Source organism: Bemisia tabaci, chromosome 1 (assembly GCF_918797505.1).
Source record: "Bemisia tabaci chromosome 1, PGI_BMITA_v3".
Lineage (NCBI taxonomy): Eukaryota > Metazoa > Arthropoda > Insecta > Hemiptera > Aleyrodidae > Bemisia > Bemisia tabaci.
The window spans coordinates 75,447,612-75,573,884 of record NC_092793.1 but is presented as its reverse complement, the minus strand read 5'-3'; the positions used below and the strand labels follow the sequence as shown (position 1 = coordinate 75,573,884).

The following is a 126,273-nucleotide window of genomic DNA, read 5'->3' as shown; positions in this document are numbered from 1 at the left end:
CGGCCGTGCCAAGAAAAAACGTCGAATGAGCCTTCAAGCGTTACCATATTTCCTTCAAGAAAAAAGCGAATTTATTGGGAAAATTATGCAAAGTTTCTTCAAATTTTTCAGGTAGTTTATTTCGCGATTTCATCTAAAATATTTGAAAATTTCAAGTAAAAATATATAACGTCGTTCGTCGTGTGATTCAGCAATCTTATAACTTGATTTGCGACGTCTCAGACTTCCTGTCATACTTTAATTTTTATGGAAAACTATTCTACGGCAATTCTTTAAAACTGCCGTGATTTTTCTTCTCCGTGCGAAGACAATTCTGCAAAAAGTTCAGGAAATGGCAAGGATTTTTTTTCCTTTAAAAGAAATAACTTAAAGGTGGAGATTTTCAGTCACCGCAAACGAGATATGTGATTGCGGACTTACTCCGTCGATATATATCAGTCCTGAAAAGTACATGTTTCATCCTGGGGAATGTGGCAACCCTCGAATGTTCATATGGCGTTTCTGTCATTAGCACGTCAGATCTCAACAGCAGCCTCATCAGATCTGCAATGATATGAAAAATGCCGCATGAACATGCAAATGGTGCGTAATTGTTCATGTTCACAATAAAATATTAGTTCTTTTTTTTCCTTTTTTCCTCTTTTTTAGAGGACGAACTCATATTTTTAAAATGCTGCGGGCTTTGGAAATTTATAGGTACCTCTTTTGGTAAGTGTGAGAGGTGGCAAAAGCCGGAAGCACGAAGAACTGCCGAGGCCCGAGGGCCGAGACTCCGAACAATTGCGCTTGGGCTTAATTATTGAATGGAAGAAGCTTATGAGGAAGCTTGCATTCAATCGGAGAGCTACTGGAATAGGTGCAACGGATGCAAATGAAGAGATATTTAAGTATGTAATTGAAGACGAAGCGTGCGCTGTGCCCGTATGCGACCACTTGCTTTTCGAACGGGCACAACAGAAGCCCGGCCACCCACCGAGGCACTACACCGGATCCGCCCCCCCTCCACCCCCACACGTCCCTCAATATGCACTTGTAGGCTTGTTTTGTTTAGAATTAGGTCGTAGCGCCATTCAATGTAAAAAAGGTTAATTCAGATGACGACTTTTTGTTCATTCGCGACTCGAGATTTTAAGCGACTTGGAGCCAGTAGTGACGTCATCGAATGTATCTTAATTTCGGGTCTTGTGTAAGAAGGGAAGATCAAAAGTAAAATGATTTTTTCACGATCGAGATCCTTCTTTAAAGCTTCGATAGAGCTTTATAGGAAGCAAGGTTGGAGATTTTCGATGCAATCACAAGAAGCACTGGGTGCAGAAAAGGCATTTCATGGTTGCGGCGTCTTAAAATCTCCACTAGCGTTTCGTCCGTTATGATTGAAGAGACTGTATGTAATTCGTTGAGACTTTTACTGAATATTCATTTTTATTTTTCGATGCTGGAAACATGGCCGGATTCACCTACCTGCCACCCATGGGCCGCCTGTATTTTGCCGCCCCCCTCTCATTCGTTTTGAAACTCGATAAAAACCATCAAATGAACGTGTCAGCGGGGGAGGGGTGCATAAGACGCATTCACTCGTGTTGAACACATTTATTGGGAAAGCCCTGTCAACACTACTAGTAAAAGTTCACAGAACTTTGCGAGAAAGTTAAGTTTCGTAAACCTATCTCTGGGTGGACAAGGCCTTCCATTCATAAGAAATGAACGAACAAATTATGAAATAACAAACATAAATGTGGTTCAATGATTTTAACTTCCGCCGCCGCGCCGCGCAGACCGCACCGTGTTGGACGCAATGCGTGAAGTATTCACGCAGTCTTGTAGGCGCTAATATGTGTTACATGCCGATCGCCGCGCCAAGGGCTTCTCCTTTTCATCTCAAGTCCTCCTTATCATTTCTCTCTAAGTCGCGCCGTTCCAGGCTAAATTGCGTGTTTGGTCTCTCTCTTAACTCGACTAATTGATGGTGCTGTCACTTGTATCACTAAGAGACGACAAAATTAGAAATTACTATACTCTCAGGAAATGAGAGATTTGTCGCCTTTTCTCGTTTGTAATTTTGTTTTAAAAATCCGATTTTTTTTTATACCTGCACTTTAAAAGATTGCAAATTTTTGCCGCCCCCTAGATTTGCCGCCATGGGCCGCGGCTCATGTGGCCACCCCCTTAATCCGGCCCTGGCTGAAAACTTGAACTTCCAGAAAATTCACCCAATAGTTTCCTCTTGAAAGGATAAGTTAGCACTGAAAATTCTGAAAGATCGAAGTGAAGGGGCGATCCCTGTGAATCGTCGAGAAAAAATTACACAGGCTACCTTACATCGTAAACATTTTTGAATGGGTAAAAATGGTGGAAAAACATTGTCGTCAACCTTCCAGAATCATCACTAAAGTGCGCAGGTAAAATGGAGTACTTCTGGAATTAGGAACTACAACTTCTGGTGCAGTTTAGAGACAATGTATATACGCTTGGATTCCCTATGCGCATGAGTGTTTTAAGGTTGAGCCAGAAATTGTAGTTCCTGCAAAATGTAGTCCCTTTGAGGGGCTTTGGAGGACAAGGTGCATCAATGCAGTTTTTGAAAAAAAATTGAGATATTAATGATTTCAAGTAAAACTAGTTTTGAAGCATATTCTGTGAAAAATTTGCTCTCCAATCCCAATTTACAAGCGTCAAAAAGTCCATTCGAACTTTATTTCCATCATAAGGTCCATGTAATTTCGAAACTTTCAAAACGTATCTCTCGAAATAGCAATGCGCCTTGTCCCCACGCCCCTCATTTGGAGTTATGCACCGATGTACGCATACATCCAACTCGTGATTATTGATTGACAGAACTTAAAGCACAAATAAGTCGCTGAAGCGTGCGGAATCTCATGGGTGTAAAGTCTTTCGTTCCAACCACCAGACAACCACAAAAAACTACACATTTTTTGCACATTGAAACAGGGGGACACAGCGTCGAAAAAACTGTCACTTTGCACTCTCTCGAAATTCCTTTCCTCGAAGCTCCCGAGCAGCTGTGACCTTGCGCTTAGCACGCCGAACCGAAAAATTTGAATCATGGAAGGTACGAGGCGGCCTTTTGACCGTTTTATGAGAAGCAATAAAAGTCTCAGTGTAATATTTTATTGAAGAATGATTCACGGTATCAAAAACCGATTCATCACGGTCACTTGGCGCGCCAAGAAAGCGTTAACGCTCGCGTAAAACTCGCCGGACAGAATAAAGAACACGCGATTTTCGAAGACGAGGCATCCGTACCCGAAGGAGGGTCCGACACAACGCGCGTGGCGGCGTGGGGTCAGGCGGGGGGGGGGGGGCGTAAAATCAACACGCCCACAAACAGGGGGTCAAGAAAAGCATCTATACAAATAAAAAGGGACAAAGTAAACTGACCTGGCACAATAACTTAATTTGTCGCCGGGTAATTCGTGCGGTGGGCCTGGCTGTTGTCCGGCAGCTGGATGCCCATTCACAAAGGTGTTAAACGACACCTTTTCACGTGTAAATGGCCTCATTGCGGACAATGCAAAAGCGATAAATATCCTTGCGACCCGCCGCGAACTCTAAGGGCAGATCCGCGCGCGCCGGGGCGAATCGGTTATCCTCGGAAATTTACAACTTGTCCGAAAAAATAGCCGATAATTGCTCTATAAACAAGTTTGGACGTATTTTATTGCTCGATTAGGGAAGATTGACATAATTTAGTGGACCACGCTTGTTCGTAGAGGGATCGATCGCGCTTGCAGCTAGAGAAACTCTTCTTAACTTAAGACGGCATGCCAAAAGATGCATTGAGGAGACTTTATTGTGTAGTCAAATGCTTTTCAACCGTCAAAGCTTAGGTCATCATCAGTACACCGAAAAATAATGGTAAACGGGCGCAATTAGACTTATGAGCGGTCTGTTAAAATTTATCATATTTTCGCATTACATGAGCCTTAGTCGCCAGTCCATAGCATGATTAGTGCAGCCGGTAATTTGATAATCTGCACTTTAATCTAAAGTCTACATAATTTTAAAATCACGTTCTACTTACTAACGTTCGAACCATACTATTTTACTTTCTACTCTTTTGTCCTTTACGTGTTTCGTTGTAAGGAGTTCCTTGAAGTTTCGATAGCTCAAATACATGGCTGTAAATGATGTCTTCCATGACTGACATATTGAAAATGATAATTTTCATTTTTTGCATCGAGAAGTTATTGGATGAATCATGAGGCCCAGTTTTTCAATGTGAACACATTTTGAGGTTGCAAGTTCGAACATTATCCTAATTATGACACGCGTATCTCTACCTACTTATTTCTTGCTGTCTGCTGATGAGAGTGTGAATCTCGAGGGTTGAGGTATAATTAGTTCAAAATGAAAGCAAGCGGAGGTCATAGAGCAAACATAGAAAAAAAAAAAAAATCTTAAATTGTACCCGTGGCAGAGTCATCGCATTGCATTGCGTGCTTGTCGGATTGCAACAAAAAGGATGTAAGTTTTTCAAAATGACATTTTTATCCTGGCCAAAAGTACAGTAAATCAGTTTAGAGCCTCCAAGGTAGGCAGGATTTAAAGAGTACAAAGTCACATTCCTTAGCTTTCACTGCTTTCAGAGAACAGGGGAAAAAACTTATTTTTTGTTGCTACCTTATTGATTTTATTGAGCTGAATAGTTAGGAAGTGATACAGCCTCGTGAATAGACTTTCCATGGCTAATATGCCATGCTAAGGAAAAACGCCGTGTGAATGTTCGGGGTTTGCAAAATTTCCCACATAAAACATGTATTTTTGAGGTATAGGCATTCATATTTTCTCTTGAAATTTTCAGATATTTTAGATCTGATTGCGAACAAAATTTGAAGAAAAATATTCAACATTTTTCTATTACACTGAGAAAAAACTATGGTTTATAACCTATTAGAGGTAAATATGGAACACCTATAATAGTCGTAAATAAACTAATGATTCTCGGTCTGTGAACCATACTAGGTCTCTGTACCTAATTAAGGTACAGAGACCATAACTAAGGTATATGTGCTATTATTATATGTAGAGGTACTACTATTAGTGGTGTTCCATATTTACCTCTAATAGGTTTATAAGCCATAGTTTTTTCTCAGTGTAGACCCGGTTGTTATTGAAGGAAATCTGGCTACGTTTAAGGGCTCATCCGGCGGTTTTACTTAGCGCGGCAGTAATGCATTACGCGTTATTCTTAGGATTTTATATTATAGAGTATGGCCCCTGACTGCTTCGCGGCCCAACCCCCTGAGGCGCTCCGCGTTGCTCTCATGGTTTTATATTACATGTTTGATACATTGCGAGAGGTAGCAAAATCTAAGTTTTTTATACGTGCTTTTATAAATTTTGATCCGTGTAAATAGTTGAAATGTGAAATTTAGTACCACTGGATAATTCGAGTTTATAGCTTGGCTCTCTTTTGGGCCCCGAAAGCTACATGACCTGTCAAACCTAACCTCCACATTTTCAAGTTGTCCCTATGGCCTAGTTACACGCTCAAATTTCCTTCAGATTCCGATCAAAATGATGACCAGGATGGCGGTCGAGAGTTATCTAGATTGATGAGTAAGTTAATTAAAACAGCGTGTTGATTGAAATAAGCATGAAATAAGCACGGTTGTGTGGAAATCAGATGAAGGATGAGCCTCACAGTTCCATCATCTACCATCAAATTTTTGCAGGCCGCAGAAATGTGATGGTAGATGGTGCGCACCAGTCACCATTTGATCGGCAATTGATGGGAATTTGAGCGTATAACCAGCACAATACTCTCCCTATAAAGGTACTCTACACTGAAAAAAAAAAAATTGCTAAAATACGGTGACAAATCACCAAATTAGTAAAATCAACCCGGTGTTCTTAATGTATTTTGATGAGTTGTCACCTTTTTTCACTATTTCATGCGTTGATTTCAGCAGTTTTTTTTAGTGTAGTTCTTAGCTTTCCCATTAAGCTCTTCCCTGCATAAATTGGCAACAGAGGAAGAAGCCGAGGGCGAAGGTTGGCGGGTGCTGGGTGGAAAGTTGGCGGGGCTCGGGGTTCGTCACGTGGTGCGCGGCAAGTTGGGATGAGCATCTGTAGCGAAGAACTTTGACCCAAAGCATCCACGAGTAAGCCTCGAGACAAGGTTACCTCTTCCCGGAAGACTTTTGAACTACCTCCGAGCGCTTCCGCTCCTCCGCCTCTTTTTTCTCCTTTTCCCTCTTTTCTTTTTCGGGGCACCCGATCCATCATCCGCGCCCCCTGACGTGATCCCCTGCTTTCGCGCATGCGCGGCACACCGCTCCACGCAGCTGGTGAAAACCATGACTTCCAGCTACCGTCCAACCGAAAAAAGCCACGAGGGGCTGTTGATAATGCACGTAACGCTAAATTTTGGATTTCTTAAACCCCCCCCCCCTCCCCCCAATCCAAAATGAAACCAACGACGATGATGTAAAGATGTACACTGGAAAAAAAACACATTGGATCTAGAGTCCAGACTCTTGAAAGCATTGACAAGAAAATTACTCTTGATTCAATCAGATTTAAGCTTAAATCAAAAGGAAATCCGCTCAAATTAAGAGGCTTGGTTCTTTATCTAAGCAAAAATCCGATTGAATCAAGAGTATTTTTTCTTTTCGATGTTTTTAAGACTCTGGACTCTAGATCCAATGTATTTTTTTCCAGTGTAACTGAGAAAAAGAAGTTTGAAGTTTTATTCTTCGATGATACTTTATGTATAGAATAAACTATAGCCCCTCTCATCACAGACTATTTTTTCTTTTCGACTTGTGGTTTTTGGCAGGAGAAAGTGTAAAACACAATGAAGTTCTCAACTCAATTTTTTCTAAATGTGGATTATGGTTCCTTTTAGATGACCTCGGTCCAACAATCCTTCGATACTAAATGAGCATGACGTTTCTTTCGATCCGTCAGTGAAGTATTTTATGAATGGCCCCTGAGTTCATTAACGAAGTCCGGGAAAATGTATACCTACAGTTAAGAGTTGAAACATAACTAACAATTTTGATAAAGCCGCACTGCGACGTGGGTCGGTACAGCCTGGCCAGCAAAATCTGGAATTCGAAATTTGAAAAAATGATCATAACGTCCGATTTTTTTTTTGTATAAATCAACTCATGATATAATTTTAAACACTTCATACAGCATGAATTTTTTCCATGAACTAAACCATTTTCAAAAAAATCGATGATAAAACGTGTCTTTACCAACCTGAGTCATCAAAAAAATCCAAGATGCCCGAGATGCATTCACCTCCTTTTTTTCTCTATGCTGCCGTGCTAAGGATTAACGCCGTATGAGCATTCAAGAGTTGCCAAATTTCCTCCGATAAAATGTGTAATTTTAAGGGGATTAATGCATATATTTCCTTGAAAGCTTCAAGAACTTTAGGTGAAATTGCGAACAAAATAATCTGAAAAACTGGAAGAAAAATAATCATAAATTTTCTCGAAAATGTGTATTTTATCAAAAGATTTTTGGCAACGCCTAAAGGTTCATACGGCGTTTTTCCTTGGCACGGCAGTACGGGACTTAGTAACTTTTTTTTTTTTCACGAGGCGTCCTGGACGATGAACAGACTGCGGGAAAGAAAACACTTGTCACAGGCGGAACCCAAGTGCGGACCTGTTAACGTTCACCGAGGGACGAGGGGTGCGTCGCGGGACGGGGTGGGAAGCGGAGGGGTGAGAGTACTCACTACCTACTCATCCTCACCCCCAGACACGAATGCATTAGTCCCCGGGCGCGAGGAGCGCGGGAAGCCTATCTAATGAGACGAGCAAAATAATTAGGAATGCGGAAATAAATATTAAGATTTGCGTCTAGACCCCGTCTGGGACCCGGGGGTTAGTGGCCTCGCGCGGGGGCAGATAATCCCGGCGCATCTTCGTGGGAACATCCCGACTTCCTGCTTCCTAGATTTTCGGATTTTCGGACCAGGTTCAGGGGCCGCGGCTTCCGCGCTCAGTCAAAACAAAACCGCGACCTCGCGTCCCAGCGCCAGGATGCAGATGAGCCGCCAGCGCGGCGAATAAACACACGCTTTCTTGCGCCGCGTCGGTGTGGGAAAAAACCACCCTCGGCTCCGGGCCGTGGCACTACCCTGAAAAAATCGCTTGGATCTAAAGTCCAGACTCTTAAAAACATTGTTAAGAAAAATGTTAACATTTTTACACTTTAGATGTCTCTTATTTTTGAATTTTGAGATAAAAAGGTTAAGTTAGCCCGAGATATGCTATGTCATGTCCAAATCAATAGTCATTTTGAAAAGAAAGAAATGTGTTTAAAGGTCTCTCAGGAGGTCTGTAAAGGGTGCGTATGTTTAAAATTTGAACCGACCATCGCCTCTAAGGGACTCAAAGCATATGAAGGAGGGGGATGATGAAGCGCCTGTATGTCAACAAAAAGGTGAAAGTTTCACAGAAAAGTGTTTACGCTTCAGAAAGTAGTTCCTGGACCTCTGTGCATTACTATCATGCGTAAAAACACCTTTCACTGTAAAAAAAAAAAAAAAAAAAAAAAAAAAAAAAAAAAAAAAAAAAAAACACATTGGATCTAGAGTCCAGACTCTTGAAAACATTGACAAGAAACAATACTCTTGATTCAATCGGATTCTTGCTTGAATCAAAACGAAATCCGCTTAAATTAAGAGGCTTGGTTCTTGATTTAAGCTAGATTCTGATGGAATCAAGAGTACTTTTTCTTGTCGATGTTTTCAAGAGTCTGGACTCTAGATCCAAAGCGTTTTTATTTCTAGTGTTCTTTACTCCTAACTCTTTCTTCTCCCGTTCATTTAAGAAATTTCCCGCATATATTCTCGGTGGTAATTTTTTTTTTCTCTTCTCATTTTGCTATCTGTCAGAGGGTCACGTTTTCGGCGCCAGCCGCCAGGTAAAAATGCCCGAATACGAAGTAAATTAGAAAATACGCGTCATTAACTACGCAGATTGCTCGTTTAGTAGTGGATTTCAAACTTTTTTTTGTACCCAACATGATGTTTAAGTGAATTTACCCCTTATCATATTCAGTTGGCTATGTCTCTTGCGTGCAACAGACTCATTGCTGCGAACTAACTTCAAAAATAGATACTTTCTGTTTCGCAAAAGCGTAAAGATAAAACCTCAGTATTTGGGTTTCCCTCAGTTTTGCACGTATATTCGGGAATTTTTCAATGTTTTCCCAGAATTTCATCCTCACCTCGAAATTTTTCTGAGTATTTTAATTCCCTTTTTGGGTCCAGCTTCTCACGATTCCAGACAAGAACATTTTAAGAGAACGCTTTTCTTTCCAAGAAAATCCAGGGAATCTTTTAGTATTTTCCTCCTGAAAGGGGCCAAAAAAACACCACAATTTCGGTAATTTTTACCATAATATTTGCCCAGTTTATGGAGTGCACAATGTATACATGTTCTCAGCACACGTTTCCAATGCAACCTTGGCTAAGTCAAGTTCACCCACAATAATAATTTTCGAATAAGTATTGAAAAAATCGTTTTCAAATTCATGTTACAGAAATAAATCTACACTGGCGCAATTTTTGCTGCGTGAAATTCAGCAAGTGTCAATTAAATCCTCATTATTTTAGCTCTCGACTTCCATTTACCAGAAAGTGGAGATCATTTGAGGCTTAATAGAACTCATTTCTCCCTAGAATCCATTTGCGACATTTTTTGTGCCCTCTAATCTATGTAAATGATTTTTCACCCGCATTTGCCGAAGTATTCAAGAGCCATTCAAAATTTGACGTCACTTTACACACTCACCAGAATGTTAAAAAATCTCAAGTATTTATTTTTAAAACGAGATGAATCAAGGAGAAAGTTTCAACGCAAGTTTAATTTAGCCCGATCAAACAGGCAACTTTCGCCAGCCTTTTCCATGAAGCACAGTTTGGAAGAGAAGAATCTTATCATTTTCTCGTCTCATACTCACAAACATGCAGTAATAGCTCAGAGTCCAACTGAATTTACATTCGGGATTCGAGAAATCATCAGGAATATGATAATCGAAATCGCCCCAAAAAGAGACTGTTTCTTAACGTTCAAATACTTCAATTAAAAATTTAGAAAATTTTTTGGAAGAAAACGTTAACCACAGCGATGAACAGCAGAACATCAGAAAAAAAGCAAGCAGACGTATTTATCGTGACCATTCTGGCTTAGGTCGTAGTGTACTCAGCAGCTCATCTTGAAGAATCCCTTGAAGTGATACCCAGATGCTCCACACAGAGCTTGGCACACTAAAAAATAAAAAAAAATAATAATAATAAAAAAAATGAAACTACAAAAAAAGTTAAGATGCTTGATTCTAATAAGTCATTTTTTCCACAGAAAAATTAATTTCCTTATAATTTTTGCCTCCTTCAGTCATTTTTTCCTCCTTTTTTGCAACATGGGATTCTTTTGTAAAATTATATTTTTCATTTTCTTCAGTGAAACTGGATAGGTTCTCACTTCGTTCCTATTCCAAGAACAGAATACTGGTAGCTTGGAAAAGATGTGTCAACCAAGCATTCGTGCAAGTTTCAAAAACAGACCGTGTGCAAATAAAAAACTGTATAAAAAATCCGAGAATATGATTTGTTCCCTCCTTTTCGGCGTGCTCTGCTAATGTACGCTCTTCCACTAAACCCAGGTTTTTTTTTCAATTTTTCTCCCTTCATTCGTTGAAAACTTGGTTTCATGGTTGACAGAACCTTCCTGCAGACTATTTTCCTTCTTATATATAACAGAGTTTTTAGCCCGAGCCAGTTTTCCAGAGCTCGTACTTGAATGATGAACGACGTGACGCCTTGTGCTCTATTTGTTATCTGTGTTGTGAACTACATGAACCTCTCATCTGCGATGAGGATAGGAGGTGAGGTGAGTTAAGGACTTCGGTCAAAATGAATCATTAAACATCAAAAAGATAATAGTAAAAACAAATTAGAGGAAAAGAAAGAAAAAAAGAGGCAATTTAAACACTAAATGTTTTGCAATGGTACATAGCTCAAGGATAGATTATCTTCGCCGCATGTCAATGGTGAAACCAGTGCTCAAAATCGTTCCTTGCCGTATTTTATATTTAAAAAGAAAAAAATCTCATTTGTTATATTTTATCTTCATTATTATTTCAATCATGTAATAACCCACCATCCAAACTGTATTTAAAGTTGTGAAGTTGTGGTTAAGAAAATTACGATATAAAATATTTTACTTCAAACTTCAAGAAGAATTGCGTCCTAAAAAATTCATAAAATGTGTTGAAATCGTGAAAAAGTTACCTGTCCAAAATGAAACTCGGTACAACCAAATAGCGGTATTTGTATCAAAAGTAAAATTGATGGCGCGATGTAGTATGTCTTGCTTTTATGAATGGTCTTACACAGTCAGTCTTTTCGCAAACTTAGATTATGTCTCAATAATCCATATCTAATATTCTTGTGACAGCATGGTTTGGATGAATATTTCACTCAGTATTGATAATTCGGGAGAAGAGTTCAAAATCCATATCGACGGCGTCAGTCCGCAATCACATATCTCGTTTGTGGTGTCTGAAAATCTCCGCCTCTATGTTATTTTTTTAAAGGAGAACAAATTGACATAATTCCTTGAAGTTTTTGGAGAATTTTCTTCGCACAGAGAAGAAACAAGCAGGAAGCTCCAACGCATTCGCGTCGGAGAGCGGCTCTGGCGACAGTAGTTGTAGTCAAGAATGAGGGCCTAGACACATTTTGTCACTGATGTACAATCCGACAACTGTCGATTCATGTTTTGTAACTTAGCAGATTTACGTAGCCGGTGTATAAATGTGTATTGGCCCTTGATATGCAGAATGCATGGCACTATCACTTGTTGTATACTTTTAATTTTGAAGGCTCTTTGGAGGTCCGCATCCTAAAAAATTTCTCCCACAGTATTTTTTTTAACTTGTCGTTGTGATTGGGCGCCAATTTCTTTCAATGGAGAATTTGCAAGGGTCTGAAATTTGATGAATTTCCTGTTTAAGTGGAATCCTCTGAGTGAACTGAACACGAAGATACCCTTGATTCATAAATTGAGCGATTATTAGAGGAGATATGACAAAATAACCGATTCTGCTAAAATACATGTGTTTAAATGGGAAATGCCGCCAGATGACGTCACAAGGCGGCGCATTTTCTCACTTTTAAATCAATTTTTCTCCAATTTCCCATGTCAGAAAAAAATTATGAAAAATATTGCGAACTCAGCTCATTAGGCACTTTCAGATGAAGCAATAAAAAATTGCGTGCAAATTCTCCATTGAGTGATCATCTTCTTTTTTGTCAAATAACTAGTTTGTGCAACAATAAGACTGAAACTGACTGTAACTGAAATTTTGTCTTTTTAGATATTTGGTTATTTTGTATTTATTAGATTGTATATTTTCACAGCCCTCTGATAAGAAACTTTGGAATGCATGGTTGATAAGTCGTTTAGCGAGGCTGCAAAAAATTTGCATTTTTATATCTGAAATTGTAGGTAATGGTTTTGAATATCGAATTGCGATATATTACACGGTTAAGATAGGGCTATATGTCTTGTCGTAAGCGGCGACATAGAGTCGATGTCATTTCAATAATCGCCCCAATGGCCACGATAGTTGTTAGACGTTTACGGTTTCCCTGGTAACCTTTGTTTGCTATCAGCTGATATCAAGTAATATGACTAGGAAGCTCCAACCCAGTGGTTAAAGCTTCCTTAACCGCGAAAACTTTAAAATTCAAATTTTCAAATTTTGAACGTAAAGTACATTTTTTCCATCACGAGATAAAAGCACAAACAAGTTTTGAATTGTTGACTGTATCACCATGATTCCAAAAATACAATACACAACATAGCATTGACTAACAATAAAACAGTATGCAATAAAATAAAGTCATGACAAGGAACATAGCCGAAAATGGCGCCGATTCCCATCAACCAACGCGCGGTCTCTACAATGTAACATGCTGCATTGATACTCCCCAGCTGGGACCGTCCGGAATAGCAGCTCTAGTGCAAGCACCAGAGCCGCTAAAATCAGGCAATTTAATTTTTTCCATAAAAACGGTTGTGCGGATTTTAGTGCAAATTTCAGTGAATTTTCTCCATAGTACGAGGCAAATTCCTTAAAATTTTCAAAGGAATCCGCACAAACGTTCTCTCGTAAAAATTGAACTGCCCCCTTAAATTTGGCAATAGCTGATGTGGCTTGGCTCCTTTCTGTTAAACGCGATCCAATTAACCCATTATCCCCGATATTTGGGCAAATTTTATCTCAGTTTCTCTCAATTTCACGACACAATCGAACCGAGATACTTGCGTTTAAAATACCGCCAAGATATAAACAAATCTAGGGATAACAGCAAAATAAGGCTCTCAAACTTACACAGCTCTTTAATACCACTATTCGCGCTTTATGGATGTGATAGAAGTATCGTCGAAATTGAAGGCGAAATGAGACGTCTGGTCTTGACTCGGACTTCTGGCCGCTTGCTTATGGACGACCTCTTTCTGTTAAAACGAAACAACTACCCTTGATATCCGAGCATATCAAGGGAAACACTGCAAAACCACGAAACTCACTTTGCAACGTAGCAGATTTACTGTAGTATTTTGATTCCCCGAGAGATGAGTAACATTGACGGACATACTTTGTCGAGTCATTTGGTGTTTTACATGGTTTTAAGAGCGAAAGTTCTTTTCTTACCGGATGTTTCAATGGAGGGTCCTTAAGAAGAATCAAAATCCCCCCCCACAGAGTATGGGCCCCCTTTTTACCCCCAAAAAACCCCAAAATCGAAAAAGGCAAAAAATCAACTATTTTCTCATGGTTTTTTGCTAATAACTTGGAAACCTTTCATGTTTCGGGAACTTGTGTGGTACTGATTTGAAAGGAGATGTAATTGTGGTTTTCAACCAATCCCAAAATTTTCGATACAAAATGTGCTCCCTACAGGGTTTTTAAGGAAAACCGAAATTGTTGAAAAATCGATTTCTTAAAGTTTTTCCTTGTAACATTTTTCAAGCAATTTTAGAATTTAGGTCAACCCATCCGAGCAATGTACAGACTTAAAATGCTACGATTAAGTATCAATTCTATCTCTAGGGTGTGCTTAGTCGGCGCCGCGGATATATCAAATTTACAGTCTCGGGTGGCGTTTTCCGGGGTAGTGCATTCCACATAACCGCTACACTTTCCCATGGAATACCTGTATAGCGCGAGTATGAATAGGTGTGAAATTCCGGAAATCCATCAGGCCTTTACCGATGCATCCGCGAATAAAGTTAGGGCCCAAGAGGGCAGCCAAACTATGAATTTAAATTATCCAGAGCGATTTATTACTATGCCATTCTTACGACTCGTCGTTTGTAAAGCACGAGTAGGTATTTGACTTAGTCGCTGCATAAATTCACTCATTTTTGCGGAAGAATACGTTCATTTATAAACATGCTTGGCTTTCTTTGGTTGATATTATAATCGGAAGATTGGCAGCAGCCAGTGGCGTGGCGTAAATGATCGATTATCGATATTTCCCCATTTGTAGAGGCTATGGTAAAGAATCGATTATTAAGGTGTTCGCTGCGAACACCCCTGTTTATCGATCCTTTTCCATAGGTTTAAAGGGCAGATAGATCAATATATCGCAAAGCACCCCTCGCCACTGACATATAAGCAACAAAACACATCATCTTTGGGTATCAGGAGCTAATAACGACAATTGGACCGCGTTAAACAGAAAGGAACCAAGCCACATCAGCTATTGACAAATTTAATTGGGCAATTTAATTTTTTACATGAAAACGGTTGTGTGGATTTTCGTGCAAATTTCAGTGAAAATTCTCCGTGGTGCGAAGCAAATTCCTTAAAATTTTCAAAGAAATCCGAACAACCGTTCTCTCGTAAAAAATGTAATTGCCCAGTTAAACTGGGCAATCGCTGATGTGGCTTGGTTCCTTTCTGTTTAACGCGGTCCAATTTCTGCTTTGTATCCTACATAATATTTTTTTCAGAGCCCGCCGCCGCCGGCTCCCCTAGTCCAACAGATGCAAGAGGAGGACCTGGGTTTCATCGCGAACGGTGTGGACCATTGCACGGGCTTGTCGATTTGGAGACCGCAACGGAATCACATAGCTCACACCCACTGTCGACATGCGGCGGCGGCGTTCAACCGGTTGCCGCCGGAGCAGAGGGATCGCTGCATGTACACGGCGAGACCGCGGTGTCGCCCAATGCCGGTGGTGAAGAAGTGCACGGTGCTCCGGAGACGAGTGAGGTATCACCCATGCCGGCTCCTCGGATTCAAATACGAGACGACCGAGCTGGCGTGGTGCGTCGAACATCTGGGTATAGCCATGCCCGTAATCGACGATCCACCTCCCGCCCAGCAAGACGATGCGGAGAATCAGGCTGACGAGGAGGAGGATGATGATGATGATCCCGATGCCTGGATGGATTAGGAGGCTGTTGAACCTGCCGGCGAATTGCTGAAATTGATAGACAAAGCTATAGACATATGTGCAAGTAACTTATTACAACTTATGTTAGAGAATAGGAAATACTGGAACTCAGGATACAATGACATAAAGAGTACTTTAGAAGATAAGAATAAAATGTACAATGATAAGATGAACAATATTATACCAAAGCCTCCTCCTCACCCACACCCCGACGTAATGCCAACAGGCGGTTCCGGGGCCTCGATAGTATAGATATAGACTAAGACTAGACAATTAGGATAAAATATATAATTAAGACTCTTCAACTGTATGAATGTATCTTTAAACTATAATAAAGAACTTCAAAAAAAAAAAGAAAAAATCGCATTTTGGGGGGAAAATGAGCTAGGAGTACTTTTGAATTCAACTGGTCATAAATTTGAACTCAAGAAAAAAAAATATTGTAAATGTGAGAATAGTACTCGTAGTGGTCTTTGTTCTCCCTATTGAGTCTCAGGAAGAAATAAAATTTCAAACCTCTTTTCCCCAAATTAAAAAAAAGCTATAGACAAAGAGGACATAGGGAGTTTGGAGGGATCCCATGGATCAGCATGGATGACTCAGGGCCCAATTACCGCGCAGGCTGGTCAGGCTGAAGCTTTGGGAGGGGGGGGGGCGAGCTTCTTAAGGGCGCCAAATGTTGAATTTTATCCAGACTATGAGGGGAGAAAAAAAGAAAATTCTCGTCATCAGGAGCTGAAAAATGTGTGGAATAGATAAGTCTATGCGCCCCGCGCCCCTTCTCTGGGCGCGGAGGCAAAGAGAAAAGGAGCAGGAGGGGGGGGGGGGGCGCAAAGAAATCAGTAGCCTAGGGCGCCAGATTCCTTAATCGGGTCCGGGATGACTCCTTTACACTGGGGGAGAAAATGATGGACTAACTGTGGGGTGGGTCTCTCGTGGGTTGCCGCTAGTTAGTCTATTACCTACCCTCTTTGTCCATTGCAAACACTTGCTTCCACCAATAGGATCCCTCCATCCCTTTTGTCCGCTTTGTCTACCGATGTCAAGAATCACGCTACTGCTCCGTAAAAACGCATATAACGAGCTTGTTTAATAATACTAGGGGGCCCTGCCCCCTGCCCGCTACGCGGCCCAACCCCCTGGAGGGCGCTTCGCGCCCTCAGGCCTGCTTCGCAGGCCCTTTACGCATATGTATAGGCAAAAATGTTCTTCCACTTTAATACACAATTTTGTGTTTGAGCTGCATCGATTTCAAAATTTTTAACGTAACACTCAGATTTGTAAATGATGAGGAACAGGTGGATGTACATAATTTGGTATTAATGGAGGCAGTATATTGACGGCTAAACTCGGGAAACGTGTATCTCATTTTGCGACGTCCTATACTTCTCGTCATACTTTTTTTAATTTTTTTAATTTATTGGAAAACCAATCAACGTACTGAATGTTTTGAAAACGACTGTGATTTCACTTCTGCTCGAAGAATATTCTGTGAAAATTTAAAGCGATAAAATTGGCTCATTTCTCTTTGAAATCTTAAATTAGATGCGGAAATCTTGAAAACCGTGAGCAAGGTACGTGGTTTTCGACTTTAGCCATCGTTATGCAAAAAGAGCTCTTATGCTATGCAATATATCGCTAAAATTGTTGAATTCGGCATATATTTTTCGGCGAATCCAGTCCTCATGCATTTTTATACTTTGACAGAAAATGTGCGCTGAAATTTCAAAAAATGTATTTTTTGACATTCACATCCGCACGTTGAATTTAACTTTTCTTTTCTTCTTTTCCTTTGAGAAAGGAAAGGGATTTTAATTGGGCTGCGTTGAATAGACACGCATCAAGTCGCATGTAGATGAACTCGAGAAAAGGGAAAAGTGAAGAGTTAGTTGAGCTGAAAACTACTCTTAACTCAATTTTTTGGAAAATGCGACTTGGTGCGTTTTTGTAGAATGAGGAAAAATTGAGTAAAAAACTTATACTTTGGACCTTGAACTTTGAACCCTGAGCGATGCACCGTCCCTCAACTCTCGCAATGAGGAGTCCTACAAGAGCTTTTCCATTGTTCTATAGTTTATTCGAGTCACTCAGGTAGAATCCCACACCTCGACGTTTCTAGCGGAAACGACATATCTCTCACGCTATTAACATTGGACATAAGTGACATGAGCTTTAAAAGCTCTAAAATATTAAAAGTTCGGGGTTTCATAATTTTTTGCACATCTACAGCTATTACAGATGACATACATGTAAAGATCATCCTTATCGGTCCGGTAGTTCGTCAGAAATAGTGCTTCCAAGATTTTGCTTGTGGCTGTATAATATAGATGTAAATTGCGCCCATCTCAGAATCGTGTTTTGATGCTTGATTCTTATTGATCAGCTAGAAGTATTAAGATTCGTTCTAACAGCAACTTTCTAAGTTCATTATTAACCGAGATATCGCGCTTTGAAAAATTCGGTCTATGACGTCATCCACCGCGGCGCAGTCACACCCTTGGTTTCTTCCACCTTGCTTTCATCTGAGTTACACGTTGAACAACCAATGCAAATGTGTGTTTCCCTGACTGGTGAAAGCAAGGTGGAAGAAACTAAGGATGTCACTACCGCGATGGATGACGTCATGAATCTAATTTTTCAAAGCACGATATCTTGGTTAATATTCAACGTAGAAACTTGCCGCTTGGACAGATCTTATTATTTTGACCTGATCTACAAGGATCAAGCATTAAAACGCAATTCTGTGACCAGCGCAACTGACCTTTTTTAAATGGAGCTCCAACGTGTGTCAGGGATTTGCGATTTAAGTGCTTCTTCTGATGTACTATTTTGGGAGGAACATCGAATCCAAAGCTCAATAAAAGCTCTGAAAGTTGAGGTCGTAATAGAGGAGATCCCCCATTTGTTACACTGAGAGAATAAACAGGAAAACATTAAGAAACGTGGCCCGTACTGTACGTAACAAGGTGGTAAAATAGTGCTGGGCCTATTGTATGTTGCGGGGAAAACAAGGCCAAGAGGTTCAACAATTTTAGTGCAGTCAAAAATGTTTGATTTGCCAGAAGCGTGTGGATCAAGCACTAATTTACTACCTTGCTACGCTATGGGTTCACCTCTATATCCGGTCAAATTATTTATGCGCAGACAGAAAGAAAATACATTTAGCAGGTTTGGCGATTTTTTGGAGGACTCCTAAGAGCTTGAGCCATGATAGCCTTGTTAGTATATTTGCTCCCTATCTGTGTATAGAGAATTAGACTCGATGTACACATATTAGGACACTCAGGGTAGCGTTGGAGATTTCTTCGCTGACGGCCTCGACATTGAGAAAAACCGTTGAAATATCATGTTTCTCGCAAAATTGTACCCCCGAAAGCGTACTTATCACGCAAATCCCTGACGCGTGCAAGAGGTTCATTGAAAAAGTTATTTGGAGGTTGGCATAATCGCCATAATTTCAGATTTTGATATTTCGACAAAATACTATTCTTAAGATAGGACGCTTCTTACTAACAAGCGGTTCTATCAAAGATGTATTGAAACGTCTTTTTTTTTACAATTGTATATCTACTTTAGTGCAAAAAAAAAGTTCGCCAAGGAAAAATTCACCACGTCTGAGTGCACCAGTTAAATAAAATATATCAGGGTATTTCATGCAAATCCAACTGGGTCAATGTTACGTCCAAAAGATATTTAAACTTGGTTCGGAAGGACATCCTCTATCATCCTAGAGCATCATGTAGTTTAGTTTATATTAAAAAGCCTGCAAAAGAGTTGTAAATTAGGGCGTTAAGTCTATGTAGAGCTCCTAGGACAACCGATTGAAATTGTAAATTGTTTTTTTCCCCCTTTTTAAACTGTGGATTTAAACTTCAAATCAAACCATCATACAATTAGTTTGATCTGGGTATTTGGAGTATTTTTTGTGACAAAATATTCACAAGACATTAGATTTTATCATTAGTCCCATCATAACAATGTTCAATTTTTCTACATTATAATCCTTCACCTTGTAGAAATCGCATGAAAGTTTTGCCCTTAATCCAGTGTGTGTTTTGTTACTTTTTGAAGACGAAAATTCAGTATTTAAATTTTTTTTGCCCTGAAAGTTCCGAGGTTATTGATAGCTTTCAGCATAATCATATTATATTTAAGTTCATATAAATATGTTTCTTTGGATCATTTAATTGTAATTTTTTCTCTAATTAAATACATGTTTAATAAAATTTGAAGCATAAACAATGTCTTTTATTTTGAAAATTATGATGAGATCATGAATTTGTAAGTCCTCCTTGATTTGAAATGTAAAGTTCCAATGAACATTTCAATACGCTTGCATTTTTTTGCTGATGAAGTCCCAGAAAATGTTGGCATTAACAAATAACCCTGGAAAGAACAATAACAAAAAAGAGACAAGTATTTGATTTGACCTTTAGGTCGCATTCAAGCCAAAATTCAATCGAATCAGAAAAAATCCAGGCAGAGGAGCAACATCGTTGCTTAATCCTCTGACAAAATTTAAATTCATCTCAATATATGTATTTACGTCGTTAACAGAAGAAAGAAAAACTCTGCGAAAAAAGACGGAATATAAAAGAAATCAACTCGAAGGAAACATCTTTTTCAAGTTGAAAAATTTGTAAGAAATGCATGCTCGAAAATAGCGAGTCGGTTATCGTCCTGAAGTTGTACTTAAGAAATTTCAAAGTAACAAATATTTTATACTCTAGTATTCAAACTCAGATAACTCACTGAACGTAGATTAAATGGACGCATTTAAGCTAAAAGGAACTATGTTCCACGCACACCCTATGCACATAGTTCCTTTTAGCATAAATACGTCCAAACATGTGGTTACTCATATCGACGGTGAAACTACCAGACCACGTATTTCGCTTTGCGATGTTGAAGGTTTCCTGTCATACTTTGTTTTTTGGATGGAAAACTACTCAACGTCAATCCTTGAAAATTTCTATGTTTTTTTCCTCTGTATGTGAAGGAAACTCTATGAAAATTTTAAGAAATGATATTGATTTGTTGTCCTTCGAAAGAAAAATGGGAGCGGAAATGTTTTAACACTGCAAACGATATAAGTGATCTGTTAGATTCACCATTAATATGCACATACAGAACAGATTCGTGTATACTTCGATGAATCGCCGTAATGTTTTATTTCATAATAGATGAATTTTCCCACATTACTGTAAGCAACTACCTACTACTGCTCTTCAGCCACTTTTTTTTTTTTTTTTATTTATTTATTTTTTTTTTTTTAAGCATTTAGGGGGAACTGATCATATTGAGTGCGTCCACTGCACGTGTTCACCAATATAATGTTTGATACGAATAAACATTGCCTTACTGCAAGCAACTATTAGCGCTCCTAAGCCGCTAATATTGCCTATTTTCGTATTGAAGGCGAACTGGTCAGAGCGCGCAGGTATAGTGCTTTAAGTTCAGTGGAGACTCACGCAGATTGGCAAACCTGGATCCTCGGGTTTCATTTGTTTAAATCCATATAAAATAATCAATATCTACCAAGGGCGGTTGTCTCAACAGAAATTGATCAATTAAAATTGTTATAAATGATAGAAATGTAGTTATAGTTATATTCCCTACGTATTTTTGAATTATGGTCTAAAATCCTTACCACTGCGCAGTGTGTCTTTTAGGATTAAAATTCATTTGCGTTGAGAAAAAAAGGTCCGGTCACAAATGTATAACTCCGGTTTCTATGACCGAAAAATTCGGGCAACTAAAACTCAGGATCTGTTACCAACTTTTCACTTCAATGTAGCTGGTATGGTATAGGGAGAAGAGGTCTCCTTATGCATCGCTACAGTGGGATTTTGAAGATCGCCACATGAAATATTTGAATGTTGCCAAGCGCTATTAGGTGATTCTTTGATTATAGATTATATGTTTCGTTCGGTAAAAGAACAAAAATATTCTTGCTTCATGATATTTTTATGGTGCAGTGTTTTCAAAATTTTGATTTTCACTTGATGACAAGTAATGCGGTATAATTTGGCCTACTAGACTCCCGTTTGAGGAGAACTTTAGTTGCAGAATCTTAGCGACTTTTGATGACATTATTTTCATTCTTAGTATGCAATCTTATTTTATAATCTCAATTGGCGTTTGTAGAGATAAAATTATGCAAAAAATGCCAAATTGAAGTACACACATGAATGAGCGCAAACTGAGGACTAAGAGAACTAATCCATGGGATACCACGCAGTCGAGTCAAAATTTTAAGTAGGTTTTCTCTGAAAAACCTTTGTATTTGAGCATTATTCTCTTCCTACGTAAAACAGGGTGGATATATGAGGTAATCTACCCCTACTTCAATACCGCCCCGCATCTATTCACGGCAAACACTTTTTTGACTCATCTTTTTTGCCAGTAATCAGTTGTTTTCAGCAGCTTTAAGCCAAATAATTTGAGGCTCTTGTAAAGTGAATAACCTGCCTTGCATAATATCGTGCACTCAGCACCATTAACTGAGTTCCTCGAATAATTCACGGGTTTTCCTCACCGGCCTGCAACAGACTTTCGAGATAGAGACCTTGAATTTGAACTTTTTCCAGTGAAAAGCTTGCACGCTGAATGACAGCATAGCACTTTGCACTGGCTCAGTCTACAACTTGCACGTCATTGCGTTAGTGTGGGCGAGTTTTTTCCTTTCTGTCTGGTTAGAGGTTCGTTCCGCATGCCACATGATGCTATTCATCCGGGTCCTTTTATGTGGTACTTTATTTTTAGCGAATGCTTCAGCGGCTCTGAAAATTGGAGCTTCAGAGGTCAGTTTGGTTTTTAGTAATTTTATATTTGCTAGAAAATCTCTCTAACTTTATTTTTTATGTGAGTTCAGGCTTTGGGCTCTATGTAGTCAGGGGAGTTTCTGTAAAAATAGTATGTTCACAGACATCTTTCACACTGTTCTCTGGCGCTCTGCAACTCCTAATCGCCACATTTCTCTATTCCTCCAAAGCTTTGGGGGGGGGGGGGGTTGACACTCCCTCATTCCATGTATTTCCCTGTCACCGCCCTATCACCGGGGGTACCCTTCGTCTCCTTGCGAAGGGAATCTAGCAATCTATTATCTTCTTTGGCATTGATAGCCTTTTTTCCGTCATCCTGTAAGAATCACCATACCAGACTAGCTGTTTGGTCATGACGTCGAATACGATATGAGTTTCGACCTCCATGATCTGACGCACTTTATCACGATGGACCCGATCCTTCTAGAGACTCCTGCCAACTTCCCCCAAGAAACCATCCTCGTTACTCCTAGCATGTGTCATGCTTTATTCTTCACCTGTCAAACATAACATTTATAGGTTAAAACTTCCATACGTTGAAAATGTAAACTCTCGACCTTATTTTTATTAGATTTACTTGCACATAACCTCAAAGTAGGCCTCTAGACAAGGTATAGGTTAAGGTGATCCGACGGCTGTCATTTTTTGTGTTAGAGCGACGCGCGATATATCGCATCAATTCATTCCATATAATTTCAGCTACTTGTCATTTTTGTCGAATTTTGAGATCGCACTTCTGTTGTCATGAGACTGAGGAATTCATGTACCAAATTTGACAAAGAAATTCAACGTAATAAAGGCAGGATTTTTTTAGAGGAAACATATCGCATTCGATACTGATGTCGAAACTGCACTCGAATGCGATATTTTTCCTCTGAAAAAACCCTGCCTCCAATACGTTGAATTTCTTTGTCAAATTTGGTACATGAATTCTTTAGTCTCATGACAATAGAAGTGCGATCTCAAAATTCGAAAAAAATTACAAGTAGCTGAATTTATGGAACAAATCGATGCGATATATCGACGTCGCTCTGGCACAAAAAATGGCAACCGTTGAATCACCTTAAAGCACTACGTAACAAGTTCCCTCTTCAAAATCCCACGAGAGAAACGAATCATACGACGAAAATTCTGGAAATCAACTCTAAACTAATAAGTATTGATGTTTACAAAATTGGTTAAATGGCAAACATACATGGACTTAACATCCATTTGATCTTTGTTTAAAACATTTTGTTAACATCTCGTTCGAGAGTTGATCTCCAAACTCCTTGTCGTGTAAATCGTTTATTCTTACGTACAATTTTGAAGATGAAAAATGTAACGTTTTCTTCTAATTAAGACCTTGTTGAGGAGTGCTAAGACCGTGCTAAGGAAGAACGCCGTATGAACATTCGAGACTTGCCAAATTTCCTTCGATAAAATGTTTATTTTTCAGTAAAAATATGTGTATTTTTCCCTGAAAATTTCAGGAGCTTTAGATGATGAAATTGCGAACGAAATTTTCTGAAAAAGTGGAAGGAAAATATTCAGAAGTTTACCAGGAAATTCGTGTTTTATCAAAGGAAATTTGGCAACGCCTAAAGGTTCATACGGCGTGTTCTTCCTTAGCTCGGCATTATTGCTTAATAGTTTTAATATGCGATTATTCAGAAAAATTTCGTTTGTCAGACGCCAACGCCAGCTCTCATCGAACAAATTTACCGGCAAGTTTGATAAACATGCTTCAGCGCGACTCTTGCAACGACGTGAGAGGATGGGACTTATCAGAGACGCATCCCGCCTACCAGGAATGCAAAGACGCGGCGACTGGATTCAACTCTCTTCCAGAGGGCGTTAGAACTCGCTGCACCTACACGATCAGACCAAAGTGCCGCGGATTCCCAAAGAAGGTTTGCTCTGTCCTGATCGTCAGGTCTCTCCTTAACCCTTGTCGCTGGGGCCTCGGGCTTCAGGGAAGGACCGTCTCCCTGGCTTGGTGCGCGCAACCGTTGAATTTGGGCAACAACGGTGGTAATCAGGCTAATCAGGCTGATGATGTTGATCCCCCGGCTATTCCGGGTTTCGCCAATATTCCCGGTTTTGATGAGGTTGGGCGTAAATAGAGTTTTTCAGGGGTTGAAATTACGTAACGCTTTAAGGAATGGCTGGGTCTTCATAATTTGGTGACCGAGCGTGGCCAAGTGTGGGATGTGTCAAGTACACGCTGGAAAAAAAACAAACACATTGGATCTAGAGTCCAGACTCTTGAAAACATTGACAAGAAAAAGAACTCTTGATTCAATCAGATTTAAGCTTAAATCAAAAGGAAATCCGCTTAAATTAAGAGGCTTGGTTCTTGATTTAAGCTTAAATCTGATTGAATCAAGAGTATTTTTTCTTGTCGATGTTTTTAAGAGTCTGGACTCTAGATCCAATGTGTTTTTTTTCCAGTGCAGCGTTACGTAACAGCGTGTGGATGGATTTCAGATTCCTTTTCTTTTCTTTTTATGTTCTATATGCTAGTTTGTTTGTTTAATTAAGTATCGTCTCCCGAAACACAGAGCCTTGTCGGAGAGAGAACCTATGCCATCCCCCACTCTCCGGTGAAAAAATGTCTTTCGAGTTTACTGTAGTAAGTTGAAGTAAATGTAACGTAATTATTTTGGGGGTGTCCGGACCAGCGTTACGACCGCGTTACAAAGAGCGGGTGGGTGTCAAAGAATCGGAAAAATTCCGTTACGTTAGTTTTGGATGGCCCCTCATAGGATGCACCCAAACGAGGGCTTCAGAGCTGAAGGGGCGAAATGACACTTCCATGAGCAGTCTGCCCTATGCGTAGCGGTTGGCTGGGGCAGGCTCCTGGTTTTACATAGGATTAGGTGGAGTCCATTTTGCAACGGAGAGACAATACTTCTTGCTGGTTCATGGCAGTACCTATCTCCAAAGAAGACATGCAATTTACATTGATCTTAAAGATGAAAATGTACATGATTGCATTTCAACTTTAATTCTGTTTCTATTTATTAAAATGTCAGAATTTACAACATGCGATTTTGTTGAAAATTTGAACAAATAAATACGTTTCTTTTCCTCAAATCGAAAATCGTAAGGTGAGGGTAAAGGTGTACTATTCTTCCTCAGTTCGAACCGAGTCGGCAGCATCAAAAAGTATGGAAACCTATGGAACATTCAGTCCATTGGCGTGGCGTGCTTGGCGATCCATCGATATCTCCTCATTTGAAGCTGTGGTAAATAATCAATTATTAAGGAGTTCGCTGCGAACACCCTGTTTATCGATACTTTTCCAAAGGTTTAAATGACCGATCAATCGATATATCGCAAAACACGCCACGCCACTGAGACCCGTAGATGATGAGTCATAGTTTTTTGCAGACTAATACGACCAACTGCTTCACCATACTTTACTGTTCCTAATGACACGTTGACACTTTAACTTTTCATTTCCACGGACGTTTGTGCCGGGAAAGATTTTCATCCAATCTGCTGCGAGGAGGAAAAAAATGGGAACGAAATTACAAAAAAAAAAAAAAAAATCTCACAAGCATACTTTTCGCGGTGTTGCTCATAATTACAATATCTTTAGGTTGCGAGGAGCGAGGATATCTAGTAATTCATATTATTTATCTTTGTTTCTGAATGTTAAGCCGGCGGAGCCATTATTATTACCAGACATGTTTAAAATTGAACTTTGATTCAGAGGGTCAGAAGTAGTGGCGACCATCGTACACATCAAAGCGTGCATAAATCTATAACAAGTATACGTGGATTTATTTTGTGTACAAGTTCAAACGCTACTGATTATGTGCTTGATTGAAAAATTGGCAAATTGAGGCTCCCATGACAAGCCTGCAGCCTGCTGTTCATTGAAACTCATTTCATATTTGAAAAAGAGTCCACACAAATTCAATAAATACAATCAAAGCTCCTGTGCTAGCAAAACATTTTATCAGATGATTTTCAAGTCCTGCATGGGATCATGTAATTTAACATTTCTTCCGAGAAAGATGAAATTATAAGGCTGCTTTTTAATGCGTGCGCAATAGGTGAAAACACAGTTAATGCGATTTGTGTGAAACATGGAATTTTCCGTAAAAGTCCTTACTCTTTGTATGCTGATAAAAGTTTCTCGTAATTTACAATTTTTTTGTTGGATCAGTTATTTTCTGTGAGAAATTTTTAAAAAGTCTCGGAAATGTCCATCTCCTGTCACTGCGTTTGAGCAAAATAATGTAATATTTTACCTCAATTTCTCTGAACAGCAAGATACGAGATACACCTCCCGTCCCATATTTCGCTCAGACGCACATTAATTATAGCTAGGCATGGCGTGTTGCTTTTTGCAAATACAGATTTACAGGGTTGTATTTTACGAAATTATCATTGAAGTTGAATAAAATTAAAAACTTATGTTAAACTGAACCCTACAGGGATACCAGATATCTACATCTTTATTTATAGAAGGGTAAAACCCTTTCTGAAAGAATGCAAGATTCAGTTGATATTGCGTTAGTGTGAGACTCATCGCCGGATATTATCAGTAGTTTTCTCTATGCATAATGTCTTCGAGTTTAATGTTAAGTGAAAATTTAAAGAGTTTTCTCTAATTCAAAATGAGCTTTCTTGTCCCCGCAAATGTACGAGTATTAACTCAAATTGGCGTCTTTTTAATATAATTTTTTCTTTTTTTTAAACAAATAGGTATTTTATCTTACGCATTGCAAGGATTATATACCGTGTATCTATCTGCATGCATGAATTAAGTTAAATCAAATTTACGAAGGTATTTAGAAACAAAGCAGGTTTAGGTAAATAATGTGGATTATCTGGAAGAACAGCAATTATGGAATTCTCCGTCTCTTGTTTTAAGAACTTAGGTGCATGAGAATGCTAGTCCAATAATGTTATTCAGCAAAGTATAGAGATATTATTTCAAAATATTTGATTTTGAGCGGAGGAGACACACGTGGCAACCTGCATCCGATACCAAATAAGTCTCTTTTTTGGGTCACGTACACACACTTGCCTTCATAGGTGAACGTATTCACCAACCAACCTACACGATTCAGAAAAAAATTTCATTTCACTGTGACGCTGCATAAAAATCATGGCTCGTTCATGTGTGATATTGAAAGTGCCATAAGGAGTGTTTTTCCTGCTGCTAGGCCACAGATACAAAAATATTTGTTAAAAGCTGGGCTTGAGTAGAACTTCAGTCGTATGTTGGGGGTAAAATCCACCAATTGATAATCCTAACTTTCTCCCTGAATCAACAAAAATATCGTTTAAAACAACACTGGAAGAGGGTCTCTTTGATCAGGAGTCCAGCCTCTTAAAAATTTGACGGTATAAAATACTCTTGGTTCGATCGGATTTTCACTTGAATCGAAGAGACAAGCCTCTTAAGTTGAGCGGATTTTCTTTTTGATTCCAGCAAAAATCCGATTGAATCAAAAGCACTTTTTCTTGTCACTTTTTTAAAGATTATTTTGGAATCTGAATCTGGGATAATTTTTTTTTTTTTTTTTTTTTTTTTTTTTTTTTTTTTTTTTTTTTCAGTGAAGGAGATTTCATGCTGACTTGACGAACATTTTTGACCAGGAATTATTAATTGGAATTTCTACTGATCTAACAGACATTTTTTTTCTCGTGAATTATCAATTTAAAAAAAATGCTATAATATGCGCAAATGCGATTGAAATTATCATCCATTTTCGTCAATCCACTCCTCTAAGCTTTTAGCCAGTGCTTTAGATTCCGGGGCGCAGTCTTCACTGCTTCGGAAATAAAAAGAGGATTTCGAAGTTGGCAGAGCTGCGGTAGGGCTCGAGGACAGAGTTACCAGAGGCGTGAAAGCGTCCGAAACAAATGTCAAAGTGTAATCCGAAGCGGTGTTTTCATTATTTTAAAGGTAGCAGAAATTCGTACGAGTGCCTCCGCGGGGAGCTATTAGGTTGAGACGAAAAACAAATGGAATTTATCACTCAGTTCCGTGGGAATGTTGAGGATCCTGGGGAGGGGGTGGAGGCGAGTGGAGGACACGCGGCTACGAGACCCCAAACCCCGCGCTCACCGCAAACTGCGTGACTGGGTACACCCTCGCAGAATCTCACCCTCTTTGCGGCTGCTTAAATCCGGGCTCAACAAACTGGCTCATTATTCAAAATAAAATATCGCCCTTAACGGAGTATGACGTCGCGACCAGCGCCTGCCCGCCCGCCCCCGCCATCGTCCTTCCTCGGTTAAACACTAAACAATATTGTCTTTTTATTGAAACATTAACTCGCTCCTCCTGACAGCTTTCCCGGGAGTTTATCTGGATTTAGCTTCTGGATCTCGTCTGGATCATCGGCTCGGGTCGCCGCTTTTTCAACAACTTTTCAGGGCTCCCCCCCCCCCCCCGGCCAGGAGCCCCGGACCCGGAATCAGGTGCTCGCTCATTCGCGCTCCCTAATTTGTCTTCGGCTTCTTGCTCACTTTCCGTGGATGATATCGATCCCGGTTCCGGGTTGTTGCTTCTCTCAGACTCTAATCACGGGCATCTCTCGGAGTGGCTCCTTTCTTCCAATGTTGGTGGGTGATGTTTGAGGTGATTCGTTGGACGCCATGTTTTGTGCACTGGAAAAAAATTTGAGTCAGTTTCAATATCAGTATCGAATGCGATATTTTTCTTCTAAAAAAAAAATTCGTCTTTATTACGTTGAATTTGTTTGTCAAAGTTGGTAAGTGAATTTTCTATAGTCTCCTGACAACAGAATTGACATTTTAGGGGGCGGCACACAGTGGGACGAAAAGGTGTCAAAACGGGACATTCGCACATTAGACGATAATTTTTCGCCGATCTTCTCAAAACTAGACATTTTCGGTCTTTTTGGGAAAAGGAATCCAATATTATATTCAGTATTTGGTTCATGGTGACAATCCCGCCAAAAAGTGATGTTGCCAAGTCTCTGTTTTAATCTGTTTGATAAACAGATTAGCATGATTATGGCAGAGATTTAACGCGCGTGTCGTTTGCTTTTTTTTTTTCATTGAAAAAGAAAATGAATTCACTTTTCCTGAAATTGAGAAATGCTTTTATTAAGAAACAACACCCCCCCCCTACCGTCTTCTTACCTATCGCAAAAACCGCATCGATATTTTACTATAGGGGAATGAGTTCATCAATGGGCAGACATTAAAGTATGAATCCGAAAATCATAATTGAATAGGTTGCTCCCAAATATTATCATTCTTTGACACAGATGCTTTTTCTCCGTTTTTTTTCAAGGACTTTTCTTCTTCCCTTTTGAGCGCCATTTTTTAAAATCCTGATTATACGAAATATGCAACAGACACTCAAAAGCTCTAATCTTAAGATGTCAAGGCAAAATTCCATACTTTAGAAACTCCGAGTTTCTTAGGGGTCTTTTCTGCACTTCTGAGATATCGTTCATAAGGATGAGGATTTATTGCCAATCAATACATTGCAAATTTTTCCATCGAATATGCTGGAATAAAAATCATGGGATACTGTCAAACTGTCGCTACATTGGTTGATATTATTAGTGTATTTTCCGAAGGAAATACACTATTTTATGTTTTTTAATTTCAGCTCCGATTCTAAGGACCGTTTCCATCACGACATCATCCGATTCTTTGCAAATTCAAAATAAAAAATTGCTCTACAAAAAAAGACGATAGCAATCAGTATCCTAGATATCAGATAAGCATTGCAGCAAGCTGATAAGCAACGCAGCGGCAGCGCGGCGGCCAGCAACGCAGCCCGTTGCGCTCAACCTCAACCGTCAGTTGGCCTGAGAAAGCGCTCGATTTTAAGCGAACCGCGCTCATGTTTTCCCTTGTAACTTCCAAAGTCGGAAGAAGTCGGATGAAAACTAATATGATTCTGAAAGCTAAGGATACGTAGAATCTCGATATGCAAACCGTTTCTTGGACAAGTCTGGACATTTTTTTAAAACTCTAATGGAAGTTTGAATTTTAGTTTTTTGACTTGTCGATTTGGAATTCACTCTCTGACCCCCAGGAAGTTAAAAGTAATCATCACCAATGACGTAAACGAATAGTCTATGTTTGTATTCAATTGTTATAACAAAAAATTGCATTTGAAATCATCTCGGAAGCTAGAGGAGCAACATTTGTATACGTGCGCTTTTACCTCTTTTTTTCATTTTTCCGAAACACGCGTTTCTCTACGCCTGTCATTTGAATATTCCTAAATTAAATTGTTAAAATCTTCGTTATTCTGGAAGTTTAGACCCTCCAGGTAACTTCTACACCCTTGGTTTTTGCTTTTAATGATTTTCATTTTTACCGTGAATGTCCCGTTTCTGTAATGGGCTCGTCCCAATGTGCGGCAAATTTTGCATTTTTTTTTAAATGTAGCTATAAAGAAAAATCGGATTCAGAAAAAAAAAATACGAACGAGAAAAGGTAACAAAATCTCTCATTTCCTGAGAGTATATCTCTATTCTGTCACCCTTCTGTGATACAATAGACAGCACCTTTAATTAGTCGAGTTAAGACTAAGAGAGAAATCGAACACGGAATTTGGCCTGGAACGGCGCGGCGCAGAGAGCAATGATGACGAGAACGTGAGATGAAAAGGAGAAACCCTCGGCGCGGCGGTCGGCATGTAACACATATTAGCGCCTTCAAGACTGCATGAATACTTCACGCATTGCGCCAAAGACAGTGCGGTCGCTGCGGTCAGCAGCGAGCAGCGTGAAACGCATAGCGCCTACAAGACCGCATGAATACTTCACGCATTGCGTCAAACACAGTGCGTGCAGCAGCGGTCGGCCCGAAACGCACAGCGCATGTAAGACTGTAGGAATACTTCACGCATTGCGCCAAACACAGTGCGGTTAGCGCGGCGCAGCGGCGGAAGTTAAAATTATTAAACCACATTTATGTTTGTTCTTTCATAATTTTTTGGTTCATCTCTTGTAAATGGAGGGCCTTGTCCATACAGAGATATATCTCTGTTATATCTCAGATATATCTCTATCTGCGCGAAAGTTAAGTTTCGTAAACCTATAGGTTTACGAAACTTAACTTTCGCGCCGAGTTCCGTGAACTTTTGCAAGTAGTGTTGACAAGGCTTTCGCAAAAAATGTGACCAACACGAGTAAACGCGTCTTATACGCCTCTTTCCCTCCGCTCCGGCACGTTCACGTGATGGTTTTTAATGATGTTTCAAAACGAATGAGAAGGGGGCGGCAAAATACAGGCGGCCCATGGGCGGCAAGTAAGTAAACCCGGTCCTGCATATAGGGATTCTCCATATTATCGAATTGAATTCAAATAATAACATTGGCATAACCTCTTTCAATGCTACCGATAGACCGTATTCGATAACGGTTCGATGTATCGTTTGGTTCAAAACAATAGAACATAACCTCAAACCAAACTGCAAGGATCTAAGTTGGAAAAGCTGAAAATGAGAAATTTCCTGACAATTTCACTTTGCATTGGCATTTGTTACTCAAAAGAATAAAAAAGCTGTTACAAAAGACCCGTTCTCTCAGATTTCTGAATTTACTTTTGAGGCTATGTTTATGTTTTGAACCAATCGATATCGATACAATCTCACCCGTTTGATGTATCGAATACGATCTATGCGAAAAAAATCGATATACATCGCTTTTCTGTGACGTGGCACTAATAGCGTATATTCCCGGTTTGCTACCCGGTGTCCGCGCGGAAAAATCCGGACAGTGAGAGCGCGGCCCAATTCCTGCGGGAACGACATTCGCGCCTGCAAAGGAGCCAGTGATTTACGATGCGCGGCCGAGAATTAGAAAAAAGGGAAAGTGGTCAGGCTCGGGAGGCGAGTCAGCGAGAGGATTAGTCGCATGTTGAGGAGCTCTACTCGGTGGGTCAACTCGTTTCCACTCTAACCCTTTCGGCCCGTAAATCATCTCCCGGAGCCCTCCTACCTCCTCTGCCGTGCTGAGGAAAAACCGCGTATCCACGCAGAATTTACGTTGGAGTTACGCCCTTTTTGCAGTCCAGGCGCGGACCGCGCGTTATGACCGCCAATAATGAGAGTGTGATTGGACATCGAAACGGACCCAACACAGCAGAATGCGATTCAAAGGCACCTATCTGTATAGGAATATCCGTAACATTTATGTCTTTTCTAAAAGTAGGCGAAAATTCGAATCGTTTCCTCTGAACTCGAAGTTCAGACTTTAAGAATAGCATTCAAGTGTCTGAGCGAATACGAGCGGCCACTCTTTATAGATGAACGGCGTATGCATAAGTGGTTGTTGTCAAATTTTTCCTGACAGAATATTAATTTTCTAGAAAATGTGCGATCCTTCAGGGAGTATAGATACCTTATTTCACGAGGGCAATTTTTCAGTAGAGTCTTTTGCGTTGCGTTCGATGGAGAAACTAATTTTAAGGTTTCGACAGGGAATTTTCTTCAGTAACTCGTTTTGTGAAGAGAAGAGGGCCTGAATGTGCTTTGTAATACAGGAATTTTTTGCCTGAAACAGGCTCGTAAAATAAATTGAAATTACCCTCTCTCATAATTTCGGTCTTTAAACTGAAAACATCAAATCGGCATGATTTCGATCCGGTTTAAAAGTTTTGGGCACCCCGATACGCTTTCAGAAGCTGCCATGACTTGATATTAATCACCAAATTTTGAGTTTTCGCGGGCTCAGGTCATCCTTCTTGTGAATTTTTTTAACATATTTTCCACATTACTGTATTTTCTTCAAAAAATGTCTACACCCTGCATCAAAGAGAAGAATCCGAAATTTTTCCAGAAATAATTAGAGAAAACTTGGCAAAGTTTGACTGTTCATACGACGTTTATCACCAGCACGGCAGATCTAACAAACAAGGACCCAATTACCATGCTCATTTTTGTTACGTTTTTATGTCATGAAGTAATGGCTAATAAGCAGAAAACCTTCGGGATTGATTGTATTTTGCGCGTAGGTCATAAATGCATCGGTGGTAATAGGTCTGTTGGACACTTTCAGCGCAGTGAGAGGGTTTGGACTTTCAATTCGCGTAATAACTCATGAGACCTTCAGATGGATTCAAAACGTCTTATTACACATAATTCACGTAACACAAAGTTCAAATATGAACTTGTTAAATTAACGAACTATATATAAACATTTAGCCTTTACTTTTGTTTTGCTCAAAATGCCCGAGAAATAAAAGACCAAAACTTGAAATGTAACATTAAGTTAGAAATAACTTAAGATTAAGAGAAAAATTCGAAGGAAAAAAAACGGACGACGTCATTCGTTTTCTATTTATAGGAAAAATCCTGGGAATCTCCATTACGTGCACACTCAGTATTGCTTACAGCGTTGTTTTTGGAAAACCAAGCGTGAGTAACACATAACGCCTACGGCGATAAGTGCTTTGGAAAATTGGACTGCAAATCGGTCAGGGGACGCTTCCAGGACTTTATGTCTACCTACCTTTCGTCCATTAAATAAATGTCCACCGCTATTTATGTCTACTAAACGTTAAGTCCAGTCTTTATTAAGTCCACATGATTTAATGTCCAATCATGAATATGTCCAAAACTGTCCAAATTGTGGACATGTAAGTCCACATTTTTTCTTCTCATTTAAATGACAGGAACCACCTTAAAAATAAATGCATACTACTACTACCTCCATTCTTAAAAACATTTCATTCATGAATCAACTCAAGTTAGTTGTTATAATTTTAAGACATTCAGCGTCTCAGGCTATTAAGAGAACAGACTCTATGAGCAGACAAAAACATATGTTCATGAGTACACTGTTCAGATATGATATGATGAAAACCAAAGCGGGAGCCTAGGAAACGCTCCAATGCCAAATTAAACATTTTTCAGTAACAGATGCAGTCAAAATTGAAAGTCTTCTTCAACTAGTTATTTCGTGCGCCTTCAATCTTGTAGGATACTGTGCAACTCCTCTGACGCGAAATAGTTGCTTAAAGCGTTGCGACGCGGCAGGCAACCAGCGTAACACGCTCATAGGCGCCTACAAACCTAACGGGATACTTCACGCGTTGCGCAATGCGTGAAGTTTCCCGTTAGGTTTGTAGGCGCCAGTGCGCGTTCTGCGCTGCTAACACGCCGCTCCGCTCTGTGTTAGGCTCAAACATTTAAACTCGCGGAGTCAGCGTTTTTCAACTCATGATTTTGAAATGTTTGCACTCTCTGCATTGATTATTCTCTTTTAAACTGATGAAAAAGAAATATGTACTACTGGAAAATATAATGTGTTTTTCGTAAATATAATAGTGGTTCCGTGGTGATTTGCAAAGCATTCAAATTTATTCTTTTATGTTTTGGGCTCTTACTGTGCTGCAGCGTGGTGTAAACGCAACCAAACGCTCAAAATTGGAAGTATTTGATTCAAGAAGGTCGACGCACAAATAAGTTAGAAACAAAAAATTGCGTGCTTCTTAGTTTTCTTCCTCTTTTATTAATTTTTGTATAGTTTCTTTCATCACAGCTACGGCTCTTTGAGATTTATATCGATGCCATTGCTTGGAAAAGGTTTTACAAATATTTACCACGTTTTAAAAATGTAAATGTTTTTAAAATGAAGTAATCAATTTCATCAAAGAAAAGAATATAAATTTAAGGCAAATTTCATATCGGAAATTTCAAGGATAAAAATGAAACCAAGTATTTACCAAAGACAATTTGAAAAGATGAATAAAAATAAGAAATTAACATTTCATTTAAAATATGAGTTACGATAACAACACTTCATTCTCTCTTAATTTTCTCATTTCGATATTGTCAATATAATTTTACACGCGGACTAAAATATGACGCTTGAATTTGATTTTAGTGGACTTTACATGCGTGGACTTAACTTAGTGGACGTTTAAGTAATGGACTTAACAATAGTGTGGGCTTTAGAACTGTGGACGTAAAAATTGTGAACGAAAAGTCTGTGGACGTAAAAAAATCGGACATAAAGTCCGTGTACCCAGGGGACGAACCCCTTAATGTTGATTATTTTTATAAAAAATGGATTGAAAAAAGTAAAACACACCAGAATTTTGAGGTAATACACGCCCACGCTAGGTAATATCTTCTCCCAATGAAGGTGTCACTAATGTGTTGACACTCCTCATTGAACAATTACCTCAAGCAATCGCATGTACGCACTAATCTATGCCGCCGCTACAGTGTTGATTGCACTTTTAAGTGATGCAACTATTCGGCCTCTGAGGTAACGCTAGGAGGTATCTTTTCACCATGAAGGCGCCAATTATGCGCCGTCACTGTTCATTAAACAATTGTCTCAAGCAATCACGTTTACTCATCAATCTACGTTGTTGAACTGTTGATGGGGCTTTTAAATGATACAACTATTCGGCCTTAGAGGCTGCACTAGGAGGTATCTTTTCATCATAAAGGTGCTACTTTTGTGTAGTCACTTTTCATCAAACAGTTACCTGAGGCAAGCGAAATACACTCCCTTACGTACGTTTATTCTATTGATGGTGCTACTTATAATTTTTTGTAAATGAAATTGTAATAAAATTTCAGGCTCAACCACAAAAACGCTCATATGCATTAAAAAACTAATGGTACATAAGTTGTTCCTAAACTGAGTAAGAAATTGCAGTTCAATTGGAAGATGTAATCCGAATGACTCTCAGACTTTTCAAGACTAAAAATCAGTTTAAAAATGTATTTAAAATAATTGAGGAGTTAATTAAAAACGTATTGAACAAGGTATAAAATGTCACCATAACTTTATCTCCTTTAGGTTTTTCAAAGATGTTCTTAAAATACCTTGATATTCCCCCGCATTGAAGACAAATTCGTGAAATATTACATTGATTTAGAGATATTTTAAGAACATCATTCAAGCGTCATTTTGCCATTAGTGAAATTGCATAAGGTGAGTGAGCACTTCTGAGCTCATGCAAATTTCCTTAGGATAAGAAAATAATCTGAATGATGAAGATACCTCTGCAATGGTAATAACTTTTTCACTATTGTCGCACTTTACAAAATGAGGACAGGAACGTGGAGGTCCGCGGCATAGAATACTTAAACTCGGCAGGAGCGGGGAAAATTGACTTGCAATAGATAGATCAGCACGATCAACCTCTCGGAATTGTGTCAGTTAATGTTCTTCACAATTTGTTCAGAAGCACAGTGCCTTCATACCACAACGTACAATTCAATTGATAGAATGTGCGGAAGTCATAGACGATTAGCACAGCTATCCGCCAAAGATTTGCAATGCATTGCTGTCAAGTCAGCAGAAGTCATGCCGTTTCTTTATATTCAGTCAAGGACAGTTCAAGGAATTAGGGTATATAGTTAAGTAATAAGTCTAGGGATAAACAATGAAAATATACTTTTTTAAAACATTATACGCTCGTACATTTTTCCACTCCCTTACTTAAAAACTTCAGTTTTGACTCACTTCGTAGTCTCTTCGGTAACGCGACAAAGTAATTCCCTCCATGGCAACGAGGTTGCTACAGAGGATACGGATTGATTTTTACTTTGCCTAACGGGAGGAGGGTGCAATTTTTAATCTCCAGCCCAGCATATAAGTAAGTTTCGAGAAGAACCAAAGCTTACCCTTCCCGCTGCCGTGAAAGCCACTTTAATTGTTACGAATGTCACAGTTGGAGTCAAAAAGAGACCCTTCCTTGGTCTCTTGATAATGATGGAAGCTTTCAATTTCGAGACTCCGCCATTTGACTGTTCGTCTACCTGCTAGGTGCGGGTGTTGAACAACGTGTTCAGTATTTTGCTCAGCAAATAAGCCGAAGTTAGGTAAGCTTGTCTGGCCGATAAAACTATTGCTGCCGTAATTGGGCATGCATGAAAAAATGTTGAGTCACCGAAATTAAACAATTTCCACCTGTTGCCGAGAGATTAGTGGAGGGTCTCCCCTTGTCTCTGTCCACAGCATATTAATAAAAATCGTGAAAAAATACTGAGGCTAGCTATTAAGAGATAACAGTGGATCCGTCATGTGATTCTAGACAGTGCCTTCAGATTTGCCAACTTATGCTCAATTGGCAATTCTAACCTAATCCGAAAAAACTCCCCTAGAAAAATTCTCATCCTGACATCATTCCGTTATCTAGAATAGATATATAAGAATAGCTACTTCTTATAGAAAGTGGCTCAAAAATAAGCACATCGGGAAAGTCTGAAATATACTCCTAATTTCACAATCTGCGTAAAAAAATACATGTGTGTTATGCTTCCCGTTCCAAAAATGATACTACGACACAGGTGATCATTTTGTAAACCACCCAACCCTTGCGCACTAGGATACTACGCATTATTCAACATAGACGACGCCAATCCGACGCGACGGTAGCCCGAGACAGTATTTCATCAACCGACGTGTTTTATTTACATTTTTCTTGTGTTGGTATAAAGACTATGGTGCTTTTTCACGACTTGTGCGCGAAAGCATCAGACATGTTGAATATTTCGTGGCATCCTATTGCGCGTGAGGGTTGGATGGAGTGACTCCTCTTAAATGACCACCTGCGCATGTGTCTTAGTATCGTTTTTGAAATGGGAAGCTTTAAAAAACGCAAATTTTTCGCGCAGATTGTGAAGTTAGGATTTTCGCTCGTCGTGATTTTTGAGACATTTTCTACAAGATACATTTCTACCCTTTGCTCTGGCGGAAGTTTGCAACAGGTCGATTGCTCATCAAACATTATAAATGTAAAAGTAGCGTTGACCTTAACTTGCGCCTCTCTTGTTTACGTCGCACACTGAAAAAAATAGTTCCGTTGATAGGGCTCCTGCATTTTCTTCGTTACAGCTACAGAAAGTTCCGTTAGGAGAACAGAGTACTCTGTGCTTACGACTGAAGTTCTGTTCTCGCAACAGAAAAGTTCTGTTAGCATGACAAAAAAAATGCAGGAGCCCTATGAACAGAAGGCGCTGTCATCAGCGACGACTATTTTTTGCGTGCAGATCCTTAGTGCGGGGTCTCTAAAATATATTGTTCCCGGGTGGCAACGGCGAAAGGGACGGAATTAACCGGTTAATTATGTCGGTGGTCGGTGCGTCCGCGGCTCAGCCGGCGGCGTGTCAGCTCGATGTCAACGGTGACATCGAAATATGTGAGAAAGTTCCGAGCGTATTTTCACGATCGAGTCCGAACCCCGGCCCCGAGGAATCAGTGTCGCCGCCGTTGCGAGCTTCTCAATTTGTCTTCGAGCATGAGTACAGCTCCTCCGTTCCCGGGTCCCGACGCGGGCGTCCTACGCGAGACAGCAGTAACTCCACCCGGAAACGAGACGCGGTTAACGCGTGCTCTTATGCACCTCGGGGCTCCTCGCGAAACTCACTCACTGCTCTTTCCCTCAACACGGTTCCCCGCGCGCCTGACGCTGATATATAAGTGCATCAATAATGCCAATCACGCCTGCACCGTGCCACCGCGGCGCGGCGCCTCGCAAACCCCCCGGTCCCATCGCGGCTGGTATCTCGGCGGAGACATCAACCGCTTTCCGGTTACGGTGGGAGTGCATCAGTTTCGCGGTGATTCTCATGTTCCCTCGTATTCATCTAATACGGTTACCGAGAGAGTGAGTCCGTCATCCCCCTGGTTGCGGCTTGGAAAAATCGCGCGTTTCAGGAGCCGATAGAAACCAACTGGGAAGTAAACCTTCGTTTTAATGAGATTTAGAATTTAGGATTTAGAATCTCTAGAGAGGTAAGTAAAAAAAGAGACGCAAGAATGGTTGGTAGCCTTGCGGTTGGTTCCCCTCGCAGCTGCGTACACTAAGATCTCACAGCTCATGAGATTTCTGAGAAACAAAATTGTATAGTGCTATGATACTTAATAAATATAATTCCGTATTTACGAAAAGTATAATGACTATTGTGGTTTCAAGACCATTTTGGAGCAAGAATATTCTGCAAAAATACCAAGAATATTTTGGAGAGGCTCCTTCAACATTTTGGGTATTGAACTATTACTGCACTCGGGATATTTTGAGGTATACTCTAAAAAACGAAGGCGCAATACAGGCACATATTTGCGATTCACATTGCAGGTACCAAAATCTTCTGTTTTTATTGGATTTATTCTAGTTTTTTCCATCGTAATTACTTAAGGTTCCTTAATTTTTACTCTAATAGGATGATTTAGGGACGTTCCTTGATCGTTTCGCAGTCCAGCCCCCCGCTTTTGGGCCTCAGGCGTTGTGCGTTACGCGTTACTCTCACACACTGAAAAAAGTTACGGGCGATATAGACCGTTCGCGTTCAGAGTTCAGAGGCCGAAAGTTCCGGGTGCTACGCCCGGAATTTTCGGCCTCCAAGCTCGGAACGCGGACGGTATGTCTATACAGCCCGTTAGTACGGCTTCCAAAGACGGAGTTTTTTTTTCAGTGCATGTTTTTATATTACGCAGTAAGATATGTTCCAAAGAAGGTAACAATCACTCAATTTGAAGGCCCAATTTGATCGTGTGGAAATGATATATCGCTGCACAATAATTTTTAAAAGATCCCGTTGAAATTTTAAGCCAGAAGTTTTCTTGTAAAACAAAACTAAATGTTCCTTTTCACAGAGAAAGGGAGCTCAGTCTACAAAATCTTATAATTAAGCCAAAGATACTGGAGATGTATTGAGGAATGTTCTACGATCAGTCCAGAAAAAGACGCATAAAAATTTCGGATCAGATTGGAATTATTGCGTTTTAATATTCGCATTTAAAAATATGCTTTTAAAGAAAGAAACATAAACGGAAATTAAAAATTACCATACGATTTGCTCAGAGGAAAAAATTGAGTAGGATTAGATTGAAAAACTCCGCATTAAAGAAGAGTAACAAATTGCTTGGGACACAACAGTTTTTTTTTTTTTAAATCAAAATCTGAGATTTGATTTTCCGTCAGCGACTCCAAAAAAATATTGCGCTACTGAAAACTTAGTCTCCTTCGTTCTCTCCATTCTCGGTAAGTGACATATTAAAAAAAAAAAAAATCCCTAAGTTCTATGCGTTAAAAACTCCATCCCCACTTACATGAAACCTAGTGTATAGTGTAACTTTACAAGCGACAGTATACGATTTTGAAACAAAAGCAAACAAAAAAGAAGGGGAAGAAAGATAATTACGCCAAATCCCGTAAAATAAACTTTATCCGCCATACCCGGCCTCATTAGTGGTGTGTCGGAAAAATCCATCGGGGTATAGTAACAAGCAACGATAGCGCACCTTGTTGGGCGACAAAATTAACTTAATCATGAGAAACATTTACCGCGGATTCCGGTGCGAGATCGGAATCTCGCCTCTCACGCACAGGAGGGATGACGAAGGGTGCCCCTTCGATGTCGCATCCGGGGGGGGGGGTCGTCCGTAACAGGTGATGCATTCGTGCCACAACAAGTTTACGGAAATCAGAGGGAACAAGAGCCTGTTGCAAGATTTATGAAATTTCACACTATTCTCGATCTAAAAAACTGTCGTACCAGCTCAGCCAACCAGCGGGCGGTAGTTTTTCTATACTGAAATAATTGGGATGACAATCTCCCCGTAATACACTAGGTATCGAGAGGAAAAACACGGAAAAAATTGAGTGTTGATTTCGCATTTAAACTGTTAGGGAAAATTGCGACAATTTTTAAATGCTAATTCAACATTGAATTTGTTCATTTAACCGTGGATGTGGTTAACATGGCATTTTTTTTTTTAAAAAAATGCAAATCAGCATTTATGCTTGTCCCACATTTTTTTACACTATAAATGCTGAAGCAGCATTCAATTTTTTCCGTGGAGCTGATTAATTAGAACGATGTGATAACGTCGCCAGTTCGACTGATGAACTGGACGTATTCGTGAAAAAAGGAACTATGTTGTACATAAACCGTATGCACATAGTTCCTTTTAGCTCAAGTGCGTCCAATCAAAGTGGCCGTGGAGGGGTTGCTCCGGCTTTTTTTCCACCCCTCCTCTTTTAATGACGCGTCCATTCAACCGGAAGGCATGCCGGCGGCTATCGCTCGCGAATTATCGGTTATTGCGTATTTCCGCTTTCTCCGTTCCGGTTTTTTTTTCACCTCAGTGTCACCTACCCTCTGACCACGTTCCCATGCGTTTTATCGCGGCTGATTTAGTGGCTCCTCGATGGGCTTCATCCTGGTAATAATTGTCGGGAAGATGGTCGCTCACCGATAGCGGTGCATTCCCATGCTGACCGGCGATGAATTTTCGAATAAAGGTCAATGTTCAGGACAAAATTATAGGACTATACAATGGAATTTACGCTCTTTGTAGCCACAAGAATGAATTAAACCGCTCATTGGGTACTTTCCAGGAAACTAGGCGGAATTTTCAAAAATTTCGTTGCAGTCTTCATTATTTTTACGAGAGTATGGCCACTTGGGTGTGTAGAGTTGGAATTGACTGAATCTCATCTTTTATATGTGAACAGGATGTCATTATTTTTAGCAGTGTAGCTGTACTAAATTTGGCGAAAGACTGCAAAAAAGGACACTGTTTGGCGGGTTTCTGTAGACTCTATCTACAATTCAATTTGCTAGCCAAAGTGTGAAACCAAGGATCTCCAATGCGGTGGCTCATGTTAGTTCCGCTCTTACTATATTTTTCCGAAGAGAAGCAAGCCGACTTTGCAGCTTGAAATTACACAGAATATTTCACTAATACAGAAAAAAAATCAAGGACTTTCCAAGGAATTATGTTAAATATCTTTTCGGACAAAAAATAAAGTATGACAGGAAGTTTTCAACGTCGTAAACGAAGATGCGTGATTTCGCACTGTGGCCATCGAATTGACTCGATACGGAGACGTACTATGATTGATTCCCGAAATATCCATATAAATTATACTACACTTGAAAAAAAGACAAAATAGTAGATATATTTCATTATCGGGTGTTGTTCTTGGTGAAACTAAAGCATGCATCCATAGAATATCAAACAATACATGGATTGCATTTTGCAAAAAGAACCAGGAGCATTGCATTCTCGCTAAGATTGTGCAACTTCACCCATTGCAATATAACGATTTATATCCTTAAAAAATATGAAATTTACATGGTAATTTTTGTCATAAATTTACAGTTTTTAGTGAGTTAAATAAAAACTGTTTAGAGATAATCAGGTATTACTCCGAAGACAAAAGGAACTGCATAATCTTAGCAATATTGTAATGCTCCTGGTTCCTTTTTGCAAAATGCAATCCATACGGCCTTTTAATTTTTCTGCAACCTACAGGTACTCCGGAATGAGAGGCGGTATAGCATGCTGCGTCCGTTGAATTTGAAGGAGGTGCGAGGCGGCATAAATCACCAGCACAAGTCTGATGGACAGAAAGCACGGAGTAATAAGAGGCGAAGGAATTTGATAAAGAATGAAGGATAAAGGCAGCGGGCAGTGCTGGTCTGGTCCAGACACCGCGGCTTTACGATCCTGGCACCCTTGATTTATGCGACGTATCCCAGTCAAGGGCCCCGGCATCTTAAAAGTAAAAGGAATAGATGCTGACACACTTCTATCTCTATTATTTTGCTCTCTCTCTTCTCCGTGCTTGCCCTTTCATCCTGTGCCCCCCCCCCCCTCTTTCCTTCAGTCTCACCCAGAGGACCCTCCGATGATACCGTGTGTCACATTGGCGTGTTCCAGCGATGCCGATTCTTGGGAACCTTCCGCTTACATGAATACAAAGTAGAGTAATTCCTCTTAAAATTTGACAACCTCGTTGTCAAGCCCTTGAAATTCTTACAACACGGATGAACATTTTCTTGGTCTTTTAACTTTTCAAAATTTCCGAAATTTTATTAAGTTTTGGACCAAGGAAGTAAAAGCCTAACATGCTCCTCGGCGTATACGGAATTTGCGGGTCACTTCCGTGGACCCGACGTTAAGGATCCTTCGTTGGAATTTTGGTTGAGGTACTTTCGTTCCTGTCTCATGCTTCGCACATTGCAAATAGGAATTAACATAATTTTTTTTTTACTTACCTGTGTATTCTTACAAGTAGAATCGCTTTTTACCCCCATCTAGCTGCGGATATTTTTTTAATATAAGAAATGAACGTTCTAAGACATCAGTAACAAGGCCTTACGTCGACTACACAGAAAGTAAGACTGTTCTTGTGCGAGACTCCAATCGCAGGCAGTCTCTCACGTATTGATGACATTTTAAGTAGAAATCTTCCGTAATTTCCAACTTCACACCGACCGGGATTAAAAGTTAAAAGTCGTTAATTTCCATGGGAGCTGTGATCCAACTCTTGGCCATGGTTGTCAGACTATATGGATTTATTTTTCTCGTGTGATGAATGAGTGAACATAAATTGTCGCTCCTTTGACGTGAGAGCAGGTCTTGATTTCCATGTGAGTCCCCGAATTGAAAAATATAGAGCTATATGGAGAACAGAGCGCGCGTGGCAATCGAGGTACACCCTTACAGCAGAAATTGACGGCGGGACTTCACCAGTAAGAGCACAACTGAATTTCAGCCTGCCCAGTTCTCTCTCAAGTTTCATTCTCTTACCAGACAGCCAAACAACACAACGCCTGTAAAATTCCTGTAAATAACCTCATGTTACAGAGACATCCTCGCGGAATTCCATAAGTTGGAATTTTGACTTGTTTTCTGTTGAAATTTTGAAGAAACTAGAGGAAATAAGGCACAAACGTCTGATGTAGTTACACTAATATTCTAATTAAATCTGTCCAAAAATTCAAAAATAATCCAATGGCAAAATACGTGCGTGACGTAACAGTGCAATAATCAAATTCAAAGACTTCACAACTCGCCACATCCAATCCTTCACAATCCGCGAAGTCCTCTAACTCTGACATCGTGGCGCAAAACCTTATCATTAAAACGGAATTACCAGAAGTTGAAGTTTGAAAAGCCGCGACCGTTTTTCGCCGCCTCGAACATCGCGCGCCGAGCGCCGAGCATGCTGAGGCGTTGTAAATTAAATAAGTTCCGCGACTGGGAGCACACCGGTGAATTTTAATAACCAAAAACAATGTCATTAAATTTATATCTCAATGGAGTAATTTGCAAGGGCTGGGAAGAGGGAAAATGGCTGAGTTGTGAAATCGAGGACGTTTATCAAGGCGGATCCAGCAATTTGGCAACACCGGGTTCCCTCCATTTAAACCTATGTTAATTAATCGATTCTTGTTGGAGCACCTGGCCCCTTCAAGAATCGATATATTTCCATAGGTTTGAATAAGGGAAAAACAATGTTGCCAATTTTCTGGATCCGCCAATGGCTATAGTGACTGTGACGGATCGAGGCTGGAGGTGGGGGGGACTTTCCTCTCCCCTCGGGCACTAAATGGTTTTGAAGGCTCCCGCCTCTTTGAAATATTTCGAAGAGTAAAACCCTGAAGATTGAACTTTTAAAACTTGAGCTTCTCATTATTATTTTTCGGTGATTATTGACGAATTTTAACCAACTAAATTTTTCAAGGACGCTTGCCCAGAAAAGAAAAATAGCAAAAAAAGGCGAACACGTTCATAGTAAGAGTCAATGGAACTATATATTTGACAAAAAGACAAAATAACACCATTTGAATGGCCAAATTATTATGCTGCTTTTGCTATGCTTTTGCTTTTGCTATTTGTTGTAGGGCGTACTTCCACGGAAAAAAAGTTTCAGTGGTGTTCTTCCTAGAATCACCTCTGACGTTCAAAAAATATGATGGGACAAATAGAAACCCTATTGTGGTATCTCAGCCATGGAGGATTTTACTTTTTTAAAATTTTACTTTATGATTACTTAGAGACAACAACAACAATCTTATCCCCCCTGCTGCTGAGCTTTCGGTGTTTAGCATTGCACACAACAAGCTTTCTGAAAGCAGCTTATTTTTTAAACAAATCGCCAAACTCTTAGCTAAGTAGCCCAAAAGTGAGCAGTTTGAAGGTTGCACCGTGTGCCTCGAAAAGGATCTCTCATCAAAGACTGCAGGATTAGAGGTTTAGGCAAGGGTATATTTGTATTTTCTTAAACCCCCCAGAATACTCTAGTTACCCCTTAAAAGAGCTCCAGTATACAATTTCATTATACACTGAGAGAAATATGTGACACTTTTGGAGAATTTTAAATATCAATAATTTTGAAGAGAGAGAGAGAAAAAAAAAGCAAGCGGGAGGGACTTTTGTATTACAGAATCGCCCAGCTCTTCTCCAGGTATATGTAGGCGCATTTATAAGTTCCCCAAAGAGGATGAGCACCGTTGAGGTGAAAGCACTTGCTCATCAAAATTTTAACTATCAATTTCGAGGAAAATACACTACCGCTTAAAGAAATTAATTATATGAAAACGATGATCGTCCTCTCTCCTTTGACATCAAAAGCATTAAATAAAGGTATTACAGATTAATCTTTTATGAATATGTGAGGCCCATCTCCGTCATCTTGTCGTTGAGTTGGTGCGCCATTCAAACGCATCGCCACTAGTATACCAGAATCTAGAGGCAGGTTGAATTAAAAAATCGCTCTCTACTCGCTGAGTACTTAAATAAAATACGTCCAAAATGAATAATCTTTGTGAAAATTCAACTTCGATCACTTCACTGATTGAAAGCATAATAACACTGAATTACTATATTTTTCAGCGGCAAGATACGAGGCCAACGTGGCAACCGCGTGAATGGAAAAGGGTGGAAAGTAGAGCAGTATGGGGGGGAGGGGGTGCCGGGGTCCATCCCCAACGCTTATGAAAATATCATGAGAAGAAGGCAAGTGCGGAAGCTGCTCACAAAGTCACAAATCATGGGACACATAATGGAGGGTTATCTCACCTACGTCCTTTGCCAGAGGATGAGACGGCGACGCCACCAAATCATCTTCGATTGCGGCGGCAAAAACCGCGAGGAGCACGAATTCAGGGGCCGGACAGGCAACCCGAGGCGCGCCCTCGCGACAATCTTGGCCGCAATTACAGAAATTGGGGGTGAAATTCAGGGCCTAGGACGCGACACTGTTATGTTGGCCATTAGGACGATTAAGAAAGGACGAAATTAATTTATGATCGCCTCCTCATCGCGGCCGGCCAGCGCCAACGACTTTATGGCCGGTCCCGGTCCACCGTTGCGCCGCGCCGGGCTCCTTACATGTTAAATACAGGGTGATTCGCAATTAAGGTCCGGTCTCGGGCCGCAATCAAGGTTTTTCTTAAAACAGCTTTTTTACTGAAGAGGCTGCAGAGCTGAAACAGGATTCTGAATTTTGAATTTTGATCCTTTAATTGTAACCTAGTTTTAACTTTTCCAAAAACAGTGGACATTCAATGACATCGTAGCCGATCTCTCGAGGATTGTGGTGTCTGCGCGCAGATTTTGGATACCATACCTTGGGTGACGCGCGCAAAAACAAAAATAAATAAATAAAATAAAAAATGAGGAGGCTATATCTCAATGGTGAAATTGTAGAAAGCGTAAATCGGTTTTCGGCGTTGCAGACTACCTTCATACTTTATTTGTTACGTGGAAGCTAACTAAACGCCATTTCTCATTTCTTGCAAACTTTGGTGACTTTTCGTCTCTACGAGTGAATATTCTGTGAAAATTTCAAGCCATGATAATAGTTCGGTCTCCGTTTAAAAAATAAAATAGGACCGGAGGAATGAAAACACCGTAATTAAGATACGCATTTTTCCAGTTTCGGCGTTGATGTAAGGTTACATTGTGATTGAAAGGGGCCCTCAACAAATCATCATAAAAAGAAACAAGTTTAACGAATCTTAGTAAATTCCAACAATGTAAGTTTAGCAAGACCACTGCAAACAAATGAAACACATGGGGAAAAAAGTTCTATGATTTTGATCGGTATGAACCTACCTTAAAATTTTCAAACCATGCAACGATTTTCCTTTATATATTTTATTTTTGTGCAATGACAAATCCTTTGAATCCCTTGCAATGACCTATATCTCCGAAGTTTTTCAGTTGACCTTTACTAGATATTCGTTCAAATTGCACTTTTTATAGATGTACGTCTGTGTTGAAGACCCTCCTAAAGAGAAGAGCTGCTGAAAATAATAAGTGCTTGTGAAATATAAGAGACTAAAATTGATTCTTGCCAATTATAGATTCTATATTTCCCAAGCCTTCACCCTGAGGAACCATTTTCTCCCTGGTTTAAAATGTTAGAGCTCTCAAAATCACCCAATAACACTGATTTTCATTTACGTAAATATATGGACGATGCCAAAATGTTCCGAACAAATACCGTTATTCGACCTTTGGAGGGCTAACGGCTAAGGCTTTCGAGGGGATCAGATTCGGACAAAAATGTTAATTATAGAAAATTTTCATTGTTGCCCGAGAAATGGTCCTTTAAAATAATTTAACTGAATCCAGAGTCACCCTGTATAAGCTTTGATTTTTGCGTATAATTTGGCACCCTGGATCGGTATTGACTTTCAACTTGGACAATAACCCGATAAACGGCATTTATCGTAGCCTATTCAATCGCGGCTTAAAAGCTCGGCCTCTACGCTCAACAGCTTCTTTGATAGTTCGGCCAGACGGTGACCAGCCGATTGTTCTGCCTTGACCACCAAGCAACTTTGCTCCTGTCTCTTCGCGAGCCAAACGATCCCCCATGGACCCGTCTGTATCACCCTGTTGTCCATGAAGACATTTCCTCACTCTAAATTACAATTTAAGAAGATACTAAGTACATTTCAGTATTGCCTAAATTGGACATGATCAATTGGATTACATTTTGCAAAAAGGAACCACTAGCATTGCAATGTTGCTAAGATTGTGCAACTTCTTTTGTCTTGGAGGAAAAACCCGATTATCCCTTAATAGTTTCTATTTTACTCGCTAAAAACTGTAATTTAAGACAAAATTACCATCTAAATTTCATAGTTTTTCACAATTTCCGCAATTTTATTGCAAAGGATGAAGTTGCACAATCTTAGCATCATTGCAATGCTAGTGATTCTTTTTTGCAAAATGCAATCCAATTTATAGTGACTGCATTGCATTACAAATTTCGCCGAGGGGGTGATATTGAATACGGAGGGGGAAAAATCCATTAGTAAAAAAACTCCAAAAAAGGAACAAAAATTATTGTCTCTGAGATTTTACAACTAAGAGGCCTATCCATAGGTTCCCCCACACGTGGAAAAAAGGAGACTTCATTCAACACAACAGGCATCGACTCAACGTATTTGTGTTCGATGAACAAAAAATGTCATTGGTTGGATTTAAAATAGTGTCCAGGCATGATTTGTGTTGATGTGACACAATTTTGTGTTGATCAATGTAACGTTAGTGTTGACCATGGCCGGATTAAGGGCATGGTCACATGGGCCGCGGCCCATGGCGGCAAATCTAGGGGGCGGCACATTTTGCAATTTTTTTGAATGTAGGTATAAAAAAAATCGAAGTTAGAAAAAAAATTACAAACGAGAAAAGGCAACAAAATCTCTCATTTCCTGAGAGTATAGTAATTTCTAATTTTGTCGTCTTTCAGTGATACAAGAGACAGCACCTTTAATTAGTCGAGTTAAGACAGAAACCAAACATGCAATTTGGCCTGGATCGGCGCGACTTAGAGATAAATGATGACGAGGACTTGAGATGAAAAGGATAAGCCCTCGGCGTGGCGGTCGGCATGTAACACATATTAGCGCCTACAAGACTGCACGAATACTTCACGCATTGCATCAAACACAGTGCGGTCACTGCAGTCAGCGTGAAACGCTTAGCGCCTACAAGACTGTCGGAATACTTCACGCATCGCGCCAAACACAATGCAGTCTGCGCGGCGCGGCGGCGTAAGTTAAAATCATTAAACTACATTAATGTTTGTACTTTCATAATCTTTTCGTTCATTTCTTATGAATGAAAGGCCTTGTCCACACAGAGATAGGTTAACGGAACTTAACTTTCGCGCAAAGTTTGCTAGTAGTGTTGACAGGGCTTTCCCAAAAAATGTGTCCAACACAAGTAAACGCGTCTTCTCCATCCTTCCCCCGCTGCCACGTTCACTTGATGGTTTTTATTGATGTTTCAAAACGAACGAGAAGGGGGCGGCAAAATACAGGCGGCCCATGGGCGGCAAATAGGTAAATCCTGCCCTGGTGTTGACTAAATAGAACCAACGCAAAGCACTAGGTTAGATACCACAAAAACTGCGTGTCGGATCTACAAAAAATGTGCACGAACAACAAGACTTTAAATCTGACCAATAAAACTATGCGTAGATCCTAGATATGGTTCGTCTTGTGTAGACCATTTTTTTAAAAACAATTTTCCTTGATTTTAATCAAATTTTAGTCGTTGGACATTTTAAAAAATTAGACCGTATTGAGCGTAAAAAACCGCAAGTGGAAATATTATGTGAGAAATAATCATGCGAAAATCGATTGAATAAAATAGAACTATGAAGCATGTAAATCCTATGGAAGTTTGATTACTTTAGTTTGAATGTCAAAAAATTCATTTAAACATAGTATCTTTTAGCAGGAACAGTTCTAGTGTTGGCAGTGGCATGATTTTTTGTCATTAATCTGTAAAGGAGGCATATCAGGGCTAAAATATACTAATGGAGAAGGAAGCAGTCCGCATGTAAAATTCCATGTCGGGCGTTTCCGTAAGCAAGAGGAAATCGAATGCGCCTTCATTCCATCGGGTATGTATCACGGGCATCCGCTAAGCGCGAATAGTAGCACCCAGGCTATACTATCAATGTTTTTACAAGAAGATTATTCAACTACCCAGACATCTTTACTCGCTCTTTCTACATGAATATATCTTTGTATACTTGCTTTTTGCAAAAAAAAAAAAAAAAAAAAAAAAAAACCGCAAAATATCGGCTTAGAATTTTGGTAAAATCATGCATTTATATGTGAAACAGAGCTCCGAGGTGCGCGTGTACACAAAGTTTTTGTTCTAATGAACGCAGTTTGGATCCTTTCTGCTATATTGGGTCCAAATGTTCTCTAAATACTACTTTTTGAAAAAGTTCAAACTCAACCCTCTTATCCGACCTATTTTTTTCGACGTTTAAACAACAGAAACACGTCTATTTGTTTTTTTTTTTTTAAAAATAGAGGCGTACTATTGCAAATACTTATGTGAAACAATGATAAATCGATGATGTCGATCAAATATGAGTATATCGTTTAAATAGAGCTATCCTCGATCTATTGAGGATTTTGAGTTCTTCTACTTTTTCTCAAAAGAATCTCTTCTTTTCCTAAAAGTTCTAGAATGTTCCGTTTATGATTCTTTTTTCTATTTTTCCCCGTTTTCCCTCTTACCGTTTTTTTCACCTCTTTACTCCAGATTCTCTCTTCCCCCTTTTTTAAATCATCAGAGCTACGTGTCGTTTGAAGGATTGCAGGCTTGGTCGGAGTAGATGAAGACGCGCGCATGCAGTCGAGGGAACAGTGGCGTGGCGTGAATTGCGATATACCGATTGTTATGCCATTTAAACCTATGAAAAAAGATCGATAAACAGGGTGTTCGCAGCAAACACCTTAATAATCGATTCTTTACCATGGGTTTAAATGATATAACAATTGATACATCGCAATTCACGTCACACCGCTGCGAGGGAAATGTAATAATAAAAAAGTTACATCGTGCTGTTCAAGCAATAAAAGGTAACCGTGTGCACTTGGAAGCATAAATGCAATAATAGCGGTATTAATGAGTTGGTTAGTTGAATATTATTAATCTCGAGGAACTGGTCGGTCTTCCCCCGACGTAGTACGCCGCGCGCTGCGTCGGCTAAGGAAGCTGCTGCTAACAGACAGCGCTGCGAGATCTTGATCTGCGGATCTTCGTTTTTTCCGATTGTCTTATCAATGACTAAAATTGAAAAAAAGCAAATTTTTATCCCTATTTCACACTTTTCTCCTTCTATTTTTCACGTATAGCCAATATTATTCCTAAGATACGGCGCACAATGGAACAAGGATGAAGCACAAAAACATAGCCCGAATATACGAATGAAGGAGGAGAGAATTAAAAAATGGGTAAACAATGCTAAAAATGTTAAAAAACACTAAAAGGCAGGACGTTTCGAGCTGTTACTAGCTCATTTTCAGCTGCAAAAATACAAAAAAACAAGTAAAAAATTGAGTGGCGACCTGACCCCAGTCGTTATCACGTAACCACGTTATCAGTGGTTACAACATTTTTAGCCTTGTTTACCCATTTTTTTATTCTCTCCTTCTTCAATGGAACAAGTAAATGGGAAAAGTCGGACAAAATTTAAACATTTTAAAGGCCATAACTCTATCATTACAAAACGTCGGGTCTTAAAAGTGTACCAATTGGTTTTTTCGTTAAATTTACTTAAAAAACACCCCTTAAAGTTTAAAATTTGACGAAAAAGTTAAATGTTTAATTTTGCAGTTCTAGTAAAAAAAAGTCATGTCCGACCTCTTTCATTGACTCGATCCACCGTGCGGTGGCTCTTCTCGTAATTTACAGATGGCCATCGTCCTTTCAAAAAGAAAAATGAGCAGGAGATTAGGAAGAGAAGGGGGAAAACAAAAAAAAAATTGTACAACATGAATCCTGTAAAATTAGTAAAACTTTCAAATTAATAAATTTAATGATTCTTGACGCGTGAATTCAAACCTCCCGCTCACGAAAACGCAACGGTCTACGTGAGTCAAATCCTACAGTCTCTTCGATACGATAATCGGGCAGCCTCAATCTTGACACTTTGGCACAGCTGTAGCAAGCTGTCACAGTGTGAACAACACAGGGTGAGAAATAAACAGTGCTCGGTTGAGGAGCCTGACGAAACTGTTGTAGTAGGTATGCGATTGGACTCACGTAGAATGTTGCGTCTCTTGTGACCGGGCAATTCAAATTTCCCATAAACGATGTAAAATAAAAACGTCAATATCTCAGTTTGGAGTTGATCTCAGTAATCTTCGATGCAAGAACGATGTTGTTCGTGAAATTCTGGTTAGAAACATGTATCAGAGTGCATAAATAATTCGTACCTTGTCCAGTTGTCCATTGTCAAAACTTGGCAAAGGTTTCCTCCTATCCAATGCAGCCGACATTTTTCTTTGTACCAGGAGTCTTTGTAGAGTCCGGTGACCATAGGGTATAAATGGACGTATCCCTGCCAAACAAAACTATGTGCATTGAGACATGAGCCCTGAGACCCATAAGAATACATGCATGACAGAGCTCACGTCATAATGCGCACATAGCTCCGTTTGGCAGGAATACGTCCAAATGTCTTGAAAGCTCCCTTGAAATGTTTATGGTTTTTCCCCGTCCAGTAACGGAGCCCCAAATCGTTACCAGCGGGCAATCCGTGGTGTAAACGACAACCCGGCAACGCGATTCGGAAAATGAAGTCTCTCGAACAGATTTTGTAATAAAAACTTGGTGAGTCCATGCCTATAACGGCAGTGGCTGTTCTTGGAGGATAAAGAGTGCAGTTACAAGATAATTATAATTAGCATATTAATTTCCCCGCTGCTATTGCGAGATAAAGCGCTCCCGCTCCCTGAAATTTATTTACCGGTCTGTCACGGGGGTTTTTCTTAACGCGCTTTCTTCCCCGCCTTGGCTCGGGCTCCAACCCCCTCCCTCTTACTGCGCTTCTTCCTTCAGCCAATTAGGACCCCACCAGACGACCTTGCCGTTGATGGATCCCGTGTAGGCTAGTCATTAGCACTCTGCACCTCTCTCTCACTCCGTCTACCCCTGAAAGTGTGTCAAACAGAAACAGGAAAAGCAAGAGAGAGGCGATCATTCCATGCTGCCGTGCTAAAGAAAAACGCCGTATGAGCCTTCAGGCGTTGCCAAATGTCCTTTAGTAAAACGCGAATTTCCTGGTAAACATACGAATATTTTCCTCCCAATTGTTTTTTTGATAATTTTGATCGCAATTTTACCTAAAGATTCTGGAAATGCAAAGGAAAAATATTCATAACTTCCCTCAAAAATAAATATTTTATCGAAAGAAATTTGGCAACTCGAATGTTCATACGCCGTTTTTCCTTAGCACGGCAGCATAGGTTTACCAAACACAGCTAGTCTTAACGACTTTAAATTTTTTGACGAGTCACAAGCAAAAACTCTTCAGATTCTTGAAGTAGAGTGTATACTGAGTCATTTAAGCCAAAAAGAAAAAAATTCTGTCGAGCTCCTGGAAAATAAAGTCGATTTAAAGGTATTTTTGGGCTAAAATAGCCAAATTACCCATAGCAAGGCCCGTCATATTATTTAAAAACTTGTTTTCTTCCTGGGTATTATGCCCAAGTTTCTTGAACATGCATATTTTAAGCCTCCGATTACTTAAACTACCAATTTTAACCATATGGTAAATTTTGGGGGCCTAAAATGAGCCCTCAGAGCCAAAATTTGCAAACATTTTTGAAAACTTCGGATTTTCAGGGGGGTGTTTTTTTTTTTTAACGTTGTTTTTTTCTACAGTCGTCAATGAGTAATTCTGAAGGGCATTTTCGATTACATAATTGAAATTTTGACTGTTCAGGTGAAGGGGGAAGGGGGCACCAGGCTTTGCTTTGCCATTCTCACAGTTTCTGAAAACGCTTGAAAATGCCCTATTATATTGGAAGTCCAAAATATCCCTTTTTATTCATTAATTACTGTATCTGATATTATAAAATATGCAGCAGGAGTTACTGCCCCCCCCTCCTCCTCCCTACGAGATGCATGTAAACCTTGATCTTACTGCGCGCGCTACCGGATCCTTGCTTTTCGCATCCGGGCATTTGCAGGATAAACTTGTAGCATAAACATGTCCATTTATATGTAATGCTAAAGACCGCCAAATGTTTTATTGCAAATGCCCGATCTACTGTACAACGGACTGCCATCACGCGAAAAGCAAGGATCCGTTAGCGCGCGCAGTAAGATCAAGGTTTCCATGCATCTCGTAGTGAGGAGGAGGGGGGGCAGTAACTCCTGCTGCATATTTCATAATATCAGAAGCAGTAATTAATGAATTAAAAAGGGATATTTTGACTTCCAATGTACTAGGGAACTTTCAAGCGTTTTCGTAGCGCGCGCAGTGAGATCAAGGTTTCCATGCATCGCGTAGTGAGGAGGAGGGGGGGGGGGGGGCAGTAACTCCTGCTGCATATTTTATAATATCAGATACAGTAATTAATGAATAAAAAGGGATATTTTGGACTTCCAATGTAATAGGGCATTTTCAAGCGTTTTCAGAAACTGTGAGAATGGCAAAGCAAAGCCTGGTGCCCCCTTCCCCCTTCACCTGAACAGTCAAAATTTCAATTATGTAATCGAAAATGCCCTTCAGAATTACTCATTGACGACTGTAGAAAAAACAACGTTAAAAAAAAAAACACCCCCCTGAAAATCCGAAGTTTTCAAAAATGTTTGCAATTTTTGGCTCTGAGGGCTCATTTTAGGCCCCCAAAATTTACCATATGGTTAAAATTGGTAGTTTAAGTAATCGGAGGCTTAAAATATGCATGTTCAAGAAACTTGGGCATAATACCCAGGAAGAAAACAAGTTTTTAAATAATATGACGGGCCTTGCTATGGGTAATTTGGCTATTTTAGCCCAAAAATACCTTTAAATCGACTTTATTTTCCAGGAGCTCGACAGAATTTTTTCTTTTTGGCTTAAATGACTCAGTAGACACTCTACTTCAAGAATCTGAAGAGTTTTTGCTTGTGACTCGTCAAAAAATTTAAAGTCGTTAAGACCAGCTGTGCAAAGTAACGTATCGACGACGGTGAAACCTCCAAATCACGTATTTCGTTTGCGGTATTTTAAATCTCCACGCAAATTTTATCATTTTCAGAAGAAGTCTGCAACGTCGCAAGCCGAGATACATCGTTTTGGGGTTTCATCATCGGTATCGCGTGATCGTTCCTCTGACGTAAGGGCGTAACTGCGTGTAGAGATAATTCTCATTTGTGCTTCAAGTTTTAATCGCATGTTTTTAAATACTATACCAACATTTGAACTGCATTTTGCAATTTGGAACTATAAATTCTGGCTTGTCTGAAAAAACACGTATGTGCATAGAGAGACTAATGGCACATACGTTGTTTTTAAACCGGCCAGAGTTTATAGTTCCGAAATGCAAAATGCAGTCCATTTATAAATACTTCATAAACATTTTAAAGAAATTTCAGACATATTTATTAAAATGTCTATAAAAATGATTACTCACTATTTAATAGTTTTAAATTGTTGGTCAAAATGAGTGTTGTGATAATTTTAAATTCTTAATTTTTACCTTTCATACCAACAATAAAATACACCTTTTTTCATGTAAAAGCCGGTTTTTCAAAACCGAGAATGCCCAAGTTGTCACCTAAAATCGCTCGAGAACATATTTTTATCTTTATTGAAAATGCGTTTTCTAAAGATCAAACTTATTTTTTCTTAAAAAATAAACTTGCTTTTTGTGTGCTATCAGGGTTACCCCCCGCACGCTACCCTTAAGTGAAGGGGGTGGACCCCCGCGACTTTCTCACAACTTGACTGCAGTAACCCTCCACCCGCGTAAAAAAGCAATTAATCATCCAGGACGGACCTCTAAAAATTCTGTAAATATGAGTCTTCAAGTGGGACAAGTGAGAAGAATTAGTTTGGGCCTGGATGCATTGTCATAGGTTTGTGAGACCATTGTTAGTTTGTCTGGAGCACGGCGAGACAAGTTCATACATAGGTAACTGCAAGTGAGGATACGGATGGAAACAATAAAACATAAGTTTATTTGTGTTTTATAGGCTTATCAAAATACTGGGTCGTGGAGATGATTATCCGGCCGCTATCCCGGGAACACTTTTCAGCCATTCAATGCAAATGAGGTGCCGATGTTTGAGCATGCGCGTAGGTCATAGGTCACCCACTACGGTTGGACACCGGCGCTCCCTCCCCCTCCTCTCGGGATGTTTACTTTTCCCTCTCTTCCCTCGGGTAAAACAGCGAGGATCCTCGGAATCTAACCGGTAATTTACCAACTGATCGCCCGATCGGTGGACGTTCCATCAAAAGCTCCTGAGCGACTTCGCTCCACTCGCGTAAAAGAAACTAAATATTCGACTCGTCAAGCGGGAAAAAATTGATTTTACGATATGAGTGATACGCATGGATTAACCGAAGTGTCACTTTTTTACGAATGTCTAGTACTCTTTTCTGATGCTTTGTACCAATTCGAAACGAAGACTTTCCTCTGCGATTTTCAGGATAATTTTCACACTCGTTTCTGAATCCGCTCCTTTTCTTTCCATTCGAATGGTTCAAGTTGTGGTTGGAGGAAGGTTGAGGAAGAAAACAACTTTCCTTGGCAGAGAAACCTTTTTACTTTCTCGCTCCCCTACACTGAGAAAAAAATCTCGGTGTATTTACTGAGAAAAGGGTAAAATTACCAAGAATTCAGGGTTCTATTTGATCCCAGTTTTTTCTTGGTAAAATTACCACTTATGGAATTGGTAATTTTATTGAGAAATCTCGGTAAAATTTTTGAACTTTCTCGGTAATTTTACTGGACCTTGGTAAAAACGCCAATATTTTTTATCGACTGTGGTAGAATTACCGAGATAAAATGGCAAAGTTACTATGAGAATTGATTACCAATAAAAGTGGTATTCTTACCTGGAAAAACAGTAAAAATACCGGTTTTTAAGTAAGCTTACCAGCCTGTCTTGGTAAAATTACTAATAATTGGTATAAAAAGTGAAATGGTAAAGGTACCAACGGACCTTCGTAAAAACGCCGAGAATTTTTTTCAGTGTAGGGTAGAGGAAGTGTTGTCATCCTGCAAGGAAAAAGAAAAAAAAAGTTGAAATTTCATCATTTCTAGACGTTTTAAGGTCCCAGGAGTCTAATAACCATCCTTGAAAAAATGTGTGTCCGTCCGTCCGGCGTCCCCCAAATCTGTGTACAGCAATATCTCAGAATCTATCTGTTTGATTTCATTCAAAATTTGCATATAGAACACCATATCTATGGTCTCTCTTTTTTTTTTGTCGAATTGCATTAGTTTTTTTGGGAAGTCTCTCGTTCCATTGAGAAAACCACCATACAACACTTATTTCGTTAAGAAAACGACTTATAAGTGAGGTCGAGTAAAATTCCAGGTCTGGCACTGAGAATTTTCCTGTATATTATGAAACATGTTCTTACTGTTTTTTGGTTGTAACAGGATCATTCCATCATTCTTTGCTTTTTTTCGCGGAAAAGACAACCTCTTCAATTAAAAAAATAATATGCTGTTTTAGCATCTAGGATGTCAAAAATGTGTCTGGTGATCCCTAGATGCTGCATTTACTACCCCCGCAGTTACCTTTACATCTTGTGAATGCAAATTCAATTGCGTGGGCAATCAAGGCAGCATTTTAGGATCACCATACACATTTTTGACATCCTAGGTGCTAAAACAGCATACCATTTTTTTCAGTGTTTGAGTTTATGTGCATTAGCGTAAGTAAAAATAAACCTTGAAAAAAAAAAAAAACACAATGTGGTCGAATTTAAAGTGTTGGCTTTAGTTGACAATAAATAAATATTAATACTCGCGTCTGTCGAACTTGCATTTAATTAAATTTTGTCGAAAAAGATTATTCCGATTTCACTTTTGCATCATGTTCATTTTAATCGATGAAGTTGATTATCTCAATGCACTTGAGAAACTTTAGGCTGTTTTTACTGACTGAAATGTCTAGTTATACGGTGATTTTGTTATAGTCAGGGTATTTTTGCTCCTTTACACCAGTAAGTACAAGTTTATCCTACGGCTTCAGATCACACCCAACTCGAGTTGGGTTAACTCTACTCCGTCGTTAAAGCGAGTGAGTGTGTGATAGCGACGTCAGTACAACAGTGAAATCAATCTGAGGCTTGGAACTGCCCATTAAAAGAGATACGGTGATAGGTGTGTTGTGATTGAAGTCGAATTTTACTGTTGAAAACGTGCGAACGAGCTTGTTTAAATTTATGGACACGCCTCGCGCCGTATATGATCACGATTTCTTCGGGGTACCATTCAACTCAATGGTAAATTCTATGGTAGTTATCGTCCTCTTAAAATGCTTTCTCTTTCTCCGCAAACCCTCCTCACAGTATTTCCACAGTATATTCTTATACTTTTCAAGATAAGAGGCGAGAAGTTACTAATCTAACTCACAGATGATCAGCCTTTCTCTAAGAGAGAGAAAAGGAAACTGTGGCAGAAAACCTGAAACATCACTTACCAAATCATGTGAATATTGTAAGTTTCTTTATAGTTGGACCAAGCTCTGGAGAAATTAATCCATCCACGTCAGTTTGTTGTGAAAATCAAGGTGTTTCAAGTCGTATTCATTGTATTCCTAAGTACTAAGGTGAAGGATGAAGCTAAGACCCTTTTTTCTCAAAATATTTTGCCTCAACTTTGAATGCTCTCCTGTTAAAAATGTACCACTAGTTTAGGTAGCTCATAACTACTTCCAGCTCATTACTTTCCTTCACAATAAGGTTTGGTTCTTTCCTCCACAATGTAGTTCAATTTACTCTGGAAAGCTACTTTGTTTTGCTTTATACTTTACTAATATTTATTCCATTCCTTTAAATGGACGGTTTCAACCAGAACCCCAAAAACTGCGTTTCACAATGCCTAATTTCACATCTTGATTTATGTTGATTTCTATTCATTCTTAGATTTGTTTCACGGGAAAACGAAGCAAAAGAGACGTTTTGGAATTTTTTTTAGATTTTATTTTGCATATTAAAAAAAATATGCTGACAAATTTCAGGGTGGAACGTTGCTTAGTTTTCTTGAGTAAAAGTGATTCTGGTGAATATTATCTGAAAATAAAATGGTTTGTCTACCTGAAATTGAAATTCACGGGAACCCCTCTCTCTATAATTTGCTTCATATTTAGTATTTACTCCCGCGTTTGATCTGTGGAAACTTTTAACGATGTTGGACGCCCTTGTCACTACACTGCCGTGCCAGGGAAAAAATCCGTATCAACAGTCGAGCTTTGTCAAACTTCCTCCGATGAAGTGTTTTTTTTTTAGGACACCTGTGAATATTTTTTCTTGAAATTTTCAGGAACCTTAGGTGTAATTGCGAACAAAAGTATCTGAAAAGCTGGAGGAAAAATATTTACATATTCTCCCGAAAATTCATGATTACCAAAAGAACTTTGGCAACGACTAAAGGATCATACGGCGTTTTTCCCTAGCATGATCGTATAGTGCGTCTATTAAAGGACTGTTTACGCATAAAGCACAGTAAAAAAGCGCGATGACGTTTCGGAGAGGGCACGAAGTTTAAAGGCAAGAGACGTAAGGCACGGGGGCAAAGGCAAAGAGGCATAAGGCACGAAGGTACAGGCAAGACGCGAGAGGCGTTGATACGCCCCCCCCCCCCCCCCAGGCCTGGGCGCTCGGAGTAAATGAGCTGGAAAATGATGTTAACTTCCAAATGATTATTTGTAGTCTACCACAGTAACTTCCATAATTACTTATTGATTACACCCCCTTCCCCTCGCCTATGGCCTCTTTCTTCTCCGGTCGCAACTCGTCCTCCCGCACCTCGCCCGTCTTTTCCTCACAGAGAGCGCATAATTTTGTTTTCTTTAATTTTTTCGAATTAAAATGCTAATTTTTTGTTTTCTGTTCCCCCTTCCTCCCCCCCCCCCCGCAACCGCCATCAATCGCCCGTCTTATTAAGACTGTCGCCGACGCGGTGTTGCCAACCGTCAGCAACTTGTCTCGGATAATCACGTGTGCAACAAATTAAGAATGTAAATTTTGGCAGCTCAATTGTCAAACATGCCAAATTTACAAGTAATCTTTACGCCAGAAGGCTATCGTGATCCCCTAAATGCAGTTAAATATACGATTTTAAGAACATTCTTTTCTGTATTCCTCGAATTCACAAGGAAAAATTGCAGAAAGAGCCCTTTGAATATGACCAAGGAAAATATTCTCAAGTTCTTCGAATAAGGGGCCGCCCCTAAATTACGTAAAGCTCTTTTTCTACATTTTTGACACCCCCCCCTTCCCACGGGGTAACGCTTTTGTGACGTAGGTCCCTATCTTATAATACGTAAAAAAAATGGTGTAACAGTCATCTCGACCCCCCCCCCCCCCATCGCCCATAGAGCGTTACGAAATCCAGGGATGGTCCCTAATGGTAATTTATCGGAAGAAATACGGAAATGCTCAAATGTTCGTAGCGCGTTTTTCCTTAGTGCGACTTTGTGGAAAGTACAAAATATTGGTGGTTGCGCTCATTTAATAACTTCGCAACGCCTCATTTTCTTTGCTGCAAAGGCAGTGCGATTCAGAGTTGTCTGGTGCGTTAGTTCAAGAATTTCCTTCTTTTTTTCTCCTTTTTCCTTTTAATTTTTTTTTTTTTCCGCTCGTAGTCTTTTGTCGGGTTTTAATTTCAATTAGCACCACGTAAATATTCCAGTAGTTGCGCCCTCGACAATGACTGTTTCCACTTCCGAGGTTTCTTTGACACTTGATGAAAGCTGGTAATTTTTATGTGGCGCGAGATTCATTCAAATTCCTCCCCGCCGAGATTGCAAATTAATGAAAGGAACCCGGATGATCTCGAGGAAAAAATTACGACTTTAGTAACGTTTTGAAGTCTTGCGCCTTATCCACCCGTCCCTACCCCCACTAGATCATTTTCGCCCCCGGGGATGTTCTTGACAGAGAAGCGACGGCATGTTTTATACCCCAGAAGTTGGAAGAATGTGAAAATTCTGAGGAGACTGCTCGTCGCAATCTACAATTTCTCCGCTTAGATTTTGACACGGAAGCTTTTTTTTATTTTTTTTTTTAGGTTGAAAACATACTATATCGTTTCACACAAGTCATTACAGGGGCCCTATAAAGACTAAATTACAGAAGAAGGAAAAAATAACGGATGAGAATAGCTACGAAAATCTATCATGAGGCCTATCGGCCGATGATGACAAGGATTTCAAGCCTGTTGAAAAAATCAGCCATTGTCAAAGGCTACCTCATTGATATACTGCCCTTCTTAGGGGAGTTTATGGATTGGACCGCCTTTAGTTCATATTAAGAGGTAATAGATTAGTTATCAGAACTACAAATTTCAATCCTGGTGCTCTTTTCCTACTAGATTTTACGTTTATTCTAACTAAATAATGGCCAGAGCACTTGAAATTACCATTGGCGAATGACTCTTTAGATCAACTAGGATATTTGTCTATTGATTCTGATTCGACAAGCCAATCATTATCCCTAGTTTTGGGAGTTATTATTTATTTAACGCCTGAGCTAGCTGATCTAAAATAGCCTATTCAGTGCTAGAATTGTATCCTCCTCTTATAAATACATGAAAGTACCAAAAAAATTTGAAATCTTAATTTCGAAACTATAGCATTAAGCTAAATCTGACTTTTGGCCATGAGCCTTCATTTTTTGACGTATCTCAAGATCTTGATGGGGGAAAATGGGGAAAATCCAGCTTGCACATTGTTGTATAAAAATCTGATCAATCTGAAATGTGATTTTAATTAATTGTATCGCAACTTTGTTGGTTTTATAGCTATTATTCACGGCTGAATGTTGCTTCTTTTTTATCGCGTTTCGTTTTACGAGGTGCTAAAGAGTGCCATAAATTTTGCTCTGATATTGATGGTATATAAAAATTCGTTTTCACACTTGACGTTAGCACTTATCTTTTTAGGAGCAATTTTAAACACCCGAATTGAGGGAAGTAACCATAAAAAGGTATTTTCAATGTCACATAAATGACTCGCACGAATATGTTTCAGTTACTGTAGGTGCACCAAAATTTTTTTATAGTTATAAATATTGTAAATGAACATTAAAGGGATCAAATTTATCAGAAAAGAATCACATAATTATATCTGGTCCATTTCTGGCTTATTCCTCTGCGAATCTGTGCCGTTCATTCGTGAGCAAGGACTTTTCTCCGCCGCACAGTGGAACGAACTAATAGAAGAGGTCGGACATAAAATTTTGGACGAAAGATTCAAATTTATATGTTTATTTTGCCCCAAATTTAATTTCAAAGGAAGTTTCTTAAAAGAAATCTCACGTAAAAACCGATGAAACTACTTTTAAAATTTTCTGTTTCATATTTTTGAAAATATAAGCTCTCAAAGTTTCCAAATTTTGTCCGACTTCTACCAATGACTCGACTCAGTGTGCACCGCTTAAAAGGACTTAGGACGATTATCCTAGAAAGGGTTACTCAAGAAAATCCTCTATACACTGGAGAAAAAACACATTGGATCAGAGTCCAGACTCTTAAAAACATCGACAAGAAAAAGCACTCTTGATTCAATCAGAATCTAGCTTAAATCAAGAACCAAGCCTCTTCAATTAAGCGGATTTCGTTTTGATTCAAGCAAAAATCCGATTGAATCAAGAGTATTTTTTCTTGTCAGTGTTTTCAAGAGTCTAGACTCTAGGTGTAATGTGTTTTTTCCCAGTGTATATATATATATACTGAGTCTGAGGTTTTTTTTTTTTTTTTTTTTTTTTTTTTTTTTATTACGGTGTAGGATCGGCCCAAAAGCGACACTAATCGACATCCTTTTATAAATATTTTTTTCCGTCAGTGTGAGGTCGGACTAATATCGTCTCCTTTGCAAACAAAAGCTAGCGACTGACGCCGAGCGTGGCAACTGAGTGGTGGGAAAAGTTGGGACGGTAATGAAAACCATTAAAAGCTCATCTCGTTACGACGGTGGTGCATCTCCTCATTGCGATCTAAGATCCGGAGCCGGAGCCAGCGTGCAGCATCAGCCGCGCCGCGGACGCGGCCGCAGCAATTAAACAGTTCAATCCCAGATCGGAACAAAACATCATCGCGTGGCTCATTAAGTTTTATTATTCTTATTCAATTCTTCCGCCCCCTCCATTCTCCCAGGTGCCTCCCTCCGCTCCTTTCCGCCCTTGCCAAGTTGCCATCGAGGTTACACTGAAAAAAAATTCTCGGCGTTTTTACCAAGGTCCGTTGGTACCTTTACCATCTCACTTTTTTTTACCAATTATTGGTAATTTTACCAAGACAGACTGGTTAGCTTACCTAAAAACCGGTATTTTTATTGGTTTTTTCAGGTAAGAATACCACTTTTATTGGTAATCAATTCCCGGTAACTTTGACATATTATCTCGGTAATTCTACCACAGTCGATAAAAAATATTGGCGTTTTTACCGGGGATCAGTAAAATTACCGAGAAAGTCAATAACTTTACCGAGATTTTTCAGTAAAATTACCAATTCCATAAATGGTAATTTTACCAAGAAAAAACTGGGATCAAATAGAACCCTGAATTCTTGGTAATTTTACCCTTTTCTTAGTAAATACACCGACATTTTTTTTCCAGTGTACTTCGGGAAACGTAGATTAGGGAAATCAGCTTTTGCTGATTTAATGACTCCTTCATCCTTCCGATATTCGATAGTCATGTTTGTTGGTTCCAAAATAAAAACAAGAATATAATTTTTAGTTCAAAGGAATGGTAGAAGAAATTGGTTTGAGGATGGTAGAATAGTGCTGAGTTATACTTCACTGGAAAAAAGTCTCTTAGATCAAGAGTCCAGATGCTAAAAAAACTATGTCAAGGAAAAATACTCGCGATTCAAACAGATTTTTGCTTGAATCAAGAGCCAAGCCTCGTGATATTAAGTGGATTTCCTTTTGATTCAAGCAAAAATCTAATTGAATCAAAAGTACTTTTTCTTGTCAACTTTTCTAAGAGTTTTAACTCAGCAAGAGTCAATTTTTTTTACCGAAAACATCAAGGCTAAAAAATTTATTACATTGAAAAATTTGAAAAGTGTTCAGCTCACGAAGAAAATATGAAAATCCATAAAAAAAACATTCGATGAACGGAAAACGGTAAATGACAACAATTTTGTTTTGCTCACGTCATATTATTTTTACCTTATCCATTGTTCTCAATCGAAAATGATTCTGTGACTGATGCTAAAGGTCTAGCCAATTGAATTTGCGAAAGTCTCTCGCTAAACGAGCAGTTTGGTGAAACATAGTTTTTCCGTTTTTGCCAATTTTGAGGTTTCGAGGGACTCTTCTTAAATGGACCGAGCTCACCACAGCGAACCCATTTTCAGTTGGTGCGTCTATGCTCGGATGCAGATGCGGCACCAACGCATTACCAAGAAAGGCATCCGAAACGATTAAATTTTTCCATTCGCCCTCGAATAATATCGCGATCTTCCGCCCCATGGATCGTGCGATGGGCGAAATAAGTAAATCTGATAATTGCGGCAACTATGACTGTTGAGGTGTAGGCTATGAAATTCGTGTGGAGTCCTACCGCAATCTTTTTTGCTTAATTTTTCATCGGTGCCGATGCGATCACGCTAGTTCGAGAAAAGCGTAAAAGCTTTCGAGGCTCCAATTAAAGGCTTCGCGGAAATGCCAGAGTTCCGATGAACATCGCTTAATCGAAATCTCTCATTAAAGTCTGACCGCAAAACTTCATATTTTTCTACGAATCTTCAGGTTTGAAGTCGTCGTGACAAGGATCGATGAACGTTGCATCAAACGTCCTTGCAGACAAATTCTCCTGCAAAAGACCGAAAATCGACTGTCTCTTATGCTCATAAAGGAAAGAAAAAAAGAGAAAAAATAAGACATTTCAATAAACACGCTGAGCAAGTTTTTTTGAATAGTTTATTTTTTTTTATACATTTTTTCCGTATTTTGTCTGTACGTAATACGTCATATTAGGCGTGCCAGTTTCATTTGCATGATTTAGTAAAAAAAAAATGTAACCTATCTGGCCTAGTAATGAGAATGGTTTCAGAGAATTCATATGAGAGGAGTGTCATATTAGAATGTCATGTCAGATTAGAAGTCTGTGACGCTCCCTGATTGGTTGCGACTTTTTTCCCATTTATGCAACCTCTCCGCTTCCAGTCTCGGACGAGGATAAGCAGACAAGATGGCAACTGAATTCTAAACGTTATGAGGATTTATTATTTTCAACGCCCTGAAATAAGTGCAATACATGCTATGATGGATATTTTTGTCAAGAATTATGATTATCCCATAAGAATCATTCTTTTCTCGGATGAAACAGATTCTTCCAGATCAGATTTCCTCACTGTGGTTTTTACGAGCTTACAATTACTTTAAAACTGAAAACTGATGAACCGATTAGAGTGGCACAGACATGCCGATATCCTTCTAACATAGAAGCGTTTTATGATTTTTGGTCAGCTCTTTGACTGGTGTTCCGATAAATCCTTGTATTTGTACAGCTAAAAATTAGGGGCTCATTTACAGGTCATTTATGAAATTAGGACACGCTTATGATGCAATTTCCACTTGGCGCTAAGTCTATCTATGCATGAAAACTGTGGGAAAAACTTTCTATCTGCTTTAGATTGAATGGTGTTTTTCACCGCTACGTCTTCTGTTTAGGTTGCCTTTGGACAGAAAATAAGCCCTGAGCAGGCTTTTAACTTCCTTAAAACCCAATCCATCCTTCAAAGAAATAGGTTTCCGCTCAAATATTCCAAAGTAGATGAAATTTTTCACGTAAATGAGATTTAACAGAAAGGATATCTATGAAATCCACGAAATGTCTCACAGACGTTTCTTAAAAACGAGGAAAAATTGAAACATTTCAAAAAGAACTTTGAGTCGTCCAATAAGATTAGTCGTGATGATGAGATTGTGTTTGTAAAATTTCCCATAGAGCACTATTTAAATCACAAGGTCTAAAGTTTTTATCAACATAATTTAAATATTTTTGAAATATTTACAAAAATAATTATTAATATTTTTTTTCAAGTCCAAACTATTTTTGCAAATAGGTTTCTCACCTACATTTTTAATACCTTTTTTTCATTGCTAAACTCAAAAAATGAAAAACATTTAAATAGTATTGAAAAAAGGGGATTCCGAACTAAGAATTCTCTCTTTACATCACCAAAAAACATTTTCAAAATATTCCTATAAAATTTTCTTGAATATAAAAATAAAAATTTCTGAAATAAAATTTGGTTTTCGACAAACCATTCCGGACCATATCGACCAAACTACTTCATGGTCATTGTTCTCGAATCTTTTGAGAAATGTTAGCGAATTGAGCATTCAGAGTGCTCTTGCGAAGGAAAACTCGACTGCGAGTGCTCGGAAGTTATTCTTATGACAGTGAAAGAAAAGACACCGGGGCGATGAAGGGGAGGCTGATATCAATTAACCAACCCATAATTAACTGGATAACAAATCACATCATACCCCTCAGTCGCGAGCCGCTTGAGGCTCCCCCGCTAACAAGGGGCTCGCATCAAATGGGGGAAGAAGTCGTTCGGAAAAAAATCTTCCCTCGCGCTGGTTTTCCTTTAGCGCTCCACCCAAAATATATCTCTTGTTTTATCCTAATTCACCGAAAAACAAGATTTTTTTAAAAACGTTTCATCTTAATTTTAAAAAAAAAAAAATTATAAAATAATTAAAAATATGTGTTTTAGAAACAACTACCACGTCATTATTTCCAGTGAACTAATAGGCAAAGAAGCGTTGTTTATTTCTGGTTTTAATATAAGATAGAAATATGTTTTGAAAACGTTTTGAAAAACTCAGTTGTTAAAGAAACTTAGAGATAGTAGAGAATATTTAATTTTTCAATTCTAATTATGTAAAGCTTTTGACGAATGTTTTAAAGTTATTAAAAACTGACTTTTAAACTGTAAATGCCCTTCATTAAATTTGTAGCACTTTAAAAAGATTTTGAAAACGACCGAAAAATGAATTAGAGACATATTTAAAATGCACATTGCGTCATCATAATTTTTCTCCTCTCTCAGTCATTTTTGGAATAGTTAAGTTTTTCCCCAATTTAAATGAAAATGTCTGTGGGCTGTGGGGCATTTTATTGTTTCCAGAGATATTTTAGAAACATATTCAAAGCGGCCGGCATTGTGCTTTTAGGCTTCGTCGTTGGAGGAAATGTTAAAATTCAGTGCTTATCCTTGCTAGGTAGAAACACCGTATGGAACCCTTAAATGCTGCCAAATGTACGCATCTATGCGAAAGAATTATTTTTTTAAGGGTGGCTCTTAGAGGTGAGAGAGGAATTAACACAACACCATTTAAAATCAAACATTTGACCCACGCAGTAGCAGTAGCGAGTGCGTGACAGACCCCTCTGAGACGACCATGTTTTGCGAATTAGTCGATATGAGCTAAGAATTGTTAATTTTCCCACGGTCAAAAAAACATCCATTGAAATGAGTCAAAAAGCAATTAAAATACTGGTTCCATAAAGAGTAATTTAGAGGAGCTCATATCATTTTACCGGGGTATGACAATATCGGTGAAAAAAAGAAAGAAAATAAAAGAGGTGACAAAAGGCAGTATAGAACTATTTGGCGGAAAATGGTCAGTCGTGTTGGAAATAAGATGTTAATGTTATACATATCGCGATAAATTAGGCAACCTTAAGCATGGCTCGGGTAAAAGGAACCCTTCATAACAGGACGTTGCAGTCATAAATTTGGGAAACTGACAATGACAATCGCACTTACGGAGTAGCCAGAGGAAACTCAGACTTAGAGAAGGAAAAAGAGGAGGAAAGGGTTCTCGATGAATTAATACACCTGCTAAATTAAAAATTCTGAAGCTTTGTAACCTTGAACCTTGCAGTTCATACGGATGTTTTGAGTTCGCTGAGAAAATATGAAGTCGTGAGGACAAACGCAAAAAGAATATTGTGGACATGATGCAAATACAACAGGAACATGTACTCCCAAGGAAAAGCACTATTTAGAAATACCAAAGTAAACTGAGTTTTGAGTCAGTTACCCACGTACAATTGGACAGCACTAACAGAAGCAGCCAATATTATACCAGACGCTACTTAAGTTCCTATCGTATTTTATTTTTTAACGAAAAACGGAAGCAATATTAAACTAAATATTTTTAAGTGTGTTCTTCAAACTGCAGAGAAATATCAAGTATTATGATGTGAATTTCCAATATCTGCTCACGAGTTATTTTTTAGGTAAAAACTACCAACAGTTACTTGAAATTATTGTGAAATTTCCTCACTCGCTCCAGAAAAATCACACAGAGTTGCAAGGAAATATTTAGGTAAGTTATCCTTGAAGTATGTTCTATTTATTATTTTCGAACGCGAGTAAGTTCAGTTCACGCACTCATCGATGATCCTTGTACATAATCTCTAGCAGGACCCCTGACTGTGGAGGTTTGCATTTCCGCGCCCTTTTGGAGTTTGATATTTTCAGCGGTTTCATTGAAAAAAAAAAAAAAATTGATTTTGACTAGTCAACATGTGGCTCCTTGTTGGGACAGGGCGAAAGTGACAAACTACTCTGCCGTGCTAAGGAAAAACGCCGTATGAACATTCGAGAGTTGCAAAATTTCCCAATATAAAACATGAATTATTGAGTCTAGTCATGTATATTTTTCCTCGGAATTTTCAGATATTTTAGGTTAAATTACGTAAAAAATTGTCTGAAAAATTTGAAGAAAAACATTGATTACGTGTCAATGCCCCGCAGATTATTGCCCCATGAAACAAACTGGAATTTCATTGCTCCGCAAGATGCGGGGCATTGCAATAAAACTTATGGTGCGGGGCAATGAAACAAAATTTTTGCAATCCCCCGCAGGAATGAAATAAAATTGTTTCAAAGCCCCGCACCAAGAATTGTAGAATTTTATTCCCCCGCAGATTATGTTATTGACTTTTGACAACCTCACCTGGTAAAAAAAAAACATCAGTCAGCAAAAAGTTCCTAATGCCATTTTTTATCACTTAACTAGTTACATTTGACAGCCCTCCCTCTTATAATTGGTTGATATCTCATCAGTATATTTTGCAAGGAAATAATATCCATTCAGCAGTCCAGTCCATTTATTTGTAAATATATGAGTGGACGGCAAAACTTGCATGCAACAAAGGAAAAGTATGAGAAAACTCACCACCGAATGCATCGAGCTCTCCAACAAAGGTAAGATCTTTAAATTTCAATCATCCGATATCGTAAAACACTTAAAGTACCGGAATTCACAAAATTCTCAACACTTCCAATGTCCTCCCTTCTTATTCATAAAGGAGTCAATATACTCATTGAAAATTTTAAACTAGCCTTTTTACTTTTTGAAAGTAAAGAGATAAAAATCTTAGACAGCGCTTCTGCTGTTTCAAGCATTTTTAAGGATCTTTTATCAAGATCTCGATGATGGGATTCTGCTGCTAAATCTCTGTTAATGACTGATCATATAAAGAAAAAACAGTCAAATCACAGAGTGCTAGTAGCTTTTATTTTACCAGGTTTGACTCCAGGAAAGCAGGCGCAGGGTGGATGAATTCTAAAAAAAAATAATACATAACAGGCATTAATGACTTTGTTCTCGTTGAACAAAAAATTTCAAGAACTGACAAAAGACCCTCCATAGTTTGGTATGTCGAACATGTTAGATGTAGATTTTTAGTGAGTCCGGAAAGAAGGAGACTTGTGGGTGGGCATGAGCCGAAAAGTGTTTTAGTGGCTTTCTGGAGGTTTGTCTGAATTTAAAAAAAAAAAAAAAAAAACTACCTAAGTTTTTTGTCTTTAATGTGATGAATTTCAATTATTCCTGGAAGTTTCTTCGCCTCTTTTCTTTTAGTTTTTTTTTTCTTTCTTACTTCAAAACTTTTCATCTTTTTTTCAAAATGAAAATCCGGTTTCAGATTTCCTACTTAAGATAAATTAAAATCTAGTGTTTAACTATTATCCAATATTTTACACTGTGTTCAAAATTGGTAAACATCGAGCAATTTAAGAGCCAGAATCTCATCTTTCAAAATTGGGTCAATTTTTTTCTCTCTCTCTTTTAAGTTTTCAAATCACATACTGACTAAAGGCAGAACTAACATCTCACTTGGAAGGAGCCTGCAGCCCAGCTTAGCTATCAAAACTACATGCCAAATTGCATTGGTTAAGTAATCCCTTTAAGAGAAATTTTATTGATCCCTAGGACTATTTTTGCCCTTTTGACAGATTTTGAAGGTGCTGTGGCTGAGTATGTGACTTGAAAAATCCAAGGGGAAAGTAAATTGATGATATAAACCTACTCAGGAAGGAATCAGTGTAGTTTGAGGTTTCCACCATTTCCAAACTACATGCCAAATTACCTTTAATAAGCCCTTTGAGAGATATATTTTATTTACCGCTAGGAGTATTCTTTCCCTTTTGACAGATTTTAAAGGAGTTCCTGTAGCAGTTGATAGTATGTGACTTGAAAAACGGGGACAAAATATTTTAGGTCTCTGTTAGCCCAGAAGAACACCTATTCAAAGTATCAGCAATTTCTGAGTGGGTCATGCATAACCTTTCGCTGCTTTCGCATGGAATGAACCTTAAAAACTGAGAGTTTTAACTTATATGGGGCGATGGTGTAATCAGTAATTTTTAGATCTGCGACCAAACTAATCCAAGAGGAAGGGGCAAAAGATCGTAATAGTCAACATCATCCATCAATGGCAATCATGATGATAGATTTGATATCTGGTTCACAAGAAATGGAAAACCTTAAGCTACACGGATTTGTTCTTTCTGAGTATAGGTTTCCAGCAACGCTCACCTTACTTTCCTCTTGGCTGTTCAGTAATGCATCAAACAGTTCAAGGCCTGACAAAGACATTTTTAGCTGAAGGGTCCAACAATGGCTCATCTTGTTGTTCACCAGCCAGTGAAATGTTCCCATGGTTTAGCTGTGAAGCCCCTAGAGTGAAAGTCTCAACCTAAACCTGTTATCCAAAGGCTATAAGTATTAGGGCCTTTGAAGGGTTTCAATTTTTTTGGCTAATACATGCAAATATGTCCTATCCATGTCGAACAATAGAAGGGAAGTATCAAAGTCTAGAGATACAAGATATCCAAAGAAAACTCAAAACAATGAGATGATGAATCGAAGAGGAAGACAACCAAATATATCACTGATTTGTGGGGGGGCAGAGCAATATTATTTATTTACGCTGTAAGAGCGACTGAGCGACTGAAGAGCTTACCATTCATTCATTGCAGGGTGGCAACAACACATGCTTGCATTTATTAAGAACTTCACCTTACTGACTTCGCCGAATTATGACGAAAATAATTTTCTGATTTTACAAACAATTTTGAAGACTTGAAACCAATTTCAGCCGAGAAAAAGTAGGAAAAAATACTTTCAGAATTAGAAATTAGACGAGAAGTGAAATGAAATAACCTAAAATTAATAACAGGATTGATTTGTAAACATCTGCTGTAGCGAGGCTGCCAAGTTTATGAGAAGAGTTTCTAGATTTCACCGATAGAGGCGCTAGACACGCTTAACGAGATCGTGAAAGCACTTATCTACAAAGGGAAACTGATACCACATAGGTTGTTCTCATGTTCGAATGAGCCAAGGAAGTTATAATTGTTTGTCTAGTAGTACAGTCCAATTATTGAAGGCTGACCTGTATTTGCCTTTTCGTCCTAGCCTTTAAAGTGATTTGTCAAGCTCTCTGACGTGGTCGAACTGGCATGCGATCATGCGATACATCGCATCGATTAAGTCCAAAATCTCTGTAACAGAGGCGTGCGAAGGGGGCCCCCCCCCCCCCAGAATTCGAAATAGTCTCATTTTGCCCCCCCCCCCCCCCAGAAATTCTGGATGGTGTAAAAACACCTTCTTTGATGCACGAATAACTTGTTAAATGCAACAATTTGAAAGTATTTTAACCTGTAAATGCATAAAATTGGGTAACTTGGTGTAAAAATTGTAGGAAGATTAGCGCCACGGATACCTATAGAGATGCGCTCAAATAGAGTTAAAATTTCAAAAATATTCCCCCTTCCGATGGGGGGGGGGGATAGCGAGTAGTGCGGGAAATAATCGATATATATCCCCCCCCCCCTCAAAAAAATAAAAATAATTTCAAAGATCCCGGACATTCTCATACTAAACGTAATAAATTGAGAATGTCTGTCCTTGAAACTGGATAATTTCAAAACTTTAATCGGCCGCCATTTTGAAATGATGTTAGACAGATTTGATCTTCCAGTATGCGCAATAAGCCCCTTTTATGCCAATTCTAACCATATGGACCGAAAAAACGATATTTGAAAATGCTGACCCCCCCCCCCCCCCCCCAGCACCGTGACTCATTTTTCTTCAATAAGAATTCTCCCTTAGTGCAATGAACTATACGGAAATACACTGTATTTGGGTTTTTTTTTTAATGTTAACCCCCTCCCACCCCCTCCAAAAAAAAAACACGCGTGCACCAAAAAATAAAAATCCACATCACCAAATAAGTGCTGAATAAGAACTAAAGAAAGCAAGCTGTGTTCAGATGCGTAAATTTTTTGCGCCCGGCTTGTTTTTTCTTCCTTACTAATGATTTGTCGCCTTTAAAAGTGTTTTTTTCCGATTCCTCGTGAAAAATAGTGCATATTCGTCGACCCGGATGGGCTTTTAAACGATTAAAACACCCCCGTTCGTCAGATAAAATTGAAAATGTTCATTGCGAGAATTTAAGTATCAGAGGATTTCCCGCTAAAAAAATCCCCGCGATCTCAGTGTAGCCAACCTCATTAAAATATTACATCCATTGAATCTCTAAATTTTCACTTTATCTACGGCTAAGGGCTTACTAAGATCGATTTTTATTAATAAGCTGAAGATTTTTGGCATAAACTTGTTGTTTCTTTGTAGAATTAAGTGATGAGCTGATGAGCTCGGCAAATCGTATGGTGCCAAAGACATAAAGACGGAGGGCTAAAAGCAAAAAATGAAGCTTCTAGAGCTTCTTTTCAATCACCTCTACTATTGGCTAGAGGATTGGCGGCGAAATTGGGACAAGTTTGAATTCAAATGTAGGGCGGGAACTGAATAAAATAATTGCGGAAACAAAGTATTTTAGGTTGATTTTTGCCCAAATCCAGGTACAAACTCATATTTTTTTAACTCTAGGTTAGTTTCCGTCCGTCGTCGACCGATTAATTTCATTTGGGAGTAACGTTGATCTAGAACTGTAACGGCCTGTTTGAACCTGCAGAACCACCATAAGCAGAAGAAAAACTAACTTTATCTGAGATTACTGCCTGTTACCGAGCAAAAGTAGGTGTATTATGTTAGGACGCAGACCGAACTTTCTTAGTATATTCGTTTTAGCGATTTAAAATACGTTTCGAAGAAGAAATATGCAAAAATCAAGAGGACAAGTTCAAATCAAATTTCCGTTTGCCGCCATGGATTCCCGCGCTCATTTACACACTCACACAAGCGCGCAGCGTCGAACCTAGCTTCACTTTTTCCCCGTGCTTTTAGATACGAGCGCTCCGTCTTTATGTCTTTGTATGGTGCACATCTGATTTGGAAGGTTGGGAAAGCAAAAATAACAGTGGAGCCAAATTGGAGGTAATGGGCTACAGATAGATTTTGTAATTTCGACACAAATGGCATGTACTTACTGCGATTACAGTAAGACATGTCAGTAATAAAGTTAAATTTACATTAGTTATGTCTAAAGTTGACTTATTACCTCTCAAAGAGCTTTTAAAGGAATTACCATATGGCAACAGCGAAACGAGAAAACATCAACATAACCTAAAACTCTCTGCGTTAAGCTTACTAAATACTAACTTCATGCTGGCTGGCCCGAAACTCAGTGTTTATAATTATCTGGGCATTACTTTTTTGTTGTGATAATTTAAAATCAATTTTTCATCTCTTCCTCGTTTATGGTCCATATTTTATACCCACTTTGAAGGAAATCTAAGCTTCTTCATTCTTATGAAAGAATCGATAAGTGCACTTAGAAACTGCAACTAGTTTCGCAACGACAATTCGAAATTCTTCTGAAAAGACGGGCATTTCATGCAGTTTCTGATGGTAAGCAAGTATTCCTTTTAATCAAGTATCTCAAGTTCAACATGAACATAATAATAGGAATCTGATGTTTTGCACATTGTAAGTAGATACTCCCTCCGGCAGTAGTCGAAGTACCTATGCGCAGTGCAAAGACCATGATCCCCACTAGATGATACAGTGTTCTGATTCTGTAACTTATTGCAAGCCCTGGAATTGTACAGGCTATGGTGCAATGTGGCATACATCTTGATGCAACAATAGTCCTCAACAGAAATCCAAAAAGAATGCCTGAGGCTGCACCAACACATGCTCAAACGCTTTTTTGCAAGCTTGAAACTGCGTAATGGCTGGTACAACCTGCTTAGAAGTCCAACCTAAAGTTGACCATACATTGATTTTTAAGTTTAGATGGTAGTTATTTTTATAACAGTTAAAAATCAGTTGGCAGTAAACATAAAGTAGTACTTTAACCAGCCTGTGGCAGATTTCACCTAGATGAAAGAGACTTGAAATTTGTGATCATACCTGGTGCATGGTGCACACACTGTAGTGCATTTTCCAGATTACTATGGTGATCTTGAGCGTGATGCGCAGATCTGTGGCACATCGCACCATAGCCTGGTGATTTACCAATTTTGTCAAACGTTCAGCCTCAAATGATTATGATTATTGTGTGGAAAATGCCCATCTGCGAATTTTGGGTTCAATTATAGATTATCTGGAGTGAATTTCCTGAACCCTCACTCCCTAACTCTATCACCTCTACTGCTACGCTCATGCCCTACCCCTCCTCCAATCAATGAATCTCTCATTAAGTTCCTGAAAATGCTCAGTAGCGCAAATCGACGGTGTAAGTCCGCAATCACATATCTTGTTTGCGGTGTCTGGAAATCTCCGGCTCTATGATATTTTTTGAAAGGAGAACAAATGGACATCATTCCTTGAAGTTTATGCTGAATTTTCTTCCCACTGAGAAGAAAAATCTCGGCAGTTTTAAAGAATTGCCTTTGACTAGTGTTCTTTTTAAAAAATAAAGTATGACAGGAAGTCTGCGATGTCGCAAACCGAGTTATGTGATTGCCGACTCACACTGTCGAAATACTTCGAGTGTGATTGAGTAAATGTAGGTCTACATGAATCCAATTGTAGTAGATACAATGAGATTTTCCTGACAATAAATTACATGGTTTAAATATTGACTAAGTCACAGATAAGATCATAAAAAGCTGAAGGGATTGCTCCTAGAAGCTGAGGTTGGGCTCTCAATTTTCACTATGCTTACCAGTGGTACTTATCAGTTAATTGTCAAACATTAGGTTTCAATTATTTTAAGTAGGAAATCTCTGTGACGGGACTTTCATTTAGGAAAATGAATTGAATATTAAAAATAGAAACGAAAGAAGAAATTCAAATACAGAAATTTACCTATCATACTTAACAACAAATTTATTCTTTATTTAGCATGACTTAAAAATCCAGCAGTCACTTATTTTTGCCTCATGTATGCCCTCTATCTGTAGTTCTCAATGTTATGGATGTAATTTTTTTTGGTCACTCACTTCATTCTGTATCCAACATGCCAAGGTGTAAACATTTCAAACGATGGAAGCTATTTTGCAATTTCTTAAAATTATTTGTTCAATGAGGAAATAATCACTAATGCCTGTTTTTTTATTCTTTTTTTCTAGAACTTCTTTACGAAGTGCTTGGTTTGCTGGGATCCTCATGGAAAAATGAAAGCTACTAGCACTCTGTGATTCAACTGATTTTTTTGCATTAGATCAGCTATTAACAGAGATTTAGCAGCAAAATCACATCATCAAGTTCTTGAAAATCTACCTTAAAATTTATTGAAAGATTGACAGAAAAACAATGCACTGCATCATAAAAGTGCAATCTCCTGGAAGGCATTTGTTTCAAAGAAATTTAGCATGTAGGATTTTTTTTTATTATTATTACTTTCTTCCAAAAGTACAAAGACCAGTAATAACTTTGAATGAGCTTATTAACTTTCCTATGAATTGAAAGGGAAGAAATTGGAAGTGTTGGGAATCCTGTGAAGTGCAATTCTGAAAGTGTTTTTAAAATATAGGACGATTGGAATTGAAATATCTTACCTCTTCAGGAGAACTAGACACAGTGAATGGTGAGTTGCTGCAAACTGTTTTTTTCTTGCATGAAGTTTTAATAGACCAGGCTGTTGAGTAGGAACTCCAAGGAATGGAAAATGTCGTTCAGAATTTTATGATGACTTTGAAAGAATCTAACTTTATGAAAAATCAGCAATTTAATTTGCGGGGGAATGAAACTCTAAATTTTTTGGTGCGGGGCTGTGAAACAATTTTATTTCATTCCTGCGGGGGATTGCAAAAATTTGGTTTCATTGCCCCGCACTAAATTTTTAGTTGCATTGCCCCGCGCAACAGCAACAGGCTGAGTTTCACGGGGCAATAAACTGCGGGGCATTGCTGTGATACCAAAACATTCAACAGTTTCCTTGAAAATTCGTATTTTATCGGAGGAAATTTGGCAATGCTTAAAGGCTCATACGGCGTTATTCCTCAGCATGCCAACACTGCGAGCAACTATTCGTGCTCTCAAGGCGCTCAGATTGCCATCATCATTTTTGAAGGCAAATTACAGAGAATGAGAGACACGCAGTGAGAGTAAACAACGTATGTTCCTCGCTAGGACTATCTTTTCTTTTCTCGTGATAACATGCAGAGAAATCCGGTTTTTCTCATCGCTACTCCGACACTTCAGCTTTCAACAGTTCATGCGTAAGTCAGTGATTCGGACGAATGGAAGAGATGATGGAGCCTTAGGAATGGTGTGAGACAGGGAGGAGTGTCTCCTCCCTGAGGAGTCAAAGGTGAGAGTTGAGAACAGGTGTAAACAGGTGTCTGGATGGCAGGTAAACACGAAGCATTATTGGCCAGCGTCGCCTTTCCCGTACCGCCAGCTTGACACCACCCCGCGACCCGAATGAACGCTGACCACGTCCTCACACCCACGTGTGTCAATATTTAGAGCGCGCTCAGTTGAATCAACTCCGCAGCGGGGTGTCCCATAGGTCGTTCCGGCATTTGCCCTCTTTGACCTAATTGGCCGATACTGGTATACTGCCGTGCTAAGAAAAAACGCCGTATGAACCTTCTGGCGTTGCCAAATTTCCTTTGATATAACGTAAATTTCCTAGTTAATTTATGAAAATTTTTCTCCAATTCTTCAGATAATTTAGTTCGCAATTTAACCTAAAACTTCTGTAAATTTAAAGGACAAATATTCATAAATTTCCTCAAAAATAAACATTTTAGTGAAGGAAATTTGGCAACTCTCGGATGTTCATATGTCGTTCTTCCTTATCACGGCAGTATTGCGGAAGGGAGAGAGAGCGCTCCGTGTCCGGAGCATCAGCTCTGAGGGGCATTGAATGTACCGAATTTTGCATGTGTAAATTGAAGTTTTACAGGTTATGCGCCCATATTTGGTGGAATTTTGTCATTGCGTTCTACGAATCAATAGAGCAATTATTTTAACCAGAGACTATATGGATCGTATTTTGTAAAATAGAACCAAAAGCAGTCCAATGTTGCTAAGATTTTCGAGCTTATATTCGGTGCAAAAAAATTACAGAAATCATGCAAAAATTAAATTTACAAAGGTAATTTTCGTCTTGAAATTATACTTTATCGAATATAAAGATCTAACTTGTTTAGATGATAAATTTATATGTCCAATTCACTGGGAAAAAACACATTGTATCTAGGGTCCGACTCTTAAAAACATTCACAATAAAAAATACCCTTGATTCAATCAGATTTTTGCTTAGATCAAAAGGAAATCCGCTCAAATTAAGAGGTTTGGTTCTTGATTTAAGCTAAAATCTGATTGAATCAAGAGTATTTTTTTTTTGTCGATGTTTTTAAAAGTCTGGACTCAAGATCCAATGTTTCTTTTTCTAGTGAAGGTAAAAAAAAGTTGCACAGTCTTAGCGACATTGGAATGCTCTTGGTTCTTTTTTGCAAAATGCAGTCCAAATGTGACTGACAAGAGGTGATAGAACGGGCTCTTTTTTGACGAGAGGATAAACACTTATCCCCTGGTTATGTAGCGAACAGATTTGACCAGCGGGCCGATTATTGAAACTGATAGACAAAGCGATAGACAAAGAAGACACAGGGAGTATGGAGCGATCCTATTGGTTGACATGGTTGGTTCTCATAGACTAAGGAAGAAAATGATGGACTAACTGTCGGGTCTTTAATGGGTTGCCGTTAGTTAGTCTATTACCTACTTCCTATGTCTATTATCACCACCTGCTTCCACCAATAGGATCCCTCCAAATCCCTTTTGTCGTGTTTGCCTATGGCTTTGTCTATAAGTTTCAATAATCGGCCCGCTGAGGTTATAGAGCCGGCCTCTATCCGTTCATACTAGCACGATCAGGATTTATGCCCTCGGAGGTTGGCGTGCTCCCGATGGAGCCCTCGCGAGGAGATAAACTTAAAACTCACAAAGAGGGCGCTTAAATTTCAGACCCCGTCACCGTTGCGTTGAGCCTTCGTCTCCTCCGACACCTCCATTGATTAAGATTTCTCGTGCTTTGACCCTTGCATGCACAAGTCCCTCGCACAAGTTTCGTTCCTTCAATCAAATCTTATCTCCGCCTCTTTCACTCACCTTTATCGCCAAAGTTGCCGCGTTTTACGGATAAAAAAGGCGGAAAAAAGATGCCACCCAATGACGTCATCAACGGGTGCGTTCCAATGACGTCCAGGACCGGATTAAGGGGGTGGCCACATGGGGCACGGCCCATGGTGGCAAATCTAAGGGGTGGCAAAAATTTGCAATTTTTTAAAGTGTAGGTATAAAAAAAAATCGGATTTATAAAAACAAAATTACAAACGAGAGCAGGCTACAAAATCTCTCATTTCCTGAGAGTACAGTAATTTCTAATTTTGGCGTCTCTTAGTGATACAAGAGACATCACCTTCAATAAGTCGAGTTAAGAGAGAGACCAAACACGCAAGTTGGCCTGGAACGGCGCGACTTAGAGAGAAATGATAACGAGGACTTGAGATGAAAAGGAGAAGCCCTCGGCGCGGTGATCGGCATGTAACACATATTAGAACCTACAAGACTGCATGAATACTTCACGCATTGCATCAAACACAGTATGCGGTCATTGCGGTCAGCGTGAGACGCATAGCGCCTACAAGACTGCGTGAATACTGCACGCGTTGCGTCCAACACAGTGCATTCAGCAGCGGTCGGCGTGAAACGCATGGCGCCTACAAGACTGTCGGAATACTTCACGCATTGCGCCAAACACGGTGCGGTCTACGCGGCGCGGCGGCGGAAGTTAAAATCATCGATCCACATTTATGTTTGTTCTTTCATAATTTTTTCGTTCATTTCTTATGAATGGAAGGCTTTGTCCACACAAAGATAGGTTTACGGAACTTAACTTTCCCGCAAAGTTCCGTGAACTTTTGCTGGTAGTATTGGCAGGGCTTTCCCAAAAAATGTGTTCAACACGAGTAAATGCGTCTTATGCACCCCTCTGCCGCTGACTCGTTCATTTGATGGTTTTTATCGAGTTTCAAAACGAATGAGAAGGGGGCGGCAAAATACAGGCGGCCCATGGGCGGCAAGTAGGTGAATCCGGCCATGATGACGTCAACTGCTGGAACAGCTAAAAATAGCCGTACGTAGCTGAGGGAAATCCGGAGGCAACAAGAGTTGACACCGCCTTGTAGAGGAGGGAGAGAGGAATGGGGAGGGGGGATTTCTGAAAACTGAAAAACTTGTCATTCGCTGTATATGCCTGTGGTTTCATGTGCTAATGTTCTTTCAAATATATTGTATCTTGGCGAAGTCTGACTCGTCCTCAAAGAAATGACGGGGAGGAAGCGTGCAATATATCGCTAATAGTTCCGATGTTGGTTTTTCGACTAAATGCGAGATGACATACTTCCTGAATGATCGGAGGACGGAGGATCCTACGCAGTATAGACGATACAAATATTTTGACTCTGGTGTGAGCGTTGAAGTATCGCTCAAAGTTGAAGGCGTTTTCGACTAGTGATAGACGTTTGACGTAGCTCACAACAACTGTGCCCGTGCCTTCTATACGGATCGTATAGAAAGGCATCGAAACTTCTGTCACTAGTAAAAAACGCCTTCAATTTTGAGCGTTACTTCACCGCTCGCACCAGAATCAAAATATTTGTATCATATATTCTGCATAAGATCCTCCTTTCTCCGAGCATTCATGAAGCATGTCATCTCGCATTTGGTCGAAAATACCTTTATGGAAACTATTAGCGATAGACACGGTGCTAATGGGGCTTCGTCTTTTTGATCCAGCTGACGAGGCCTGAAATAGTTTTGACGATAATGCTGACTGCAGTTAAAAAAAAATTGTTATTTTTTGCACCAAAATGGATGAAAAACACTCCGCTACGCAGGAGTGCTAATCTTTCGGACTTAAGTTGTTGGGCCCAAAATCTGACATTCGTTGAAAGGAAACTCTTTTAGATATTAAATTTGTAATTTCATTTCATCTTTGTCGTCGTATTCGTCACTGTCTCCCTTTTTACTGTTACCTTATAATAGCGAATGATTTTTGCACATTCTGGAAACAATGGCAAGAGGCAAAGCTTATGGAAGGAAAGGCTAGTACAGGGATGGACGGACAGGTCAGGTGTTCGTGTCGGAAAACGGAGCAGAGGTTTGCGAGATGGGCCGGTAGATAGCGTTTGATTGAGCGCTGCGGCCTAATTGAAAGCATGCTTCTACAATTTTCAAAGAGCGGGTCATGCTCCAACGCTCGACTGCACTGCGCATGCTCCTTGCTCCCCAAACGTGGCATTCACGCAGAACCCTGCGCCGCCGTTTACAATCTTGCCAAAGCTTCTTTTTTAGTAAGAAAATTGTGAAAATTACGCCATTTTCTTTAACCCTTGGATATGCGCTAAACACTCGTGGCCCGCAGCCTGTTTGGGGCCGGACCCAACAAGCTTTACATATAGGTCTAAAAATTCACCGTGAAAAATAATCAGACATCAGATTGAAAAGAGAGAGAAAACAAGCAGGAAGCTCCAACGCATTCGCGTCGGAAAGCGGCTCTGGCGACGGTAGGTAGTTGTTACGCGTTAACGGTTTCCTTGGTAACCTTTGTTTGCTATCAGCTGATGTCGAGTAGTATGACTAGGAAGCTCCAACCACGGCATTCTTCGAAAAAAGCGCGAAAACTTATAGATTTGAATTTTCAAATTTTAAACGTAAAGTACATTTTTTCCAGTGCGAGATTAAAGCACAGACCCGTTTTGAATTATTGACAGTATCACCATGATTACAAAAATACACTACACAACATAGCATTCGCTCACAGGAAAAAGATATCAATTAAAATAAAATCAGTCCCCCCTAAACAGCAGAAAATGGCGCCGATTCCCATCAACCAACACGCGGTCTCTCCAATGTAACATGGTCCGTTGATTCTCCCCAGCTGGGACCGTCCGGAATAGCAGCTCTAGTGCAAGCACCAGAGCCGCTAAAAAAAGCGAGAATCAGCACAGTGAAAGATAGCAGGGAAGTATTCGGTTTGCTACTAAATTTTTCTCCTGAATCTGAGAGACACCTCATTGGTGGCGAAAAGCGAAGCATTGCGAGTTCGCGCCTCGCGCCATCGCGCCTTCAATTTTGCAGATGCAACGCGGACATCCATCGAGCACGAATAGTTGTATCTCTGCGCCGTCATCAACGCGTGTCCTTTCCCCTGCTCCATTTACATAGTGAGTTGATTGCGTGTGTCTTATTCGTAGTGATGCTTCAAGGGTAACGTGAGCCACACAGCCGAAGGTAAGAAATACGTAATCCCGTCACGTTTTTTAACATTTCTCCCAAATCTGAAGGAAACCAAGCTGACAGCATATCGCGGAACTATATGCAAGTTGACGCCTCACACCATTGTATCTTGGTCTTCAATATTGCTCATGCAACATGGACATCCATTTAGCATGAATATCTCTACGTTGTCATCAACTCGCGTTAAAGTATCTCTCATTTTTGAAATTTAAGGAAAGTTAAGGTAGAGTTTGCTCAAAATATGCTAAGATGTGTCCAAATCACTAATTATTTTGAGGATTAAAACGTAAAAAAGTAAAAACGTATTATGAGATCCATCCCTCTGAAACGTCCTAGAGGGCGCGCGTATAGAATTTTTATTTTTTTTTTTTTTTTTTTTATTTTTTTTTTTTTTTTGTATGAATTGGCTCAAAAAAATGTTTTATGTTCCTTTTTCATTTCCCGTTTTCTTTCTATGTTACGTTCGTTAAAGTGAATTATTAGAACACTGAAAATTTGTAAAAAGAAAAAGAAGAAAAAAAACCTGAAATTGGTCAGGTTGCCGAAAATAGATACAAATAGACCTTGATAGTTTGGTTAGCGGAAATTTTGAATTGAGAAAAACAGAAAATGCTGAAATGCTTTAGTTTACGTGTCATTTCCAAGAGAGACGTGAGTTGCGGTGGTCGTTTTTTAACCATCGTTCAGAATCGTTCATTTCAATATTCGTAGACTCTTTTCGTTGCCCGCGATATGGAGCTTGCAGACACCCTCCGTGCTCCATCTCATAAATCACACTGTGCTGAAGAATATTGAATTGGCAACACTTACGGTAGACCACTCGGCACTCTTCCTAACACTCGGCCGCGGTAATTGCAGATGCCTGGCTCGTCTTTCTTCCGTCTCCTTGCTCCTCTTTAACATGCCGTGCTTTACGAGCCAGGCAACTGGTTGCAATTCGAAAAATGTCAATTTTATTGGGGTTTTGATTTAAATAAGGGCCCTCGTGGCCCGTACTTAGGACCGATTATGACTCGGATGCACCGGTGCAGTTTGAACGGCTGATAATGTTTTATTTGGTTTCTGGTCGTAAACTGCGCCCAGAATCATAGTTACTGTAATCCCATTGAAAAGTGCCTGCGGTCACTTCATCATCGGTTCTTGGCATGAGTTTCGTCTTGATCCCTTGCTAGATATTTTAAGAACGTGAGCATCGTACATCTTACGCGTTTCAAAAAATGCGAGTTTGTCATCCGTTAAAGATGATACGAGGTGCGCTGCGAAAGAAATGTTAAGTCGCCTTCCGAATAAAGTGAACTTTTGATCAAGTTTTGTAGTGACCTGTATATATGTGCCAGAAGTCTGTAAGTCCTTAGATTGCTAAAGTTTTAAGTTCAATTCGAACGTCAAAACATGAATTTTAAAACTTACGGCTCAGAAGAAAAGAGGGGAAAAATCCGAAATTTTTCCGAAAAAAATCCGAAGTTGAGTAACGGGGCCGTATTAGAAATCAGAGATTACGTAACCGGAAGGACATATAGTATCAGAAAAAACAGAGAGAAGAAACGAGAAAGTATGACTAACGAAAAATAAGAGGAGAAAGAGGATTGACAGGTAAGTAAAAAAAGAGATAGAAAAGAAAACAGAAAAAGAAAGAAAGGAGGAGCAGAGGGAGAATGTATAATGTTCTTCGTCTCTTTCTCTCTCTCTTACTCCTCAATTTACTTCTTGTGCCTCCTCTTCTTCTCTCTCCTCTCTCTCATCATAAACCTCTTCGTCTTCATTTTCATCTGCTCCTCTATCCTCTGTTTTTTAAAAATAGGTAACCATATATATTGTATGCCAGACATTCGAAGCTCACCAGAGACAAGAGACCCTCCACTGGCCTCTTGGTGACAGGTGGAAGCTTTTACTTTCGGGGATTCAACAATTATTTATGGACAATTATAAGGGAGCAACAGTCATCACCCTAATTTCGGCTGTTGGCCTAGCTACATGATGGATGATGAGTTTCGGGTGTCGTCATGAGTCAAACAAGTTTCCCAAACTTTCTGCCATTGCAAAACGAAACTGCCAACACGATGTTGAACATCAACCATGTAGGTAAGTTAACAGTAGAATGCTGATGTCCCGAACGTAAAAGCTTCCACCATTGCCAAGATACCAGTTGAGGGTCTCTTGTCTTTGTATTGCATACATGATTTCCTTCAAAATCCTTTACGTAAAGGGTCTAAAAGACCGGAGACCGAAGACCGAAGACCGTCAGACTGAGACTAGACGATACAATATGAAGACCATCAAAAAACCAAGTGAAAAAAAACGAGGTCATCCCGGGCGCCCCCGCCAAGAGGAAGAAAATGGAAACTGGACGAGCCGAAAAGCTGCCCGGAGCGCGCCCGATTACGCAAGCATGCCGAGCGGTCCACACTCGTTGCGCCCAGTGGGAGGGGGGGGGGGGGATCTAGGAGTTAAATGGCAATAGGAGTCGGTATTGTGTCGGCGAAACCTCCCGATGGGCCGGGCTAATGATTCCTCGACCCTAATGATCCCCCCTCCCGCGGGTGACCCCTGAAAGGAGATAAGCTGACACGGTGTTAACAAATGATGCGAGCGGCCGCGGATCATTGATCACGGCGAGGTGTTCGCGCCTTTGTCCTCGGATCCGGTGCGCCGCTGCCCGGGCCCAGGTAGAGCACCGCGTGGAGCAGACGTCGTCGTCGTCATCGTCGCCGTCGTGCACGGTGCGAGTGCGCCGCACTTGAGCTTGAGCATGAGCATGAGTGGCCCCCTCGTGGCCTCCTGGACCCGTGGCATCATGCTCCCAGCCCCCCCCCCCTTCCCTCCCTACTTGTACCAAAAACACAACGGATGTAAGAACATTGGACTTCCATTGGAACTATAGCCGGCTCTTGCATACAAGACATGCTTCCTCTTCTTCTTTTTCTTCTTCTTCTTCTTCTTCCTCTTTTTCTTCTTCTTCTTCCTCTTTTCTTCTCCTATCTCCTCTCCTCTTTCATCGTCTACTCCTCTTCTTCTCCTTCCTCGTCTTCTTCTCCCTCGTCTCCGTCTCCGTCTTCTTCTTCTCCTTCCTCTTCTTCCTCCTCCTCCTTTTCTTCTTCCTCCTCGTCATCTTATTCTTCTTCGTCTTCTTCTTCCTCTTCTTCCGCACCTTCTTTTCCTTCCTCCTCCTCTTCTTCCTCCTCTTCATCTCCCTCCTCCTCTTCTCCCTGTTCCTCTCGTTCTTCCTCATCTTTTTCTGCTTCCTCATCTACTTATTCTTCCTTTTCTTCTTCTTCATCCCCTGCTCCTTTTCTTATCATCTTCTACTTCAACCTCTTCCTCTTCTTCTTTTTCTATTCCTTGTTCCTCTTGTCCCTCTCCTTTTTCTATTCTTGTTCTTATTTTTCAATTCCTTGTTCCTCTTGTACCTCTCCTGTTTCTATTCTTGTTCTTATTTTTCTATTCCTTGTTCCTCTTGTCCTCTCCTTTTTTTATTCTTGTTCTTCTTGTTCCATGTCTTATTCTACTTCTTTTACTGTGTCCTCTTTCTTTTCTCCATCTTCATCTTCTTCTCCTTCATCATTATCATCTCCTTTTTTCCTTATCAATAGTGTTCTTCTCCGTCTTCCTTCGCTTGGCAGCTTTTGGCTTTTAGACTTTGCTCAACCCAGATTCTGCGTAAGAGAGCAATGCTGCTGACCTGTAGGCGGTACTGTATTTATTGGTTTGTAAGACCAAAAAATATTTTCTTCGCCTGAGTGAAGCATCTTCTTTGATTAACAGAGCCCTTCGCATTTGCTTATTTTTTCTCGATTAAAAATCCTTTTAAACGTGGTCGGAATCAGGTTTATGATTCCTGGCAATGTTGAGGAATCATACGGTTGCGTTTGACAAGCGAGAGGGTTGAGCTCACGGTAATAACGGAACTTCAAAGGGCTTTAATTGAAGTAAAAAATAATAGGCTGCTGAACGAGGGGCGTTGGGCTTTCATTGTTGGAGAGTAACCAAATACGAGTAGATAAAAAATGAAACGTAGTAAATCAATTAAGCTTGTTAGAGCCATCTCGTAAAAAATAATCATCGGTGCAGCATTGCACCCGTATGAGACGTTGTCTCCAGTCTCCACTTTCTAGCATGAGGTTGCTGCCGAGCCGTAATACCTGATGGTCCACGGGCGTGGTTAACAATTAATAAAATGCAGCGCATTATGAGTCGTATGTTTATCGATATTTGGACCGCGTTTAACAGAGAGGAATCAAGCCACATCAGCAATTGCCAAATTTAACCGAACAATTTAATTGTTTACGAGAAATTCCTTTGAAAGCTTTAAGGAATTTGCTTCGTATACTATGGAGAAAATTCACTGAAATTTACAAGAAAATCTGCACAACCGTTTTCACGTAAAAAATGAAATTGCCCAGTTATTTGGTAATAGCTGATAAGGCTTGGTTCCTTTCTATTTAACGCGGTCTATTTAAAACTGGACATATTAATGGCTGAAATGCGAAACTTCTTATTTCTATTGAGGTGTTACAAAATTTCTGCCCCTAGTATATTTTTTGGAAAGAAACAAATAAACTTCGCAGTGGCGTCATGGCAGAAGGCCTAGATTATAAACGAGAAAAATTGATCGAATCTATAAACTTGCTTTTTGAACGATCTTGAGGTATTTTATTTATGTGCCTATTTTTATATTTAAATCTTTAACTTACGATTATAAAATCAACGGAGATTCGCAATTTTCGTCGAAATTGTGGAGTTTTATTGATATGCGAGTGGATTCTATTCCACTATGTTTGGTTCAATTGGACGGAAGATCGAGAAATTGGTTTGTCTTACAAGTGCATCACTGACAAGCGACCCATTCAAATGCACCCTCCTATCCCACGTCCGTAATAGCTTTGATGATCGTACCTACAGCTCCTAATCTTTCCGATCCCAGATTCCGGCTTTATTGAAAAAAAACCCACGATTCATTAATCTTTCGTATTTACTTGCGCTTAACGGGACCGGCCAGAATTTTATTTTCGGATGTTTAATGGTAGTTTTGGCCCCAAACAAATATTCAAACGCGGCATGTTAGGGGGCAGGCAGGGCAGGCTCCCACCGCCGACCCAATTGCCGTTGCTAATGATCCTATCAGGGTGGTTGTTGACCCAGACTTTCGTGCTGAGAAGAAACGACGTATGAACCTTCGGATCTTGCAATATTTCACCTAAAACGAATTTATTGTGATCTTTTCAGTCAATTTCGTTTGCAAGTATTTAATCATAAATATCTGAAAATTCAATGGGAAATATGCATAATGTAATGTTTTATTGAAAAACATTTGGCATGATTTAAATGCTTTATACGGTGTTTTCCCCTAATATGGCGGCAGACCACTGCGAATCGCCTTTTTCATTTGAACGTAGTAGGATTGACCAATATCTGGATAACTAGTTTAAGACTATATACAGGCTGGAGATAGAACCTGGCGCCAAGGTGTTAAAATTGCGCTGACTTGATTTTTGTAATAATTAAATGAGGTGTCTGTCAGACGCTGCAAGATATTCAATTACATGCGGATTGCATTTCGGCGCATTTTTCGTGGCTGAGCAAGACTATCAGTCGATTTTTTAGCATAGTTACAATGAGCTTGTTTAGTAATTTTTAATTATTGCATTTTTTAAAAGTACAGAATTCGTCACCGAGGAAGCCAAGATGACGTCCGAAAGTATCTTTTTTGTTACTGGTTACATTTCCGACCGCACGACCCCTCTGCCGCGATTTATGATCTGTGCAATATTACAATGATAACGACTGAACAAACCATGAATCGCGGCAGACGAGTCGGGCGGTTGACAGTGTTTCTGTCGTGGGACGGATATTTTTGGTAAATGAGGGGGGGGGGGGGGGGTCAAAATATGCATCTGTAAACTTGTTTTTTGTGGGTAAATATTGTTAGAAAAATGAGGGAAATTCTTGTAAACTATGTGCAGTCTCTACTGTTCAAAAATGCAATAATTAAAAATGAATATTCAGCTGAAGGTATTTAATTGAGAGTCAATATTTAACGCTATACCTAAAAATGGTTCGTAATGCAATCCTTAAAGAGTGTTCACGTGTAATTCAGGCTCCTATTTTTTTATGTTATTGATATGAGAAAATGAAGGAGTGGGCTGCGGGTGGACTATTAAATGAACATTTTTAAAGAGAGCCTGAGGAGAGGGGGAGAGGAAGAGGAGAGAAGAATCTATTTTCATCAGTGGAACATAGCCCCACGCCGCACTAATTAATACAAGTAATCTGCGGCCTCTTTGTGAGAGCTCAATGTCGGGCCGTGTCGGCTCGAGGATAGGTTAAGGTTTTAATCACCTGTATTGTTCGTCAATAATTGTTGTTTGGTTTTAATCGTGAAGTTAAAATTCGCATGCACAAGCACGTGCGAGATCTGGATACTCTCGCCTGCATTTTGACGAGGGTTCCTTTTTTTTATTGTTCAAGTTTTTACTCTCTTAATTTTTCAAACGCAATTCTATCGGTTTTCAAACAGCCGCGCCAAATGACTCTGTTCTGGGCAGTACGGGAGATGTGTCATTTACTCGAAAGGAATTTCAATCTTTCAACTCGTCTTTGAAGTTTCAAATTCAAATTAGTGATTTTCCCTCTCTTTCAGCTCGGAGGATGCCATACAGGCCCCGGAGAAAGCAATATGATCCAATACATTTTTAAACCGTATAGAAACATTTATGAAGTTAGCAAAATTTTAATATGTGAAAAATAAATATGTGAAGGACTCACTTGCATTATTTTATTAAATTTGAACGTGTTTCGAGGGCTCTACGCTCATTCCGATAGCTCGCGACTCAGAGTCTCAGGTTATCGCTGAGGATGAGGGCAGAGTCCTCGAAACGCGGTCGAATTTAGTAAAATAAAAGCGCAAGTTAGTCCTAAATATATTCATCTTTTACATTTGCAAACCATCCATTGGACGTGACATAAAAGAAAAACAAAGACAAAAAAGAAAAGATAAAAAATCACGAAATGAAGGTTAATTTTAGCGGTTTTACACTTTTTCTCTTATGTAGCAATTCAAGCATCTTCCATGTTATTGAGCTTCGTTCAAGTTCAATCTGTAAATGACGCAAGGATCCGCAAATTCTTGAGCGAGGATTTTCGAACGTATGAATACATTATGAATTCCTGCTGCCCGCCCCCCTCTCCACCCGCCTGCGATGCACAGCGTAAGTTGGAGGAGTCGGAACGATAGGGTGTGTTGAGGGGTAGGATTAAGTGGCCGACAATGGTGCAACCGAATTACGCTTCGGCCCGGAAAGTGCCCAAAATGGGCGAATCAAAACGCTAATGTAATTATTATCCGCAAACCATAACCGGAGGGCTCTCGCCGGCCGGCGACAGCGGTCATCGGAAACCACGGCTGCCAGTTGGTTGAGGGGACTTCAACTTTTCGGGGCACCAATGCATCATATCGGTCTCACGGCGCAGGATACAACTATTGGTGCTCTATGTGTGTCCGTGTTGCATAGCGAAATATTGAAGGCGCACTGGTTTCAATCGTGCTTTTCCGTGTGTTCGAAATCATGCGTTAGCGCATCGTCTACCTGAGCCGTGTCAAGTTACCATTTCTGGTACTAGATTAGATACTAGATTTCTGGATATTATTTTTCGTGCTCTACGCTTGTTCTAATTGCATACCAAAAATAATAAAGGCGCTTCGGTTCCCTTTGTGTTGGATGTGCGACGGGTCCCTGAAATGAACTTCTAGATCAAGTACGCAGTGAAACATTCTGATGAATACTACTTTATCAAGAACTCGCGCAAAACTTGATTCGGGTTACAAAAATTGCTTAAAGTAACTCCTGAGTAAATTATAACGTTTTCAGTTTACTTTGATTACGGTAGATTCGAATTGCACGCTCAGAGTAAGTCAATACTGCACGTGTGTTAAATCGTGCACTAACGGTTGAGACGGGTTTCGTCTACCCTGTGTTTTAAAGGGTAACAACCCTGCAATAACTGAGGCTGTGTTACAGCAACGTTTGGTGCGCGATTTGATTCACGTGGAGTTTTATTTTTGCTTAAGAAAGAGGTTTGAACTGACGCATCGAAACCCGTTTCATATTTTAGTTAGAAGTTAATTTTCTAAATCGTGTTGGATGTGAAATCTTAATTAGGGAACTTGTATAGAGCGCATTAATTCGTACCTTGTTTAATGGTCCATAATTGATTTCGGAAGGAAGCCGTTGTCTGACGAAAGTTTATTGAGCCAGATAAATGAGTGTTTTTTGGATAGGTAACTATTCGCGCTTCCTAGTATGTTTGTTGCCTAGGCTGCAAAATTGAAGGCGAATTTTTATTGGACAATACCCGTCAAAATAGTATCTCAGAGTCGGCTGTAATGCAGAAACGTGTTTTACGGTTCAATAATTTGGTTTTTGTGCGCTGAAGACCCTATTTCCCTCGATGATCACATATATATTTGTAAGATCATATGAAGTATGGCAAACGCGTCGGCTGCAGCGGGAGAAATGCGAATAAAACTTGGCATGAACAAAGGCAGTCCTCGAAATATGATTCATATTCAATTCTCTCAGCTTTGCTCGATGACTTTCGCACAGTTCCTATTCCTTCCCTTCCTCGGGCCCCTTCAATTAAAGGCAGCTTTAGGATGAAAACGATAATATACTTAGCTCCAACTTGATTATGAGTTGTCTCACTATTCTACACACTCTTCTTGGTATGCGGTTTTCCCGGGTGTATCACGAAAATATGCTCTGCGTTTCCTTTATTATTATTTTCACACAGAAAAAAAACTCGGTGTATTTACTACGAAAAGGGTAAAATTACCAAGAATTCAGGGTTCTATTTGATCCCAGTTTTTTCTTGGTAAAATTACCATTTATGGGATTGGTAATTTTACCATGAAATCTCGGTAAAATTATTGAACTTTCTCGGTAATTTTACTGATCCCCGGTAAAAACGCCAATATTTTTTATCGACTGTGGTAGAACTACCGAGATAAAATGGCAAAGTTACAGGGATTGATTACCAATAAAAGTGGTATTCCTACCTGAAAAAATAGTAAAAATATCGGGGCTTAGGTAAGCTTACCAGTCTGTGTTGGTAAAATTACCAATAATTAGTAAAAAAAGTGAGATGGTAAAGGTACCAACGGATCTTGGTAAAAACGCCGAGAATTTTTTTTCAGTGCAGACTTTCTTTTCCAACTTGTAACTCAACGTAACTTCACCGCATCCACCAGTATACTTTCAGGATAAACGCCAAAGACACACACAGACTTGCAAAGGAGGCATTTTGCCATACGACTCGATATATAGTGTAAGTTAATCTCTTTCCAGTTCAAATTCCGAAGATTTCTTTGGTTTTTGATGAGATATGAAGCTTCTTGGGGGGCAAAAGTTTCTTTCCAAATTTTCCATGGGAGAAATTTCATGGGACCGTTTTGGGTTTTATTTTTTGGATGAAAAAGCTAAAAAACTAAAGATCATCCATTTCAACTTCACTTCAAACATTAAACTCTTTCTTTTCGTTCATTCTCTATATGGACTGCATTTTGCAATTTGGAACTATAAATTCTGGCTCATCTGAAAAAAACACTTATGTGCGTAGGGAAACTAATGGCACATACGTTGCTAAACCGGGCCAGAATTTAAAGTTCCAAATTGCAAAATGCAGTCCATATCATTATTCTTCGCTTCACCTTATAATTTTTTCTCTCTTTTCATTTTAGCACGCTGGTTTTGATGGCGCCTGTTGCCGCAGTCGATACTCAAAACTCAAGCCCGCCTTGAGAGACGCTATTAAGCGGTGCCGCAAAATGTTCACTATCGAAACAGTTCATTTTTACTGAATGGAACCATTCTGTATCGGATGACGAAAGCCACTGATCAGTCTACTTATGGGCCCTACCTACCCTACATAGTGTCCATGGACCACGCATCCGAACTCGTCTCATGAACCCGAAAGTAAAAGTCTCCAGTTGCCGTGTTACGAGTAAAGGGTATGTGTTTGTCTTTGATAAGGCGCCGTGAAATTAAATGCTAATACCACCTCTGCCACCTTGCTTCGGACCATCTGACGGAATAAAATACGGCAACATTCATACGTCCATACAGCGCTCTACCATACCAAAGAAGAACGTCTCATGAGCCTCTAGACGTCGTCACATTTCCATCGATACACTACGAATTTCCAGGGAAACTTGAGAATGTTTTTATTTCAATTTTCTTTCGAATTATTCTCATAATTTAACCTAGATCATCGAAAACTTCAAACAAAATAATTTTTAACTTTTCTAAAAAAAAAAAAAAAAAAAAAAAAAAAAAAAAAAAAAAAAAAAAAAGAATAAAAAATATTTTAGCGGAATAAATTTGGCGACCCTCAAGTGTCCTCACGGCGTTTTCCCATAGAACGGTAGAGCTGCTGCCCAGGCCGTCAGCGTTTACGGCAGCACATCGCACGCACCGCGTGGACTCGGACCCTAATCGTTCCCGGTTCTATTAAACAGCAGGAAAAGGAGCTTAACCCCTGCGCCGGAGGCTATTCAAGAACGGCGCAAAGTTCTCGTTAAAAGTGAACATTTAAGCGGTTCTCGCGTAAAAAGACGGCGGACAGGGTCAGTTGCGACGAAAAACGCTGCTCCGTTCCGCAGGAAGTTCTGTTTACCTTGGTCAGCGACAATAAACCTCCCAGTTTACTGGGGGCTCCACCCGCTTTCTTGTTAGTCCCGGGTCTCACATTACGCGACGAATAAACCTGGAGACTGATCGCGGCGTCTTCGCGCGGAGACGTTGCGCCGTTGCGAGCTCCCCGGGAGTCGTAACGTACGGCCGTGTCCGCAACGTTTCCATTAACAAAGTTGCGCCGCGACGCCCGCCGTGGCAGGAAGTTGCGGAAGAAAGTCGGGGTTTGCGCTTGTTAGGCGCTAATCGTGCATCGGGTCATACGCCAAGACGATCAAAATGTAAACAGAATCTGGCCAAATGGACCAATACGTTGTTTCTCTCACGAAAGAACATAACTATATTACAATGTTGCCAAATTTTCCCTTGAAAATTGCATTTTTACCGGGAGAATCTTAGAAATCTCTTACTGAAAATTTCACTGTTTGCTTTTTTAATCTCATGCAAAAATCAGAAAAAATACAAGTCCCACTTGTAACGCTTTTCGCAACAGGTCCCTATCCCTTAACCCTCGATGGCATAGCGTTACGAATTCGTAACAACGTATTTTCGGGGTTTTTAAAAATTAGATCTTTCCCTTGTGCCATGATTTTGCAAAATTTCATTAGTTTTTCTTCTTTTGAAACATTTATTTCCTTAACTTCAAACTTTTGAAAAAAAATTTGATACTCTATAATTTTTTCATGTAAGCTACAAAATAGATCAGTGACCCCTAGAATGTGAGATCTAAAATTAATTCATGCCATAGAGGGATAGCACGTAAAAAAAATGGCGTAGCGCTCCCCTCGACTCCCCTCCCGCTTAGTGCGTTACGTAATTTACGGACGGCCTCTAATGGAATATAAACCGAATACAAAACCAAGGGGGAAAAAATATTCAGTTTTACTCAATTCACCCCTTTTTTCAATCATCACGGCAACGAAGGCCACTCAGTTGATCAATTAATATTAATTCTCATTGAACGCAACAAATTGGGTCTCATCGCTAGCCCTCGAAGAGGAGCGCGATGTGCCCGGCCCCGAGACCCGCAGGAGAGGGGGGCGAGGAAGGGGTGAAGTGCAAACAGCGGCGATATGACATCCCAATATACAACAGCAGGTCCATAGACCGCGCTGCCCTCCTGTTGTAAGAACCTCGTATCTCCAACGGGAACCGCGCGCAGATCCGCGGTTTTCTGGAGGGACAAGGGCGAGGGCGGGCGGGCGAGGGGAAGGCAAATAGGAACATAACCGAATTAAGGGGGTGAAATGGCATCGGGAATCCCGGCCGGGAATATTTTATTGGTTCCTTGATAGAATGCGCTGCTGCGGTGAGTCAGCGGTGACGCTCGCGGTTCATCTTGGTAATTATAATTATTATGATTACTCGTCTTATTATCATCCGTCTACTCGGTCCCCGGTCCCGGCGCGGAACGATCGAAATTATCGCCGCTATTATTCACGATCGAACCCACTTTTAAATTCAATTGAACCGGGCCTCCGCAAGGGCTGTGCCGCCGCATTGTTGCCCGATTTTTAGCTCGCTCTCCACTGGGTGTCTTCGCGTGACGTCATATTGATCCGATTGACCTTACAATTAGTCTGACAGACTCATTGTTAGACTGACAGTTGGCCTCTAAATGGGTGTTGGATAAATATGCATTGGAAATCGGAAGAAATAAAAACAGAGGAGGAAGCATAGAGTATAGAGGATAGCGAAGGAGAGAAAGATAACGGACAGGAGGAGCAAATAGAGCAAGCAGGACACCCAAAAGGTGAAGAAGGAAAACGGGGAGATGAAAGAGAGGTAGCAGGAGAATGAAGAGAAAAGATGAATATCAGAAAACAAGAGAAGCAAAAGGGGAGAAAGAGACAGAAGAAGCGAGTGAATTGTAATGCCAATGTGACAGAATGAAAAAAAGAAGAAAGTAGGATTAATACAAGAGGAAAAAGAGGTAGGAAGAGAGGAAAATAGAGGAGAAGAAGAAAAAAGAAGAGATGACAATACGAATAGAGCAAGACGAAGAAAAGGAATAAGGAGAGGAAAGAGAAAATGAAGAGGTAAGAGGGTACGACGGAAAATAATGTCTTTTTTCCTCCTCTATTTCTTCTCAGCATCTTCTTCTTCTTCTTCATTTTCCTTCTCATCTATTTTGTTTTCCTTCTTCCGCATCTCTTTTTTCTGAGAAATAGTATTTGCTTTAAAAGAACCACTTCTTAGTTGAGTTTGTAAAGTTTACAATGTAATTTCCTTTCCTGATCACTTCTTTAAACGTGTATTTAAGGGGCCTTGCATAAATGATGTCAGGCTTTTTATCAATTTTATTTACCCCCTACTCTCACCCTCAGGATCCCTTCTCCCTTTCCTCCATTTAAGCAAGTTTGTCCGGCAGTTCTAGACTTCTTCCCCCATGAGTACTTGATGTCATTTCTAAGCGGCTCCTGAAAAAAAGCACCGGAGCAATACAGTTTATCAGCTAGTATGCCGAAAAACCGTAAGCATTTTAAATATAAAATCGTAAAAAGAACGTGTTGTTTACTTTTCTAACTTTGCATTTGAGTCTCCAAAGCCATGCATTTTATCCTCCAATGATAATTTAGCGTATTTTAGAGTGTTATGACCAGTATGCCCAAAACAATAAGCATTATAAACGTAGAACCGTAAAAAGGACGTATAGTCTGCTTTTCTAACCTTGCGTTTAAGCTCCCAAGCAAGGTCATAGACGTATCCAGACACTTTACGCGGGGTGGTTGGGGGAGGGAGGATCAGAGGGGTGGTCTGTGAGGCTTCCTCTGGAAAATTTTTATGGTTTAAAACAGTCTAATATGCAATTTTCGTCAATGTTGTCTCGAATAATTACCGAATAAAAGCGTATTTCCTTTTTTCCCCATCCGTGCACTCTTTTTTTCGTCTCATTTTTCCAGGCTAACAGGGGGAAGGTAGACCCTCAACACTCCCTCTCCCTTAAATCCACCAGATTGCAAAGAGTTGATTGAATGATTGGAAGCAAGAAAGTTCCCTATCTTTGTCATCGGCAGTAAAACCATTGCTAAAATTTGTTCATTTTCAATTCTACGCGTTCAAATTGTTGACAAAAAAGTCAGGGAATTTATATCAGTTTGGTCATTGAGAACCCGGAAGAGTTAAAACTTCCTCCTCCCCGCATTTTTAGACACCTTAACTTACGCATTTTTTGGAGGAGGGCTGGGGTTGGTAAGGGTGAACTAGAACCGATTACAGCTTTGACAACACCGTGCGGTTTTCATTGGGACTCCCGGGAGACAAGAGGGTTATTTGCTTTAGGCTCGCCATGAATATGAATTAATTTAAGAGGGCAGCCAGTCAGTGCCAGTGCAGTGCAACACACTGCAAGGCTTGTCCTCCACGCCTTTCCGTCCACCCTTGCTCTCTCACTAATCATCACACTCGCACACTGTCACGCTCAGGAAAAACGCCGTATGAGCATTCGAATGTTGCCAAATCTCCTCTCTGAAAATATGTATTTTTGAAGTAAGTTATGCATATTTTTCCTTGAAGTTTTCCGGCACCTCAGATCAAATTACGAACAAACTTCAATAAAAAACAAGAAGAAGAATATTCACAAATTTTCCCGAAAATTCGTGATTTTTCGAAGGAGATTTGGCAACGCCTGAAGACTCATAGGGCGTTTTTCCTTAGGACGGCAACACTCTCGGCTGCCTTAGGATGTTCACATGAGTCCTTATAACGTCATATGGTTCAAATTGTTTATTTCATCGATTGTTTATCTGTGAATGGAAACCAAAATACTTTGACCAGAGTTAGCATAACTGTATTGCATTTTGCATAATTTGATCACATGTTTAATTGTTTTACTGGAAAACCCAACAACAAAATGCAAGAAAACTGTGTTATAGATTTTTCCTAAATTATGAAGGACTTTCACACACTTATTCAAGCCACAGTGAGTGCTACTCAATAATATTAAATACCAGAATCGATTAGGTAAAGTCTAACGTAATATTAAGCTCATTCTTATTAAATCCGTCCAATAAATTCCACACAAATCTCAGTTGTGGTATGTACCACAAATTCACTGGGCGAAAAAAGATAAACAAGCGGGGAAAAAGACTTTAAATACGTTTTATTTAGTCTTTCCCGATTGTCGGTCTTGTTCTTAAACCTTGTCTCATTATCGCGGGGTGTGTTGTAATATTTTATCATACATATAACAAATGTATGTTGTTGTTTTATAAATTTATGTAAAGGTGCTTCAACAAAACTGGGTCATTAACACCTAGAGCAGGGATCAAGAGAAATACAAAAAATTGAGAGAAAGGACCAAGCAAAATCATTATTATATTTCACAATTTTCCTCTTTCTGTTTTGCGTTATTCCTGTTTTTTCTATGCTCAAATATCAACTGCTTGTTAAGCAGTTTCATTAAGGCTTTTCCTGTGGTTTAGGGAAGCTTCCTTCCTTTCTATTTCTAACGTGCTGTATTGGGCCTTGACAAACTTGATCGATGAAAAATCTTGGCCGTGAAGGTTACACAGTTTGTGTTGCCACGCAAGAAAAAAATCCCAGCTGTGCAATGTGAGCAATCCTACATTGCAGCATGTTAATGCGTATCGCAATACCCAAATTTTTAATGTACTCGGTGTGTAGCAACACGCTCTGGAGCTTGATTGGAAGTTTAGCATATCTGTTCCTTTCTTTCAGCCTCCAGAGGTTATTTTACACTAAGGAGAATATTTGCTACAGTTTATGACTATGATAACGTAAGTTTTTACAAATGCGATTATTGATGTTTCAATGAGCGAATCTTTCACCCAATTACAATGTTTTTTTCATTTTATTTGGGGTTTCGTAAAAATTCGTCTTTTCAGTATTGTAAGATCTTGGCTATGATTTAATTATCAATGCAAGCTTTCATTTTAACATTCCTACAAGTCCATTACTTTAATCTCTTCCCTTTTGAAACGTGTAAAGTTTAGGAGAAAAAGTAAACTGATTTACTTTAAAAACCCCTTGACTGTTGAGCTCTTCTTTTACGCCATTCTTACGTAGATTTGAGATTCTTTTTTTGTTTTTTTAGTTAAAGTGATTGATAAAACTGGCGATCATTTCTCATTAGTTTCTTCACACATGAGTCGTGTTCAAAACTTGTACATCACAACTGCACCAACATTAGAGTTAGTAAATTGACTATTTTTCGACACTTGACTCGCGGTTGTTGATCACAGAACTGCAACGTTCAAATTTCGCAATTCAAATCTGCATTGTCTAAGCTGCATTGTTGGATAAATTGTCGCCCTGCGCCGCACAGAGGATCGAGTCACCCAGAGAGGTCGGACATGCAATTTTTGACTAAAACTCTAAATTTTGATGTTTAATTAATCACATTTTAACAATTAAGGGGTACTTGGAGAAGAAAATTTCACGAGAAAACCAATGGAACCACTTTCTAAAAAGAACTCCACTTTCTTTCAAAATTTTGATGTAACGGCGGAGTTATAAGCTTTTAAAGTCTCCAAATTTTGTCCGACCTCTCCCATTGACCCGATCCAATTTGCGGCGCTGGATTCAAATCGAACTAATTTCAAGCTTCTGTTTTGAGAGTGGAAACATAGCTATAGACCAATTATTCATAGGAAAATATCCAAAATCAAAAGGATGGAACTCTTTTGTCTGGCGCAGTGGCTCGGTGGCAGATAGTATCCATCGAAATTTAATTCGAGGAGTTAAACATAGGGTTGAACCGGGAAGGAGGAAAAAGTGGGAAGAGAGTTGTGCAAAGAAGGTGGAAGCGAGGAAAAGAGAGATTGATTAATGAAGCGGGTGCGCAACAAGTAAAATTCGTTGCATGATTTATGAGTTTCGAAAGGGCCTCACTCAGGATCTTTTGTGATCTTGAAGCTGCCAGCATACGGGATACTAGTCGGGCGGTTTAATTCATTAACCACCGGCAAAGCAGCGCTTTCTTCTCTGTGCGCCCAGCACAGCGCTTACATAGTCTCTATCCAGCCACTCTTGTCCTCATTTGTCAGGAATAACCTAGATTCCGTTCTTCAAGGCGAAGAAATCGACAAATTGAAGATGTAAGGAACTACATATATATAAAAAATGAAAAAATAAATAAAATCAATCAAGGGCCATGTCCTTGTATAAAAAAATTAATTTTTTAAGTTAATTTTGTATCCGTAGAATATAGTTAAGCTTCTTTGCCTGAACAACAATTTTCAACAACCTTTTTCAACAATTTATGATATTACACGCATCGGCATATTCGCTCGTCTCATGCGGCGATTTTGGGGTCAAGATAAGACTTTCTATTTTACAAAAGTTTCTCTGAAAACGATTTTTTTAGGCACTAAAGGGCGTTAAGAGGCTGCATATTATTCTTGGAGATAGTCTAGAGCTGTTTTATGAAGCATCAAATGTTAGTTGAAATTAGGTCCGTTGGTTATTTCAGTGTGCTTCTCATTAATTTTGGTTTCAAAGGCCTACGTTTTTTAGGTATCATTATATTAAACTTTGCTGAAACTTTCTGATACGGAGCTCGTGCGGACCCCTCTGTGTTTTTTACCAGCAAAATGCCAGTGGCGACGATCGATTTTCGATAGTTCCCCGTTTGAAGCTATGATTAAGAATAGACTATGGTGTTCGTTGCAAACACCCTGTATATCGACCCTTTTCCATAGATTCAAGTGGCAGATCAATCGATTTATCGCAAAGCACGCCTCGCCACTGCAAAATGCAGACTAATGCGGATCAGTTCAACCGCCAAAAATTTCTGAGAATGGGACAAAAGCCCAGATGAGAGTTACCGTACTATATCATAGTTGCAAATAGTGAATAATAATTTTATAAACAATGAACAATATTGAATCGAATTGTCTTTTGACTTTGACGGATCAAAATGAAACATTTAAAAAAAACACAATCACAAAGAGAAAGAGAGAGAGTCGGAGGAGTTCGGAAAAAAATAACTAGAGGAGGAATAAATGAAAAAGTTGAAAGAGAGAAATCGGGAACGCGAGTCGGAATCTGAAAATCAACTGACAACATGACAGAAGTAAAATAAACAAGAGTCAAATCTCTAATCCGACTTCATTGTGCGCCCAAGTTGTTTCCCTGACCGATGGCGGGCTTGTTGTTTTATCCGCCCGATTTTCGGGCCGATCCGGCACAAAAAAACATAATTAAAACTTACGCGCACAAAAAAGCGGGGGAAGAATCGCGGAAAACAGAATTAAAAAGCGAGGAAGGAGCAAAAAGTGAAAATAAACAAGGAGGCAGGGTTGTCAATCAAGCTGAATGAAGACAACAAGGGGTTTGCATCAATAGTAATCCTCGCCTATCGAATCTCACAGGCGACCACCCCTCGCCGGCTCGGATAGCCACCGTCACGTAGTTTCCAGATTGCCCCGTGAAATTATTCTTTTTTTAACCCTCAAGAAGTTATAAAAATCATATTTTAAGAAAGCAAGCTAATAAAGGAACACTGGAAAAAAAACACATTGGATCTAGAAGAGTCCAGACTCTTGAAAACATTGACAAGAAAAAAATACTCCTGATTCAATCGGATTTTTGCTTGAATCAAAACGAAACCCGCTTAAATTGAGCGGCTTGGTTCTTGATTTAAGCTAGATTCTAATTGAATCAAGAGTATTTTTTCTTGTCGATGTTTTTAAGAGTCTGGACTCTAGATCCAATGTGTTTTTTTTTCCAGTGAATCAAATTGATTAAATAGCTTCTTTTTGCAATTATTCGGCTTTTATTACTTTTTCATTTGGTAAGCCACGCATCTACAGCCATTTATACATGTGTTAAATATATAGAGTCGTCGTCTGTGGACAGCAGAATGATTTTAAGCGTATCCAATCTCCAGGCTTTTCAATTTTTCAGGGATTGAGGCCAGGTAGAATCTGCTTCTGCAGATCCACTCGTCAATTCCGTGAAAATTTGACGCTATTACCAGGATTCGAGCCCGGGACTCATTGACCTAGAGTCAGACGCGCTGACCACTAGGCCAACCTGGCCGGCAAATACGTACTTTTCTCTATCTCAGAAAATGGGCGGTTGGACCACCAGTTAATCTTTTTTGCGCACTGACTCAGTAACGAATGCGCTCAGCAGAAAAGACTAAAAATAAAATATGCTAAAACAGAAATAGTTGGTTCTGAAAGTATTCTTGTAGATTCGATGTTAAAAAATGAATTTGAATCACGTATGAAAAATAATACACGCGAGACTTGATGTGACTAGTCCCGAGGATCTTAGAAAAATTATCTGGAAAACGGGTTAAAATGCATTGTTTACGTGCTTTCCAGAGTTTCTAGACATGTGACAGAAATGTGCGTGTCTAGACAGAATGTTTAGAGATGAATCAACTGGGAGAATCACATATTCTTTTTAGTTCTGAGGATTCTGCCGAATGGCATGCACGTATTCCTCCGACATGTGTATCCGCGATATCTATCAGTGACGCAATACTCCCTTCTCTGAAAGAGGGAGGATTCCAGCGAAAATTCGACAACCCTGCGTGACCGCAGCCACAACCACCCTCGGCCGAACTTTCCCTTTTTAACTTTAAATTTGCGGTGACCACACAATAGACGACTGGAGGCCGCAACCCCCTCGTCCCCTCCCCCACCGCAACCCCCCCCCCCTTCCGCGCCTCGCGAAACTTCAACCGAGCGATTGTTCAAAAATGAATGTATTCGCATGTTTCCCTGTTCCGCGCCTGTTTGCTCAGATTTCACAAAGCGGCGCCCGTGCCTGGGTGCCCCCATAGTGAGTTTCCAGCGTTACCAGATTTTGATGGAGAATCACCACCTTTTTGTGCACTATCCTACAGTCGGACAGATTCAAGTCGTTGTCTCCCAAATCAGAAACCGAAAATGAAAAAGAGGAAGAGGAATGGAGGAATGAAGATGGAAAAGGAGGAGATAAAGGAGTAAGAAATTCATCCCCTCTCGCTTCTTCTTCTTCTCCTCCTCCACTTTTTTCTTCTTCCTTTTTATCCTCCTCTTGTTCTCCTTCGCTCTTTTCTGTTCCTCCTCTTTTTCTTTCCCCTATGCTTCGTCTTTTGCTGTCTCCTTTTTTATCTGTCTCTCTTCATCTTTTCCTTCTATTTCTCCTTCCTCTAATTCATCTTTCGCCTTCTAATCCTCTTTATCCTTTCTGCAGTGCTTCTTCTCCTTCTTTTGTTTCCGATTTATAATATGTGTCCTCATTTCTCATTTGACATGTATGATGGCATCTTAATACCATCGTCCATCAGACTACTGGGATAACTGTGTGTAAAATAAGCAAATTGATTATACAATCCGACAGCTTTGTAAGCCTCCTTTTCTACCCCTATCCTCAGCCCCTGCTTCTCACTGTGAGGAGACGAGAGAGGGAGTTTTTTTTCGGTCCTCGGACATGCGGAAGTGAAATGGGTATCGGTGATAATCAACCGAAGTGATATCTGTTTTCATCCACTCATCGGATAGGACGCTGTTACAAAGATGAAAGAAGGTCACTTTTTTGTGATGAGGTGATGAAAACGTGAATTCAAGATTTAGATTCCCTGCAGGACGTGAATCAGTTGGGAGCTGAGGGGAAATTTAGAATTTGCGAAGAAGTCAAGTTGCCAATTTCCATGGTAATTATTTATCTCCATGGATTTCCGCTGACTTTTTCGCGTTCCTGGTAATTTTTCTGATTTTTTTTTATTGCATAAGACGAATCACCGGATTTAGAAAAAAATTGGTAATAATACGAGAAAAAACTAAAAAGTAAGAACCATTGATAACAAACTTAGATTTTTGGAGGGAGGGTGATTTTTCCGGGGTTCAATGAGTGCTGAAAAACTTAATTTAATTAAATTTAATTTTTAGCATTTATCCATTTTTCGAGTATGATCCAGACTTAGTACAGTATGTTTTAAGAGGATGTCTTGGTTTTAGTAAATAAAAACGCTTCTCCCACCCCCTTTGTTCATGTTCGATTCGAAGTACCTCATTCGGTCGAAGGAATACTGGAAACATGTAAAAACCGTACTATACGAATATTTTTTTTCCATTTTCAATGATTTTGACAAGCTCCAAGTGTAACTTGACGTTTCTAAAATAATCCTCCCTTGTTACTGAATGATCTCCTCTGATGAATCATTGTCTGAATTGTTTGCAAGGTTACGGGTGCGAACGAGGTCAAATGGTTGATTGACTAGGTGTTAAATGATGCCTTAGTTATCACATCCTGTCAGCAGTATTTTTTGTGGCCGATCGGTGTTTAACTTCATCTGACAGCGCAGTAAAAAATTAGATTTTTTGTAAAAATAAAAAATAGGAATGGAATAAAAAAATAGGGAAAAATATTATCAGATTCTCAGTGTAGCGGCTGTACTTGTTGCCGTGTTTAGGAAAAGCGCCGTATGAACATTCGAGAGTTGCCAAATTTCCCTCGATAAAATGTTTATTATTTAGGAAAATTATGAATATTTTTTCTTGAAATTTTCAGAAGTTTTAGATCAGATTACGAACAAAATTATCTGAGAAATTGGTAGACAAATATTCAACAAATTTCCTAAAAATTAGTAATTTTCTAAGGGAAATTTGGCAACGCCTGAAGGCTTATACGGTGTTTTTCCTTAGGACGGCAGTACAGCCTTCCAGCAGAAAACACGAATGGCTGTGATCAGCCATTACATTATCATTTTATTTCCAACGAGTGCAGAGTTATGCATTTTTCTGGAAAATTACACTTTTCCTTAAAGGTAAAAAGTATTTCACAAATCGTCAGTTTCTACATGTATATAGTCCACCGCTGAGGCATGAATTATACGCTATTGATATCATCCCATTTGAAACTATATTATAAACAATCGATTGTTGAGAAGTCGCGGCTGTAAACAACTGATGTATGCCTCGCAAATGAGATGTTTCAAAGAATATCGCATGTTTAAAATGAATGTTGATTTCCATGCGCAGCAATGGATTTTCATGCATAAAAATGACACCACTACTAGGTATAAAAAAAATAGAGAGAAAAAAAAAAACAAAAGCTGCAAGAGTTAGCTTTGGAAAATTACAGGACTATACTACCATGCTGAGGAAAAACGCCGTTTGAGCCTTCAGAGGTTGCAAAATTTCATTTGATAAAATACAAATTATTGGGCACATCTGTGAACATTATTCCTCCAATTTCTCGGAGAATATTATGCGCAATCAGATCTAAATTATCTGAAACTTTCAAGACACAATATTCATAATTCTCCTCAAAAATAGACCATTTGTCGGAGGAAATTTGGCAACTCGCGGATGTTCATACGGCGTTTTTTCCTTAGCACGGCAGTATAGGACTCCGCTCCATTCATGACATTTCTCACTAAAAAGTTGCAAAGGTAGGTTTTCAGGGCTCCACCATTATGTGTGCAGTACTTTCCCTCGAACAATATCCTACAAAAATGGCGCAATTAAATCTTTTTCTTCTGTTTTTTAAAAAAAAAAAAACAAATAGATAAAAAAAAGCACCCTTTGCACAAGTCATGAAAGAAAGCGAGGAAGTTTCGCTAGACGAGAGTCTTTTTCCCGTCCGTTTTTGTGAAAAATCGGAGCGAGACGTTTAGCGAGCATACCGGGGACCGATTTCGATTTAATTGCGGCTTGTTTCCTCCCGCTCGCGTTCGGACGGCTCGGAATTTTCCGATCCCGATTAAAATTTATGAATTTATGAGCCGTGACTTCCACCGCGCCCCGGAGAGGGGGGGGGCGGTGAAGGGAGGGGGCATAAATCAGCCTCGTCGAGATGACTTCGGGGGGTTAGGTTCGACAACAAAATATGACATATCGGTATTCGGATCTGAGGAATTGAAAAGCGGACGGGAGGTAAATCTGTTTATAAGCACCCTCCTGAAAAGGGCACTTTGCAACCCCCATTGATAAATAGAAGCTCATACCGGGAGGGACCGCTAAGATCTCCGCGGCCGGGACACGAACTGCATAAGTGATTACCTCGGGCTGACCAGGGACTGCCCTAAGTAGAAACCGCGTACCGACAATAGCGCAACATAGGGACGGATGCGGTTTTCGACGGGGAGGGATTAACCCAGCCCGAGGGATTCGCAAGATAGCCTCGAGGAAGGGACTTCGAACTATCTACATACCCTGAGTATAAATGTATACGCGACCGAGCTATCAGAATATTTGTTTATTACATTTTTTTATGTGTTTCTCCGACGGAGATTTAGCCCGAGCTTACACGGAGTTTTGACAAAGGTTTCGGAGGTTTGACCGTCTGCTGGCATTTGCGTAATGCTTACTGTTCACTTTTATAGATTTTCCCCCGCGCCTCGCCACCCTAGGACGGGGATACTGTCGTTCCTTAAGGCGAAACTTCAAGGAAAGTTACTCGTTTATTCCTCGAGAGCTGAGGGCGAATGCGTATCGCAGTCGTGAACTACGCGGACTTCGTTAGGTTTTATTCTCTTGTTTTCTTCTTCTTCTTCTCTCTCTCCCCCCTCTTTTGTTTTTTTATGCATGTCGCTGAAAAGTTGTTGAAAATGTGCAGATTGGAATGGAGACTAATCGAATTGAAACATGCGAAAACCGCTAATGTCCATTTTTCCAGTCTTGAGTTTTTTTTAGTTCATAATACTTTTAAAGAGTTGATACAACCATAAAAGTGATGCAAGGACTCGTTTTGGGATTGGGATTTTTGGGAACCCGAAGACGAGTTTTAACACCATTTTCGTGGTCGCAACCAACTCCGAAAAGTATTATGAACTCAAAAAAAAGTAAGACTGAAAAAATGGACATTAGAGGTTTTCGCACGTCCCGTTTCAATTACGAGTATAACCTCATATCTGAGAATATTATTTCCATTCAAATGCCTACACCGTTATGTTTCAGTATGCGCCTCAGCACATCCTTTGATATAATTTTAATCGTGGGGACTTCGTGAGGTGTTGCTTTACATTCACTTTTTTTATGTAAAAAAGAAGACCTTAGAGGATAGAAACTGAGCACTAAGCCGCCCGACTGCATTGAGGAGTGCCTTTCTAAAAGTTTCAATCATACAAACGTCCAAATAAATTTGCAAAAAACTTGGTAAGAGTTTTAGTTTAAAAAATGCATTGTCGAGATGCAGTCAAGATGTCGGATTTTAATGCACACATATCACATTTTACAGCAAGAAGCCACTATTATTGGCTCATTTTGGAAACAACAGCCATCTAGTTCCCTGTGCAGATAGGTGCTTAGATAAGCCCGAATTAGTACCAGAAATAATAGATTCTAATTGCAAAGTGTAATCCAATTTAAACTAGATGTTGATGAATAAATTAGTTATATCGCTCAAAATTCGGTCTTCAGATGAACAAGTGTTTATTCCTAAAAATAAGGCTCAGTTCATTCATCCAACTCGACAACAATCCCTGTCTTGGCTGGGTCTCCTCATCAGAATGTCTTGTCGCGGCTCATTTAAAGGATCCAGCTTTTCGAAATGTTAAATATTTTCATGATTTTGAGGACGATGGATTTGAAGCCCAAGACTTTTTGTTTTAACATTAGAAAAATTAAACTGGGGACATGTGCGGAAGTTTTGAGTCATGGCTGTCAGTTTTTCCATGTAATACTTTGAGACCCTACACTCGAAGCAATTAATTTCTTAGTTTTTCCCTACAAAAAACATGTTTTCTCATCACATTACCATATCTTCGACCCCTCATTTGATGGTTTGAATGTAAATTGGACGGATTTTGCCGAAGTCAACCTGACTGCGTATTATTCTGCCCAATGTTCTTTCGTACTTTATTCTCTTAGCAGAGAACTAAATCACTCAACGCCCCTGGGGCTGAATTTTGTTGGTCCTTCCACCATACTTAAATATATACTCAGGACGAGTCTCAACTTCACTTAAGTCCGGCTCAGCGCTTCTGATTGGCCGGCGGTGCGGTTTGGACTCACCGATGGATGTTGCACCTCTATGTGGAAGAACCGACAACATTTTGCCCCTGAACTGTATCTGAATTTACCTCATAGATTATGAAGAATTCACTTACAAAATATAAAGTTCCGATTGCATAGTTGATTTTTGCTTTAGCGATACTATTCCGGGCTCGCAATATGACGAGGTTTGATTAATATTATCCGAAACGACAACAGCGATCAGGAGGCATGTTCGAGTAAACAGTGCGAGTATGAGGCGGAGCTTCCTGATGGACAGAACAATGGGCGCAAGTCAGCCCACCTGAGATCTCATCTCGTTCACTCTAAGATAGGCTGAATACATAACTGCATACGTCACATGTACGTCACACTACTCATCTACATCTCGCACCAGGATTTTGCGTAACTCTGTCGTGGCGAGGAAAGAATGAAAACGAACGGGAAACTATTCTAGTCCAAGCAATAGGGGATTTATTGGAAGCAATTTCCCATAATTAGAAAAGTTTTTGCTCCACGAAGACTGTACAGAGTTGATTGTGGCTCCTTGATGCAACTATTCGTGTTCCACAGATGTGCGTGTTGCATGTTCAAAATTGAAGGCACTTTTACTTTTCTCACTTCTTCAGAAATGCTCGAGACTCGTCAGTTCTAGACCTCTAATAATAGAGTACGTATACTGCCGTGCTATGGAAAAATGCCGTATAAGTCTTCAGGCGTTGCCAGATTTTATTCAATTAAAGTCGAATTTACCGGAAAACTTTTTGAATGTGTTGCTTCAAATTTTTTAGACGATTTTGTACGCAAGTTGATCTAAAACCTGAAAATTTCAAGGGAAAATACGAATGACTTTCCTAAAAAATACACGATTGATCCAGGGAAATTTGGCAACTCTCGAATGTTCATACGGCGTTTTTCCCTTGCACGGTCATATGTAGGCGTAGGGAGAGTATTACCAGTTAGCGACCGAGGCCTGTGTATCGAAGCCCAATAATCACAATTGATTAAGTCATTATTAAAGAGACTTAAGCGCCCGCAATGATACACGAGAAAAACATTAGAAATTATAATAATCGACTCGTTTTCAATCGTAGAGTTTATAATAATGTAATCAATTAATTCATCGCTCTAATATTTCAGAGCTTTGAAATTTAGAACGGGTCTATTACAAGATTTTTTCCGTTTTCCTGTATTATAATTTCTTGTGCTTCAGTCATTTTAGAAAGACTGATTCAAATCGGTGATTATCTTGATCCGACTTGCCTCTGGTGCCTCAATGCAATTATTCATGTTCCACAGTTGTGCGTGTTGCATTTCCAAAATTGAAGGCACTTTCGCTTTTCTCACCGTCTCAAAAATGAACAGGAGTTCGTTATAGTTGTGTAGCGCCCAAAATATAACAGAGTATCCTATTTTTGCCTTATTGATTAGTTTACTACAATAGGAGCACCGTCCTCAGGTCGACGAATTTTGGCTTTCCTGGATTTTCTAATTTGCAACATTTGAAATAATTTCTGAACAAAATTTGTTGAATATTTTCGCCGAGAATCACCCTTTTCCTGTTAGTTTCACACATTTCTTCCCATTTAAACGAATTTCTATCGATCGAGTTTGTTTATTCGGATATCGAGGAGATGAAATCTGAAGTCGACATTGACTCACCTTTCGATCAAAAGACTATCTTTGTCATTAGACTCGAGTCTACTCTGAATGACTCTACAATAAACTCTAACTAACCCACCTGATCACCTCTAAGTTTAGATTTCAGGGGGCTCGATCTGAGAGTCAGGTGATTCGATCCATCCTCAATATGAGAAGAGAATATTATTATCTTTACAAAAATGTATACCTCGAAATTCACCGAGAACAAAGATTGGTAGAATTTACCATTCCTTCACGCTGAATATCACACAGCGTCAATTCAGAGTCGATTCTGCCAGAAAAAAGGTAAACGTTACTATATACTGGTGCAGGTAACCATTTCTCTGGCAGAATTGACTCTGAATTGACGCTGTGTGAAGGAATGGTGAATTCTACCAATCTTTTTCTCGGTGTTCCTGCAACAATGTTCTACTTGGAAACAAATTGTTCCCGAGGTTGGTAAACAAAACCTCGGAGCACCATAAAATCTCGTTGGCCCCTGTGAATCCTGCGGAGAACGCAAACGACGATATCAAAATTCATCCTTAAACGAAAATCATGCCGAGCACAATAGCTCCCATTCTCTCGGGTAGCATAAATCGCCTCCGGAAGAAGTTACACTTGCACGCTAGGTGCCGGATTACAAACTGCCGTCGACCGGAACGGATTCCATCGCGGAATCCGGAATAATCGGGGATAAATCTGCAGGTTTCCCCGAAAAATGACGCCTCGGAATTATTAAAGCTCTTCCCACGGTGCCGCGAGCGCAACCTGTCCCCGAAAACAACGGGCCCCAGGAGGGGAAGAATATAAAATTTGACGCGGCCGCACTGTCCGGCCTGTTAAAATATGACACTTGGCCGCCTTTGTTTGTCCGCTGATCGATACTGAATTTTGATTATTTTACCTCATTCCGCGTCTTTTCCCAGGGGTCAGTCTCGAACCGGTCCGCGCACCTTTTACTGCCGAGGGTGACCGCGCCACGGAGGGTCACAATGACCGCGACCCCGTTGCAGGAACCACGCAAGTCCCGCGCTACCCTCGAGCCGATGCGACCTTTTTCCTCCGCTATCACCTTGTTGAAATATAAATAACATCACCGCGTTTAATACCACTGTCTTGTTTGCCCGTAAAGGTTTGCATGTTTAATTATTTTTCCGGATGATCCGACCCGGGTGCGAGCTCACCCTACCGTGACACCAGTTAGCGACTCGCCGTTGGGGTGTCTTCTTAATTAATTAAAAGGCAAGGATTTTGCGGCAGAGGACGATTTTCGAATGTCGTGTGGAACGCTCCGATGAGGTCACTTCGACCCGATAGATTTCTCGGTCGTTTCCTTTCTCCTGATTGTTGGGAGTCTTTCAAAATGATCTGCTATAATGGAGTGTGGTCATTCATGTCATGACTTTATGTTTGTGGTGCTGTGCTGTAGGCTCTTTATTCCCCGCGTGACCTTTTGTATTTTTGACGGTGGGTAACCGAATATGGGCCCTGAGCATAGGAATGCCTACTTAACCGACGTAATCTGATGGATACGGAAATGTTCTGAGCTAAACGTCTCCTTATAAAGCACAACCCCTAAAACTTTTGCCAGAAGGGACAATGTCTGCACAACAAAAATCTTGAATTATAGGTCCATGAGCCGCATAATGCCAACGTATGTTAAGTTTTGCCAAGATAGACTCTACTAAAGTACATAGCGTCAGAGATCAGAGCAAAATATTTTCCTCACATTTAAGAGACGAAGTTGACTAAGAAATTAATAAAACAAATTCTTTCCGCGGTTGATATTTACAAAATCTCGATTTTATAATACAAATTGCCTTACGAAAATGTAAATGTTTCCTACGATCAGTTGAAATTGTCCAAGGTTAATTAGGACAATATTTGCTAAACCTCTCTATTCAGGCATAAGTAGTGGTAATTGTAGCTTATAAAAACTGGTTTTGCGTGAAATTTTGATGGAAAAACATGTTCTGTAGTGTCCAAATCCTCTCTCTGTCTACCCAACGGTCCAATGCGCTAACGCCTTATGAGCTCTCAGTGGAAATTCGAAATTCGCAATTCGATTTGCGCTGCGTGACACTGAAAGGGGGGGGGGAGGGGGAGGAGGCGCCCATTTTTTGATCCTCGGACAAGCGTCATCGGCGACCGGGGTGAAAAAGTTTTAATTTAGAGTGTCGAAGGTTGGAGGAGGGACAAGAGGATTAGCGCAGGGGTTAAGTATGTATCACTGCCTCGCTGCTGGTGGGATACATTAATAACCAAAGCCAAGTAGGTAAGCAAGGGTTTCCGATGATGATTGGGTCGTTGAAATTAATCACCCCTTCCCAATGACTCTTCACACCCTCGTGATCTCTCCACCGTCAAATTCAATCACTTGCCACAATCTCTCTCCCCCACCCTCCGCCACCCCATTCCGTGCACCCCCTTCTCGATTCTCCCGCCAATGACCCGAAATTTTATCCTGGCTGCCATGCTGCGAACCCGAGAGCGTCACAAATTACTCAGTATAAACGCTGTTCAATTATAGAGCCTCTCCAAAAGAGTCTATGTTTTGGGGAACGTCGGGTTTTTCATCAAGGCCATTGTGAGGGTAAAGAATTGTAGCCCAAACAAACAGAAACTTTGAACATTTCTTTTCCGTTGTCTTTTATTGTACAACAGATTTGATAAGTCCACTTTTTTGTATCTTTTCCTCATTTTTGCCGTGCATAAAACCCACCGGAAATGTTGGAATATTTGAAATAGATACATATTTCAAAGATATTGATTAAAAATGTAGCATAAATGCAATATCTTGATCAATACAGTATAATTTTGATGAAAAATACAATAAGCCGAGAGAAGAGAGACAAAATGGATAGATTATTACTAAAATAAGTTGAGATACTCAGTTTTAAATTGCAAACTGTTGCTTGACTTCGGGTTGGCCTCGAAACAAACAGCAAACAACAGAAAACTGAAAACACTGAAATAAAATATATTTCCTTAACTTTCAATGTAACTTTTCCTTGACATACGGGTCTTTTCTAAATGGAATAAAGCCCTGACAATCCTTCAATCTAAAACGCAAAATGCTTAGCACCGATGAGTCTTCTATGTATACTTTTTCTGTGGGACAACAGTAGTATAGCAGCAGGTGTAACGTCTCTGTTTCAACAAGTCCATTGTGTGCACCCTCTGTCGCACGCGCGATGCAAGCAAAAAAAAAGTGTGTTTTTTAGTCGACAAGGAGCCAAAAAACCACAACGGAAAGATGAAGAGGTGATTGTTTTGGGAAGCGAAAAAAACACGATTTTCAACACGATGATAACAAGAGTGGTAATTCAAAAAGAGAAAGGGTATCCAAGGGGGAAGGCGGTGATATTGAGGGTGAGTGGTGTAAGACAATGGGATAAAGGGTGTTGCGGCTCAGATTCGAATCTGGATTGGGAAGTCAGGAGCCGGGCTAATTACTCACCACGGTTGCCACATCGTTTCAATTATGTTGGGTTTATTTACAGGTTATATTCTTTTAGGCTAGTCTTCATTTATTTTATTATTCCTCTTCACTATTTTTTTTAAAAAATAAAAATTTCGGTTTTATTTTGTATGTTTTTTTTTTTTTTTTTTTTTTTTTTTTTTTTTTTTTTTTTATCGAGAAACATTTATTAACCTCCTTTCTTTAAATTTCATAACATATCATTCTCCCATTTGTATTGAAACATTTATTTTTTATCTGTAATCTTACATCAAGACCTAATAAGAGGATAGGACAGGCAAGTTAAAATTCCTCTTGAAGATTAAAATACGGATGATGAACGAAAAGATCACATTAATTTTAAATTGCAAATTTTTCGTTTTCCGTTCATTTCATGGGTATTATCCGTACTGTATCCGGGCACACACCTAATAACCGTTATCATAATCTTTTTATGTAGGAACGGTATAGTAGCGATGGTGTTTCGTCAGTGGCATTTTTATTATTTAGGTGCGATTTCAAATCCCAATTTAATTCCTACCACCGAAAAAAAATCGGAAAAGTTATTGATTTTTCAGTTTGTTCCTGCTATTTCTTGTTGTTCCTGTAAACCTACTTGATTTTATAGTGTTTCCAGCGGTGACTCATTTGAATTTTCTCTCACTGTAGGGTCTCAGTGTTGTTATTATAACTGTGAAAAATGTTGTAAAACTACCGAAAAGACGGTAATATTACCGGAAATCAGCAGCGACGAATTGCACTGAGCAATCGGTGATTCTGGCACCTTGTTTTCCCATTCAAAATAATTTAATTTTTTGAGATCACCGCATCATTTAGCCCGGCAACCCTGCCCTTCATTGACCCTTCCGTTCGGGTCATGAATGGATCAGAGCCCTCGCAAAACGCTATCTCGCGGGAGAGGGGTGAAGCCGAGCCAAACGGGGGAGGGGGGGAGGTTTCGTACTCGCGGCTCATTCGCGGTGGCGAGGTGGCCGCACCGCGAAACGGTAATTTGATTCCTCCTTGTCACCCACCCCGACCGGGATCAGAACCCGGAATCAAAGGAGGAAGAAAAGAAGAATAATAATTAAGCTGGCGGAATAATCTGCGCCGGGCGCGGTTCCCGGAGCGCCCTCTGGCGTGCCGTAAATTGCGATAAATCGATTGTTATGCCATTTAAACCTATGCAAAAGGATCGATCAACAGTGCGTACGCAGCGAACACCTCAATATCGATTCTTTACCATAGGTTTAAACGGCATAACAATCGATACATCGCAATTCTGTCTGTGAGCTGTGAACCGAACGGCTTCGTCGGCTCGATACGGGCGTAATGAGACCGTCTAACGAGGTGACTATTGAAATTGTTAATCCCTTAAAACCCGCACGCAGGAGTACGCTGTTATTAATTTAAATACTCGTGATGATGCAGGTAATTAAAATTTACACTGATTGGAGATCCATCCTTGAGGGGGTCTTGAAGCCCAAGATTCCAGGCTTTGCTCAATCGTGATTTCAAAACGTCGAAACATTTACAAGTACCCGACCAATTACACCATTACATTTTACCCCTACAATATTTTCAGTTTTTAATACTTATATCAGGTTAATTGTGATCGATACTGGATGGCCTGACAAACAGGGCTATACCCTAGTCGTTAGAGGAGGAAGAAGAACCACCCCACATTTTTTTTACACTTTTATTAGGATGGAATTAACTACAACACCCTAAATATTTGTTAGTATTCATTTACTTGTATGTTGACGGTGATACTTTCAAACAACGTATCTCGTTTGCGATGGTTATTAAACCCTCGCTCCTATTTTATTTTATTTCATATTATTTTTTTTTATTTATTTTTTTTTTTTGAAACGGAACAAATTAACAACTAGGCTTGAAATTTTGACAGAATTTTCCTCGCACAGAGCGGATAATCACGGCAGTTTTCACGATTTGACTTTGATGAGTACTTTTCCATTAACAAAATAAAGTTTAACAGGAAGTTTGCAATGTCGCAAACCAAAATATGTGGTTTAGGAGTTCACTACCAATGTAATAAAATGTATAAACTAAGAATCGAGAATAATCTAATGGTAGAAATTGACTCAAGCGAAGAGTGCCCATCAAATTATTTTGGATTGTAAATCGTGTACAACATTTGTTTCAGTGTAACCATGGTGAAACTACCGAACCACTATACTCTAGTTTGAAATGTCAAAGGTCTCTCATAACATTGTAGGTACCTTATCGCTCTTTTAAGAAAAATTTTCTTTTTTCACACAAAATTGAGCAGTATTCTTTAGCAAATATCATGTATGAATAGTTATTATTTTATGAATACTGCGATCGAAGGACGTGGTTTTGCGGCTTCACCATTCAGAAGTTAGTGACAGAATATATAATCAAGCATCATAAAAAACTGTCTCAGAACATATTAGAATCTTGGCTCGTTAATCGGAATATTACTTCACATCTCAGGTCGAAAAGTTTTATGAAACGGCTGTATTCCGGCCCCAGATCTCACTAATGAAAATCTGTTGAATCTCCCATGTATGAGAAATAATTAATGATACATATGCACTTGATAATCTAAAAAGACCCTCTCTACGCTATCTCGTCTCCTAAGATAAATTCTAGGTCTTCTGTCTTAGGAGGCAACTTGCAGCACAATAACACATATCTTAAGAAAGCAAGGGATCTCTAAAGACAAATTAAAGATCTAATATCTGTCAGCGCGAGGGCTAAACGTTCTCCTAAACAGCACAGCGTGCCTGTGATAGTGCATCGGCGTTGCCAAACTGAATTTCTCATGATTAAAGTAAATAAGCCGTAAGGTGTGGGAATGCACATGATATAACGGTTGCCTTCTGCAGGCTGATTATTGAAATTAATAGACAAAGCAATAGACAAAGATTACTAACTAAAAATAAAGCGATCCCATTGGAGGGAAGCGGGTGGTTGCAATGCACAAAGGAGGTGAGTAATAGACTAACTAACGGCAGCACGAGAAACCCTATAGTTAGTCCATCATTTACCCCCTTAGTCTATAATTAAAAACCATATATTTCAATCAATAGGATCGCTCTAAACTCCCCAGGTGTGTCTTCTATATCCATCGCTTTGTCTGTTAATTTCAACAATCAGCCCAGCGTGAAGTTACGGTGGTACTAATGTCAAAATAAGTCAAAATCGAGCTCTCGGACGAAAATTGAAGAAAAGAAGAAAAAAAAAGTTTAACTTTTTGCTAAAAACGAATCCATTATATTCATAGATGCACTCTTCATTTCCAAAAAGTCTCCGTCGTAAACCTAAATTAAAGCTGAATGTATCCTCCCGCCAAAATTAACCAATCGGTCCGACAAATTGAACGCAATATTTTATGTTTGTATGATTTTAGATTTGCATCTGGGTTTTCAAGATAAACTTCTTGGGTTGAAAATGTCAAACGTGCCTCTATATAGGCGTGATATATATTCTTCTTGGTACCCTACATTTAAAATGATTTCAGCTTTCATCAAAATTTGCCCGATAACTCGATTTTTGTATTCTTCCAGGGTGGATTTACCTCGACTCTCCAACATCGTCGCTGCCGAAACGAATATTTTATTGCGACGTCATGATTTTCCCGAAAAGACGCGGCACCGTCGCCCATTCCCAGGCGCAAGCGTCGAGGGGTCGTGACAAAACGCCGCGAGATGCCCCGCATTCCGACTCCAAGGGATCCCTGGAAGGGCCGAAAGTTATCAATTAACAGGTGATGAAAATTAAGACGCGAACCGTGGCTGAAGGGGGTGGAAGGGGTGGTCGGGGAGCACTTGACGCGGGAACAATAGAGTATCCAGATGTAATTAGGCGCCGGGCCTCGGCGGGGCGAAATCCTTCGTCACGAATATGGATTGTCATTTGGACTCGTTCAAATCAAAAGGATCTATCTCCATTGTAACATGGGCCCCAGGATCCGTAAAGACACATGCATGACAGGTCTCACGTCACAATGGATACCGTCACAAGGTGGATTGTCATTTGAGCGTATTTAAATCAAAATGAAGGATCTTCATCCGGCATGGGCCCCGCGGCCCGCAAGGCTGCATTCATGACGAGGCCCCTGTCCCGGTGTGGATAGTTTCTTTCGATTTGAAGATATTTATTTCTGCTGATGAATGTCGCAAACCCGACTCGGACGCGTCTTATTAGTCACTTTCTTCGACGACGTGCGAGCTTTGAGCCGCCCGCGCTCTCCGCGTTGATGCCAGAATGGCACATCGATTTTTTAACGAATTTTAAAGTTCTTGAGATAAAGATCTTATCGAGTTATTCCATCAGCGTATTTGATATACTTTTTAATTTCGCTATTCAGCTAATTTTAAAGATTATGGACTTAAGAAGGATCCCAGGATCTAAAGGGGTACAATAAGTTACCCCACCAAGAGGGAACGAGGAAGAAACTCCCCCCCCCCCCCACCTACATTTGGCGGGTGAAACACCTCAAGACAAGTGCGAAAATTGATACACATTAAGGAAAATTTCACATTTTCCGTGGGGTAAAACAAGGGAACGGGTTAGGCCTCTCTCCTACTTTTCACTAGCTTTATACCCCACCCCTCCTTTTGCACCCTAAATCCTAGTTTTTAGTTATAATATGAAAGGCCAAAGTAGGAAACTACATATCTTTGTTTGCGACGTTGCAGACTTCCTGTCATACTTTATTTTTTCTTTGGAAAACCAGTTAGCGAAATCTCTTGAAAATTTCCTTGATTTTTCTTCTCTGCCAGCAGAATATTCTGTACAAATTCTGAGCTATAAAGTTGGCTTGTTTCTCTTCGAAAAAATCAAGGAGCGAGTAGGTAGCAGTAGGTAGTAGCGAAAGTTTTGAAACGTTGTGAAGGAGATGCGTGGTTTCACACTTTGACCATAGATATTCAAAATACAAGCGACAAGCGCAACATATCAGTGAACGAGGGAATTGAATTTGGTTCAGCAATTGTATCAACACAAGCTATAGGCGGAGGAGGGTCCTTACCTATAGTTTCAAGTTGCATATTTTGAACAATTATTTATGCCGGGCAACGTCGGCTCGTAACAGTTACTAATTTATTATTTTTGCGCACGGCGCCCGCAAGTCCTTCCTTGGCATCCATTAATTTCGTAGCTACATGCAGATTGTGACGCTTGGATGTGTGCAACACTCCGACGTGGAGTGTTGAAGATGACGCTTTATTAAATTCTTGTCTTCTTGTCCTCGCACGATTCTGTTGATTTGCCAAGCTAACTGAAGAGTATGCAACAACCTCCTCGCTCACAGAGAACGACAGACGAGAGCTCCAACTTGTCATCCTGGATAGCATACAAAAGGAAAAATGAATTTTTTTCTGTAATTTTTTGTTCTTTAAAGGAACAAATACTCCTGCTGATCCACTAGTACAGCAATTTCGGAATTTCAGGTTTCTCACACAGCGAGTTCAAAGCGAGTTCACAGCGTTCACCAAAAAAAAAAAAAAAAAAAAAAAAAAAAAAAAAAAAAAAAAAGTACGAGGAAAATATCTACCTCTATGTCGCATTTGGTGAATTATTCCTGTTTTATTCCGTCCCTTATTATATCTCTATTTGGCCTCGCGAGAGCTCGTGTTGCCTACACTGAGAACTGAAGGCAAAGCGATAGTGAGGTAAAGTCGCCGCTCCACTATTCCTGCTCCTTCCTCTAGCCATTGGACGTACTTCTGCCGTAAGTAACTGTGTGTATTGTGACGTGAGTCCTATTATGCATGTATTCTATTCACGGGTATCAGGGCTCATGTCTTACTGTTCATTGTTCCGTTTGGCAGAAATACGTCCCATTGTGACCCCTAGTGTTATACTACTATACTAGTCTTGTATTGGTAATCATTAAAGCTCAAAGTTGTTGACTCAAATTGAAATTGTTGAACTTTTTAGCCATGCTTTCCCCGCATAATGGTGTGGACCTATCACTACCTTACCCCCTTTACATCCAGTTCGGGCCACGTTTTTCAGTGTTTTTTTCTTGTTGAATTGTTATCGAAATCTTCGATCGATTGATATCACGGCTGAGATAGATATTTATCGCGCAAGAAGTTCAACATTCAACAATCGACCCGCACAGGACGGGAGCGACACAAAATTAACTCTTGAACGACGTGTTGGGAGCGAGTTAAAGTCAAGAGCTCGGCGGGCTGGAAAGGGCTGTTGGGTTTTTTGAAGGGCCGTCATCGGCGGAATATGAAAATGAATAAAAAAGTGGATGCGGGTAATTTGGAGGAGGGATCCCTGGGCCGAGTAGCGCTCCCGCCGTGAATCTGATATGATAATTGCCGGGACCGCGCCAATTGAGCTGCGGGCTTTTCGGCGGTTCTCCTCCGTTTCAGTTCCCGGCCACTCCGCCAGATGTCCTTCCCACCCACCGGCCACCTTTAATTCGCTTATTTCCAGATCATGTTCCGATCCCGCGTTGCCAACCACCCCAAAAGCAACTTCTTCTTCTCCTTCTTAATATAGGTCAAAATGCGAAACCACGTATCTTAATTGTAGTACTTTAGAATTTTATTAGATTTCTGAGGAAAACTATACAATATGATAGGAAGTCTGCAACATTGCGAACGGAGATACGTGGTTTCGCATATTGTCCATCGATATTCTCCCTCTTCTTCTCTCCCCAGTTCGTCTCCTATTTCTTCTCACTTCTTTCCTCTCCTCCCTCTTCTTCTCCTCCTATAGCTCGTCTTCTATTTCTTCTCACTTCTTTCCTCTCCTTCCTCTTCTTCTTCTCCTAGTTCGCCTTCTACTTCTTCTCACTTCTTTCCTTTCCTCCTTCTCCTTCTCCTCCTATTTTTCTCACTAGCACAATGGACACTGGTATCCCACTAGACACTTTGGAATTTGAAATAAAAAAACAAGGTTTTAGATTAATTATTACCATGAAAGTGAAATCACCCCATCAGTCGGCTGATCTTAAAGGTAGGTACTCTCTTACGATGCGATTCCTTGCAGATTTAAGGCGATTTATGGCGATTTGTGGCTTTTAGAGGTGGTTTCTAGCGAAATGCTGATGGAGTTGCCTATATGTAATTTCACCAAAAATATAGAAGAAGAAAACCGTGACTTTTTCTAAGATTAGCTGAATGATGGGAAAATTTTAACTTTGCTTGGTTAGTATGCAATTTCATGGTGTTCATAGGAGGTTTAGCCTCTTCATGGTATCCACTAACTTCTCATAGGCTTCTAAATTGATATTTTTCTGAAAAAATCTCGATGTGGACATGGTCATATGCTGACCGCTCTGTAATTTTTTGTACCTCTCTCATCTTTCTAAACTTGAGGACGGATGAATTTCCATGAGGCTGGATCGAGCTGGTAACGCCGCAGGCGGAGGACCGTGGGTTGCGGAGTGCCTAATTCTTTTAGCCAGGAGTAGCTGAGCCGGAGCCCGGTCGCCGGTCGCCTCCTTTCCTAATCCAATAAACGCGCCAATTAACCGCTGCTCGTCTCCAGTTACCCGACGGGACGCGCCTCGAGCCCAGCGCCACCGCTGCGGTCACCCGCAAGATGGAGCCGTCATATTCCCATTCATCACTCATAACTCCCGTAAGCCCGCAAATGCGACCCACCGCTTTTATCTCCGTTTCCGTTTACGGCCTCCGCCATGCAGCCGAGTTGATCAAATTTACGGCCCGCAATGAGAGTGACGTCACTAGACCCTCCGTCGTCCAGTTGACGGATTTCAGTACCGTGCACGTAGCAGGTCCGTCTATGAAAGATGATAAAGGGAAGGGGAAATAGCCGTTGCTTTATCGGAAAAACCTCGTAGTCCTGTCTCACCCCTGCTTAAATTAAAATGCATCTAAAGAAGAAAAAGGCCAATTTGTCATAGTTGGTAAGACTCTGGTTCTTATGACAATTTTACGTTTATTCAAGGCTTGAAGAAAAAACGGACGATTGAAGAGGGACGGCAAGAAATAAAAGAAGCAGATTTTGGTGGTGTTCTCGCTAAAAATATCCATCGATCTGACACTGTCCGTTGTTTATTTGGTTTTTTTTCCTCCCCCAGCTCCATTTAACACGGTCTTTCAAACGCATGGAATATAACGAAGGATAGGACTCATTTAAGTATAAGGGTACTCCGCTACATCGCACAGTGGAACGAACTATTTGGGAAAGGCCAGACATAAAATTTTCATCTAAAGCTGCAAATTTTATTGGTTAATATTTCCTTCGCTCAATATATTCGAAAGGGTGATTTTTAAGGAAAATTTTACGATAAAACAAATGGGACCGACTTTCGTCTGCAACTACAAATATTTCGGTGAATACTTCTGTCGTATAATAATTTTAAAGGGTAATTTTTACAGATAATTCTACAATAAAACCATTAGAGCCACTTTTAAACCTGTACATTTTGAGTGAGCGAAGATCCACGCTTGAGAAATGTCCACGTTATGTCCGATTCTCTCTGCGATTCGCTCCAATGTGCGTCGGAAAAGCGACGGGAAGAGACGGGAGCGCGGAAGGAAGGTAGGCCCGTTATCAGAAGGCACAGTTGAATGGTGTTGGTGGAAGTAAGAGGAGGGGGGCGGCGGGGGGGAGGGGCACGAGTCACCCTTAAAAAATCTCACAATTTTCATTACGTCTTTTTTGCGGCCCTTGTCACTTGTTGTCACTGAAAACAGTGTGTCGCTTGCATTGAAAAGAATCCATTCGCTTTGCTCGAGCGCCTGCTCGCTGATTACCGCTCGAGGCGGGCGCGACAGACGAGTCAGAGGCTACACCGAGGAAAAAAACAGGGGTTAGCGCGTCCGACGCTGGATTAACAGTTGCCTCGCTCTTGCCTTGTCCGCTTCCACCACCGCCGCCCGGATACCACTCTGTTGCCGATCCTGAATCCTCGACATTCAAGTCCACCAATCACAAAGCCGCAAATCATGAATTTAAGAAAATCTCTACGGACCCATGCGCCTTCATTTTCGATGGATAGGCCAAAGACCTACTCAGAAGTTGAAATAGTTGCTTGCTAGTAATTATGCTCAGTCTATGCTGAATATTTGACATTGAAGTCAATCAATCATATGGCCGCAAATCATGAATTTAAGAAAATCTCTCAGGACACATGCGCCTTCATTTTCGATGGATATGCCAAAAACAACTCAGACGTTGAAATAGTTGCTCACTAGTAAACTATGGTCAGTCTATGCTGAATCTTTGACAATACATGATAATACTTCTGTCGTATAATAATTTTAAAGGGTAATTTTTACAGATAATTCTACAATAAAACCATTAGAGCCACTTTTAAAACCTGTACATTTTGAGTGAGCGAAGATCCACGCTTGAGAAATGTCCACGTTATGTCCGATTCTCTCTGCGATTCGCTCCAATGTGCGTCGGAAAAGCGACGGGAAGAGACGGGAGCGCGGAAGGAAGGTAGGCCCGTTATCAGAAGGCACAGTTGAATGGGTGTTGGTGGAAGTAAGAGGAGGGGGCGGCGGGGGGGAGGGGCACGAGTCACCCTTAAAAAATCTCACAATTTTCATTACGTCTTTTTTGCGGCCCTTGTCACTTGTTGTCACTGAAAACAGTGTGTCGCTTGCATTGAAAAGAATCCATTCGCTTTGCTCGAGCGCCTGCTCGCTGATTACCGCTCGAGGCGGGCGCGACAGACGAGTCAGAGGCTACACCGAGGAAAAAAAATTGGCCTCCGGCCAATTTATGCGCGGCGCTTCGCGCCGCGTACCGGCGCTACGCGCCGGCATTTGGGGGGCTTCGCCCCCCCCATCCGCTTAGCGGATTGGTGCGGGGACCGCACGGGACTTTCTCGCTCGAGCCGGCGCTTCGCGCCGGCATAGACACTTTTACTGGAATATTTAGAAAAATATTGCCAATTTTACAAAATCATAAAGTTTGATTGGAATTTTGATCACAGGATAATAGTTATGAAATTTTTATTCAAACCACTGAACTTTATTGTAAATGTCTTCGCGATATGTGATGAATTCATATATTCGGCCTCGACTTGTTGATTTTATGAGGCATCTTCAATTAAATATGTAATTGATTAACAAAGTCTCCTGTCAAAGATGGCGATCCGTAAAAATCTTAGCTTTTCTACGATTCATTAGGATCCATTAGATTCATTGACATCATACTTCAGATACGATTTTATATTATAATCTCTCCTTAAGCACGGTCAAAAGCCATCAAATATCTACTTGAATGGGTAGAATAACTATTCGATGTTCAAATAGCCTTAAATCTAAACGGTTTTCGCTTAGCATCTCCCAAATTTTAAATTTGGCGGGCGAATCTACCTGCTGGAAGGTTCACCACACGCCCGCCAGGAGCGCCATCTCCTTACCGCGTATCCCTGTAATTCAAAGCGAAAACAATAGAGAGCGCTGAGAGCGCCATCTCCTTCAACCAAACCTCGGGTTCTAACAATTTATAACCTCCTTTATTAAATAACAAGCATTAAATCAGTCATATTTGTGCCGTATCATTATATTATATTTGTGCTTAGTACCTCGTAAAAAGGAACCGCGAAAGATGGAATCTGCCGGGATTCTAAATTCATTAACAACAAACATATTAGTATTTAATAAAGATGTAAGTGTCAGTTCTTGCGTCAGCTTGATGACTAATAGTAACTATATATTGTAAGTACTTACCTACCTAATTAGTTGTCTAATTTTGCTTGGTGTATACCTACGGAGTAATTTTGGAAATAGTATATGATGCATTATATAATGCATTTGAATTCCTAGGTTTCACCTGACTCAAAGCGTTTGCTGCTATTATCTAGAAGCGTTCCGACTCATTTATCAGAGAATTGAGCGTTTCCTATCGCCCCCTCTGCAATTATGAGATTAGTCCAAGAATCCTTTAGGAACTTAAATTAATGACTCAGATGGTGCTTTTGAGCCAACTTTCAAAGAATTAAAGGCATTTTTTCAAAATCTACAGTCCATGAGCTCTCCGTGTGACCGAAGTGCTCTCCTCGCTATATGACGCGTAACCCTTCAATTTTTAGTTTAGTCCAAAGACCTCATAGGAACTTACATTATTGAACCAGGTGGTGCTCTTATGCCAACTTTCGAAAAAATGAAAGGCATTTTTTTTCAAATTTACAGTCTTTGAAAATGAGTTTGTTTGTGTGATGTCGCGGAGCAAAGTGCCCTACTTTTGGGCCTCGTAATCCCTTGAATTTTGAGATTAGTCCAAAGATCTTTTAGGAACTTAAATTAATGACCCAGGTGATGTGCTTGATGCCCACTTTTAAAGAATTAAAGCATTTTTCAAAATTTACGGTCCCTCAAAATGAGCTTTCCGTGTGATTTTGCTGAAAATGGACCTTTAACCCAATTGACCCTAGCCCCCCCAAATTTTAGCGTACCCCAAAATCGTTGGACGTGCATAAGGAGACCATAAATATGGTGTTCTGTGAGAATTTTGAATGAAATCGAACAGATAGATTCTGAGATATCGCTGTAGACAGATTTGGGGGACGCCGGACGGACGGACACACATTTTTTCAAGTATGGTTATTTTGACTCCTGGGACCTTAAAACGTCTAGAAATGATGAAATTTCAACTTTTTTTTTTTTTTTTTCTTGGAGGATGACAATACTTCCTCTCTACCCTAGGGGAGCGAGAAAGTAAAAACAGGGGTTAGCGCGTCCGACGCTGGATTAACAGTTGCCTCGCTCTTGCCTTGTCCGCTTCCACCACCGCCGCCCGGATACCACTCTGTTGCCGATCCTGAATCCTCGACATTCAAGTCCACCAATCACAAAGCCGCAAATCATGAATTTAAGAAAATCTCTACGGACCCATGCGCCTTCATTTTCGATGGATAGGCCAAAGACCTACTCAGAAGTTGAAATAGTTGCTTGCTAGTAATTATGCTCAGTCTATGCTGAATATTTGACATTGAAGTCAATCAATCATATGGCCGCAAATCATGAATTTAAGAAAATCTCTCAGGACACATGCGCCTTCATTTTCGATGGATATGCCAAAAACAACTCAGACGTTGAAATAGTTGCTCACTAGTAAACTATGGTCAGTCTATGCTGAATCTTTGACAATACATGATAATAAAGTCTATCGATCACGTAGTCGCAAATCATGATTTTAAAAAATCTCTACGGACCCATGCGCCTTCATTACCGACGGATAGGCCAAAAACAACTTATTCATTCAATACAATACATTCAGTGGTGTCAAAGCGACCCTTAAGGTCTCAAACACGGAAATCAAATTAGGTATATAGTATTTACGATATTCTGCTTAACAAATGGCACAACCAGAGAGTATGGTAACTTTCATCAAAATTATCGAGAAAGTAACAAGATTTTGTAAGTGTGTACCGCACTAAGTGCGATTTTAGGATTTCCAAGAACACAAGAAGAATTCGGAAGAAATTTGGAAGAGCTAGTAAGACTAGAAAAAGTATTGAGTGTGGTAGATGCTATCCAACTTTTTTTTCCGTGCTAGCAACGGAAGGGTCTCCTCAGGGATCAAAACTCCCATACTTCTAGATATCATGGAGGTCTGCCGCCCGAGACATAAAATAGATAAACGGAATCCCATAGTTTTGAACGCAGTTGCAATTTTTTTTTTCAATCTGTGATGCTTGAGTAGAAAATAAAGTAGGAAAATAGTAATAGAGCAAGTAAACGATAGGAAATGACGAAAATTAACCTTCTTAAACCGCTACAGTTGCAAATAAATCAAGTGAATTGAATGTGCCCGAAATACAACGAGCAACTATTACTTCTCCAAAGCCGCTCACTTTGCCTATCGAGATGTTGAAGGCGAACTGATCGGAACGAGTGTGAGCGAGCGGTGAGCGGAGTATTAAACCAATAATACCACGAATGATGCAGAGCTCGCTATTTGGGTCCCCGTGGACACAATTAAAACATAGTGGCATTAACGGGATACCAAAGGCTTTAAAGCGACGGAGGAGGCACTGAGACTTCAAAATTACAGTATTCAAAGATTTAAATGGGGCCTGGAAAAGAATGAAAGGGCCCCTATGATCAAAACTGTAAGCGTCAAATTTATCAACGGGCCCTCCACTCCAACGCCTCAAAAGAAGAGAGAAGGGGCCCTACAGTATTAAAATGAAGAAAATCCAGCAGTATATGCGGCGTAATATGCCTACAAGTATGAGGACTCTCGGGTCATAAGACCCTGGAAACGGTGTCACATAAAATGTTCGTAATTCCCTAGTTTGGCACCTACAATGCTATGCTTCCCTAAGTGGTCAACAAAAATCCCCTAGAATCGGATTTTAACAAGTTTATTTGAAAAAACTGACAGCGTAACATCTCTGCTTCGTCGACGCCCTGCCTCCATCCATTCGTTGTCAGTTGCCCGATAACCACTGAAAAAAAATTCTCGGCGTTTTTACCAGGGTCCGTTGGTACCTTTACCTTCTCACTTTTTTTTACCAATTATTGGTAATTTTACCAAGACAGACTGGTAAGCTTACCTAAAAACCGGTATTTTTACAGTTTTTTTCAGGTAAGAATACCACTTTTATTGGTAATCAATTCCCGGTAACTTTGCCATTTTACCTCGGTAATTCTACCACAGTCGATAAAAAATATTGGAGTTTTTACCAAGGTCCAGTCCGAGAAAGTTCAATAATTTTACCGAGATTTCCCGGTAAAATTACCAATTACATAAATGTTAATTTTACCAAGAAAAAATTGGGATCAAATAGAACCCTGAATTCTTGGTAATTTTACCCTTTTCTTAGTAAATACACCGAGATTTTTTTTTCAGTGTTGGAAGATGGACACATGTGGCGTTTGGGTGTCGCAAAACGACAGAGTGTGCTGTAGAAGTGACTTTCATGTGAGTATTAAAAAGTAAAAATTGTGGTCACGGGAATGTTGTATTCATTACCACCCTTTAAATTTCCAGAGCCTCCCAAGACCCGGACTAGTGCCATTGGGTATTTTTGCGTTTCCCTATGACTTAGGCAGGTGGGGATGTTTAGTAATGGCAAATAAGTGAGTTTATATGATAAGAAAAAAGAAAATTTAGGATAGTACATTAGATTTATAGTCATCGATTGTCCATAATAGTGTTTCTGCGTGATGCAAACGTCACGCATAATGGCAACAACGGCGGAGCAAAGGAGGCGTAAGTCGCGAAACTCGCGCCAGTGTGCAACAGCTGCTAAACAAAGAATATTACTTTTTAATTACCTCTTTTTTCCGGAGCCTTTAACCCCTTCCCGCGCCGGCGCGAGCGCCGCGCGCCCTGTCACCGGGACTTTTGTCACTGGCGTCAAAAGTGTCGTCTTGTTAATGTCTAATTGACGGGAGCCCTTCTTTCATTAGCGCTGCTCACACTGCGCCACAAAATTTCCAAGCCAAGATTTTCAGCTCGCTCTTCGCCCTCGCGCGCTGACTCCGAGTCAAGTCAACGACATCGCGGAGTTCGGGCAGCTCCCAAGCTACGATTAGGGGGGCGATAATTACTCTGCAGTGCTAGGAAAAACGCCGTATGAGCCTTCAAATGTTGCCATATTTCCTTCAATGAAAGTCGGATTTACCGGGAAAGTTGTGAATATTTTTCCAACTTTTTC

General features: G+C 39.9%; 1 protein-coding gene and 1 long non-coding RNA gene across 2 annotated transcripts; both read left to right on the top strand.

Annotated features, from left to right (window-relative positions):
• Window positions 1-4,923: 4,923 nt before the first annotated feature.
• Window positions 4,924-76,591, top strand: LOC140226013 (uncharacterized). Its single transcript, XR_011900813.1, has 3 exons — window positions 4,924-5,113; window positions 73,754-74,127; window positions 75,795-76,591. It is a non-coding gene; the product is annotated as an uncharacterized lncRNA (long non-coding RNA).
• Window positions 21,652-25,328, top strand: LOC109036351 (uncharacterized). The gene is made up of 2 exons (XM_019050523.2): window positions 21,652-22,264; window positions 23,957-25,328. The coding sequence occupies exons 1-2, from the start codon at window positions 22,174-22,176 to the stop codon at window positions 24,388-24,390; spliced, it is 525 nt and encodes a 174-aa protein (XP_018906068.2). The 5' UTR covers window positions 21,652-22,173; the 3' UTR covers window positions 24,391-25,328.
• Window positions 76,592-126,273: the final 49,682 nt, after the last annotated feature.

Excerpts from the sequence above, each read along its gene's own strand:
- LOC109036351 (XM_019050523.2), top strand. The coding sequence starts at position 22,174 with ATGCCACATGATGCTATTCATCCGGGTCCTTTTATGTGGTACTTTATT. Across the intron at positions 22,265-23,956 it reads TGAAAATTGGAGCTTCAGAG|ACGCCAACGCCAGCTCTCAT; the intron begins GTCAGTTTGGTT and ends TTCGTTTGTCAG.